The sequence below is a fragment of the Drosophila bipectinata genome, chromosome 2L, assembly GCF_030179905.1.
Source record: "Drosophila bipectinata strain 14024-0381.07 chromosome 2L, DbipHiC1v2, whole genome shotgun sequence".
Classification (NCBI taxonomy): Eukaryota; Metazoa; Arthropoda; class Insecta; order Diptera; family Drosophilidae; genus Drosophila; species Drosophila bipectinata.
In genome coordinates, this window is record NC_091736.1 from 10,073,627 (window position 1) to 10,192,230 (window position 118,604).

General features: G+C 43.8%; 3 protein-coding genes across 5 annotated transcripts; 2 read left to right on the top strand and 1 right to left on the bottom strand.

The window, feature by feature from the left end:
* Positions 1-36,502: 36,502 nt before the first annotated feature.
* Positions 36,503-68,149, top strand: Dyrk2 (Dual-specificity tyrosine phosphorylation-regulated kinase 2). Of its 3 annotated transcripts, XM_070277304.1 has the most exons (9): positions 36,503-36,573; positions 39,923-39,969; positions 56,375-56,581; positions 56,985-57,354; positions 57,869-58,041; positions 58,098-58,375; positions 63,840-63,978; positions 64,035-64,206; positions 65,614-68,149. In XM_070277304.1, the coding sequence occupies exons 3-9, from the start codon at positions 56,558-56,560 to the stop codon at positions 66,609-66,611; spliced, it is 2,154 nt and encodes a 717-aa protein (XP_070133405.1). In that variant the 5' UTR covers positions 36,503-36,573; positions 39,923-39,969; positions 56,375-56,557; the 3' UTR covers positions 66,612-68,149. The 3 variants fall into 3 exon arrangements, with proteins under 3 accessions (XP_070133405.1, XP_017098969.2, XP_017098965.2); XM_017243480.3 differs by lacking the exon at positions 39,923-39,969; XM_017243476.3 differs by lacking the exons at positions 36,503-36,573; positions 39,923-39,969; positions 56,375-56,581 and adding an exon at positions 56,667-56,919.
* A 6,991-nt stretch (positions 68,150-75,140) lies between these two features.
* Positions 75,141-91,507, top strand: LOC108126987 (uncharacterized). The gene is made up of 6 exons (XM_017243790.3): positions 75,141-75,600; positions 87,409-87,817; positions 87,883-90,233; positions 90,286-90,423; positions 90,486-90,693; positions 90,755-91,507. The coding sequence occupies exons 1-6, from the start codon at positions 75,499-75,501 to the stop codon at positions 91,063-91,065; spliced, it is 3,519 nt and encodes a 1,172-aa protein (XP_017099279.2). The 5' UTR covers positions 75,141-75,498; the 3' UTR covers positions 91,066-91,507.
* A 1,222-nt stretch (positions 91,508-92,729) lies between these two features.
* Positions 92,730-118,223, bottom strand: LOC108126898 (uncharacterized). The gene is made up of 5 exons (XM_017243669.3): positions 117,875-118,223; positions 96,031-96,576; positions 95,696-95,896; positions 94,866-95,583; positions 92,730-94,750 (listed from the first exon to the last, which is right to left on the bottom strand). Exons 1-5 carry the CDS (start codon positions 117,911-117,913, stop codon positions 94,317-94,319), a joined length of 1,938 nt encoding a protein of 645 aa, XP_017099158.1. The 5' UTR covers positions 117,914-118,223; the 3' UTR covers positions 92,730-94,316.
* Positions 118,224-118,604: the final 381 nt, after the last annotated feature.

Consider the following 118,604-nt stretch of genomic DNA (forward strand, 5'->3'; position numbering starts at 1 on the left):
CGGCCTTAAGTGCCCGACGTACTTGAGGATAACGATGTGTACGCGGAGGATAATCATTCCAGAGACTGCGTGCTTGTTGTTGCCTCAACCCTGATGAGGCTGCTGATTTCGGTGTGATTTATGCATCTTAATTGAAATGATGGCTTACAAATTGTTTGGCACAAGTGCAGCACACAGGGACGCAGAGCTCTGGAGTGAGTGGTTTTGAGTGAGAGGTTTTTTTTTGGAATTCTTAGAAGGGCATCCTGAAATGAAAGGTTTTTTTTGGGTAAGGAATTTGTCTAAGGAACTTCCTGTGAAGGGTTTTCTTGAAACAATCCATTCACTGATAAAATATTTTGATAGGGAATTTAAGAAAGACAGGAGCGTAGTATGTTCTTTCGTTCTTAAATAGATCCCTCTGAAGATGTAGTAAGAAATGCAATTACCAAACCGTTTACCGGATAAGAATCATTCTGCAACCTTTAGCTAACGACTTTCACACAAAACCAGACCCGCAATACACATACTCGTATATTTAATTTTCTAATAGCCGCCTCCTAATCAAAACTAAGGCATCGAACTTTTATCAATAGCCTCCTGCTAGCCAATATCTTTGTGTGGGTTTCGGGGGCACCTCTAGGCGCAAAAACCAATTAAGCCGAGAATTGAAAACAAACACACCACCAGCCATAGAAGTTTGAAACAAATAAGGAAGTATCCACGAGGATCACAGTCTGCGATCTGGACTCTCTAGCTAAGAGAAACCGAATAAAATCAAATGAAATTTACCGCCAAAGCCAGGAGCCCCGAGAAGAGAGTCCAGGCCCCAAGTTGGGGAAGCGCCAAAACGTTAAATACAATTCATGGCGCTCACGAGTGGAATTTAAATTATGCCCAATTAGAGTTAGGTGGCTGCTCCAACTCGGACTGGGGCTTTGGCTAAGTCTCCATTACCCTATATGTACAGAAACAAGAGGTATATTGACTATAGAGACTTAAAGAAACTAATAACTTCTTGACTAAAATTTGTGTGTATTATGTATCATATTTTTAATAGGCACTTACGTTTAAAATACTTAAGAAATATATATTTAAATTATAAGCTTCTATAAACTTTAACCCAAAATATTAAGCATTTTTAAGTTGCCACAATCTACCACATTGTTCTTACTTGTTTTAGCCAGGCCAAGCCCGAGCAATTCCTGTGGGGCGTTTGTGCAACTCCGAATGGAGATGGACACTGGAACAGTGAGGCGGATAGGCGGGTGGGCGTGTCGTGTGTGGGGCATGTTCGTGTGGTAAAGCGCCAAATTGATTTTGATCGCCCAGAGGGGGTCTGTATCCCATCGAAATCCCCTTGCAACCCATACCCACCAGCCCCGCTTAATGTTTGTTTCTAGTAGTTGCCACTACAATTCCCCGGCTTGTTAACTTTGTTTTTTTTTTTGATGGATTATGCGTTGACAGGCATTCGGGAGTTTTTGTGGAGCGCCACTGATTGTCTTTACCAGTTTTTGTTGCTCCAGCCGACTCGGCCTGCCTTGGGAACTGGTCTTGTTATGTAAATCGTCGACGATTTTTCGTTTTCGTGGGGGAGTGCTGTCCAAGTGCTAACAAGGCATTTCAAGTATGATCGCAGCCATAAGGTAGGAATTCTGTTTTTCTTTTTTTTTTATTTAATGGAAATTCCTGTCAGGATTTTCCAGGAAATTAATGATCGTTTAGTCACTCAAGGCGTGGGAAAGAATCACTATGAATCATGAGTTATAAATTGGGACTAAACGCGTAAAGTTGTTTTCTGAAACTTGAACTTGTAATATTGTTTCACTCGTAATTGGATTGTGCCATAAAATAATCTATAGTCACGCCTCCTACGAATATCACAACCATTATTTGTCGGCATCTGGAAAATTCAGAAAATTAGTAACCGAACCGACAATTATAACTTCATTCGAGGGCCTGGCAAGGGGCGCAGCCAAATTAATTTCCCATAAAGTTCTCTAATTAGTGAGCCCATTCAAAGCGCAGCGCCTGGGGCTCTACTAATGGCTATAAAACCCGAAACTACAACAGATTTCTGGCCCAAACGAACAACGTGTCAATAGCCAAATACGCAACATGACACTTAAAAGGCCGTAAATTCTAGATGAACCCTTTAGGTTTAGTGCCAAAGAAAAAGAGGCGTTAACATATTCGTCAAAAATTAGTAAACCCATTCAGGGCTCACGGGGTGGTCGAGTTTTCCATCTGAAGGGTGCTTCAAGATTCATGGCCCGGGTTTTCCTTTCTCAGAGCGAAGACTCTTTCCTCAGTTGATTAGGTATTCGGCTTGCATAAATTGGTCATTACAAAGAAATTTCTGGAAATGACTTTTGGGGCAGGTTGCGTCTGCGCATAATAGTTTCTCAAGATACTCGAGTGAAGGAGTTCTGATCGTTTTCGTATGCGAGGTCATGCAGAGATCAGAACAAGTGTAGAAATTCAAAAAACCCTTCACCTTTTTCAAGTTTAATTTTGTAAGTTGTTATCTTAGGTCACGCACTTGTAGATGCGATTGAGTAATGAGGTCTCAGAGGTAGTTTGTTTTTTGGTTTTCTTATAGAAGTTTCAATAGGGTCATCCACATGTAATAATATCTTCATTGGACATATAATTTACATTAGTAAGCATGCTTTTTTAAAAAGCTTCTCAATGTTGAGAGTTCAGCTTTGACCCTTTCAGATTTTGTTTTTGAAAATTGGTTAATAGTATAGAATTTCAAAAATAATAGACCCCGTCTGGGCCTGCAATAAAAATCAATTAAAATTAATTTTTTTAACTCCGCAGTATGTATTTTTGTTTAAAGTCTGAGTGGTTTTCTTTTGGAGAACTCTGTTCCCAGCCAAAAACATATATTAGCACACTACTAATTCCAAATACATGTGTTTTTTTTTTACGAGGCCAGGCACTTCAAGCTCCACTGAGAGCAACGAAAGGGAAATGCCAAATCACGCCCAGAACTGTTCGATGTTGCGTGACGCGCTGGGGCAACCTTTTTGCGTTTAGTAGGTCACTCGGCATGGGTCTGGGATTTCAGCTCCAGGAGCTCCAGAAGGGGGGAGATGCCTCTAAGGGGAAACTGAGATTTGGGGCCAATCAATGCAGGCCGCGTAAAAGGCATTATCAATTCGAACATACGAATACGCCGCAGATACGTATAAAGGGGCCGCCATCTCTGGATGTTGTCGCCGCTTGGGGCATGTCGCGCATGCGCAATTACAAAGTCATTTCCCCGCCCCTGCCACAGCCGACTCTCTGCCCCCGCTGCCAATGATTAAGCGCATTCGCCGGGTTGCATATTGTTTAATGCAATGTTATGAAATGATCACGATGCTGGGGGACAGGGGCCCAGAAATAGGGTACTGCGGCGGATTACAGAGAGGGAGAGGCCTTTTCATAACTCAGAAAGCCAGTTTGGCCAGAATATGCGGCTCATCCTTTGGCTGGATGCTATTTATAGCTTCCATACTTGTTTCGAAGGCAAAAGTTGATGCCTGGAGGGCAGCTGTTTTAAATATTTTGATTAACCAGACGCCACTGGCTGGGAGGGCCTCCTACACTCGATCCTACACTTCCGAAAATGTATTACATTGAAGCAAGTCCTTTAATTAAACGTTTACATGAACATATGGGGCATGACTTAAGCATGTCTCGATTCCAATAACAAAACCCCTGAAGCACCAATAACTTACTTTAAAAATACGAATAAGAAATCAGTGGCTTCATAAGCTCTTTTGTCCTGTGGCACATGTGGCAAGTCTTCCCTGCCAGACAAGTGAAAGTTGCTTGTTGGTTTTCGTTCGGTATTTGGGCATAACACCTTCGGGGCTATCTGAACGACAGACAATAATCGAAATTCAGTCCAAAATGTAAATTGTACAACGCAAATCGCTTAATTTTGGAGACCCAACTGGACAAGTTTTTGTGGCACTTTTCGGCCATCGAAGGAGCTGTCGCAGAGGTTGTACTGTTATGTGGCAGAGAGGATATGGATGGGGCATGGACACCAATGCCTATATAAATATATTTCGATCCAGCTGATTGGCCTCTGATCGATCGTCTACCGCAAGTCCAGACATTATCATTACCCTCATCATTGCGATCGCCGATAATGATGATCTTCGCATTCTGATCCTCCTGGCTCTCGGCTGATGAGGCCTTATAACCATTTTTGGGCCGTAGGTCCCTTTTTGCCACGACCAGCGCATCGACCTGCGACTAATGAACACCTTAAATGGCGACCACAGCTCTGGAATGCGGTGGGGATTTATCGGGAAAGGAGAAAGGCTCAACTACACGCATTTTGTCACATTTTGACATAACTCATATGGCCAAGGGAAATTCCGTCCATCCTTCAGTCTTCAGTTGTAAGCCTTCAGCCTTGGGCTTAGATCGTGGCCACCATATTTGGTGCCAATTAGAGAGATGCAATGTGGCGAGGCCCTTTTACTTTTGAGCGGCAGTTCCATTCCAGGCAGTCTGCCACGGAAATCATCGCCACGTCTAGTCCCCGTTATGGAGGCGCTGAAGTCTTTCTGGGAAGTCACGTCGTTGAAGATAAATTGTTGACAGTTTCGTTTAATTGTGCGGCGGTTAATTGCCACAAAAATGTGGATGCCTCTAAATGGCCATTAAGCCTATTTATATATTTTTAAAATTCATTAGCAAATCCCTGAAAGAAACACTAGGTGCACAGCCATTCTTTACCAGCGTGTGGGCTTTTATGACTCTATTAGATAAGCGAATTAGGCCCGGGGATGTCTACCCGGCTCGGTACGATATTAATTTTGTACAAGCCCCCACATTGTGTAATTGATATTGGTCGGAAAGAACTTGTTTTCCTTTAGTCGGAACGGGTTTCCTCCACCTCTCTACGGAAGTTGTCATTCTATCTAATTGGCCACGCAAATTGCTCTGCGTCTCTGTTGGTTTATCGGCCAGCAATTTTCCAGCTCCTTTCGTTCGGTTTTCCCCTGGCATTGTTCGGCTGACCTTTCCGGCCACCTTTGCATTTGGCAATTGGCGAAATGTTTCAATCCCAGAGTCAGGCCCAGAGCCGCAGAAATCAGGCTCGAGTCATCAGTTTGACGACTTCGTGGCCAACTGAAGAAAAGTAACCAGGTCAACAGTTCAATGGTGAATGGTTCAATTGCCAATAATAAAAAGGCATTGGAACTGACATTTTTGAATGCCCTGCGAAGAAGGTTTTTTGGTTTTAAACCGTTTTGATTCAAATATAGTCCCATAATTCCTTAATCCCTTCCTTAATCACCCACCAAACCTAATCGAGTTATTGAAAAACCACATAACAATTAATAAACTCTACCCCAAATACCATAAACTAAGCTTATCTCTATTGAAAAGCCAAAGATCACAATAAAACCTTTAACCAAATACCCAGTAATGGGCCATAACATTGGAATACACGCAAATCGTAGCAAATCGGGGAATTCGTTAAGACCTCAACTTAACATCTTTCAACACGTTTTCCCAACATTTTACAACTTAATTCTTTTTATTATGACCATTTTCCGCCTCTCCAGCCGGGACAGGGACAAACAATCAGAAGTTTGTGGCTTCAATTGGATTTGAGAAGCTCTTCAAGGAAGCCCGAAGCGGAGCTGGGGCTGGGGAATTTGCATTCGAACCTGAGACAGAGAAAGAGGCAAAAATTAACTGCAATCAAGTGAAACGTCATTCAACTGGGAAACCAAACCGAACTGGAGACTGTCGGCTGGCAACTGGCAACTGGGGACTGGGATAGGCTTCCATTATTAGGTGGAAGGTCTCCAGAGAGGGGAGGAGCTGTAAAGTTGCTAAATTGCCGGCATTCAACGCATTTTTCTTTTCAGGAGAGGCGCAACCAATGGACCTCAGTTCGGGTATATTCTATACGGTTCGTTTTTATTCTCTTCTAGGCCCCCTAGGCTGGAGTGGTGAACCTTTTGAAGAGTTTTAATTAAGCTAATAAAGTTGTCTGTTCCAGTGTATGTTGGGATGTTTGGAGTGTGTTTTATTCCCGACTATGTTGCATGACCATTAATTGCCATTGTTAGAGACACCAATCAAGAATCGAGGTCATAAATGGGTTAACACTATATACACTCCAGTCTGGTATACAGACAGGAAGTGTTATTAATTAAGAAGAGAAATATAACCTATTTATGAAAATAAGCTACCGTTTGTTTTTCGCCAACGTTAATGAGTCATGTTACCTAATAGTAGGCCCATCTGAAAATATTGTCACTCGACTCACGTGGCACTCCCGGGAAAATATTACACCTCAGTTGAGCCTAACTGAGCCATTACCTAGGCCGTTAAAAAAAATAAATTATATGGCTGTACAATATTTACGATTCGGTCGCGTGGGCAGCCACTGCAGAATGCCAAGTGTAAATTATCACGGAATATATTATCACCTATTAGCCAAACAATTTGCGTGCCGGACAGAAGCAGTGGCAGTTGGCGCTGGAGTGGCATTATCAGGGGGTTCAAGGTAAGCTGAGCCAACTTGAAAGCTGGATGCAACATTGTCAGGTGCAATGGGATATACACTCCATACACACGGCATATAATTGCTTTTTCTGCTCCACTGCAGTGCCATGGCAGTGGCGCATGCTCCGATCTCTGGGGCCCGATAACATTCCAGTCTCCTTCGGAACGGATCCTGCCATGCACTTCAGTTTCTTTACTTTTCTGATTAAACACCAGATTGTATCGGATATCGGTTATGAAGAGGTAGCCGTAATATTCGGGGCGTAATTAAAGGTATTAAAGTGTTGGCCAAGAGCGTTTAAGCCGGCGAGTGTGGAGAAAATTTCAGACGTGGGCCGGTGCCAACGATCGGGCCGATGGAGAGTGTGAAGTAGGTGGAGAAAGCGGAATATGGGGTGATCGATAAGAAATAAGTTCAAGAATAATTGGCAGAAATTACAGGTACATTGGAGAATCTATTTATATCTTTTAAATGTACACCTACATATATTTTCTCCTTATTACCATAAAAAACGCAACAGAAATGTGTCATCCACAGCGCCAAAACAAGCCTTCCCCAGCTTCCAATCAATCATGGCCAAAAAGCCAACAATGACACCTTCGCAGGCAAACAACAAACACAAAAACAGCTTCCGCATGCACAGCCAGTCAGCCAAGTTAGCCCAGAAGCTCTGCTTAAACAAGCCGAACACAGTGGCCAACTGGGCCAGTGATCTTGCATTCAGTTTGGCCAAAAGAAGACATCCCCTCTCCATCCAGCAGCAGCAGCACAATGGAGATCGGGTAACCCGAACAGCGTGCAGCAGCAACTTGATATTTTTCAGGGCCAGGAATATGCAAAGTGTCTTGCCAGGAATACTCAACGGCACCAGTTGCCGTCCAATTTGGCTCGCTCGTTGTTGTCGCCCCGATAAGCATCTTTGTGGCACTCCGCAGAATACAAAATATTGACTTGCCACGGGTATCTCATGGATGCAGTGAAATCGAACAGGGCCAAGGTGCCGACACAACAAATTACATGCAAATTATACTCGGAGGTTGCCAGGGCAGAACTGCGGCCTATCGATTCGGCTTTGTGCCAAGGACTAGAGTTTGACTTTTTAAGATTCTGGAAAGGATAAGATAACTATTCTTTCAAAGATATATTCATATCCACGGTGTACACAGTTTGTGAGTCACTGTGAGTTTTTACTTTAAATAGTGGCCTAAAAGTATACTTTAAAATTGGTACGATCGAAAAAATTGAAAAAAGTTTTATTGAAAAAACATCAATTTTGAATCAAAGTTATACAATGATTTTTAATAAATTTATTAAAATCCTAACTGGTGCTTTTAAGTATGTGTCTTCATATTATATTTTTAAAATAAAGTGTATAAATAAAACAAATATAATTATATGTACAAATTGTTTTAAATTCTTAATTGTAAGATCTGCATAAAAATGTTATTGTAAGAACTCTGAAATACAACTCTTGCTACAAAAAACATCACTCTGTTTACAAAAAAACACTTGACGTCTTTCCTATAAATCGCTTGAGTTCTTTTCAAGAGATGTACATATAAATATCAATAACTCTGAACCAACAGGTTACATAAATAACAAGCCAACAAACTTTTTTGATATTTTTTTCTCTTTTTTTCCGAAGTCGGCAACTTTTTCCGTAACGCAAAATAAATCAAATTAAATTCAGTTGACGCACGCACAAAATGCAAATTTGTTTCGCTGCCTGAAAGTATGCAACGGAGGGGAACTGAAGTTCATGGCGACGAAAAAGGGAAATCCACGAGCTCACTTACTTCCTCCTTCCGGTTTTTTCTTCCCATATTTGGCCAGGAAATTTTCCTTGTGTGATGTAATAACTAACACGCTCAGCCAATTATATGGAATATGTTTGTTCTATTCTAGGTCGCTGCTGGCGTCATTGTCCTAAGCATACAAAGTGTTTCTATGTGAATATTGCGTATACGTATCGAATCAGAGGCAGAAGCCCTGGGCGAGCGGCTTCAACTTCAGTAGCATGCGGGTTACCAACCGAAAAAGAAGCTTCAAAAATGCTTATCCTATACTTTGTTGAATAGGCAATAAAAATTAAATGTTTGTGATAAAACGAATTACCAATTGGACTAACTGAGAGGTAATTAGAAGTAAAATTTGAAGCTAAAGATTCTTGTTCTGTCATAGATCATCATAGAGATCATAACAAAATTCTCGACATTTCTTCCTGGTCACACAGACACTGCTTAACTCACACTTGAAGCCTCCATTGTTCGACTAATTTCCACTCGACTTTCTTTCTAACTATGTGTGATGAGCTGTAGTGCCTGGCCATCCCATGCCATTCCTATCTTCCTATAAGTGGACAACCCACACAAAGATTCCACCGATCGGGTCGTTGCATCTTTCTTTCTTTTCTCTGCTGGTCAGCCAGCAATTTACAGTTGCACTGTGCTATTGCGCCAATTGCTATTAATTTATGAGCTCTGGCCGGAGGAGAGTGTCAGTTATGCTATAAAAAACAGATAGCAGCCACAATAACAATATCACAACGGCGAATCGCACGCGACTCTTGTCACTGAATGTTCAACGAATGTTCTCATGTCTATTCCCATTCCTGGCCAATAGTTCAGCCACATTTCTGATCATGGTTTGGGGTCATCCGGGGCAAGAATGCATTTTTCATTTATGCTTTTTATTTATTTAACAAGGTGCTGTAATCAAGAGGCATGGGTTCATAAAGGTTTTAGTTTGTATAGTTATAGGATATTTAGTTGGAAACCAATAAGTTTTTATTAATATTATAGTATTTATTTAATAATGACTTCCTTCTCCTTAAAAACACTTCCTCCTCAGACCGTGAACAATCCAAAATAATTTCTACTACACTCTTTTCAATTATTTCCGATGGAAACTGACAGATCAACCAGTTGACCTCTGATTTTTTCGCCATTATTTTCAACATTGATTGCACTCTGATCCGATCCGATAGAGCTGCAGAAACCAAGCATAAATAATTGTCAAATATTATTCATCCGCCGTGTAGCTGTCGTCAGAGGCGTCCATCAAAGTGCCTCATTGAGATGTCTATTCTGTAGCCTGTTGGCAGCTGGCTGTTGGATTTGCCTAGATCTCGATGGGGTTTTGTGGGTATGGCCATTGTTTCGTAGCTGCCGTTTGACGTTCGGCGCGTGAGTTAAAACGTCAAACTGTCAGTTCCAACAATTGTCAACATTGTTGATAGTTGCTGTTCGGCTTTAGTTTGTTGCTGTTGGTATTATCGTGCGTGTTGCCGCGTATTTCACTGCGTTTCGCTTGCAATGTGAGGTGATGCGCACTTCTCACCGCTTACATTTCCTGATTTCCTCAGCACTATTTATGCGCATTTCCCACCCAGCACTTTTCGCTGTGACGCATCTCCGGCTCCGATGGCGGCTCGAAAGTGACGTTCTGCACGTTCCGCCGTTTTGTTTGCCTTGCCAGCCGCTTTGTTTTGCTTTTTTGTCGATTTCCCGTCGCTTCTGCACGTTTCCCAGTCGAATGTCACGAGCGATGCATGCTCAAGTGGGTCACCCCACTATGGGTGGGGCAGAGTGGGGTTCATGGCTTTTACTCTTGGCTTGATTAGCCGGCAAACATGGCCACTTTTAGCCAAGCAGATCTCAGCCAAGTCGACTTTGTTGCACCTGGCTGGATATAAATAGTTGCATTAACCCTTTCAGGACAGACACTTTTCTTATAAAAAGCTCAAGGCCTAGACTTGTTTCAGTTAAGTTCCTAGATTATTTCAAAATAATTTTTAGTATTCTCTTCAAAGGATCAAATTCTAAGCCAATTGGCTCAGAACCAACCACCGGAAAGTAATGGGATAACCCCATTGAGGCACAATCACATGTCTAGCACCTGCCCTGTCACGTGTCCGCTGGCCCCTCCACCGCCTCGACGAGTATCTTAATTTTCTTGGCCAGGTCTCTTTCGTCTATTTGCACAGCTGGAAATCAATATCCATTCAAATCCCACACGGCCAGAGCTTAGTTCTCGCCTCAATCGAGAATGACCAGGCGACGGTCAGGTGGTCGATGTCTGGGTTCTGGCTCAGTTTCTGGTTCTGGTTCTGTTTCAGCTTCTGATTATTCTGCTTTTGCTTATACTGGTGCTTCTGGTTGTCGACTGGCGGAGTGGAAATCGAGGCTTTTAAGCCGATTAGTTTGATTTTGCAAGCTGAGACCCCTCCGTCCAAGTGCTCTTTGTCTGCTTTGCGAAAATCGATAGGCTATTGTACCCAGATATCTAATTGTCGGAAAGGTGGCAATGACTACTGTTTAGGATCTACTATATGTACATATATTAAGTGGTTTTAGTGATATTGTATCCATATTTTCATGTTTCTTGTCTTTTAATATTTTACCTGAAGGTTACTCCCAATTGGACATGAAATTCCTAACAAGCCATTGCAGCATTTGGATGCAAATTGAATTTGGCCGTCTTAGTTAACCATGGTCCTCCAATCCAATCACCTACCAACATTCATGCCTCATCTCACGCCCCGATTAAACACCTTTCGGGCATATAAAAGGCTTGATTTATTTTAATGAGGCTTTCTTTTGGCCAAAACGGTTGACTTGCCCCCCCCGCCCAACCGACCAAATTTGGGCCTCTTGCGCACGTGGGGGCGGGCCGAAAAAGCAGTGGGTGAAAGCAGGAAATACAAGGTCTGGCCAAATCTTGGGGTTTTACGTCCTTGCTCCAAAAAACGGGTAAAAAGCAAACGGGAAGGTGACTGCCGGGAAGGTGAACAATGGGCCGAGCTGTCAAGATTGACAAGCGACGCCTGGCCTTATGAATCAGTTGGTCATTACTCATATGACGCGAACGCTTTACGCAAATTTTTCATTTGCGAGCATTTGTTATTTATTTTTGAATTTAGCAACAGATTCAGCCGGCTAACGGTGAAAACGGGTTACCTGACGCATCCACACAAATTACAAAATCTTGCGAAATTACAGCACCAGAAGCACCGAACTCGAACTCGAACTCGACTCCCCTGCCTCGTAATGGGCCTCGTTTCTGCACTTGAATTCAAGACAAGTTCGTGGCTTTTGTGAAAGAAAGTGCGTGTGAGTAGAATTCGAAAAGGCAGAGTACAAAATAAATCCGGAGCGTAGCAAAAAAAATTAAACCCAAACGAGAGCAAAAGAAATTACAGTTTTTATAAAGATCAAAAGATAGATACTCTCACCCAAATGAATTCTAAAACAATTAGGCACTAATATCTCTCTGTTTCACAGTTCAATAAGGATGCTTTAATTTATGACATCCAAAACATTTATTATCAAGTTTTTTAAACAAAGCCCTGTACTCTGTGGCAGGGTATATCAAAGCGAAAGTATTCCATGTTACTTAAATGTTATTATAACAACAAAAGACAATAAAATGGCCCGACTGATGGGAAGTCGTAATTTTCACAAATTACCTCGGTTTGCAACGTGTTGAAGGAGGAGGATCGTACCGGATCGTTCGTTCCTCCAGGCCTGGTTCCGCCCCTCAAATGTGGGTTAATTGCACACAACGTGTTCCATATTAAGGTGTAAATTGTTACCATTTTAGCTGCCGGCGACCCAAATTGCCATTCAATGAACATGCAGAATTTTCTGATTCGCCAATATTTGCTTTAATACAATCGTGATGAGGCATCAAACAAATCGGAATTGTAAACACTTCTATAGCAATGATTACCTTAGATCTTAATGTGAGACAAGGTTTTGTATTTATTTGTTTAGCTTAAATGGGGCATTGTAGGTAATAATGATTTTATAACATAATTATACTACACAATTTCCATAAGAAGTAACTTCTTTGGCTTCTATCATAAGTCAATGGGATTCAAATGAATATTAAATAGAATTCATCTAATGAGGTTCAGTTGAGGACGAGATCCTAAAAAACACCAAAAGATCTGGATATATTTAGTTTTTTTTGTATATTTATTTATTATAATAATAAACTGACACATAGTTTTATTTATTTGTGATAATCTTATGTACATTTTGTATTTTATGATAAATCATTTGGAAAACCCAAATATTAGTAAGAGTGATAAAATTACCATGATTACCATGTTTTTGGATTTTTTAAAATAGTAGTTTCGAAAAACAGACCATATTTATTCTGAAAAGGGTCTCAAGTCAAATATATATAACTATTTTTTATATTTTGTATTATTAAATCTACTTCATAAATTAGTATAAAAACTTATAATTACTAAAGTCTAGTAATTACTTTTTAATCAGACCGACATACATGTATGATTATTTGATATATTTGACTTACATAATAGCCGATATGACTATTGACCATATGACTATTTATTACTCATGTATTTCATAATCTTTTCCACAAATATTTCCCATTACAATTGAAATTAAGTAACACTTCGCTAAGTAATTTATAATGACAGATTTTCTTGCGACAAATCCCATTAGTCAGACTCAGCCAGTAAATTGTCAATTAAAGCTAAATTTCCACCCACGAAAGCCCTCAAACTGAAACGGGACCGAAATTCAGGATAAATTAACATCAATTTTTCACACATTTCACTTTCAAGTGCACCGACCCGATGCATTTTTCGAACAAGCAAAGGCAAAACAACAAAAAATATTTATAAATATTTTCTAAATATAAAGTCATTGAAAAAGTTTTCTAAGACTTTTCGACACCGCAATTTGTTAACAATTTTCACACGCTGCCGTTTGACAGCAACCACGCCTCCACATAAATCGTTAGCCCACAAACGCGTAGATACATTAGTCAGATACTTTTGACAGAATCACTTAAAGTGCTCTTCTTTTCGAGTATCTATGTCTGTTTGAGGATAAATTCAAAAATGTTGCAAGTTTCTGAGCTGCAAGGAGAAATATTTTGCAGCTTCAGGATTTATTTAATATTCGTAAGGGAAGCGGTGAAACGATGAGAGGAAGTAAAGTCCCTTCGATAATAATCTGAGGGATTTGCATTAAAAGCCATTTGACTCCATTGCACTGACAGCTGTGGGACAAGGTAGCGCCATGTGGTGCACAGATGCACCACTTGCGGCACGTCCCACCGCCCCATCCACCACCGAAGGATAAAGAAAATCGATGGCTTTGTAAATTTATTTTATACGGATTTCATGCCCTCGGGTTGCAAACTCCTTGGCTGCTGTTTATTATTCTTTGGCCAATAATGCAATAAACAGAATTAACCATCAACCTTAATGCAAGTCCATGGAGAATCGCTCGAGATTTATGCGGCTGTGCCTCACCTTGGCTGTGGGTGTTGGATAACCTCCAGAGGTGCTTTCCAGCAACGTTTTGTAAACAAAGAAAGCGTGGTGTTCTTACCTAAATTTACTGCCAACCACGGCAACTAAACAGAGTTTAATCCAATGGTCAACTGAAACGTGTCCAAAACAAAAAATATACTTTTTTTTTTTTGATTTTTTAACAAAAAGAGTTACTAAAAGCCTTCAATATCTATGGAGTTTCCTGTATCAACAATACACTAATCAAATTCATGTCCACATTGTCACTGAGTTGATTAACTCTTACGTAAACCCAATCAAAGTAATTCAATTCAAGCCAATCAAAGCCGCCCACATTTCTCCCTGAAACAAATTCCAGTGCATGAACTCTTCATGAATATTTATGCGCAGCGACTCGAACCTTGGCCACTAGACAACCGATTCGACTAGTCTCTGACTAAACTGTGCAGTGAAAAACTCCAAACTCCATCCGATTTCCATGTGTTGCGCGCATTTCTTGTTTATGTTTACAATAACGAGAAAACGAAACGAAGACCAGACTAAAATAAAACTGACTTCGAATAGGCGCTTATCTGACAAGCGAACAAAAAGTGAAAAACCGACCTGAAAAATATAACGTAATATTTAAACGAAACTAAACGAACCAAACTAAAGTCTGGGGGGCTACGGAGAGTGAAAGTGCCAAAAGGCAAGAAGAAGAGTGTGATGCACTGGGAGAAATATATGTGATATATTTTATGATAAATAACTAAAATAAGTTGTATGGTTAAGAAGAGGTAAGGTTATTATAGGGAAATGCGTTTGGAGAAATTTTTTTTGACAATATCGATTGAGTAACTCAATGATTTGAAATGTCATTTAATATACAACATTTGAAGAATATTATTGAACATTTTTATTGAAAAATATTCAGAATAGAGCTAGTTATACACAATCTCCGGAGGCGCCTCAAGAGGCAAATTTTCTTAATTTCCTAACATAATTAGGAAATTCAATAAGAAATTGTTATATTTTTTGTTCGAAATTTTAGAAAACATGGTTTAAATGTGTTACCTTACAAATCTTATACATTTATTCTAAAAATATTCAACAAAAAAGTCTCTTTCTTCTATATCAAATAAAAATTAAGGAAGGCTAATATAAAGTCTCTGGAATCACGATTTGTTACAGTTCTTAGAGTCGAGAGTCTTAGAGTTACTACTGCGATTCCAACCTTGTTATACAAAATTTGTTATAAAGTGCTTCAAGATTATACATATGCCATGAAACTAAAATTTAAAAAAAATATGTTTTAATTCCAGAAATGTAAAGCTTAATCTTAACCTTTTCTTAAAGTGTAGCCAAGATCTGTCGGCAAAAGGCGAATAAACATAACGCACTGCTGCTGTATGTGCCCCTTCCCCTGGCCGCCCACAAAAGCCTCTGATTACCGCACTCAACGGTAGCAGCAGCTGTGGGAACGGTCCCGCCCCTCCCACGTCGGCACCCTGCCCCAAACGAGCCCCCAACCCTGCCCCCATCATCGTACTGTTCGTGCTGCACTTTTTCAAGCGTGCAAGTGAAATTTTCCATATGAGGCAACGTCAGTGAAATTTCGTTTTCATCTCAGAGGAGCCGAGGCGAAAATTGAATTTACTCGTACTCCTTTTTTTTGTGGCGTTGGCGCGTGCGTTTTGTTTACAAGTACAGCCTTTTGTTATTGTTATTATCTCTAGTGGCTGCTGTTGCTGCTATGGCTGCAGTGGATGATGATGATGCTGCCGATGTTTTGTTGTTTTTGTCAGTCAATGACTGCACCGATTGTTGTTGCAGCCACAACAGCCATATCTCAACAAGATCACGAGTGAGGGCAACTCAATAACTGATTTTCATTTCCATTTCCATCTCCATCCCCACTTGCACTTGTTACGTTGTTTAATTTTTCAATACTAGGCGGTAGCTTATTAGTTTTTAATTGGAAATTTTAATTCAAATGTGAATCAGACATTATAATTATAAACTTACAAACATCTAACCTTCTCTAACATGTCTTATAAAAATTGTAATTTCTTTCTGAAAAAAAAGTGATAAAGAACTAAATATTTTAAATATTTAAGAGCTCCTGGAAACTCTTTATAGAAACCAAAAAATCGTTTATTTAAAAAGTCCAACAAAAAATTTTTAAATATTAAACGTTCATAATTATAGCAGACATACTTAGTTCCCCGTAATAGAAGTAATACCCGGTATAAAATGAGATATTAACCTATAAATTTTATTGCAGATAGAGGTATTATACAAAATTCTTCAAAATTCGATATATGTACATAAATAATTCTTATTTAAAAGGCTAAACATAGGCTAAGTTATAAAGGATATGAACCTAAGTCTAGAAAGGTGCCATCTAGAATGTATATTCTAATAGTTCTAGATAGTATAGAATCGTATATTTTCCATATAATACTTTTGTTTGTTCTCTTGTATATAACTTGTAGATAACTTTAATATTTTCTTGTAATTCACATTTATTTGTAAGGACCCTCTTTGGTAATCCATCATTCACGAATAGAGTTCTGACGTCACGGTGTTGAGTAGATGTCAGCGGCAGAAACTCAACTCTTGCATAACATACTCTGTGTTGCGCATTGACGTCACCGATGGTGGAAATTTGGGGCCATGTAAATGTCAGATTCAGATCCTTGATGTAACAGGACCACCATGTTGCTAACATTACCAGAGCTGCATAGAGAAGAGAGAGTGGGAGAGAAAAATATTGCGCATCCGCCATGAGTGTCCTTCGCTCTGGGACAACAGCTGTGGGGATGCTGCTGCTGCTGCTGTTGCTGTCAGGACGACTTCGGTGACGTCTCCTTGAACTCAACATTTGCGGAGGCCATTAGACAGAGACAGCTGCAAAAACATGGCCATTTCAGGATTCGCCTACCTTGGCCATCCATGCTATGGGTTTATGTATTCAGCTCCCTAGAAAGTGAGTTTGGGGGAATACATATTACATACTATAGAGCCAAACATTTTTTATGATTTGTTTTAGACCGACTAGGAGCGCCAGCTGACCAGCTGAGGTTTCACTCCCTCGCTGATTAAACATTTACAAATGCACTTAAGTGCATTTTAAATTAAATTATTTTAAAAATTATTTTAAGCTAAATGCTTTTTAATTACACTGAAAGTTAAGAAATAGTATCTACAAAAAAAAAATATATATATAACTAAGACTAAAGTGTATATATATTAAAAGCAAAAACTGCACATAGAAACAAAAAAAATCAGCTCATGCTTTTGGCTCAAAGCTGCCTCCAACCTATAAAAGCCACATTGTATGGTCCAGCGGTCAGAGCCAAACAACCCTCCTCTAATCCAAACCAAACCAAACCGAACCCAACCTCCCCCAACCAAAAATTTGGCAGTCGCGAAAGCAGCTAAAAGGACTCCCCTCAGACAATGGCAAAAACAACTCTGTGGTAGATACAAATCGATAAAATTAAAAGGCTACCGAAGTGGGGCCCTCAGACAAGCGGAAACAGATACAAACACGAAGGGGAAGAGGACTCCCTCAATGCGTGGACAGCATCCAAAAAATAGAAAAAATTGTAAAAGGATATGAAATGCCATTTTGGCCAAAAAAACAGAAATGCTTCTAGTTTTGCTTTTGGGAATGAAACTGAAAGTGTTGCCAAGTTTCCGCCTAATTAGGCTAAAATGTTGTACCAAGAGGAAAGTGGTTGACTGACTACTCTGCCGCTTTGTATGTATATCCTGTTTCAAAATGAATGGCAGGCTATGACTCATCCAGCCAGACGTCTGCCAGGACTCCATGTTACAAAGTCTGGATGCTGGATGTTGACGTAGGCTTTTTGCCAGGACCTTCCTCTCTTATCCCGTTTCTCCTTGGCATGGGGTGAGTCTGTAGGTATACGGAAAAACTTTTCAAAAACGGGAGAAAGTGATACATAAAGTGTCGCCAAGATGGAGGTTTTTATTTTATACATATTCCGGCTTATGTACGTATTTTTTTGTATCCCGCATTGGGCTTGCCCCAAGGAGACTGTTGATTGTTGTTTAGGTTTTTGTGAACCGTGCCTGTGGCCATTTTTCCAAATCCTCGACAATTTAAGGATGATGATGATTCTGTTAAGGGGCAGTTAAGCTTTAAAGTTATTCCTGGAAAATGTGTGGTTTTATTTGAAATGGGAAAAGAAAAGCTCTAAAAATGCTTAAGGCAGTTTGTTTTACTGGAAAATAACCTACTAAGATTTACTACTACTAAGCCACAGTCTTGGAAAAATATTCCACGCATTAAGCCCAGTATTATATTGAATAAGTACTACTTCTACGTAAATATTCTAATACACTATTCTTTTATAATATTTCCCAATTTAACACACAATCACCACCCAATTATGTACGCCAAAATTAACCTCACAACCCGTTTGTTTAGCCGACAATCAGTTTTGTAATTTATCTTAATCTGTTACACTTCGCACCGGCCCGTCGCGCCAAAATCTTCCGATATAATTTGTGTGTGAACTATTAACGTGACTATAAATCCGCACATGGCAACCGTTGGACATGTTCCCCTCTCCCCGGGTGTGCCCCGATCAATTAATTTTAATCTAAACACACTGGCACACACACACTCCTGCGACCGTCGAGTACTGCTCTGGCGAGCATCGTCACTCATACGCCCCGTGTGCCGCCGTTCCGCCTACCATTCAAAGCAAAAGTTTATTCACATTGCGGCAATTTCGCTGCTGGCTGGCTCTCATTTTATTATAATTTAATTTTTCATGGCGCCCTCCCCTTGCCGGATTTTGGTTTTCTTTCGTGGCTCTCTAGTATAAAACCTGTATCATACTCGTAGTCATGCCAATAGTAGAAATGCAAATCCCTAATGCCGAATCTCATGACTAAGTTCTCTATGGTGTGTGCCTCTTTTTTTCTATCAGTGTGTGCCCCGTCTCTATCCCCTTTCAAATACCTGCTACCACCCACTCAACAGCCGGCACACGATTTTGGAAAGCGTTTTTGGGCGTCAGGCGTGACGGTCAATGATCACTTTTGGGCAACGACTGTTGCCACTTTGTTGATGCCAGTGTTGACGCACTCTAATAAGTTTGGTGAACGCTATTTGGGCAATTTATACCATTAAATGTCTAGTTTTTTGGCCACTGGACAAAGTTGGTTTTTCTCAATTGCAGTTGAGTTTTGGTTAAATGAGGGGGAGCTCCCAAAAACACAACAATGCCTGGGAATTATTTTAAATAAATGTTTACACTTTATTATAATAACAACTTAATTAAATACCTCATACATAATAGAGTTGATAGAGAAATTAAATATTTTTCTTACTGCCATCTATCCTATCTCATGGCCTTGGCAGCCTCTTTAATAATTTAATTTAACTGTGAAGATTGAGCACGCAAGGCTTAATGGCCCATCGGCTCCTCACTCCTGGACAGTGAGGGCACCTTCTTCCCTGACATGCAATCTGTCCATAAGATACTTTTACTTGCCATCCTTTACAATGCGACGACTTCCGTTTTTTATCGGACTCTGTACAATTTCCGCCTTGGACGTACATACAACGACTCTGGGACTGGACAAAAGTTTTGCGTGATTTGAGAAACCTCACCTCTTACATGGAATAGAAGGATGTAATATATAAAATAAATTACTCACAATGCTTGGCTGGCGATGTCGATTCATAAGGTGCCAGCCGCGCCTGTCTGGCCATGTCACACTCGGCCACTTGTTGATTAATAGGCAAACCAAAAAATCTCTCCCCGGGGTTCAGGTTGCTGACCTTCCCGCAGTTTTCCCGCATTTCCTTGTGCTTTGTTCAGCTGCCTTCCCGCTTTCGCCCATTCCCCCAAATTAATTGAGTAATGTGAAATATATCATGCCAAATATATCTTCGGATATGTATTCCACATTGGCTATTTTCATCCGAAACCGGCTTCCGTGTACTGCCAGTAAGCAGGAAAAAATATGTATTGATATTTATTTTAAACGGTTTCTGGGTATTTAGTATGGGCTTACAATTTGTCAGGTGTATTATGCTTTCCGCGAAATGTGTTCTTTCTTTATTGTTGGTTGACAGAAAGATATCCAATTAAGAGACTTTTAAGAAGCGATTTAATAAATTCGCCGGAATGTTGTGAAACCTCACCACAAATTTGTGAAAATTAATATAAACTTTTATGAAGAATTCTATACTTCTGCTAGACACTGGGAAGGAGCTCCCTTATAAAGAGCTTTGAGAAGATTTTCAAGTCTTAGGAGATCCCATCATTAGCAGGATTTGCATATTTTCACCCAGATCTCTGCTCTCAACAGATGGAGCTCTAAGAAAGTCACTGCCATGTCCTGCCTGGTCGGGTCTAGTCTCTGATTTGCCTAGAAATCCGTACGTGATTGAGTGCCTGTCTTTGGCACACACTGAGGGATGTCGGGACCAAAATTGGCGGCAAGACAGGGAGCCAAGCCGAAAGGCGTAAGATGGATATCGTGTATGTTGGCGCCTCCCCCTCCGGCGGATGATGCTGCATCAGTAGCAACTCATTAATTCCAGATGAGGTGCTCCGCCCCCATCCAGCCAGTCCTGCAAATGGGGGCGCATTAAAATTAATGGGTACTCATTAGGAGCCTGGGGTTGGGTCAGCTTGGCTTGATTCTGCGACTGCTACCAGCACAAGTTCAAGGTTGTCCAACCCACATATTCTTACTCTCGGTAGTGAAAAGGTGGATCAACTTGTGGAAATGTTTCAGGAGAATTTCATCCGAATCGTTAGTTTTTTCGAAATCCCTCAAGTGAATTTCGCATTTGCAATTGATATACCAACCTCGTAAAATGCGCATAAATTTAATGGGTCAGCATTTGGCTTGGATTTTTCATTTCAATTTTATTATTTTCCTTCTTCGGTGCTGTCCCGCTCCCTAGACGACCTAAATCACAGGAATATTTTTCACTTTTAGGCGCAGTGCCTTGCTTTCCCTCTCCTCTGGTGGGTGATAAATATTTATGAAGCCCACTGTACATACTTTTAAAATTCTGTTTATTTGTCTAAACGCTGGCAAAAGTGTTTGCAATGTAAATAAATACTGGACTTTCTTGAAATTTAATGTCCTGTAAGCAAAAGCACAAAGACTTGTATAATAACTATCCAAGATTGCATTACAGACCATGAATTTTTTATTTGCAAACATCTTCAGCAGCTTCCGTGTTTATTTTTGCCATTTTTTTTTAAATCCCCAAAATTTGTTTGGATCATAGCATCCATGCCTCTATGGCGCCATAATTTTCACACTTTTCCTGCCTCGGAAAAAGTGGCCGGAACATCTGGCCCAAGCCAGTGCGTGCCTTAAAAATTTATTTAGCTTTCTCTGTTTGGATTGCACGAGCTAGAAGAATATCTTGTGCTTTTTTTCGTTTGGTTGGGTTGCAACGCGTGCATTTTATAGTTTCCAAGTTGTTGAGTGAACGAACCGTGGGAGCAGAGGCTTCTTGGCCAAATTTCACGCTGTTCCGGGGAATGCAGTCTAAAAGTGGGAATATCTTATGACGCAATCTGCTTTTCTTTTGTTTATACGGAAAATATTTAAGATTGCATTGTAGTAGAGTTCAGCACTTCGCCAGCTTTAACCCTTGGGCCTAATGGGTCATTAGGGTTTGCAGAAAGCCACCTCAGATGACGCAAATAATCATGAGTAAACTGAAAAATTTCACTTAATTTGCGATTATGTGGCTCGTACACCAAGAAAATTTAGTAATTTTCCCATTTTCGTATATTTGGTATGTGGGTCGAAGCTGGGGATCGCTTGGTTGATCTCCCCGGTTCGTAAGATTGTGTAAGGTCTATGTCTGGGTCGGTAGCTAGCTAGCATTTGTTGTTCGTGCCTTCTGGACTGTAAACTTTGGCAGCACTGAGACCTCTATTTGAAGGTTTTAATTACGCCAATTGCACAGAGAGTAGGTCAAGTGGAGGGGCCTATTTTTGCGCAGAGGCATGTGTGTATTTATTTTCGAAATAACTCAAGATCAGGAACCATTGGAAGGTCTTTCGGTGATCATCTGGTACATAATATAGTCATTGATTAAATTATTAAGATACTCGCAATATTCACTATGGTTTGTTGAAGATTATCATAGTTTTTTTTTTTCATTTTTAAAAATGCAAAGTTTTATTTATCCTATTACATCTCATAAAGCTGCGCCCTATTACTTTACAACACATCTTCCCACTCAGTTTGGCCCATAAAACCGACGCATTTGCCATTTTGCTCAATTTGCGATTGCAACGAATCGTAAAAATCATATCAGAGCTGACTAGACTAGATGCACCCATCTTCTTGTGAGGGACTCCAGTGCCAAGATACCACATCCCTGCCACATCCATCCACTGGTGGTGTGTGGCAAGCGTCATATCGAATTACTGCCCTGATGGCAGCTTGACAGGCTGCGGGGCAGTCAAAGTTGGAACTTTTTGATTGCCATTTTGAAGAGGGCACGTCTCGACTACCGATTAATCAGATAGGGTAATAACGCTTGGAAATTCTTTACTTGCCACTTGTATGATTTCCCACCGAACTTGAACCACGGGCCACTCTCATTACCCTAGAGATGTTTCACATAATTCATCCAAAAATGCATTTTCCCCTTTGATTTATTTTACACAATTTCCCATGTATGGACTTTGACCAGAGAACCGGTTGTGGGTACTGGCCCACCAGTTGGGGCAAATAAGTAGAACTACGATTCTAGAAGACTGGAGACTGAAGACTGGAGAATCTTATCGCCAACAATTTGATCTGTTTGTTTACATTTCCAGCAGATTTCCGAGCCATGCCACTCTTTCTATTTCTGTTTCTAGTGCTGGGGCTTCGGGACCTGGCCATTAAAATTCTGGTTGGGACTCGGTTTCGGATTCGATTCGTTGATTGCCTGTGAAATAATTAATTTATGCGTGCATTAACCGTTACTCCATAATGAGACCCGGACGGAGGGGGTAGAAGAGATAGGGGGCCGGTAGTCTTATCTCGAGGCTCGGAGGCGATTAAGTTCAAGTCTTCAAGTGCGGATGGAGCATGGGTGTGTCACAAACAGAGGAACGGAGTGTCAAGGGGCCAGTCACTCCAGACTTGTAATTATGGACTGGACTGGTCATGGGAGGCGAAACAAACCCGACTTGCATATGAGTCACACTTGGGAAAAGACTTTCTACACAAGGGAATTGATATTTATTTAAAAAATGACTAATATAATTAAACCCATTAGAATCAGCTACTAAATCAAAGTGATAAACTTATATTTAAAAGACAATGAAAGCCATATTATCTCTTTGAAGCGCACTGTATAAGCACACATCCCGTACCCATACTCATTGTGATTAATTGTCAACATTTGCAGTCTGAGGCGGCTTAAGCAACTATCCGCGTAGGGTTACGCCCTGTGAGGCTTGAGGGAGTCGGCAAAGGGCTGGGGCCAGGGAAAGTTTGGAACAGACGGGACTAAATGAAGATTTACGTGCCGCAACGTCTTGGATATTTATGGAGCCGGAGCCAAGGAAGTGGCACACAGCCGCAAGACAGGCTCTTTTTGGCGAAAATTTTCCTCATTTTCAGCTCGTAATGAAAGCATTAAGACTTGTCATGGGGTGATTAAGTAGGAAGAATACATATGTTAATCAGTTAGGTTTTATAATTAAACGTTGATGAAATAATAAACTAGTTTTAATTGGAAAAATGGATGTTTTTTAAGAGAATAAATGGGTACTCCCCCCTAACATTGGACCTTCAATCTTAAATTTGGAAGTGCAGCTCTGCCTGGTCCAATTATAATTTTACTCCCAATCTGTCCAATTAGGAAGTCATCCCCCCAACCACCATAAATTCATCGAGAGTGGGAGGTGGTATCCGTGGAACAGAAGCCAAAAGTTCTTCTTGCACAGAAGCGATGAGACAACGGCAACTCATCATCGAGTGACCACAAGAAAAATATCATAATTTCTTTCTCGGAAATCAGCATAGGTCGCCAGACAAGACCAACGCCAATGATTGCCCGCCCAGTGGCACGGTCGCCAAGGGGAGCTTCTGATGCAAGGGGTTAGGGGCGAAGTTGGTTGTCTCGGCGCTTGTTCGAAGATTGAATCAAGACCCCGGCGACGACCTCGGCAGACAGGCGGCTAAATATACTTGTAATCAAGAAAAAATAAAGTAGAGACAGAAAGTTGCGTAGGATCTGGCAGACAAAGAAGTTGCATCAACCTCTCCCTATCCCGGCACCGGTCTTGATCCCTATCCCCACTCGCTTTGATTTCTGGATGATTTTTTGATAAATGCTGCTCATCGTGTAATTTTAAACGCACCGCGCATGTTAAGCAAACAATTTCCCGTGACAGTGTAAAATGGTCTTTCTTATTTTTTTTAGGGTGAGGCGCAAGTACACTTGGAGAAATCTAATCTAAAGACTCCTTTATATATTAAAGCCCTATAAGTAATATTTTCAGTGAAACAACCAGCTAATGCTGTAGGGTCGGTCAGTCGGCTGCGGGCCCTTGGGCGACCATTACAACATGACTCGCAAAGAAAGCGAGTGTTGAATGCAACTTTTATTTCATGTTTTCCCCATCTCTCGGCTTGGCTTTTTCTGGTGGAAAGTCTCTTGGGCCGAGGCCCGAGGGCAGGCCTAGGCCACAAGAATCGTGTTGATGGATTTCTTCCTGTCGTAAATGTTGTAGGCAAGAGATATGTCCAAAACGTTCAAAATGGCTTCGGGGCCCCGTGTCTCCCTAATGGAAGAAGTTGCCAGGCTTTAATATTTTTTGTGCCGTTTTGACTTATCATTCAAGATGCGTTGTTGGCTTGGGTGGATCTGTTGATGTGTGAAGATTTGAGCCTTTGACTTATATGAATTGTGGGAGAGTTCTTGGGAGAATGCAATTCGAAGGGGTCTCATAAAATGGGGCACAATCGGATAATGCGAAAATAAAATGAAATATGTTCATACGTGGGAAATGTGTCAGTAGATGGGATATAGTTGGGTCTCCATTTTTTTTTTTAAATTGCAAAAAAATACTAAATATACTAAATACTCTCCTTTCTGTCAGACTTCTTGTCCGAAATATGCCTCTTGTGGGCGTGTCAATCCATCATGGCGACATCTTTCTGAGGTCCCACGACCATATGTCTCATCGGGTTTTATCATTGATTTCGTTTGATAAATATTCCCGGCACATCCCCAATAATTCCCCTGCCGATCTTTCTTGTAAAGTTGTGGCTTGTTTTGATTTCTTTGCTGTGTCTTCTGCTTTGATTTCCAGGCCCAGCTGGTCGCATTTTGTAATTCGAATAAACACATGGTTGTTGTGATTGGCGCTGATGGTTATGCTTCTTTTTTCAGGGGTTTGTGGGTTGATAAGGCCAGCAATGTGCCGCAGAAGATTGCGAGATCACGGGCCTTTGTGTTTTCGTCGCTTATCAGCGGAGATTTCAAAATGTCAAAACGAAGAAATTCCGGCTTTGTTCCCATTTCGGTCATTAATTAAATTAATATTATGGTATTTTAATGTTATGTTATCGGTGTGCTAACAGCTGCTAACCACCCGCAGCGCTGTTAAGGGCATGGGAGAGTCAAGAGAGCTGGAAGAGAGCTTGTTTTTGTTTTCAAAAGCAAAAGCAAAAGCAAAATGTGTTTGCTGTTGATGCAAAGTCAGGAGGAACTACTCCAGTTTCAAGACCCCCGATCGCAGCCGTGGAAAATACCAATTTGTGATAAGCCAGGGGGTGGAATGCGAGCGGTGGGTGTCCTAGGGGTAAGGCCAATCAGACTCATAATAATGCAATTTCAATGGCCATCGGTCATATGCGGGTTTCGTTTTTGAAGTGTTTCCCCCCTCCGCACGCCCCTGACAGCCCCAGTAATGAGCTGTCATTACGCACACCCATGAGGGTGGTTTCTTTGAGATTGCGGCATGCAACATGATCGATCTGTATAATGGTAATTCATATTTAATGGGGGCTTGAAATGTTTGTTTGTGGTTTTTCAAAAGCGACTGATGCAAGGGTGGAACTCCTGCATAAAAAGGGTATTTTTATTGGATTTTTTTTTAAATAAAGGTGGTACTTCTAAGTTAGTTTTTTTTCTGTCTAATGGATCCAATAGCTAATATTATTCTCCAAAATCTCCCAATAGTGCGCATCACTGTCGCGCTGAAGTTGTTATTTCTACTGCTTTTGGGCTTGCATTTGTATTTACTTTGTTTTTTGTTTGCTTTTGCTTTCTGGTTTCAGTTTCATTCACTCTCACGCGTCCTCTCTCTCACTCGCTCTCGCTGACTCTCAAAGAGTGTGTGGATTTTACGGTGTGGAACGTGGAACCTGGAACGTGGAACGCGTCGATTGTTTTGTTCATATCGTCAATTTGGTTTCGCAGTCTATTTACCTCTCTTATTCGTAAAATTTTTCTCGGGCCGTGCGGTTGGAGGCGGATGATTGGAAAAGCTGTCCAGGTCGACACGGAAATAGTGGGCGCATTGTTGATACTCTTCAGGCGCTCGTCCAGAAATCGGTTCGGAAGTCGGCTTGGCGAGTCGTAGTCGAATATCCACGCGGTTCGAAAGTGAAATCCAACGTCAACGGTAAACCAAACGCACAGCGGCGACGACGCGAAAGAAATTTTTTGAATGGATAGCAGCTGGAACGTGGCTCCACACTCCACGCCAAATCAAATTCAATTGAAAGTTTTATTCTTAAATCTTAGTCGCAATAATTAGTATCTCCGGCAGATACTAAAAGTGTTTAACAGTTCAACAGCAAAGTGCAATTTTAGTTGAGAATCAAGTGGAGAATATCAATCAAGTCGAGAAGAGGTACGAAACAAATAGAATTTTGGTCCCCCATAAAGGTATACACATTCATGGAGTTTTCCTCCTCCTGCCACGGCTCCTGCTACCCCCCTCCAGGAGTCTATGTGCGAAAGCAACAATACCGCCGAGAGATGCTGTACAAACTCCCGAAGCGAAGTTCTTGTTGTTATTGGGTGAAGAGAGAGTGTGAGAGCAGAGCGACTGAGAGAGTTGTGCAGCCTCCTGCAAGGATGCGAGTTGTGTGTGTGTGTGTGAGGTGTGAGTGTGTGCGTGCAGACTTTCGCAATTATGTCCTTCGCAATATGTGCAAGTTTGAGCGGTATTTGAGCGAATCGCCAGAAATCTGATTAAGGGTTAAGGATAGAAGTACACAGGGAAAGGGAAAAGGAAAAGGACGAAAAATGAAAGGATATCTCGCAGATGCAAGCCATCATGATATTAGAAGTAGATAAAAGACATCTATGAAGTTGATAATTAAAGATAACCTAAGATATAACCAAAAGATACCAATTTTAGTATGATAATAGGGAGTATTACTGAAATAGACCTATCTAGATATTATAAAACGTAAGTTAAAATAGACAAAACTTCATAGATAAGGTAGTTCGACGTCTTGATGGTGCTATTCTTTTGGAAAATGGTTGAAAATCAATGAAAGATTGAAATAAAAGAACAAATATTGAGACCTTTAAAGGGTTAAATGTCCTTTGGATCCTCATATGTATGTACATATGCCCTACCCTGTAAATACCCAAGAAATACCACACACAAAGATTCAGAATATTTGCTCGACGTTGAAAGGTTTAATATTTCAATGTATACTTTAGGAGTTCCAACAAAATCTATATCACCAGGTGTTTATTTCGAAAGAAAACCTCCTGATACCTGTATGTAAACCTAACCGGTAAGGTGATTAAAGTATTTCGATTGTAATTCTCATAATAATCTTAAATCTTAATCACTCATCTCAGCTGATTCCGATTATTTACATCCCGCAGTATCAATTAAATATAAGTAAGCGGCAATGAGTACAATGACTTTTTTTTAATTAATTATCACTGGAATATATTATATTGTACAATGTGTATAAATATTATATCACACCTTTTGAACAAACATGTGGTGGACGACTCTCCCCAATTCTAATCTCGCCCTGGAACGGGCTCGTGTGTTTATAAACAATTTATTAAGGTAGCAGCCGGCGCTGGAGATTAAATTTGAATGAATGAGACGAGCGATAAGCGTTTAAGGTTATGAGCACTTAATAAAATGTAGAATATTTAACTCATAAAGTGAGGAAATTTTCGTAATTGATTGTTTTGAGGAAAGACTACTGGCCATTGAAGCGATATGGAAATTGCCACAAAAAGCGAATGCTTTCAACCTTGTAAGCATGCTCTTGAGTGGGGGATTGGCTAAATGGATTTAGTTTTAAGCTTTTTTTGTTCTTTTGCTTTTCAAAGTCAAACACATATTTCAAGAATAAAGAAAACAAGCCAAAAAGCTTGAAAATAAAGACCAAAACCAGGTCCGATAATGATCGGCCAGTCTAAATGGAGATTGCCCTCCAATGTTGCAGTGAAATTTCTCGCCAAGCTCTCCCGTATCTGTCAGATACTTTTCTCAACCGTGGCCGCCCCAGGGCCGGCTAATCAACGCGTGGTTGTCTCCCAGATCCCCCTAGATCTCCTAACCATTGTTATTAATCTTTTCGGTTTTTTGTTAATCATGTTGTTGGCGACCTGCATACAATTTGCAACACGTTTTCTGTGTCGGGTTTGTGTTTTGCTTTCAGTTTCACTCAAAGTGGTGTTCTGTTTTTTCGCCCGCAGCCCCTCAGAGGGTTATCTGTCCATTTGGGAATTCGAAAGTTTACTTTGGGTGTTGAATTTAAGAAATATTAAAAAAAAAAGTGGCATTTAAGAGAAGAGTATTGGATCTGGATAGCTTGGAACTGCTTTCAAGCCAAACTCAACCTTTGTTTCATAAATATTTACTCAGTAGCGAGTCTGGCCTGTACAAAACTCATCAGCTTATGCAAATTCAGGCCAGAATTCTCTTTCTTCTTGTTAGCTCCTTCCTGATAAAAGCCTGCTCGGAAATTCTAATGAAACTCACTCACAGTGACACAATTATGCCAGGCCCTCAGGTGTGATTTGGGATCTACCTCCCGTATTTGCATATGAAGATCCATATGCCGGGGTGAAGTGTCATACAGTGTAGCCCATATACGGACCTAACGGTCCGTCCCCCCCCAAATGCCATTACTATAAGTATTTATTTTGTAGTTTCCCCTCATTGTTTACTCATTCGGCTTTGCGCAATTTTATATGAAGTACGCAAAAGTTTGTAGCAGCGGCCTCGGCTCGAGAGAAGTCGAGTAAGTTTTCGGGGTCCAAGAGCCATGAAAGAGCCGTTAGGTGACCCCAGCCAACCCCCGAGGGGCCAAACCAATTTGCATGAAATGTGGCAATAAAGAAAAACCAAAACTATCAACCCGAAAGTGCTGAGTGGATGCTTAAGGAGCGACCAGAATCAGACCACATGTGGGAGGAGAGTTTTCTGAAATCCAAAAATAATAAACAGACCTTTCTGGGTTTTAAAAAAGACCTACCCTTTTGGTGATAGACCCTTTCAAGTAGAGCTTCTAACTTAAGTCTTAGCTAGTTAGTACAAATTCAAGTGCATTTTTTTGAAAAGTGAGACTAAGATACACCCTCCAAAAGTGAGACCAAAGTTCCCTCCACTCCAATAGCACTTTATAGATGGCTATTTTTTGATAAACTACCGAACTGTCCATATCTTTGCAAAAAATATGTACTTGATAGTGTTATCAAGCCATTTTGTTGTCAAGAACCCTCTGACAAGAGATTGCCAACAATGTCGGATCAGATTCTACGTCATGGATGAGAAATCAAGCCGGTTATCAGACGAAATTCACAATTGAGAAAGCTAAAGGCACAGTATTATATTTATGAGCTTCCGTTTAATTTCGGTGACGAATATTATGATTCCAATGAAGTGTGAGATCCGGTGGAATTCAAACGAGAAACCCCCAGCGAGGTAACAAAGCAGGTGTTTCGCCGACCAGCTGATTATTCAACTCGAAGGGAGAAGAGACTCGTGCGAACTAGTAATGGATGCTCTCGAGTTGAGGCTGTTTTCATTGTTAATTTTAGCATTGAGCTTTTGGGAGCCAAGTGCGTCACAAATGGAGGAGAATTTCTAGCAAAATAGACTCTATAATGGAATAGACTCGATGTCGTGATCGGCGGGTGCTTTAGTGACTTTGTATTTATAGGGTTTCTTGATCTAGCCCAAGTTACTGATTATGGCTACTCGAGTAGGAAGTGTTACTTCCGTATAGCCCTCTCTTTCTCTGAAAATCCTTATCAGGGTCAGTACTAATCAGTGTATTGATTTCTTATCTCTTAGTTTGTTTGTTTGATGATAAAATAAAAACAAAGAAACTTTCTGTTAATTGGGAGAAGTAGAGTAGAAAGAAATTCTCTTAAAAACTAGAAACTATCGAACTATTTGCATAAAATATAGTTAGATATCAGAGCTATTATAACTCACACACTGCCATTAGTGTACTGCCTCTAAATAAGGCATTTCCTTTGCCACTCAAGCACAATAAATCACAACAAATCACAATAATAATCTAAAATTTTTTTCCCTTCTATTTGCAGTTTCGGTGAGTCAACTAGAGTGTACTTTCCACTAACGAGCTTCAAGGGTAAGCTGCCAATTCTCAGCAGATGACCCATTTTTGTTAAATGATTCGCCATGATTCCCCGCCCACTCACACAGATAACCTTCCGCTTCTATTTCGGTGGGAGGCTCGACACCTCCAATGGGGATTGATTTCGAGGCGACACCATCCACGCACTCGTTTAATTAAGAAACCAATTATTATTTAACACCTCTAGACAAGTGTCTAAATCCCCAATGTTAAGTGCATGTCTTCTAGGAATTTCCCCCAGCTAGGGGCCAAGTTAGTATTTTTGACAAGGGAAAGGAGACCTTCGATGGACTTTCCAAGCCGAAATCGCTGTCGTAGGTGGCCGATGTGGGCGCAGAGTCCAACTAGCCTGGCCAACGGTTTGAGGCCAACACTAGAGATCTCTTAGCTCTTGGCTTCTGCCTTTGTAACCGAGACCACGCAGAGACATCCAATCTGATGGCTCAATGAGAACGAATTCGTTTTCCTTTTGTCTTGGGGGCCGCGAATTGGGTCTTGGTCGTGAGCGAGACACGCACGAGGGCGGAACGCACTTGGCGAGCCAACTCTGCGCCCAAGTACACTACACTTTGGATATTTTTGTTTTCGATTCTCAATTCTCGATTCTCGCACTCTCTAGACAAGTGGGTCAAGTCCAAATCGGAAGGCAATCGGATGGGTTTGTTAGAAAAAAGTGAAATCGCTAAATGTTTTCAAAAGCTACGGCCTGCAATTAACTCCCAATCATGTCTTTAATTATCACTTGCACTTTTGTCGTCGGATTCTAAGTAATTACATTTTTTAGCTTCGTATGATTTGCATTTTCTACCCGCCGTTCAATACGATGCTGTAATTACTGCCTAATTATTTATTTATTTCTAATGCTGGCACTGATTGGCATTGGCTCGGTCTAGACAGGGCGAGGAAGGCTTCATTAGTTGGGAGAAACTCCTCATAAAGTCTTGGAGACCTCAGCCTCGAGACAATCAAGAAACATGAGCCCGTCTTGTTTCAGCAATTAGTATACTAGTCGGTACTAGTGTTAGTCACCTCTCTCCCATATTTTGAAATTACCGAAGTGCAGTGTTGGCTTAAAAGATTACACAACCTGCTGGCACACTCGCCGAGGCGTTATCGGCCCACAGCCCACTGGCAACCAAGAGAGAGATCCCCACCTCTGTCTCTGCCACAAAATTTGCCTCCAAGAATATGGAAATGGCAGCAAATCTTGCATATTTTGAAGACTAGATGGTGGGCAGCTCCGATATGATTGGTTGCCAGTGCTGGTGGGATATTTAGTGATTGAATTCAAGAAATTAAATTTAATTCCCAAAACATGACTAAGCTGTAAACATCAATACTTTTAGGTCATTAGAATTCAAGGGAGTTTAATGATAATTGACAGAAATGAAGAGACAGAAAGAACTTCTCCAAGTGACCCACTTTTAAGAGACTTTTAATTAAGAAAGAGCTCCCCAAAAAGGTTACCAGACTTCACAGAACCCTACAGACCATAGTCCTTAGTAGCTTGTAGTTATCTCTTTGAAACTGACTGTATCTTTTTCCTGCACTTCTTACCACTTATCCTTAAGCATAAATTTGGTAAAACGGGTGTTCCGTTAGCCGACTTTTTTTTAGCCAGAACCAAAGCCAGACCGCAAATGCAATCATCACATTTCATCACCCACAAGAACCTCGGCCAGCCATCTCCCTGCAACTCTCCCGGGGATCTCCGCGGACTTGTTATATTAATGCCCCAGAGATTGTGGCATGACAACAGCTTCGGAATATATCATTTACCGTTTAAAAGAGAGGAGCCAGATATTTATGCACTTGAACGGCAAAACAAAAGCTGGCTCCCCAACCGCAAAATAATGAGAAGAACAAAGACCAGAGACCGGAGACCGGAGACCAGAGCTCTGGGCTTCACAGAATTTCATCACCATTATTTCCATGGCGAGTTGTCGGTGTCTTCGAGAAGCGTTTTGGGTCAAACCGCACCCGCAGTGACTCCTTGGATCCATAGCCTACAGAGTCTACATCCTGTGCTGGGCACATATTGAGTTTCTGGACACCGCGTCCGGCAAACAGCTGTGTGGAAACCAGTTTTTGGCCTTAACTTGTACTACGGCAGCTGTAAACAATCAGAGCTAACTGCCTGCCAGGCACTCAGCCATGAAAAATGAATGATGATAATGATGGTCAAGTCAAGTTGGCTCTCTGCTGTTCTTTCGACCAGTCATTGACCAAAAAGCCTTCTTCTGGCTCCTGAATTTCTTTGGCTGGAAACTTGATTGTGTATCTACCCCAAAAGTGTGAGTATCTGAAAAGTCTGGCTCGGCTCGCAGTCGCAGTGCCCTTAGTGACTTGTTTGGTTTATGGCCTCTCGGGTTGTGTTTCTTACACTCTCGAGCTCTCTGGCAGTCGGTTGGTCTGTCTGAGGAGCCAAACCGGTTGCCACCAGGTTCATAGGCGAGGCTTTGTTCGAGCCATAGCTTATATACCTGCCTGCCTCTATAGCTGCACTTCTAGTTTTGCTTTGTTTGGTGCTTTTTCTGCTTCAGAATTTTAGCTTGCAGTCGCTATTTGTGTGCGGGGTTATCGTTTCGAGATCGTGGTGGATCGTAGTTGTGATTGTTTGATGGCTGAGCTAATCCAAAGTTTGGAATCTGGTTCTGTCCAACTAGTCTATCTAGTCCTTGGTCCATGATCGCAACCTTTGGTAGCCGATTGGCGGCCTACTCTCTCATTTGGCTGTCAATCAGTCACCGTATTCCTCATTCTGCAGGTTGCCATAAAAAGTCACTGCAACTACAGTTGGCAACTGACAACTGGTGGGGAAACTGGTTGCATTTCAAAATCAAAATTTCTGCACATTTCTGCCGGTTTCCCTGTATGGCCAAGACGAGTTCTAGTTACTCCTCGGCTAAAAAAGAGTGCATAAAATGGCCATCACGCTCACCGTCTAAGCTTAAAACTCGGACCAAAAGAGAGATTTGTTGAATCATACAGAGGGCTCGGTTGCAGCCGAGTAATTCGACAAACGCAGGAGCAATCATCGAAGCGTGCCAGCTGGAAACATGCAATATTCCAGCAACCAGACCCCAGCCCCCAGTTCCATCTCCCCTCGATTAATCCTCCGCTTCTGCAGACAAAACGCATTCATTATTGGCTTGCCCACATAATAAATGATGTAAAAAGTAGGCGTACTCGCAACTCACTCGCCCGAAAGGCGTCAAGTGGGTGGAGGTGGTGGTTGCGGTAGTGGGGGGTTCAAGCCATAAAATAATAACCAAAAAATTGTTTTTGCTCCGCACCATAATTATTCACTTATTTCTCTCCAACTTTTCGACAAAAAATATGTTTTCAAGATTGCACAAAATCAGCCAACATACCTACTTTTGTGTTTTGTGGATTTGGTTGGTTGCCGGTAACGAGGAATCAAATACACTTTTAATGAGTCCATAAATAGTCGAAATAGTTTAACAATTTTCGGCCCGATGTTGCAAGGAAATTATGAAATATTTTTTAAATAGAGAAAGTTAACTAAGATCCCTGAGTAAACTAATTAAACAGATTAAAATAATGGTTTGGACAAAAAAATGGACAAAAAATCTAAAAAATATTTTGTCTCAGGATTTTGATGAAGAATGGTGAAGAATCGATCTAGAAATCTTTTAAGGTACTCCGCTTGAGAATCGGATAAGAATTGGGGAAGATATAGACATCGCAGTGGGCCCTATAGGGGAAAACCCCATTTTCTAGGGATCCCATCACAAAAAATGGACAAAAAATCTAAAAAATATTTTGTCTCAGGATTTCGATGCAGAATGTTGAAGAATCGACTCACAAATCGTTTAAGGTACTTCGCTTGAGAATCGGATGAGAATTGTGGAATATATAGCCATCAATGTGGGCCCTTTAAGATTTACTTGTATCTTTCTACTACTAGTACTTGTACTTGTTGAAGACTTTAAGAAATATTTAAAGACCCACCAAGTTAGGATTACTGTTTATATTCAGAGTACAGCTTAAAGTGCTACTTATATCTTTATTAAGCTGCACGTGTTCGAAACACCTCTTGATATATTTTAGATGAAAGATAGGTCGGCGACAAATTTAATTGCTCCGTTACTGCTGCCAGGCCATAATCGCTTAGATGCTGTTTATTCCTCATAATGATCGTGTTTGCCTGATTTCGGGGATCGGTAGCCGGAGATGGGGATCGCGATGGGGATGGAGGCAGCGACTACTGTTCGCAGGTAAATGAAGGTGTGCTCGGCCAGCCACAAAGCCCGGCCAGCACTCTCGACGGGGGCCGCTGGTACGAGATGTCTGGTGTCTTGGCCCGACTGTTTTCGAGTATTTTACGTTAATTTACGCCAAAACTGTTGAATAGCTATTCGCAGCAGCAGTCGCGGCTGTTGTATCTGCTTTCGGTTTCATTATGAGTGGAAAATCATGCAACGGCTGTGCTCGGGCTTGGCTTTGGGTCTCTGGGCTGGCTTGTATCTGACAGTTGCACACACGGATTGCGGGTTGCAACACCCGTTTTGTATCTTTCGCTTGCCTGGATTGTGGTTAATCATACTTCTGCCTGGCCGCCTGTCGGTTGTTAAATTAACAGCTGCGCTCCAGCAGCGTATTTTTTATTCGCAGGACATTTCAATATGCAAAGCCACTTGCCTAATATTTGTTTCGGTGTCTGCTGGCCGGAGATAAGTGCCTCTTCTTCGCACTTTTCAGTTTCACGCCCTGGGCCGGGCCTTTGGGTGATTTTCCTAATTGGATTTTCCGTCTAGGCGAGCTCTGGCACTGGCCCTCTGGCACTGGCTCCGATTCGGCATTGTCCCGAGTGTCAATTGGATTGAGAACTGTTTCATAATGCCACTGGGTGGGAAGGTGTTGGCCAGCCAAATAATAATATAACCCAAAAGAGTGTTGATTACGTCTTCGATTGATGGTCTCCTACAATGATATATTATTATTTTTATGACCGGCATACGCGAAGTGGCTCTCAAATCGAATTTATTGCGTGGCTCACTTTATTCGCATACTCGGGCCGTCAGAAATCCATTCGGGGGTCCATAAAATAGATTCGAAATCAAAATAAAACCAAACAGCTGCTGAGATACCCGGCCAGCTGAGCAATATTATTTGATTTGTGTTTTTCCGTCCCATTTTTCTTCAGCGCGCTTTCACTTGCCAATTTTCGATGCTTGTATGCCCACATGTCTATATATATTTTTTTTTTAATAACAATTGGTTGGTAAAGAGCTGAAATAGAAAATATTTACTTGCCTTAGTTGTATGGATTTTTTTTAAATAAAATAAATAATTATTCAAAGGCCGTATAATTCAAAACCTCTCATAAATAAATGGATGAGAAGCTGGGTCTTATAAGGGGCTTGGTCAGTTCTGTCGGTTTCAAAATAAACATACAATGAGGACACCCAGGAAGCTCGCTCAATGCAAAATGAAAAATAGCCTTTGCATGCAAATCTTTTAAAAAAAAAACGAAAACAAAACATAAATCTCAGAAGTGATTCACTTTTAAGAAAATAAACTTCAGAAGCAAGGAGTTTTTGAGATTTGTGAGCCTGGAAAGTTATTTTTCCATAAAATACCTAAAACCTTAAAAGTTAGAATGCCTTGTACCGGCATTTTTGTGTCTATATGTACATAGGTCTAATAGAAATGGTAATCCTACCAGCCCCAGAATGATAAGAATTTGGATTCCCATATGCTATCTGGAGTACTGACTCACAAACGCCCCCATTAGTGATTGTGCAAGCAGGTTTTCCACAGATTTGATTCCATCCAGCTTATCAATTAACTTTTTACGCTGCAGACATGCCTACCGATAAGAAATAGTTACTTTGTATGCTTATTTCGATATGCGGCATGTTTCTATTGTTTATTTTTTGGACTTTATGTGGGACACTAAATTACGTAAATAAAGTGTGGAATTTGTGGTGGGAACGGGGTCACCATCGAATCGACATAATTAGATAACCATTTTGTTAGATAAGAGGAGGAATAAATATCTTTGATTTATTTATAGTTTCTAAATATATATATTTTTACAAATCCTATCTTTGCAGAGATCCTAAAGCTTTGTAAGATTGAGCTTGATTGAGAAACTCTGAGGAGAGTGTACTAGTTGTGGTTTTAGGTAAGCTAGTTGGTTGAACTTTATTAGATTATTCATTAATTTATAAATTCCTTTCAATAAAGAGTTTAAGACGCATTTGTATGACTGCGTCGTATTTTTTGCAAAACGATAATATTATTATTTCAAGCGCTGCTTTGTTTATGGCTTTGTGACCATTTCCCGATATCATTTCGCGCATATTTCAATGTAAACTGGGGAGTCAGCTGGTCAGACAGTTCAGCCAGTGTTCTGATAATTGTTGTCGTTGGAAGCCTGTTTATAGAAAATAATTCTTAAAAATTTCCTGAAAAGGAATCATGTTGTTAGGAAAATAAATAAAATATTAAATGCCTTCTCCGATAAGGTATTATTCCGTAAGGTTGAAAATAAAGAAACAACCTTGTGGCTCGATCGTTTTCACACAAATTGCAAAATGAATTCGATTTCGAATTACAAAACAGTACTTACTAGAGAACTGTAAACGGAGGCAATGCCACTGCGATGTGCAACCCGAGACGGACGTCGTTTTCGTGATGCGTGAAAGTCAGCCCCAGCCTTGTGGGGCTAGGAAGTGAAATAAATCGCAGCCAACAATCCGAGTGAAATGTAAACATCGTAAAACAGCGTATGTAGATTGCAACAATATCAAATCGAGCCAGACTTGTCATGCTAGTCATCCGCGAATCGTCGAAACACTAAAATTTATCGTCGATTCGAGCTTATCTAAGATTGCCTGGATCTTTTATGGCTGAGATTTGCGATTTTTAATGTAAAGTAAAGTTCGCGAGCAAGGCTAGTATAATATAAACAAACCGCAGAAGAATAAATGTTGAGTCAAAACACGCGATAATTAAATATTTGATATGTCAGCTGGTCGGCAGACTACAAAGCCAAGTTCCCTAGGGGTGGTATCTACTTTCAGAGAGTTCCCAGAGTTCTCGAACAGCTGACGGTGAACCGCGCCCCTTGGCTGGAAAACTTGGAGTCAAGTGAAACTTCCGCCAATTCACGGATTAAGATTTATCGCCAAAGCACCTCTCATGTATGAGGCATACGCTGCATATTAATCCCAAGGCATTTGCATTTCTTGGCGCGTTGTGGCTGGAAATTCCAGGCCTTAAATGGGGGAAATGGAGGGTAAGACAAGACAAGAGCAAACTATTCCATTCACCAGACACTGCTTTAAGCTAATGGCCATAATGAATATAAATAATTATTCACGCCAATGCCTGTGGTTCGGAGGCGATAGTGTGCGGAAATGGTTTTGTATCTCAGTTATGCATGAAGGACGATCAGATCCTATTATTAAAGTACTCTAGATTCCACCTAATACCATCCAATTTGTGGCCATTAGAATGCTATTCTCTTCTGGCTTCTGAGAAGCCCACGCCCCACTGAGTGAGCAGGTTCTAACAATGGCCCCCAATCTTGCCCAATTCTACCCCACAAAGGGTATGATATGACACAGATACCGCCCACCACCCACCCCCCCATACTCTTAAATTTATTATCATGTAAAACTTTTGTGCAACAATGTGGACAACAAAAGCTCGAAATCGCTGCTACTGTGCAGCTGCTCGCTTGCCACATGCCGCCCCAAAAGCCCACACCCGTCAATTGTTCTGGTTGATAATTTATTTGAATATTTGGCATAATTATTCCACAGCCAAACCAAAACCCGTTGTATTTCACAACCAAACTATTAAAGCTCGCCGGAACGTATCTTTAAGATACAAAATTGCACTGGGAATTGGGCAAGTTCGACTTGACATTGAGTCGGAGAGAGAGATAATCACCGAATAACCAGTTGCACTCGAGATAATGAAACTACCAGATACAGATTCGTATCTGATGGCTGACAAATGAAAAATGATTGTCGCTAATTGAGGTTTGTACTCTTCGAGCTATCGAGGGTAAGATAAATGGATATGCCCAGCTCTGACCAATCACTTAGAGTCGATTAGCTCCAGAACCCGATCTCTCCGACTTCTATAATTTTGTAGTTTGCGCCTCCGGGTCTTGGGTATTGGGTCTTGGGTATTGGCTTTGTTTTGAAAACTGAGCTCTCGCTCTGACTGGGCGATCGTCGTGCGTCGCGAATCAAAAGGCGCATAAATTTCTATGCTTTTGTAAGACTTCTCGACCCCCGTTGGGGAAACAGTAGCGGCGTCCATTAATCAAAAGGCACTCTGGTCCGGCCAGAGCCGAGATCGCGTATTAGTTACACTTTATCTGATGGCGGGTTATTAGTTCGCCAGAGTTGGAGATTGATTGCTTACATGACGAGTGGCCATCCGAGGAGGAGCCTAAGCCGGGTTCAAGGTAACACCAGGCACGACTTAAGAACCTACTCGACTTAGCTGCGATAAACTAATACTATAAGTGCTCGGATTGAGTCATAATGGATGTTCTGAACTGGCACTTTGATTTTCCAGCACAATGAATCCTCTTCTAGAATAAATTTGTTTGCAATTCAACGCTTTGAAAGCGAGGGAGAAATGTCAACATCTATCCGCCATCGTGCCTCAGCTTACGTTTGCAAATTTATGCAAATTTTTATTTATTAAATAAACACGCAAAGTGCGTGTCATCAGCTGTTCTGTGGGAGAGGCTGGCCTGGTATGATGGATGTGGCTGGTGGGTGGGTTCGTTGAACGAAAACGACAGAACCTCGTCGAGGACATCGTCGTCGGCAACTACAACGACCATGGGGGAATGTTGATTGGCAATTTGTTGTGGCAACTACACCAAGCTTAGTTCAAAGGAGCGGAGCTCTGAAGCGATAATGTTATCGAGTTCATAAACTTACTGCCTTGATGGGAATTTTGTGGGATAACTGTTGCTCTTAGTCGCAGTATCTAATCGAATAGTGAGCCAATCCCAGACTCTATCAATTACAAAAGATACTGTGCCATCGAGCATGAAATTAGACAAAAGTCACTGATAGGGAGACCCCTTGGTGGTAACTGGTAGCTACGCACATGTGCACACCCTGGGCCCTCTGGCCAGCCCCGACTTTCATGACAACTTGCAGTTTGTTTGGCTTCGTTTAAGGCATTACATTGCCTCTTTATTAATTTATGCATTTTTTGTTGATTGTCTTGCGTTACAGTTGACAGGTTTGGCCGATCGGCGGTGGTGGGTGGATGTAGTGGCTTGTTTATGTGGTTCGAGCTGGATAAGTACCACGATTAGTTGTTGTCTCCTACATGGCACTGCGTTGTAGCGTAACTGCTTTGATTAATTTTAATAGCCTTGCCCGAACAACTTGTCTCGATGGCTGTAATTAATAATTATTATTATTTGATTGGTAATTCTGTCTGGCATTTATCTAACCGCCCACCGTTCTCCGCCCTCTTGTTTCTTGCAGACCTCTTCGGAAGTTGCGCAAGAACAGGCATTTGTGTTGCGAACAAGGTGAGTTGAACTTTGGCAGAGTGTCATGTTGCCTTAAGGGGGAACCTCAAATCATTAATTGAATTCTGTTGCGGGGAGTCATTGGTCATTGGTGATCCTGCCTGCCCCACTAACCCACTAACTCACCGAGAGCCCAGTGATTGATATGGAAACAAAGGCATGTCCAGCTTTTGGAGTAAAATCAAATGCATACTGCAACTGTGAATGGAAGTTATCAGCTTGGGCCCCTCTGTGGCACTTTATAGTGCCGCCTCTTGAGTCAACAACTCGCCGCTGACCCACTTCTGAGTGGCAACGCGACGCGACTCTCTAATCAGACAGTAACTTTGAAAGCAAATAATAAAAGAATCGAAAACAATTACAAATCAGTGCTTTCCATAGCACCATAGTAGCATAGTAGGGAGTGTAATAACCCCGGCCAGAGTTGCCCGGCTTCCTGTATGCGATAAACAATGGCTACCCTCCGATATGTGTCAACGTTATTGTCTGCCAGCCGAGGGATGCTGGCTTTGTTCTAGGTCCCTAGCCTTTAACCTGGGTACAACTAGGGTTCTTTAAAAAGGGAATTTAATAGAAAATCAGGCATATATTGCTTTCTAGTAAGTTCTTCCTTTTAATTAAAACTTTTCTGATCTGTGAGCTCAACACTCTTGCGATTATTAGTCGCCTGCCGTCAAGCCAGTTGGAACTTGACTTATTAAGCCATAGGCCTATTTGGTCTTGGCGCCGTCTTAAATGGCAACAAGGGAAAGCATCAGAGGGGCGGGAAAAGTGGGTGTAATCTCCACATGGGGTCCTCCCTCGGAAAAGCTTCCCAAACAGATGATAGCTGGGACTAACTGACGTCTTTCCACGTCCATCCCCGGCCCATTCCTCCGCATCTGATGTGTTTCTTTTGTTATTCTACACAATTCGCGCGCCCAACCTATCAAGAATTTCAATGAGTTCGTTTCCCTTTCGGTAGCTAGGCGGTCTTCTCAGTCAAGAACAAAAAAAACACATAGATCCGAAAAAAGCAAAACATGTTGGAAATTAAAGTAGAACCTGTTGTCTTACTCATGAGGTTGCCTTTTTGGGGAAAAAAGAAATAACTTCAAATTGGTTTATGGGGTTTAGTTCTCGAAATTATATTCAGATTGGAACTCTCTTAGAATTCTTATGATCCAAACAATGTTAGTTAATTAAACTATGTTTAAACTATAAGCTAGCACTAAGTCTATTCATTTCAGAGTGAAATTAGGCGGCTCCTCTCTCCAGAAACTCGTTATCCAAACGGGTGACTTGGCCAAGCTTCCACAGAGAAAAAAATATATGTATATCCCTTATATGGCTAATTGTTATTTAGTGCGAGAGTGGCAGAGCCACCAACACCTGAAGTTTTGGACTTGCCTCATGAATAATCAAGCGTCTTACGTCACAGAGAGATGGGGGAAAATGGGGAAAAGTTAATGAAAAGTTGTTGACACTGTGTCAGTGGCCTGGACTTGCAATCGATTTGCCCTTTTGTGAGGCAGAGTTGAGGTTCCAGCCATCAAAGGCTATTTTCTGTACTCTTTGTTGCTAGAGTAGAGTTTTATGAGCCAATTACATGCAACACTGGGCAGCAGAACACAGCATTGAGGCACTGAAATATCACATCCATCACATGCTAAGCTCGCATCATGTAGCAACTATTATGTGAATGCGATTGGGGCATGCCCCGCATCCTGCCGCCTCCGACCCTCGACGCATGTGCACGCCATGCGAGGAGCTGAGCTGAGCCAACCTATGAGTATCGCCGTCTATCATTAAACTGTCGTAAATCACAAGTAATTGACATTATACAACGACCGAGCAGGCAAGCAGGCAGTCAGGCAGGCAAATAGCCAGCAATTATCCCAAGACAACAAACATTTTTCTTAAACTACACGTAGCAACTATTAAGCTAAAGATATCATATGGAAATGGTGTGTAAGATGGGCTGAGATGACGACAATAAAGTTTTGGGACGAGCCAGTGATCAGGGCATATAGAAGAAGTTTTCTGGCTAATTCGAACAATTGCCAAAAGATCTCTTGAGACTGCAATGCTCGACCGAAATGCAACAAAACAATCAACTATATATTTAGACTGACACACTAAAGAAACGACAGCAGACACCGTCCCACTACTATCTGCCAGGCCACCAGACCAAGCCAACCCACTTTTGTGAAAAGATTACGAAATCGCTTGGCTGATGCCGAGAATGTGCCACGCGTAATCCTATATAGAACAGCTGAGAGTAACTTTCGGCACGTCGGGTTTCGTCGCTCGGGTTAGATAAGAGCCATAGCTATAGCTGTAGCCAGAAGGTGGCATATAAATAAATGCACCACACCACCATGCTGGGGGTTATGTGTGCATCAAAGAGACTGGCAATTGTTAGCTAATACCTGCCAACATGACGCTGCGGTTGCAACAAGTGGTCAAGGCTCATGGCTCAAAATATGAAAATAAACAATAAAAGAGAGTCATCTCTTCCAATAAATATTATAGGCATTGTTTGCATATCAAACAGGAAACTGCAAATCAGCGTAATAAAAAGTAAGACTGTCAACAAGCTCTTATTTGGGGAACTTTTAGGGATATTTTGTCGAGGAATCAGCTCTACATATCGCCAAGTGGAGGGCCGTAAAAAAAGGCATTATTGGTCTAGGTTTTATGGCCGCGAAGGAGTAGTGCTGTCCAGGAATTTAATTATGCCGCACATTAAAATTAAGCAACATAAACTACAACCCAGAGCATAAACAAGCCACAGCAGCCAAAACTAATTAACATTCCGCGCAGCATTCAGAGTCGATGGAGTTCTGTGCCGCATGTGGCAGACAGGGCTCCAGTTTACGATTTAAAGTAAAAATATTCTTGCTTTAAAATAGGCATTTTTGAGTACTTAATTGAATATAACTAGCGGTTGATAATTATTCAAGGAATTCGAGTCCCCTAACTGAGCCACTGGTGGTCAGAGGGGAATCTAGTAGTGCAGTTCGTCACGCTGGAAAAACTCCCCCGGCCTGAAAACTGAAATTTCCAAATAGAACTCCACTCTGGTTCTCCACTCCACTATGTTGAATGGCAGTCGAGTTGTGCTCCCCCATTTCATTGTTATTTCTCGTATGGTTCATTTGTTCCATTTTATTTCATGTTATTCTGTTCTATTGTCTATCGGAAGTCGAGCTGGTCGTTAATTTATGCGTTTTTGTGGAAGTGCCCCAACCACCACCTCTGAAAAAAATAAAACAGGAAATGCAATTAGTTTCAGGGGGTTCTCTGCAGTCGAAAAAAGAGATTCTTCGAGTGTCATAAATTGGCGGCGGTTTGTTTATATTTTATGTTTATGTGTGTGGCCCCTTATGGCTTTCTTTTTTTGACCCAAATGCCGTGGAGAGTTCTCTTCAGGCCATTTAATAGCATTTTTGACAAATTTGTTGAAAATTTACAACTCAACCACTGCCGATAGATGAAGTACTTGAAAAAGACCCAGTTCTGACACCAGATGGGAGGAAAGCTCTTGCTGCAATTGGGAAATTCTTTCTTTATAGACAGTAAAGTATGCAACGCTGCTTCCTGTTGGGGCAATGGGAAATATCCTCCTTTTAAAAAACACTTTTGTTCGCATTCGGTTTCTAAAAATACAAAACTTTTTACTTACACGACGATTAGAGCAGCATCAAGCTAAATACAAAACAATGCCAGGAATTGGCGCGTGAAAATTGTTTCGTTTGATGAAAAAGTAAAAAAAAAAAAAATAAAATTCAATTGGAAAGCAGTTCAAACAGACGGGCCGGGCGAGAAGCGCTAATTAGCCAACAGAAATAAACGTAAAGCGGGACTGGCAACTAAAAGCAATATCATCAGCAGTTCGAGATGAGTCTTCCAACCAGAAAATTTCACTGCGAAAATTATAAAACGTGCACACATCACATCAATGATATCGATTTCACTGATTGATCGAAAAAAAAAAAAAAGAAAAGCAGGCAGCCTCAGTTGTGGAAACTCGGTCGCGCAGGCGCTTTTCATTTTCAACGCAGTGACAACTCGGACGCCAGGGGGCGCTACTCAGCACCACACCACACAGCACCCTGGAAACTGTTCCCATTAATCGCCTGCCGGTCTAGTGGAGCGATCGTGTTATGAACGATGATCGTTCATTATAGACCGAGTTACGGGTTACGTGTTCGGGCACAAACGAAAATTCTCATAAATTCTTGAACACTGCGGGGAATGTGAATTCTTTTCTCCGCCTCGTTTTCAGATCTCCATCCTCGCCAGATCGGCGGCCTAACTTGGTCACTGGGTCGGTCGTCGATGGCAGCGTCTGGCACTGTTTATCAGTGGGGATCAAATTTGGGGCCGTGGCACGACTCACCTCCTCCCTGCTGATTCGTATTTATTTATCTAGACATCAGGTTAACCACACGTCCTCCAGTGCTCACCTCATTGTTTACTAATTTCCAGTCCCGCCTGTGATTTGTGTATCTTATGTTGTTCCACTTGTAAGAATTGGGAAATATATCAGAAATATTGGGAAATTCTTGGCCAATAGGTGGTGCTTAACAGGGCTAGGGATTGATTTTAGATGGTCACACTATTTTATAAAATCCCTAGAGCGATAAACTAGAGGTTTTTTTTAGCATAAAGCAGATCTTTAAGCTGAGAAAAACATTCTTTTAAAGATTCTTAAATGCATTTAGATCAAGATTTAGATTTGTTTCTTTTTTTATAAAAAAAAAATCCAGTTAGACTTGCCAATTTATTTTAATTTAAACTTCAGAGAAGCAAGAACAGATCATTGATCTAAAAAGTGTTCCGCTAACCCGCCTATATTTGCATCCAATTGCAATTAGAAATTCAAAATGCCCGGCCAAGTCAAGCATATCTCAACCCCGTTGACCCACAAACTGAAAGGCTTTATGGGCAGAAAACAGAGACCTTTGCATCTGGCCAAAATACCAGAGAAGGCAATTATGCATGCCTTGGCTGGGGCTAGAGCTGGAGCTGGAGATACGAATGTCTTACGAGTATAATCAAGCGCAGAGCGAGACTTATCGTAGGTCAGAGCCAGTGAATCGAACCGAAAGCAGCCGCACAGATACACACTCCCAGATAGCTGGCTCAGAAAGATGGATAGATAGATAGATAGATGGTTTTTTATGGCAGGGGAGTGAGAGTGGGAGGGTGAAACGATGGCAATTCAATGATTTTCAATAGCCGAGGCGACATGGCTGCAACACGGTCACAAAAAATGGCTGTTGGCTGTTGGGGAAATGAAGCGAGCTCCTTGTTCGACTTGGACCTGGTCTTGGAGCTAGAGTGGCGGCTTCGGATCTACTCCACTATGATTAGGCAGAGGCCGAGGTGCTGGTCAATGGTCAGCGGCAGCAGCAACAAAATCGAAAAAATCACAAAAATTGATTGGCCATGCTTGTGTCTGCAGGCAGTTGTTAAATCAAAAGCTTCCACTTTTTTTTTTTTGAATTTGTTTTCCCGACTTGATCTTGTCCAATGAACATTAAAGAGCTGCTTTTGTTATTATGACTGGAGGCTGGATTGATAGGAAATTGGGTTGAGGAGGCAGCGTTCGTTGACTCTGGCTCACTGATGCAACTGCAACTGCCACTCATGGCTCATGGCTCGTCTTGGTAATTAATGCAACTCCGCCTGCAAATGCCAGATCCGTTGATGATGTAAGCCAGACTGATTGACAATGGCAGTTAATATTTAATTGATTAGCTCGCACCAGTGCATCAATCAATCAGTGGCAGTGGCATTGTTAAGGAAATGGGCGTGGTTGTTAAATGCGTTGGATGATGGCTGCTAGCTGGCTTGTTTGGAAAAGAAAAGTGAAAACATTTGTCGCAATCAACTGGAAAGTGAAATGGAAACAGTTGGCTTTGATTTTCAGCGGATATACTTCAGGGAAATCAATTCACTCGATTGCGAATCTCTTAACTTTAGTTGTATCTCTTGGATATATATATGTATTTCGACAGCGCGCTACAGACACTGACAGCTGTCAGGGCGTCAGTGCGTTGCTTTGCAAGTGACCAGAAAACACAAATTTATTGCATGCCAAAAATAAAAAAAAAAAAGAATAGGTTTAGGCACAAATACGTACAGGTTCTTAAAAATAGGCCTACCGACCCTGGCTGCCCTTAAAATACCGACAATACGCTCTGGTTTTGCAAGCAGATGAGTAGGAATTTCATCAAAGTATGAGGATAATAATAGAAAATAGTATAAAGCTAAGAATAATTTAACAAAGATACTAAATTTTCTCAATTTTCTTATCATTTCAGGTAAGCATTTAAAAACTGCAAGTAAGCCTTGATGGAATGTCTGGCAAGTTTAATATTTTCCTTAAGAAGACCCTCTGTGTTTATTCTTCAAAGAAATACTCCCTAGTGACCCTCAAAAGAGCAGCTCGAATGTAACCAAATTACTCGTGCATAAAAAAAAGAATTGTGGCCACTCATAAACCCCACCGTAGAACCAACTGTTTCCAGTTTTTAATTAAAAAACCAGACTCGAACCAACAGAGCCAACGGATCTCCCCAGAAGTTTTTCCAGCTCTCTTGTCTTGGGTATTAATTAACAACTTCCTCCCGGGCCGGGTCTCTACCATCTCTGGCTGGTGTTTTGGTTTTTATTACCCGCCGAATGGCAATAATAATTATAATCATCATTTTTTTGTGGGTTCTTTTTCGGTTTGTTTAGTATTCTGTGGGCACATTTGACCCAAATCACAGCCCAGTCCGACAGCACTGACCCATTTGGCCAAAAAAAACATCCAACATATATTGATATGCATATGTATTCACATTTTATGCGATTTGCTGGAATAAACAAAACAAAATGATGCAAAAATACAAAATCATGCTAATCAAATTAATGCGAAACTGTTGATGATATAAAATGTTTTCTTAAACGGCGACAAGACACATGGATAGTTTAATCGAATTCAGGGGCATATGTTGGTTATAGTTTTATTTTAAAGATAAGTCAGACAGGGTAGATAATTAAAGATGTTGAGATATTGAATTAAAGATATTCATATATTAAGATATTTTAAAGATATGACAGATAAGTCAGCTTGATAGTCTGGTTATTAATCAAGATATAATAACTATAAGGTAGTTCTAGTCATTGAAATATCGTTTCATTTTTAGTCCTTTAACATTCAGTGTTTTAAAGCGTAAAGTGAATTGACAAGCATACTTTTAAATAAATATATATAACCTTTATGGTGTCCAAATAAAATTACTTTTTTTTTTACAATTTTGGTTGCTAGTTTATTTGTGGCATAAAATTATGAATAAAAGTGGAGCAACAAAGCCTGGCTTTAGATTTAGATTTTAATTAAAACTTTGCAGCAGCCTATTACTGAACAAAATATATAAAATAATACAATTTGTTTTATATTCAACACTTTCTGTAGCAAAACTTAAACAGCAAAGACTTTCGAGTTCAAAACAACTAACAACAAAAATTAGAGAGAACATAGAGGAGGCTTGTTTTCTTAGTAGAGAAGGACAAATTCAACCCTAGACACCGTTTAAGGGTTAACAACACATTGGATAGTTGGACAACACTCTTTTACTGCCATTTGGTATGGTTATTGATGGACTACCACGCACTGACTAGAGTTATGAGTCAAAGTCAATAAACCCCTACTATCCTACCCCCTTTGTATCACATTAGTCGGTTAAATAATCTGTATAGTAAACCATCCATTGCCGACGGACGAGTGAAAGTGCCCAATTGCACACTGTACAGTGTACCATCCACGTCGCAGCGTGCAACACTGCGTATGCGTAATATTTGTCATAATCAAAATCTGCGAAAAATCATAGATACAAGGAGAGAAAACTGCTTTCGCAGCTTCGAAAAGCAAATTGCTGGCAATTTATGTGCAGAGACTAACGGGTTGTTATTATTACTTACGCATTTATTGGTGCATGAAAATGTAAATGGCGACAAGATCACGATAGGTGTTTATAGTAGTAGTTACAAAAAAATAAAAAAAAAAAGCCAGCCAGCAAACACTGGATGGAAAAAATAGTAAACAACCGACAACCAAGTTTGGTCAGCAAAGAAGCGACAACGAACTCAAGTGCATTAACCTTAACAATCTTTAGCCACTTAAGTGCACCGTGTGGCATGCGTTTGGCGACAACAACAAAAACAACAACAGCATCTGAGGAGGTTGCAACAACAAGTTGTTAGCCGCTGGACCATGATCTTCAAAAACCTGCAATCGAAGAGTGCCAGTGCCAGTACGAGTGCAGCCATGTGAAAGAAGCAAAAAAAGCTTCCAGAGCCAGTTTAGCGAGTTTTCGACTCCAACTTAGAGTCGGCTCAAATCAGTGGAGTTTATTTTCTTATTTTTTTTAAGCCCCGGCTGGCAAGGGAGGCTCTCAGAGGCTCTCCACAACAATTAGTAAAACTTTAGTTGATTTTAAGCCATGGAAGAGGTTTTCCCTCCGAGTGCTGTCCTCCTAATGAACTCCAAGTTTTGGATATATTTTCCAGCTTTCTTAAAATTTTCTTTGGAAATTAATGAAATGTTAGGCCACAAACCACATGTACTACCAATATAGACCATCTCTTTTGATGGAAAACCCCTCTAGCTTGCGTCTATAATTTAAATTTTAAATGCTCCATTAGAAAAGTCTTGACAGACCTTGACTTTTCGACTCTGAATGGATATCTGGTCGGAATCTTTTGTGGCTTTTCTCAATTCATACGCAGGCAGACAGACTGCCACTTTCCGGGGACCTTCGCTCCCAAAGAAAGCCTTTCATATGGAAATTTTCGTGTGACATTTCTTATTTACGAGACTTCCCATATTTCTTTTGTGGCTTTACTCTGTCGGTGGCTGGTGGCTGGCCTTTTGATGATGCTGCACTCGGCGGTGGCTTAAGATGATATATGGACTGAGTGTGCCCTAAACGGTATGAATAGTTTGAATGCATAATGTGTCACTTTAAAGCGTTGTATAACTCCTCTTAGGATGAATAAGAGTGATTTGTTCAAAAAAAAATATGAAAACTCAAGCAAGCTGCGGACGTGTTTTAATTACAACTTTGACATTACTTGTACTTTCGAGAATTGCATGTCTAATTGCTTAGCGCTTCGCGGCTCTTGGTTTTGTGGCTCTTAGTTGCCATGACGATTGGCAATTTCTCATTGTGGCCGAGATGAACGAAATACTGAAACCAAAACTGCAACTGGAACTGTGCAAAGACTATGCTGGCCTAAGCGAGTGAATGGATTTGTTACAGCCTTGGCTAGCATAAACTACAGCTTTGCCTTTTCAAATTGCAATACAACCAAGATTTAAGCCAGACTTTGAGGTTGGTCATCGGAATCGGAATCGTTATCGTCATCGCTCGCTAGCCACATGCCAGGTACTGGTTATGCAACAGAAACAGCAATCGCTATAGCCGCAGCTGAGTTCAAGATATTGGCACGGGCTTGACTCGCCCCAAACTGGGTCAAGTTTTTAATGATTCTCATCTCGCACGAAAAGTAAACAAAGAAATTCGCTTGTTCTGCTGGCTAGCCTAGCAGGCTCCAAACGGTCCACATTTGAATAAAATTTGGCCGTAAAAGCTCACATTTTAATGGCCCGAACCGAACTAAAAGAAAAGTGATGTGGGACAATGGATTGCAGTGAGCCCCGAAATAAAATCCCCTAAGAGCGCTTTTATTTTCCTGTCCCTGAATGCCTTGAACACTTGGGCCTGAAGGGCGCCATAAAGTACACTCTTTAATAGTTTTCGCAAAAGAACTTGGCTCAGGTGCATTTTCCAGCTCGACAAGCCCACCACCCACCTCCCAACCACTTTGGAGAGCTCTGCAATCTTGGCACGTAATCGATGCCTTTGAAGCCCAACTTGATGTGTCTTGGAGCTCTTTGATGTAAGATCCAAACTAGTTTCCGCCGCTAATTATAGTGCCTCTCTGCGACAGTTCAGTGAACCTCTAATTTTGGCATTAAAGCCAGATGCCGGCCCATCGGTTGTTGTTTGTCATCCGACAACTATGTGTCTTATTTTCGAAAAAATAATAAACCAAAACTGAGAGACAAACTGTGAAAATTAGCAATAAACCTGGCCAATTGATGTGTTTATTGGTCGGCCAATAAAAATATAGAAGAAAACTGGTTCATTGCTATGGAAATCTATATACTATACCTCATTCCCAAACATCATCAGACCTATGATGGTAATCATGATTCTTGATGGAAGATCTCCTACTCCGTCCACTTGATAATTTTATTGGATAGCTTTTGCGCAAGTCTCTAATTAGTTTTATATTTAAATTCAAAGCATTCTTCCATCGCTTTGTCGGCCGGCTGGTGGCTCTTTCGTTTTCACATGTCAAGTGGGAGAACTGTGACCCAATTTCGGCAACCATTCTCATGACTTTCCACCGCCCCGCGCTTAAACGTTCCAAAAACAACAAAAAACAGTAGACAAAAACGATTTTTTGGGTTAAAAATAGGACCGTGGCTCGTCCCACAATTTCCCAATCAATTTTCAAGGCAATGTCTGGGTCTTCGTCCCCGTCGAGGGGGGTCTCCCATGGAATCGAAAGCAATTTCTCTTTGACGCCTAATTGTCAAAAAACTGACAAACAGCCGTCAGTCAATCAAATGGCAATTGTTTCTCTGTTGTGGTTTAGTTTTTTCCAGAGTTTGTTTTTTGTTTATTTCTCTGGTTTTTGGTTTTCAAACAGAGTTGTAATTGAAAGAACGATATGGTAGCAATAGGTTTATAGCTTTATAGGCTGGTAAGTCGAGACGACCACAGAGGCAAGTGTAAGAGTTGAGATGGTTAGTCATGAGGTATTAAATGACTTACGGGTATTAAATGGCCCATCTACTAATATGATTTTTATTTTCTTAATACAAGTATTTTCCCTCTGTCTGGTCCCGCCTTGTAGAAACCATGTTATGCTTAATTGTGTGTCGCTCTCCTCTAATAATTGCTTCAATTACTTTTATATTATTAAATGTTAAAATGCTTTTTGTGCTGTTCGCTTCTTTCACAATTTATGGACGAGTGCTGCTTTCCTCTCCATCACCATCTCGATCTCATCATAATCATCGTCATGGCAGTAGCCACATCAATTCATTACGGCTTGGTTGGCTTGGATGGGTCTGGCTCTGGGAGGAGAGTGGGGCCTGGGCCATGAAAACTCTCGTCTCGCTTTGGTAAAGTGTGCTCATGTTCATTAACGCCAAAGTTGAGGCAATTGTCGCGCAAGTCGTCAACGTCGCTCAGTGTTTTCCTGCCCATCTCCCTTCTCCTCTACTGCTGGTGTCTCTGTTGTAATCTGAGCATGGTGAACTGCCTCCCCCAGTCTACCTCCCCGGCTAGCCAGCAATTGCTCGAGAGTATTTCATGGCTGATTGTAACGCCCATCGCCCGCCCCCAAGGCACACACTGGCTTTCGGTCGTGGTTTGCTTTGGTTTTGTCAGCTGTCAGCAGATTTTTTTTTGCCCGCTTTCTGTATGGAAAGTGTGACATTTTGATTAGTTCATATGCCGTTCGTGTATATACCAACATTGGGCTTTTTGAGATTGAACTTGAGGCTTTGGCTCTGGCGAGTTAATGAACGCCAAGGTTGCGGATAGACCATTAACCGAGAATTGAATAAGTGGCCAAGATTTTTGGGCGTCGCTGACGTACTTTAATTAAGAGGTTTTTTTGTGATAAGAAGGGTGATGGACTTGGAAGTCTAGAGACCATCAATCAAAGTCGATTGGTCCCCAATTTCCACACAATTTCCCCCTCTTTTAAAACAAATAATCCCCCGTGGCTAATTTCGATGGAGATTGTAACAGTTTCAGTTCGCTTCCTGCATTTTCCATCTCCAACCCAACGTCGACAGACCTATTAACCAAAATCTGCAATCCGCTCGCAGCTGTTGTTGACTGCATCCGAGAGATACGAATACAAATACTTGGATGTTTATTACTCAATCTGGAATTACATTCGAATGCCAAGACTTCCGCGACGAGCTACGAAAATCAACATGAAATGTATCTTTATTTCTATGGCAGTTGCAGTGCTTTGTGATTCAGTTTTCATTTTTATTTTACTGCCCATTTGCATTTGTGGGTTTGGAGAAATGCAGTCAACTGTCAAATGAGCAGGCCGGTAGAAATGGAGGAAAACACACGGCTAATTGTCATTTTCCGACAACAAAAGCGACAACTCCACGCCACTCCACTCGAATCCACTCCAATCCACTCCACTTAGTTCCACCCAAAACGGGCAGTTGGCACTTTCAGTGATTGCGCGATTCGAATCATGGCCCGTTGTGTTTGGTTTTTGTTCAATACGGTGGGGTTCAATAAGGCATAATGCTGCTCCCCTGCTGGAAAAAACACGGCCAATAAAATCCGTTAGCCCCGCTGCACTTGTTATGGCGCCCAGCCCCCCAAATACCTTCCATTGTCTTTGTGCAACCTGAAGCGATGCCAAAACATTCGATGGCCGCTCAAGAGTGTTTTTAGAACGGAAGTTATTAAAATGGTTATTGTTTTGTCCCTATCCCTAAGCCAGAGGTTACGGCTGGGGAGCTTTTTCCCATTTAAATGGTGCATTGACCAGCACAGTGGGGGGCACTAGGGGGCTCTAGACCACAGCTTTTCTATAGGTACTTGGTAGTTGCGGTATTAGGGTTTATATGTCAGCCGCACACCTAGCCACCTCGGCGTTGTGACATCTGTTGTATGGTTTTAAAAACTGAGAGGGTTCTTGTGGCATGGAATGAATACTTTACTTCCATATAGTAGTACCTTTTCTACAAAAATCTCATTTTAAGTAAACACTTCCCATTAAGCTTCAATTAATATTAAGCAGCATTGTGGGGATTATTTTCAAACACCAGTCGGCCTTGGCCAACCCGAGCATGCCACACCGAACTTTATGGAACTGACCTCTCGGTGGTTCCCCTCTAGTGACCCACCAGCCAGCCCGTCGACTACTTCCGGTCCCCAGGTCGGAATCTATATGGGATTTGTTGACAGTTTACGCCCTGAGGTCATTACTTTGGGCGGGGGTTAGTGGGTCAATGGTTTATGAGGCCGTGCATCTATGTAGTTGGCTAACCGAATTAGGTGGCATGCAACTTGTGGCCTGCTTTCGCGCACCAAAATAATCGCAATAATGGAAGCTAAATGAAATACACTTATGTTTCATGTCTGGGCCAAATAAAATGAACAAAATGCCAGTGGCATGTCGCCTAGCCAGCCCAGCTGGGACCGGCGCCCATTTCGCATACATTTTCTATTTTCGTGGGCTAGCTGCTTTCTGGGCCACGCGAGGTAATAGTTAACCGAAAATCCGCCGGTTGACAAATGATGCTTTATTTTCCTGTTGCTGAACCATATAATTAAATGGAGTAGAGCCCATTGGGGTCACGTGTGGAATCGAAGTTGCCATTCCTAATTTCTTGAAAAATTCAATCCAAACATGCACTCTTTTATATAAACTTTTTATTTAAAGATCGATTCATGGGAAGCAAAGATCAAAGGCCTCTAATGTGTTCTTCGACCCGAAAACTTCAAAGTGTCAGAAATTTTTGGCAGTTTTGGGTTGAAGACAAACAAATCAATAAAATCTGATTGAACAATGGCTGTAAGTCAATAAAATAAAAAGCCCTAGACGTGACATGATCCGATCATAATCGAGGAATATGTGTAATGTAGGATTTCTGATTTATATTCATAAGCGGACACTTGAGGCGTCAAGACTCGAAGCCAAAGAGAACATTTCAATAAATCATACAAGACAATGAGTTGAATTGCCCAACACGATTCTGGACAGCCTATTGACACGTTAAGGCCGTTCAGGTCTCTATGAGAATCTCTGGAATTTAACAGAGACTGTCCAAACTTGGAGTCTTCTTCTGGCCACCAAATGGCAGCACTCCTCTGGCTTGGCCTGACATTTTGCAACTGCTATCGAAGGTTGGCTCAGTGCCTCACTGGAAGGAAGATCTGTTGAGTCAACATTTCGGGTATGAATCTCGCCCAAAACTGATTGCAAGTGTCAAAAGTCAACAACCAAATGTCACGTTTTGTTGTTTGTGTTTATGTTTGTTTGTCTCGGTGCCGAAAAGAGAAGCACAATTGACATTTATTAAACATAAAACAATCAAATCAAGAAAGCCTGCTCGACTGCCCAAAAAGCGACATGCACTCGATAAGTGCAGGAGCAAGTCTGGCGACTCTGTTCGGCTCTTTTGATTGAAACAATTTTCCCGCACTTGTCACAATACTCGGCCATAATAAATTGACAAATTATTCTCATAAATTTCTCGACACTTTTATTGCCGCCAAAGTTGATTGTTAATTTCGGAGACAGCCAGCTTAGTGCAACTCAATTACTTTGAGTGGCCAATCTTCCTCTCGTCCGAAACTAATGGCTTAATATTTTGTTTTAAATTAAACTTTTATGGTGCTCATGGTGCTCATCAAAGGCGAAATTATCTGCCCGGACCCGAAATTGGATTATGCAATGGCATCAGGGTTAAGCGGGGGTTAACTTTCATTTTATATAGTCCCTGGTCTCTAGACTCTAGAGATACAACCCCGTCTTGGCGGAATCGTTTCATCCGTTCATGATCAATATGAAGTGCGACATGATACCGATCTGTTGTTTGGAGGTTTCTCAAATCAAAGCCCGATTTGGCTTCTCAATGCCACCTCGACCCAGACATCGTCTTCGCCAAAAACACAGCCTTGGCTCTGACAGGCGAGTCTCAGTGTCACTACAAATAGAAATTGCAGATACACTAGGTGGGTGTCAATGTAGCAATGACAAACGATCCCCAATGAACTTGGGGTTTCTTTACTGAAAATCACTGAAAATATCAATAAATGGTTCGATTGCCAAGGCGTGTAATTGTTGGAATTGCTTACAATTGACGGTCGATCGCTAGAGTTTCAATTGATTTGTCATTTAAATCGGTGAGAACAATGCTTTCTGGACGGACTTATGGCCGTCAGCGGCGACACCTTTTCAATGGTCTTTGGTCCAACCTTGCCGCGAGCTTAGGTCCGAGCTACGAGGTGGGTTCAAAAAACTTTCGCTTATCAAATGTGAAACTCGGCCTGTCTGCTGCTGGGTCTCGGAGTCACTTTCCGTGGCTTTCTACCCGAATTGCGAAACTGAAGTAGATGGAAAATGGCAACCCGAAAAGTGCATTTAATGACAGACAGCCTGACTCGCCGACTCGCCGACTGGCTGACTGGCTGGCTGAGTAAGCTGTTGGCCCGAGACCCCTCCGATCAGTTATTCCACCAAGAAAGGCAGAGTTCAGTCGAGAGCTAACGACCCAAACAAGCAGACAACAGCGAAACACTCCATGATATATGGCGAGGCTCAGGAAAATCCTCAAGCTTCACTCCCACTGCCGGGACTCCCCACCAGAGCAACTGTCACTTTGATGAAGAAACGAATGCTGTAAATTATAGTTTTATGACAGAAAAGTTTTAAAAGCCAATAAATTTTGACTGAGAGTCGCGACAGCCAAGTTAAAGAAAATAATAGTAGAGAAGAAAATGGTTAAGTTAAGTAGGAAATAGACAAGTGGTTACAGCTGTCTAGGGTGCCTTGAAATTTTCGGTAACCTGCTTGCAGTAGAAGTGGCTTTAACCACCCAGTCTATACCAATGAGAACATGTTTATTTCGATAAACTGTCGAATATCTATTTATGAGAAAAAGGGGATGAAAGGGGTGCCTGGGCCTGAGCCTGCCGGAAAGGGTTAGGATTATTATGGCCAAGTAGAGTGCACAAGTCAGCGCCAGAAAAAAAAAGGCTAATAATTGGCCATGACTTTGGTTTCCAACTTTTATGCTTGTCAGCCAAAAAGGCCGTTGCAGTTACTGCCCGGAATCGAGTGGGCTGGGTTTTCCGGTTGCCGCTTTTCGGGGGTTCTTTACGACCCTTACGACTCGTAGAGAAAATATGAATAAAGTTTTTTGGGGGCCTTTGATGAGACCGCTGGGCTTGTCGTCGCCCTCCGCCCGGCCTGACAATGAAAACTGCTAACTGTCGCTGACGGACTGACGGTTGGCTCAGTTAGTTATGGCCTGGGCCCCGATATATAATAGAATGGTGGAGTTCCCCTTTATTTATGGTGTGCACTTGGAATGCGCAATGCCCGCTGCTGCTGCTGCTGATTCGAACTGTATTATTTACGATTATTATATTTCTTTGACTTTGTTTTACTTTGTGGCTCTGACTTGGGGCGTTAGTTACCTACCTACCGCTTGAAGGGTTAAAAGTCAAGGGTTTAAAGACGCCAACACTTTTCATGTATTCTTACCTTTGTTTTGTTTTTTTTTTTTTAAACTCTTTTGCAGTTGGCCCCAACAACCAAAACAAATGCAAATGTGCGCTCCAAAGACATATTACCCTGAAAGTTATCAATAATTTTTGCGGCCCGAAGAGGAAATACCACTCAGCTCAGGGTGACAGGACTTTAGTTCTTCGAGGATTCATTTTCCTTCTTTGGATAAGACCATCAGGACAGTGAAGCCGACACGATGTTGGATCGATGTGAAATGCCGGTAAGTCAAGGGTCGATACAAAACCCAAGTAAGCTTTAGGAAAACTACACAAGTTGGCTTGCCTTTTGATTTGAAATCAATTCAAGACCTCTATCCTTTCAAATTGAAATACAATTTTAAAATAGAAAGACATTTATATTTTTCGTAAAAGAAAAAATACCTAGTTGAAGAGGAACCACTGTTAAAAGACTATAATATTTGAAGAGCAAGTTTATTTCTCAAAAATGAAATGGAAAAAGATTCCAAAGCATTTCTCCCGCAAGAAACTCAGCCGTAAACTGCGCTACTTCTTGCGAACCAAATACTGGGGCTGCAAGCGTAGCCCCGACGGCCCCAGAGTATGCAACAATTTCCCTCACCGGCCAGTTGGAAACCCAATTAACATCTCGACTTTGCATTTCAGATTCAGCTGGACAACGACAAGCTGCGCCGGGATGCTCGCCTCTCGGGCTCTCGACTGGATTTGCCACAGCTCTGCAATGGCTCCAGGCGCCTCGACGGACACAACAATCATGTGGCCGTCAACGAGACCTCGTCCAATGGCACGTCCCTGAACGTCAACGGCAACGGCAACCCCAACAGCGGTCACAACAACAACAACAACAACAACATCGGGTCTCCAGTCTCCTCATCGACCACCAACAGTAGCAGCAATGGGGGCAACGAGCGGGGCTCCTCCACAAAGTCCAACAGCAGCAGTGGCAGCTCCGGCAACTCGGCCAGCAGCACGGGCAGTGCTGAGCTAAAATGCAACACCCCCATGACGCCATCTGGTAAGTGGAGTTAACCCTAGGATGCAGTTAAAGTGATTAGAAACTAAAAGGGTTAAGATATTAGAAGATAGAGTAGGATATATCTTCTCCCTCTAATACCATAGGATAGTTGCTAATAGCATCTTTTATTTCAATTCCAACCTTAGAGGGTTAAGGTCCCAACCATGGGATTGAGAGGCGATGCTTTGTGCGTTTTTGGTTTGCCTCGCTGCAGTCCAATGCCAATTAGTTGGCCACATCCTCCAGGCATTCGGCGCCACTCTCCATCATCCCTCAGCTTCTAATTAATTTTATATAAAATGTTGAAACGAAATGGCATTGAGGTCAGGGTCAATAGGTTTTCAGAGTGCCAGTTGCCACATGGGGGAATTTTGAATTACCTCTTAGTTAGTTCAGAACTGGAAGGGTTTGTTTTAATTGGAAGAGCTTTTAGATTAAGGCAGTAGTCACTTATTTAAAAGATTATTTCATAATTCTAATCTATATATATTTTTCTAATCTATTCTTACCTTAGAACTCGTGAAAAAATTCCGTAACTACCTAACAGACTTGGAGTTCGAGGAGCTGAAGGTCTACAAGGAGGTCTGGTACTTTGGCCAGCATGCCAGCAAGAACTACAACAAACCCGCCCCCACAGCCAATACCACAAACCTGGGCTATGACGATGATAATGGCAACTACAAGATCGTAAATACTAAAATCCTCTAAAAAGAAGTATATATTCTAAATAAAAACCCTTTCAGATCGAGCACGATCATATAGCCTTTCGGTATGAGATTCTGGAGGTGATTGGCAAAGGCAGCTTCGGCCAGGTGATCCGGGCCCTGGACCACAAGACCAACACCCATGTGGCCATCAAGATAATCCGGAACAAGAAGCGCTTTCTCAACCAGGCCGTCGAGGAGCTGAATATCCTGGACGAGCTGCGGGACAAGGATGCGGATGGATCTCACAACGTCATACATATGCTGGACTATGCCTTTTTCCGCAAGCACTTGTGCATCACCTTTGAGCTGATGAGGTGAGTAACTCCCCATAGTCCTTGTGACGTCAATAGTGGAGCATTTTATGGCCGACTTGTTTGGGAAAATGGCGGGGAAGGTGGAGCCAACTGTTACCGTCTTCAATTAAAAGCGCGTATAACTCGCATTTCTATTAACATTCTGCCAATTATTCTGCCGGCAAACTTTAGTTGCGTGCCAGTTGTCCATAAAATTTTGGCCAAAATTAATTTCCATGTTCCAAGTACCTAGCACGCATTGCGATGTGGAAACTTGGCCCGCAACTATGTGCGTTTTCCGATTTCATCGGAGGGTGTGAGCTGGGTATCATATGTCTTTGGTTTTGTGATTTCATAAGCCCATAAATCGGGTCTGGCTAACAAAATGCCTTTAAGTGGTTTCTATAATTCCACCTATTAGTTTTTATTTGCCAGTTATCCTGGGAAATGTTATAAATTTGTATTTAATTCCTGGCTCAGCTTGAAAAGCGCAAATAGACTGACAGACTATCGAAATCAACAACGAACCGCAAACGCCGCTTGGCCATCAATTTCAATTTAAATGTTGAATGTTGTGTGGCCTAGTGGCAGGCTTGGCTAAATGCATTGCCACGCCCACATTGCTCATACCAGCCAGACCAGCCAGGGAGTACCTGTTGTCTAGGTGTGTAAGCGGAAATCTAATTGATTGGCAGAAGGGAGAATCAGTTGCCTGCCCCTGGCCATCGCAGGTGTTGATGTTTCAGGAGGGAGGCCGAGACCTGACTGCATATGTCAAAGTTTAGACAGCAGGCAACGCAAATATGGTAAAAATAAATCCCAAAGAAGTACACGGGCGGCACGCGATGCACCGGCGTGCCAAACTTGAAGAAAGCGAACGCCGAAGGTCGAAGGCGGTCTTCTACCCACCAGCCCGTCTTCAACAGCAGTGAGCCTGACATTTCCGACTAATTTGTCTTAATTGCAGAGGAAGCCTAAGAAGCGTAGTACATTTTTGCGAGTTGACATTTTTGAGCACTGATTTCGGGCTTCTAAAATTCAAATGGGTTAGTGGCACGCCACCAGAGGAGGCCTGCTTTTCCGCCTCCTTCCGGATTCTGATTTCCAGACAAACAAATTGAAGGGCTTAGTGGCCCCAACTGGAGCAGATACCCAAAGTTAATTAATTATTTACTCTGCGACTAATTAGCCGCAAAATTGTTTTCCGTTTCTGTTGCTTGGAGTGCTTGGAGCGCACTTAGTGTTTTTTTGTTTCCCTGAAGAAGTAGTTTTTCCTGCAGCGGGAAAAGTTTCGCCCCTGGAAGTGACCAGGGGGAGGGAAAGGGTGACAACAACCGCATTGACAACTCGGCGGCAAGTTTTTAAAGTTTGTTGTGAACCAGTAAACAAATTGTGGGGCAAGTTTATGTAATTAAATCTACGTGCACGCAATTTAATTTTCATGGAAAGAGTGCGCCACGCCGAACCAGAGAGATGTAGATTTAATTTTCTTGATAGGATTAGCGAGTTATAGACCATGGAAATGGGTTGCAGGATATAACCTAATACCTTTAGGTTTAATGAGAAACTGTGTGCTGTTGGGACAGCCACAATCTGATTAGCTAATTAGCAAACTGACCTCAGAACCCACCACCAATATGAAACCTAATCCTAGTCTCCAAAGTGACACACTTATTACACCTCGCACAACAGCCGGCCGTCCCATTCAAGGACTACATTCCGCAAAAAGGTCGGAGATGGGCGGAACTAAATTGACGCCAAGTGACACATTTTCGCACACCCCCACACATGGTGGATGGCTCTCCACATTCGACCCTGGCAGGTGGCTGTTTCTTGGTCTTGTTTTAGCATTATGAGCCACATAATTCACAGCGACGGCGACAAAATGGTAGCTGCCAAAGTGCCATAGACAGCCACCCGAGGGCGTATGCGGCATATTGTGGCCCATTGGCGATGACGCTGCTCCTTTCTGGCCAACGAGCAGGCTCCCTGCTATCCATCTGCGGGTGTGTTGTGTGCGTCTGCCAGTGCCAGCCTGCCAGTGCCAGAGCCAAGCACATAAATTTCAGCTTAATGCCGCCCCGGAGGGCAACACAGGCGAATTATTCGCCTACCCCCCCAGTCCGCCTAGTCCGCCTCTCCAATGTCACCACTGTCTTCTGACCTAGTACATCCCCTACAGCCGCGACTTTTGGCTCAGCAATATGTCATGATTTAATTTCAATTTTTATGGCCCATAACGAGATCAAGTTGGCGATAATCGCTGCGGAATTAATTTTTAAATTTAACGAGATGCCATGAGATGATGGAGAAGCATTTAAGAATTATTTCTAATAAAAGAGAGCTCGTTATTCTTTATTATTATTAATAAAATATATGAGCTATTAATGACCCACAAACTCAATTGCTTGCTGTCAGCGGCCATGTAATTGACTATTCCTGACATGTCCTTCGACAGCCGGGGAGTGCTCCGAGTATTTGACAGGATGTCGCCAGCATTCCGTCCATTTTTCTCTCATATGTGAGAGGCAAAGGAATTATTTTTAATTAAAGTGCAACATGCAGAGTGCTCTGGTGCGTGCCCACTGGGCGTGGTCATGCAAATGAGCAAAGCCGTGTCCTGCAAGTTTGTTTTATTTTTTTTTGTAATTAATTTCCGCAGCCAGAGCGTGTAAACTGCAGTTAGGGGGCCGGCGGCAAGGACGAAGAGTTAGGGATTGAGTTGCCAGGAGAATAAACAGTCGAGTGTCTGTGTCAGCTGCTCGGCTGATGTTCTGCTGATGTTGATGTAGGTTATTATTATGCCGTGCCATGGCACAGTAATTACTGCTAATTGACATTTCCCGAGCATTAAGTTTGTTTTCTCCTGGGCGTGGTGAGGGGGAGGATGAAAGCCAGTTGACATGGCCAAGGCCAAGTCATTTATCATCTGCGAAAAGGTGATGTCCCCCTCGCTTTCTGAAGCTTAACCAGCAAAAGTATATGTATTTTTTGGCATTTTTGTGATTATTTTCGGTACTGGTGGTGGGTAGTAGGCCCGCCGACTAATTAAAATGCCACACAACGAATGGCAGCGAGAGATATTCTGTTGGAATATTGCGGGCCGACCTTGAGCTCGAGTCCTGGCAACCAAGGTCCCCAATGTCCCAGCCGGGGACAGCATCATTTATTCAAAGGCAGCTCTTTGGTTAAGCGGCTTAACGTTGAATATTTATGGATGTTTAAGGGGAAATTAACTGGGGATAATGCTAAATAGAAATCTGCTTTCGCAGAGGAGCATTAATATTTAATCGAGTTACCTACCCGATCGATAGCTGGAGGACGAAATTAATTCCTCCTCCCGATTTGCTTTGCAAATTCAGACAACACACAGGTAGTCACTCTCATGTCAATCTCATGCCAGGCAGTCGGGAAACCAATTTCAAATTTATGCTGAAAGTCGAGCGAAAGCCCCGAAAAAGTTGGCTCTGCCATCCCGCTCAGGAAAGTGGCACACTTCCCTGCCCGAAGACAAGTATATTTTTTAGAGTTTGGTGGCCAATCAGAGGGTATCAGAGCTTGAATAAATTATTCTATATTTAGAATAACTAGCCTGACTGTCCTAAGGTCCATCTGATTAGGCCAGACCTTCAAAGCTATCTGTGTGTTTATTGTTTACTGGGGGCGTTGTTTGTTATTTGTTTTCCCAGCTTTTTGTTTATTTCACTTTCACCCGGCGCGGCACTGTCTCGTTTCGGCATTTCTTTGCTCCATTTGTGGGCTAAATGCAGGCATTAGTGGCTCGTTACAGTTGCATGTTGCTTTGCAACGCAGGGGCGCAGGGGCGAATCAATCAAATTACCAGAGGAATTTTTGGCACAAAAAATGGCTAAACAGGAAAACTGAAAACGGAAATCGGAAAACGGAAAAAAAGACGCCTCAGTTGTTCCTCGGGCGGAGGCAAACTATTTTCAAGTTCACGGACTTGTGACATTGACTGTGTGGCATGTCATAATGCAGTTATAACAGACAGGCTTGACAGCATATATAGCCGACTTGGCGTAAGGATCTGCCTGCCAGGAGGATGCATGTATTGTCCCGATTCGCCGATTGAAATTATGACATTTTGATGATTTTCTTATTGGTTTGTTATAGACTCGTCTGCCATCCGTTTCGGGTGGCCATAAAATCAATAGCCGTCGGATTCTTTAAGCCTCGCAGACTTAAAGGTCTGCCAGGGGTCGCTGCAATGCGAAAGTTTTCAAATTAAAAGCCTCCTGACCTTTGCGGCGGGGAGGTGCCTGCCTCCGGCCAGGCCAGAGTGTTGCTCTGCAATTTGACAGTCATCCATGCCATTATGCGGCTTTGTGGCCTTGCCACTCTGCTTAACGCGCTTCTGGGCGCTCTTAGCAGCTCGGATTGGGGTTTTTAGCGAGCTGACATAAATTTAAATTGGATTACGGCTTGAACAAGTTGTAAAACATGGCTAGAAACGATTACTGGGCTTTAAGAGCTCTAGCCTTCAGCCCACACGACGTCCTTTCATGTCAGCAGCAGATATTGCTTTCAGTAATCTACAGCTCCCTCATACTCAGACGAGTAATAAACGAGTATGTAGGTCAAACATGTCACTCAGTTATTGATAGAATCCTCATATCGAAGGAAGCTCCAATATATTCGGATCAGCGAGAGGAAATCTCGGGAGGAGAGATTGAAAGACTAATATCCTGGTCCCCGGGGCTGGCCAGGAAAGGCCATCAGTCATCTGGCAACCACCATTGACCAAACTTTTGTCTCGATAATAAATCATAGAGAGTGAGTATATTAAGAGTTTGGGTCTTTGTTTAGTGGTTGCATTGACATTGAGGGAGCTAGAGATAGAGGTAGAGATGGAGCTCCTTCGTTATCAGTTAATTAATCGCCGGCAATCGCCAAACTGCGAATGCAAAACACGGTACAAAAATGGCAATGTAAACAAAAACAGCCAAGGGGTTGACAAACAGGCGACATTATGGCCACCCAGGGAGGTGGGTGGCACAGTGGTGCAGGGTATAGGCTATCAAATAAATAGTTTTTTCAAATAAACCACAACTAATAGACAAGAGTATCTTTTAGTTTTTATATCAATTATATCTTTTATAAGTCTTCTTTAAATATCTTGTAAAATCTCTTCCTTCGTCCCACTGTCGAGAACTATCATTTGGCAGCTCTTTTCTGCTCGATTTGCCACCATTTCAGCTTGTCTGCCGACTGCTCCGACATTGTCGATATTGTTGCTGACGAACGTTATCTAGTAAGCCCAAATTTGGGCCCGACATGCAATGGGAATTAATTCAATGCATGTTACTACTGCGACTCCTTGTTCTGTTCTCCGTTTTTTTGCGACAGTGTGTCTCTTGTTTTGTTAGCTTTTTGGGTGGGGATTTTGGATGGGCCGCTGACTCATGTTAGTCACACTTGAAACGACTCCACTAACACGCCCCTCCTGTCTTCTTCTCACTTGCAGCCTGAACCTGTACGAGCTGATAAAAAAGAACAACTACAATGGGTTCAGCATGAGTCTCATCCGGCGCTTCTGCAACTCGATTGTGAAGTGCCTGCGTCTGCTCTACAAGGAAAACATCATTCACTGTGATCTCAAGCCAGTAAGTGCAGTGCCCTCTCTCTTTAAATAATGGTAGTTATAGTGTTTAAATTTCAGGAAAATATCTTGCTCAAACAGCGAGGCAGCAGCTCGATCAAAGTCATCGACTTTGGCAGCTCGTGCTACGTGGACCGCAAAATCTATACGTACATCCAGTCGAGGTTCTATCGCTCCCCGGAGGTGATTCTCGGACTACAATACGGCACCGCCATCGACATGTGGAGCTTGGGTGAGTGTCCTTGTTCACTTTTAATTAAAAGCATTCACTCGGTATCCCGGTCCCGAGTGGTCTGGAAAACGTGTATCGGCTGCAATGAAATTTTAAATGTTTGGCCTGCATTTGGCAAGCAATTTATTCCGCACACACGTTTGGCCTCACACACTCGCATATATCCTTCAGAGCCTGATGGAAAGGATTAAATATTAAACACTGTGGAGGGGCGGGACTGTGGGTTTTTGTGAAACACCAGAAGCACTGAGGGAAATTGCAGAGTGGTCTGAATATATATTAGGTTATTCTACCAAGATATATGTATCTTTTAAGCAAAAGTCCCAGCTGTTCTACCTCAATACTGACTCCTAACTTGTTCCTCAATATTACTTCCTTTAACTGATGGCTTTCCACTTTAGCCGAACATAAAAGCCCAGCCGAGTGTAAGAACACGCACTAGGCCAATTAACAGCAACAGGCAACCGGGGCCGAGCCGAGGACCTCCTCCGTCCGACCGAACAATGAGATATCGATGAAGGTGCCGGAGGTGAGGGAGCACTCAACAAGTGCCGCCCCACTCAAAGTTTATGTATACAATAATTCTGCCAGCCCCCGAGCCCAACCTGGCCAGGACCTCCCTGCCGTTCCGCCGGGCACATCCTTTTAGCGCCCATTTCCGACCACAACCACGTCCGGTCAGCAAAAGCAAAGCTAGCAAAGTATCGTGGTCTCCTTCCACAACAAAGGACTCATTAAATGTGCGCACGGACGTGTGGGAGGCACGGCAGGTTCTACTAATAAAGGCCAGCCCAGTTTATTTTTATCCCCTGTCTTGGGCTTCTTCGTGCCGTGGGAGGCTACTTATTTGAGTTACTGTGCAGCGAGCAAACTCTGAGCAGCAGCGGGGCTGGAAATGGGTTACGTGTTGAATGATGTGAGCTCTCGACTCTGTGCCCCTCGGTAGAGTGGCGGCTGTAATAGATATGTGCCGGCTTGATTGCTTCGAGCTTCATTAGGTAAATGAGGTCACAAGGAAAGGTAAACGCCCAGAAACAGGCTAAGTAGACTTGCCGATAGAAGAGATAGAAGTTGTTCAGGGATTACTTGGATATCTAATCTACTATAAACTATTCCATTTACTGCAACTGCCAGAACATGTAATGACTAGCCAGAAATTGTAGAAAATAATTGAAATTGTCAGTCAAAGGAAGGGATTCTGTGTCATCCGCCACTGAGTCAGCACCCATTCCAAAACCATTAGAAAGTGCAGTAGCAAATAAATAATCCAGCAGCCATAGAGGGGGGGCTCTCATGCTGTGGCCGACACAAAGTCAAGGTCAATGCGCCTGTCAGGCTGCCCCGAAAACTACTGCATCGGTCTCGGCCAGAAATCAATACTAATTACGTGTCAACCTCTACTTTCAGGCTGCATCCTTGCCGAGCTCTACACGGGCTTTCCCCTCTTCCCCGGCGAGAACGAGGTGGAGCAGCTGGCCTGCATCATGGAGGTGCTGGGCCTGCCGCCCAAGGTGCTCATCTCGGTGGCCAGGAGGCGCCGTCTCTTCTTCGACTCCCGGGATGCTCCGCGCTGCATCACCAACACCAAGGGCAGGAAGCGAGCGCCGGGCAGCAAGTCGCTGTCCCAGATCCTGCACTGCCAGGACCGCTACTTCATCGACTTCCTGCAGCGCTGTCTCGAGTGGGATCCCGCGGAGCGGATGACGCCGGATGAGGCGGCCCACCACGAGTTTCTGCAGCCCTCCTCCTCCAGTCGCCATCGCAGCTGCCGCATGTCGAACAGCTCCTCCAGCTCCGGCCTGAACAGCGTCTCCCAGAAGTCCTCCTGCTACAATTTCGCGGACATCTCGCCGGGCAGCGGCACTGGCCATGTCGTCGGTGGTGGGCCCGTGGTGGCCTCGATAACCAGCACCACAGCAGTGCACAATGCGGCGATTGCCACCACGACCAAGTCGAGGCAGCAGCAGGCGCAGCTGCAGTCCCAGAGCCACACCCACGGCCACGCCCAGTCGAACGGACACCTGCCGGACATCAAGCTGAGTGCCAGCGACAAGTACAACAGCATGCAGAAGGTGGCGGTGCGCTCGAAGATCACATCCAGCGTCTCGGACCTGGAGTCCGTGCAGCAGTACTCCCTGCAGTACGTCTCCTCGGCGGCTAGGAAGCACCTGAACCGCAGCGGAGTGTCCTCCAAGTACGGCAGCTCGACCCTGGCGCACAACCACCACAACGTGACGCACCACAACGCATCAACGGCCACCATCGCCACCGCCACGCACCACCATCACCACCACGGCGGGGCAGGCGGCGGGCAGCAGCAGCAGTCGTCGTCGGGAGCCACCGTCATGTCGCACTCGCAGTCCACCGGCGATGTCTCCGACAGAGCCATCTTCGGGCGAGCTTGACTCCGGGCAAGGCCCACCAAGCTGGAGCTCAAGAAGTGCAAGCTGGTCAACATGATGGACTTCTGGAGCTAGAAGTGGCGTCCACAGCACTGCGCTGATGTCAAGGAGCGGGCCGGAGCAGAGACGGCGGCGGAGGCGGAGGAGCAGCAGCAAGCGGAGCATGCCAAGAAGGACAGGAAGATGGATGGACAGCAGTAGGCAAAAGGAGGCCTCGCCCACGTTTCTCTCCCCCGCTCACCTAGTTGTGTAGTAATTGTTATATATAAGATATCTAGGATATATATTATAGATGTGTGTGTATTGGTATTTGAATGCGAGCGCATTGCTGTTGACCTCCCACTGGCTCCAGCTCCCGGGAGTCCATGCGTCCAGCCACTGAGTTTTCATCCTTGCAGCACTTTGCAGTATTCTTCAGCTTCAGTTGCCCTGAACTACCTATTTTATTTCGCTACTGCCATAGCCAACGGTATTCGCTTTGTATTCCCCCCCCCCAGAAACCAACCTTTCCCGAAAAGTATTCTCCTCCCTTTAACTACCAAGGTGTTGCAAGTCGTCCTCCACACACTGAACACTGTATTCAGCCTGAACAAACCTTCAAGGATAAATCCCCATAAACGATAAATGATAAATGATAAACGAGATAGGGAAGCCAGCTCAAAGGAACAAGATAACCTAGATGTAGTCTATTAGATATGGCATATACTAAACATAGTTGTAGACAACATTTGTAACGACTCACCCAACGCATCCCCTGACACTCACCACACCCACTCAAAGATATAGGACATATTTATGGGTCTACTGCCCGAAAACTGTAACAATTTCATACAGCTTCCATGTCTTTTGCAACAGTATCAAGGCTGTTATTAGTTACATACGCGAAACCGAAATGTATCTGTATATCTAAACTGTAATTGTACTCGTAAGTTTGTAGGATCTGGAGGTCTGGATTTTGATTGCCAACGTCATACATCACACTAGCGAGCAGAGAGTGAGCCACTCCGAATACATGTCATAATTTAAAGGAAACACATATTCAGCTAACTATAACTCGTATTAGACTATACGGATAAATATGGCCAATATCACAACCGAATAAGAAATAGTGCAGTAAAGCGCCACGTCTATATATCGTATTAGTGGCGGCATCAAAGCAACAAAATAAAATAAATACAGTTTTATTCAAAATAAATTTTGTGTATCGGAACAGAATCGAGTAGGAATCGAGGAACGGCAACAGTTTAGTAGAAACTGGAGCTGAATCTAGACTGGCATTGAACGAAGTTTGTAACCTATAATCCTGTAAGTTTAGATAACACTGTACACAGATTGTAATTTTGCTCATGACTTTTGAATATATGATGAATATATATATATATGTATATCACCTAGGACTACAATACCTAAGCCTATATATACACAGCTGCGATCGTTTAGAGCTTGTTTCGTATTATTTATAGAAGTTTTCTCTGCCACTCGTCGTAATTGTCTCTGATACTTTAGTTTGTGTTTTAATATAAATTTTGACAAAACAAAAACAAATCAAATTGAAAACTTGTTTACAAAGTGTGTTCGAATTTAACGTTTAGTATTAAATTAAAATCAACAAAAAAACAAAACAGAAATGATAAACTTACATATAATTACGAATATACGTATATATCAATTTTAAATTAATGATGCATATTAATTGTATAGATCAAGAAAACATGTAATCAATTACAATTACAAGAATTACAACAAAAAAAGAAATAAAAGAAAAAATTATGTATTCAAGAGAAGGATGTTTTTATTTCTGAACTAAAGGGTTAATGCTTAGATATATGGTTGCATACTTATGGGCTGCTTGGTTAGAGCCTTTATTTACATGCGGTAGGTAGAGCTTGAGTTTTGGGTTGTTGGCCAAAAAAGTGAATTTTTAATAAGCCCCTACGAAAATATCCGTTTCAAGAAAATTATTATTTACTTAAGGAACAAGTTCTTTAAAGAAAATAATAGCTTGCCAATTATTTAAAAATATTTTTGTAATTTCACTTCTATGGACGTTGTAACGTCCTCGAAAAAAAGGTGCTTGCGGTGAGGTGATCTTGTTTTTGTTGGGCTTAAAATATCTAAATCCCAGTGGCGGATTTAAGGAAAAAGGCCCAGTGGGCAAAATTTTTTCAGGGAACATTGAAGGGTATTTTGAAGGGTACAGCCCAGAAAATTTGACAAAAAATCTTTAAAATATTTTGTTCCCAGATTTTGATGCAGATTTATGAAGAATCGATCCACAAATCGTTTAAAGTATTCCGCTCAAGAATCGGATGAATATTTCCTAAGATATGGCCTACGCAGTGGGTCATAGGGGGCTCCCCATGCATTTTGCACATTTTGAAGGGGACAGCCCAGAAAATTTGACAAAAAATCTTTAAAATATTTTGTTCCCAGATTTTGATGCAGATTTATGAAGAATCGATCCACAAATCGTTTAAGGTATTCCGTTCAAGAACCGGATGAATATTTCCTAAGATATGGCCTTCGCAGTGGGTCATATGGGGCTCCCCATGCATTCTGCATATTTTGAAGAGGACAGCCCAGAAAATTTGACAAAAAATCTTAAAAATATTTTGTTCCCAGATTTTGATGCAGATTTATGGACAATCGATCCACAAATCGTTTAAGGTATTCCGTTCAAGAATCGGATGAATATTTCCTAAGATATGGCCTTCGCAGTGGGTCATAGGGGGCTCCCCATGCATTTTGCACATTTTGAAGGGACAGCCCAGAAAATTTGACAAAAAATCTTTAAAATATTTTGTTCCCAGATTTTGATGCAGATTTATGGACAATCGATCCACAAATCGTTTAAAGTATTCCGCTCAAGAATCGGATGAATATTTCCTAAGATAGGGCCTTCGCAGTGGGTCATATGGGGCTCCCCATGCATTTTGCACATTTTGAAGGGGACAGCCCAGAAAATTTGACAAAAAATCTTAAAAATATTTTGTTCCCAGATTTTGATGCAGATTTATGAAGAATCGATCCACAAATCGTTTAAAGTATTCCGCTCAAGAATCGGATCGGAGTGGGCCCCATGCATTTTGCACATTTTGAAGAGGACAGCCCAGAAAATTTGACAAAAAATCTTAAAAATATTTTGTTCCCAGATTTTGATGCAGATTTATGGACAATCGATCCACAAATCGTTTAAGGTATTCCGTTCAAGAATCGGATGAATATTTCCTAAGATATGGCCTTCGCAGTGGGTCATAGGGGGCTCCCCATGCATTTTGCACATTTTGAAAGGGACAGCCCAGAAAATTTGACAAAAAATCTTAAAAATATTTTGTTTCCAGATTTTGATGCAGATTTATGAAGAATCGATCCACAAATCGTTTAAGGTATTCCGTTCAAGAATCGGATGAATATTTCCTAAGATATGGCCTTCGCAGTGGGTCATATGGGGCCTCCCCATGTTACATTTTTTAAAGGTCAAAATAAACAAGAAAGGAAAGCTAACTTCGGGCGGAGCCGAAGTTTATATACCCTTGCAGTTAAAACCGGATATATATCGCAAACATCGGATATAGTTGGCAGATCCTTATGATTACATCATAATAAAACCAATTTACTAAAATACAAAATCTAAAATAAGTCCCAAACTTCTATCTTCAAAAATACGAAAGTTGATATTTCTACCAAGTACCATTTCCGATCGTTCAGTTATATGGCAGCTATAGGATATAGTCGACCGATCCTAATGAAATTTGGTAGGTCGGATCAACTGGCCAATAATAGAATCTGTATTAAGTTTCAGCTTTCTATCTTCAAAAACACGAAAGTTAGGTCATTTCCGATCGTTCAGTTATATGGCAGCTATAAGATATAGTCGGCCGATCCTTATGAAATTTGGCATGTCACAATAATTTGCCAAAAATAGCTCTCATGTCAAATTTGAACTCTCTAACTCTAAAAACACCAAAGTTATACCATTTCCGATCAATCAGTTATATGGCAGCTATAGGATATAGTCGGCCGATCCGGGCCGTTCCGACTTATATACTGCGTGCAAAGAAAAGAAGGGTGTGTGCAAAGTTTCAAGACGATAGCTTCAAAACTGAGAGACTAGTTCGCGTAGAAACGGACAGACAGACAGACAGACAGACGGACAGACGGACAGACGGACAGACGGACAGACGGACATGCTCATATCAACTCAGGAGGTGATCCTGATCAAGAATATATATACTTTATAGGGTCGGAGATGTCTCCTTCACTGCGTTGCACACTTTTGGACAAAATTATAATACCCTCTGCAAGGGTATAAAAATATTTACCCCTAACCCATAAAATTTTAAATATTAAAAGCCCAAAAATGTAATATGTTAAGCCCATATTAATCACTTCTGCCTAGGCTTACATACCCATCCATAATCTTGTTTGGGAATTACGCACACGCTTGTCTAATTTTTATTTACTTTATTAATCAACCGAAAACGGAAGCGGTTACAGGCCACCAGAGATGATTGACTTCACATTTGGTCTAATTTTTCCAGCTCAGCTTCTCCCATTTCCCAACTCCGGTGTGGGGCTTAATGATTCCACGTGACACCATTTGGGATGGCCCCGGGGCTCTGTTGGTTCATTTAGGGTTTGTTATTAATTTATCCGATTTTAATCTCTGATGGTTCGCATGCTGCGAATTATGCAATTTCCGACAGGCTAGTTGCCAATCTTGGCGCTGTGATAATATTTGTATATCTTTAAGTGGCTTGTGCGCTTGCATCCAACTAGGGCCCCTACTAATAACTGTATCTGCTGGGCCCATTAGTGGAGGTTTGATTATAGACGGCCAGCAATTATCCTAAACGACTGACAGACCCTAGCTGTCCGCCGACTGCCCCGAAGATCTCTGGCCTGTCATGAGCTTGACAGCTTCAAATGCCCAAAGCCTGGTTTTCACTTTTGCTCTCGAAGTGCCTGCGTGGGGGTAACGAGTCGGAAGACTTTTGGGGAAAGCAGAATTCTAAGTACGCCTCTAAGTGGGGATGAGCCGAATGACTTAATCCCGAGATTCCCTCCATTCTTGAATGGAAAGTAAAAGTTGCCAGCTCACGATCGCTGATCGTTCACACCGAACATGTTTTTATTTTTTATTTTTTTTTTGTGCTGTGGTGATAAGCTGTAAGCCTCATTGAGTCAAAGGTTTATTGACGCACGGCTGCGGTGGTGGCTTCTTCAGCGCCAGTCTTCTTCCTCATGATCATGATCATGATCAGGTTGCCCACTTGCCGTCAGGTTGCCAGGTGAGGCCATCGCAGGTCGGGCTCGGTTTTTTGGTTTCGGGTCCATGGCATCTCTCTCGAAGGCCGCTTCTGCCAGCCTTTTTTGTCTTGGCTGGTTTTTTTTTTCTTGCCTTTTATTTTTTATATATTTTTTTCCTTCTTTCTTGTGATCGTTCGTCGCCAGGTGAAAGTCTTTCCCCCTCAAGCACTGTGTTGTTGCTATTTGTAAAGCATTTAGTCTTTTTTTCGGTGTTTCTGTTTCAGTTTTTGTTTGTCTGGAAATGGCTTTTGTTTTTTGGTTAATCTGGCGTTGATTTGTATTGGTTAGCCATTTGTTAACCAGAAATAAGAACCTATTTTAGACATCTTGCCTCTAAATTAATCTCAAAATAGTTCTCCTAGCCCTAAGGGATATACCTAACTAATGCCCTTCACATAAAATCTATAAAAAGTTACCCAACTGTAACCATTAAGTCACAACTTTGTAATTGATCGAAGACACGATTTCAACTGCCACTGGACATTTTTTTTATTAATTTTGGCCGGGATGGCCTGTTTCTGACCCTGGCAGTCACAACGCTAATGGCCAACAATTAGCAAAAAAACCAAATTGGCAATTATAAATTACAATCTTCGCCATGTGTGGGAAGTAATTACAGAAACACGAGCACCACGGGGGACTCGCAGATCAATCCGCAGAAATATATAAAAATAGATGAAACAAGAAAGGAAACCTAACTTCGGTCGGAGCCGAAGTTGATATACCCTTGCAGTTAAAACCGGATATATATCGCAAATATCGGATATAGTTGTTCCAAAAAGAAGTCGCAAACTTCTATCTTCAAAAATACCAAAGTTCTACCAAATACCATTTCCGATCGTTCAGTTATATGGCAGCTATGGGATATAGTCGGCCGATCCTAATGAAATTTGATAGGTTGGATCAACTGACCAAAAATAGAATCTGTATTAAATTCCAGCTTTCTATATTCAAAAACACGAAAGTTGGGTCATTTCCGATCGTTCAGTTATATGGCAGCTATAGGATATAGTCGGCCGATCCTTATGATATTTGGCATGACGTAATGTTTTGCCAAAAATAGCTCTCATGTCAAATTTGAACTCTCTAACTCTAAAAACACCAAAGTTATACCATTTCCGATCAATCAGTTATATGGCAGCTATAGGATATAGTCGGCCGATCCAGGCCGTTCCGTCTTATATACTGCGTGCAAAGGAAAGAAGGATGTGTGCAAAGTTTCAAGACGATAGCTTTAAAACTGAGAGACTAGTTTGCGTAGAAACAGACAGACGGACAGACAGACGGACAGACAGACGGACAGACGGACAGACGGACAGACGGACATGCTCATATCAACTCAGGAGGTGATCCTGATCAAGAATATATATACTTTATAGGGTCGGAGATGTCTCCTTCACTGCGTTGCACACTTTTGGACAAAATTATAATACCCTCTGCAAGGGTATAAACAGTCGGAGAAAGAAACTTAAAATTGGGTAATTAGAAATTGATTTGACAAGGGGTTAACTTCCTGCTAATATTTTCCTCGGATTGTGCAAACAAATCAATCAAGTCAACAGCAACCAGAGACCATCCAACATCAGGTGAAAATAATTTCTACAGATTTTTGGGGATTACGCAGAGGTTTTTCTCACAGTCCCGCCGACCAACAAAGAAAGCCATCAAATAAAATTTAAGCACCAAAAGCTACAAAAGACCCAAAGAGAGCTGGCTGCAGTCAATGACTTGGCCAACTGCCGAGACCCGATCTTTAGTATCATGGCTATCACGGCCCATTATTATCATTGTCTGCGTGAATGGCTGAAAGAAGTAAGCCTGATAAGCTCTGTGGCGCTTGCCTTATGCAATCGCCACTTGACGGCTCCCAGAGTCTGTTTCAGAATTACGTTCCAGGGCGGGAGCCTTGCCGACCAAGTAATTGGCCTTGGGATTGCATTCCGTTTTCCTGGGCGTCCGACAAAGTGGAAAGTTATGGCTGAAAGCCGGCGATGAAATGCCTATTTTGGGAGTTGATTGATGGATTAGTTGATTAGTTGCCACCGAATTGGCACCGGGATCTGGAAATAATTGGGCGGAAAGGTGGAAATGCAATTATTTGTTGATCGGTCTGGCAGGTTCTCTGATAAAAAAAACCGCGCTTTTCCTTCCAAGGGCCTTGTTATACAAGAGGAAATGAAATTTTCAATAAAACTGATGCCATCGCTTTGAAGGGTGATTTAGGTGGGAAAGTTGTATTGTGATAATTGCTTTGGTAGTTTTCAGGCAATATTTTTAATAAATTTAATTGAGAACGAAAGTTTTTCTTTAAAAAAAATTGTTTAATTGTTTTAAAGGTTTTTCATTTAATTAAAGCTTAAAAATGGCTTCTCTCCAGGCTTGAGAATGTATTTATAAGCCTGATATAGAGAAGCTTACTTTATTTTGAAAATCAAACTACCGTATTTTTTTAATGAAAAGATCTACAATTTAAAGCCTATATTATTTCACTAACCTAATATTTAAATGAAAATATCATCCACTTTCCAATGAAACTGATGTAAAGAGTTAGGCCCGTAGAGTGAACTGCTATGATTAGTCTCAGCGGGATTCTTCAAATATTTGGGCCTATTACTCAACCAAGTTGGAAGCCCAGCATTAATCATGCTTAAATGATAAAAATATGATTCAGTCGCGTTTTCCCCATAAAACGCATTAAAGTGCAGCCATGAACATGAGATTCGCACTTGCCGGCTACTGTGGACCGTTTACATGCTCCCGAAGTATGCGGCTCACACGTCTGATGGCTTAAACGGTGTATTACCACAATATTGGCTCGTTTTGGCCTGAGCTCGAATTCTCGGACGCCCCCATCCGAATTCTTATCTCGACTTCCGAGTCTGCTACGTGATTGTAGCCGTAATCGTCGGGAGCGGTTTGAGAATTACAATCTGAGAATTAAGTTTTCGGATAAGCCACTTCTGGGTTCGATAAGACTGTCACCGGATCGACGAAGATCTTGGCACGGCATTTCCTCATGTTGCCAGCCAACTGCCGGCAACACTTTCTCTTTCGGCCAGCCGAGTGTGCTCTTTGCTTTCTCTTCGGGCCAGTGGGGGCTTGCATGGCCAGCTCTTTTGGGCCACAACACTGGCAACATGTTGCCGGCGTCTTCTGCAGCGCTGTTGCGACTTTTTGGCATCTTCGCAGCGAGCTTGGCTTAAATTGTTACCAAACGTTTAACGATCTTCAGTTTAGCTTCGAACCTCCGCCAGACAAGTCGTGTCGACGGCTACTCCTCCAGTGGCCAGTGGTTAAGTCAAGTCCCTAACGCGGCTCAAACGTTGTCGGAATTTAAAGCCCGAGAGAGAAGAAAACAGAAACTGCATCATTTGCATAAAGCAAATAGAAAACGTAACAAAAATAACTTGGGCAAAAGTTTATTCGAACTGGTCGTGTTGTTTCCATGTCGAATTACTGACATTTTTCGCGTGCCCGTTTCTTGGACATTTCCAGCCGTATATCGTGTTTGTTTTGAACAAAAAAATAGTGCATCGATATTGCTTGAATAAATATTGGATTTCTGAACTAGAAGTGAGTCATGAAAGTCTCATTGGCACTGTGGGGCACTCTGTGCCTGTGGGTGGTCGCCGCGAATGCCCAAGGATTTATCCCACCTCCCAACGCTGGACTGCACAATGCGGTAAGTGTTGAAATGTTTTCGAGTCTGGTGTTCCACATTCCACTGACAAAGGCAATACCTCACAGACGTGTCCAAATATGTGCCAAATACTCATAAAGAGGGAGAATAAATTAATTTATCACCTGATTTGCATTTCCATTCAGTGTTATGCAAATATTCATTGTCAGAAATGGCTTTTGTTCCGATCCAATTGACACAGATTTTAGATCTTTTCGAGCTTCGGCCAAAGAAAGTTGCCATCAGTTGATAGTACTCGCATAAATATGTCAAATAGCTAAAGATTTTGGAGCCTCATCTCTGAAATTCCACACACTTGCATAAGACTTTCTACCAATACGATCGCCTCAACTGGAGGAGGCCTATTTAAAAATGCAATTATTTAAATATTTGTTTTGGGGAATCTCAATATTAATTGTGGAAACATGTATCTGGGCCCGAATGAAAACGAAAACGGTTTTCAACGCCTCAATGAACTTTCCCTTTTCACAAAAATATTTTTTATCTCCGGGAGGCGGAGGTGGGGGACTCGATTAAATGAAGATGCAAAGGAGGAGTAAAAGCCATAAGAGTGGAGTCATGAGACATCGTTTAAGGCGGCACTGCGCCACCTTATCCAAACCTGTTCGCTTGGAGTGGTCAAGAAACCAAATATCGAAAAGGAAACCAATCTCCCAAAGAAACCGCCGAGTCATGGGAATTTTGGAGAATTTCCCATGGGATTATCTGCTATCCGTTTTTGCCAAGTTTAAGGTCTACATAATTTATTACCTTAACGAGATACATCGATTTGGTGCTGTGTTGATGTAATCTGATCATGTTTGACATCCGCTGTTATAGTTTTCACTTTCATGGCTAAACCCCAAAAAACCAAAAAGATTTGGCCAAAAGCCACAATTTATGATGTGAAATCATTGGCTTTGTTGTCTCCTCTTTTTTTTGGTTGTTTAAGCTTTATTTTGGATGAACTAATGCCTATAATTGAGGTTGGTATTACGTAAAAAGATTTATTTCTTTGTTGTTTGCTGGCCTAAGGCAGTGTTTTGATATGGGATTTGGCTTGAATAGATCGTTGATCAGCCAGACAAAGCGTACATCCTTTGAATAACTTTCTTTCCCCAAAATGAACTCTACATCTGTACTATATTTTGGGTTGTCCTTAACCTTTTCGTGCATCTGTTGATTTGCCGATTTCCTTTTTGGCAACTTGCACAATTTTTCCGTAACGCAAGAAAAACGTGTCCGAGACCAGATTTCTGTCAGCATCATCTCTCACCATTGACACAAGCTGGCTGTGCCAATGGCCAGCCTCTATTTTGCAGAGTTTTTTGGGCAAACAACCAAGTTCGGGAAAAGAAAAAAGTGCTTTTCGGTTGTATCATCATCTTCCTTTTGTCTGGCAGTGAACAGGAACTGGTAGTTGCCTTCGCAGGCTTGGCAGACTCTGTTTTGTTTTAGGATTTGCCAGCTCTTTGGCGGCTGGTCTTTGGTTTTGTTTGCGCCATTGCTTAATTTTAACTTTTATTATTTTGTATATATTGCCTCACGTAGTGTAAGTTGCAATTGTGTCTTTTGTGTCGTGTAAACTTGGCAGCCGGGCAGTCAACTGTTCAGCAGTAACATCTGTTGCCCACCACCGTCCATCGACCATCCGCGATTACAAAGTTTAATCTCCAGCAGCAGTTCCAAACCGAAATCCGTATCCCCGCATCCCGACAGCAACATCAGTTTGGTGTTTTCGAACATGTTTTTCTGGGCCTGCCAAATTGTTGCTTGTTTCGTTTTGCTTTTATTTAGCATATTTATGTTTATAATTCCAGCCTTGCTTTCACTTTTGCAAATAAAATGGCCAAATGGGTGCTAAGTAATTCTGCAAGTGTTTCTTAACAAGGGCTATCTCGCTGATGACATAACTGAGTCTCTAATAATCAGAAAGGCTCTTAGAAAAGTCATAAATCCAGCTTGTAAACCTCCCTTGCGGGGTCTGATAATGACTGATATTCACTTTAATGTTGCCGAAGTATAAACTCATCATTTTCGATCAGCTCTGGCCGTTGGCAGTATCGAGCATTACGGTCTTTTACAATGATTTACGTTGGGCATTCATTGAATGGGCTGGCTGGCCATAATTTCCGTATAGCTGACAGGCCCTACAACCTGTTCGCTTTCGGTGGGGCCTTTGTTGCTGGAAGAACAACAACACCGGCAATCATAACAAGCAGCAGCAGCAGCATTTCATTGTAATTTCATTTTGCGAGCCGGGTTCTGTTCGGTTTCGAGTCTTGGGAAAGTGGGTCAGATCGAGAGATCTTTATAAATATTGTGGCTCGGTTGCATATTTATCTGAAAGATATTTCGGTATCTGTGCGGTGAAGTGACAAACTGTTAATGGATTTGGCTTTAAAAAATGAAAGTTGTTTTTGTGAGAGAACAGGAATGTGTGAATAAGACAGCAAGCGACAGTGCCTGACCCCCAATCATCGCACCTCTGTGAGACTCATGGGGGCCCTCCAATTTTCCACTTCAGGGCAGTAACTAGCTGCCATTAGCCGGGCGCCACTCCAAATCGAATCGCAGCCAAATAACCCCATTGATCGCGCTTTTCAGCTGCTAACCACAAACAAATAAAATAATTGAACGCTAATCACACCCGGCCATTGAGGGTTTCTTTACTCCATTGTACTCCAGCTGGTGTGATTTGATTTGCTGGGCACCCAACTGGTTTCGAACTGATTGAGAATTAAATCAATTTCGATGAGGAAAATGGCCTGAAAAGTGAATGAAAGCAAAGTGTCATGCCTGATCGGGCAGAGGCGACCGAAAGAGCTGCCGGGAACTGCAATTGCATCGGTGATATAACCTCCATTATGAAATGTATGTACTTTAATCGGGTACTGTACCTCTGTACTTGCTGGGCCTGCAGGCGAGTTTCACCAATTACTGACCCAGTTTAGACCTCTAGTAGAATGAAGTTCAGGTAAAAGTTGAATATGAATTTCTTCCGAGAATTGCGGATCTCCCGCGGAGTAAAGTGGGGGAAAAAACGTGGGGGTTCCAGGCATCTTCCGCTTTCTATGGTTCCCTCCAAACTTCTCCATTATTAAGCCATTAACATGGCCAGTTAACTAGAGACTTTGTTCCGCCATTGCCAGAAATTAGCTCAGTGGAAAATAAGCAGGCAAATCGTAAAAAAATAATTTCGCATGGCCACTGCGATCAAGAAGATGACGCACATCATCGGTGGTAGAAAGTAAAAGGGCTCGGCGACATAATTCATCGCTGGGTATTGACAGGCAGCTTGCCGGATGGCTTCCCTTCCTCCGGGTTTGGGTCCGGGTCATTAAAAGTCGCTTGGATTGGCCAACCACTGAAAATCTGGAGGGCCGCTAGAGACAAAGTAAGTTTTGTCATAATATCTTTCTTTTTGTTTGCCACTTTTTGTTGCCTAATTACAAACTGCGACAAATAGGAATTGGAAGTTGCAACTCGCCTGATGAATGCCGCAATTAGTGGCGGTATGTGCAGTAAATATATCAAGGCAATTTTCACCCACAGCCGTGGCGCCGTACCGTCACTACCAAGTGCACCAGCAAGTGTCAACTTCCGCGTTACTCATACGCCACGTGAAACGGGTTTTTGCGCCAAGAGGAGCTGCCCCAACCAGGCGGCTGATGCCGCATGGCATCTTCTTTCTCGCCATAACTCAACACAAATATGGCTAAAAGTCAAACGATCCTCGACAAAGCTAGCTGGCCCACGTAATGCAATCGCAATAGCAATAGCCAAGCCCAGCGGTTCAACTGGGCAACCAGTTATTGCCCGATGTTGTTGCACTTTCGTTTTCTTTGTGTCTGGGCGAAAAGTTTATTGCGCGAAAATGAAGAAGCGTTTGTTGCTGGCATACAGTTCCAAAACAAGATTTTAAACAGGCCGCAGTTAATGCTGCTGCAATGGCATCTGCAACTGTTGGTCGGGTCGGAGTGGGCCTGGTCTGGTCTGGTCTGGTCTACCGAGAGATGTTGCAAGTCGACGACGAAGATGTTGCATAATTGTGTGTGTTTTCCTTTTGCCAGCCCGGCTCGGCTCGGCGCGGCTCGGTGGGAGTCAAATTTTTTCCATCCTACAGCCATGCCTAAAAGCACTAAAAACTTGTCCATTGATTTGCACTTTGTTTTTTTTTTTATTTTTTCGGCGAAATGAAAATGCGCAGCGAAATTATTTAATGGCATTTCTGCGGTTTGGCATGTTGCAATGCAAAAGTGGTTAAAACAATTTTACAGTTTTCTGGTATTCACGTAAAAAATAAAACTAGGATGGGCAGAAAAAGGTTAAAGTTCAGGAAGATAAGGCACTGAACGATTGAGAAAGTCATCCTTAAAACCACAAGTTTTGGGTAATAATATGTATTATGAAATAGTTTTAAAGAAAAGCCAAATTTTATTGTCAAGTCAGCTCTGTTTACCTTTGAGGCTTTCATATTGGCGCGGCTCTTGGTCTGTTGCAACGCTTTCAGCATGTTGCACCTTCTTGAAGGTTCCCTGCCCAGGAAGTCAAAGCCCTGGGGGCCCAGGGAGAGATACTCTGCTTAGTGGCTGTCAGGTCCGAGTCCGCCCCCAACTAGCGGCGGGATGCAACCCACTTCACACAACACTGCTGCCGGCGTCCGTCTGCCGCTGCTGGCTGCTTCATGCCACATTATCGCCACCGACCGACCGAATACCCCAGTACTCCCTGTCCCACTCCCTGGCACTTTCGGTTTGAAGAAAACTAACAAGAGTTGCAGTAAGAGAAAAACACTTTTCGCAAGCTTCGCTGATTTTCTGCACCGCAAAAGTTCCATAGCTTCCCTGGCATTTCAGTTGCATTTTCCATTCGCTTCTTCGGCACCCAAAAGTGTTTTCGTTTTGTTGCAAATAATAAATTTTAATTTGCTCCGCGGTTTTTGGTCGGCTGTGCTTTTTTTCTCCTCTGCGCATTTGAGTGCATCAGCTAAGCATGCGAGGCGCAATGGGCTTGCTTTCGATTTCTTTCAACAAAACTTAAAGGCCCAAATGGCTCTTCACGGAGAGGTATCGATCAAGCGGGGGCGACCCGCTGTCCCGACCCGATGGCTCGACGGCATTCCAGAGACGTCTCAAAAATCCCAGGCCCGTCTAGTGGCCACTAAACTCCCCAAAGGGTTACTAACCGCTAAACAATGGTCAGCTGGGGCTATGACTTTGTCGCGTTTCGTCCCATCCGGGTAATTGCTAAAAACTGTCACGAACTGCACCAGTGCACAGTTTACCGACTCCAGCTCAGAGTCGGTGGCAACTCGAAACATTTGTCAGACCATGGACCCTGGGACCCCGACAACCGAACACCACGAACCCGGGGAGACCCGGCTCTCCGTAATTTGCATGTGCAGACCCCGGTGAGCTTCTGCTTCTGGGAAAAGCGGGGCTTGCGTGACCAAAAGCGGGCACGAGACCCACCCGAAGCCAGAAATGTGAGCATTTGGCGGGTCTCGACTCGCGACCAACTAGCCATCTGCGATACAATCTGAAAATGACTTAATTGGTTCCTCCGTCGAGTAAATGCAATTAAAATTATAAGAACTTCACTTTCGAATCCAAAGCTTTCGGGCTGGCGCACTGCTAACCCATAAATTATGAATTCAAACTGAAAATGGAATGGAAAAGTCGGAAAACCTGCAGAAGAAAATCAAAAGTTTTTCATTTCATTCCATTCCTTGGCAAACAATGGCGGCCCCTTTGACAAATGACACGGTGCGGGGAGTCTGGTAGATGGGGTTTCCAAAGGCAGTTGCATGTCTGGCCGCCCACCACTCTGCCACTCTGCCACTCTGCAGTATGAAGCAATGCTGATGTGTAATTAATGCATTAGACAAGCATTAAATCGGATTGTTAGAAATGGCAGTAGCATGAGGCAGAAATAGAGCTCGTAAAAAGTGCCTAATTGGTTTACAAGAAGTGCCAGATTGGAGATTTCAGTAAACACCAGTCTTAGCCATGCCATGACGACCTTATATCTTCACACTTTTCCCACCGTTCGCCAGTCTAATACGCTGGCCAAGGTCATCGCTGCAAATTGGTAGAGTTTGTTGGCAAAACCCCTAAGATAACAACTGCTGACCCATATAGTATCTGAAGCTGGCAGAGCGACAAAACCTTAAGACGGAGCATCAATTGAAACCGAGGCGCTTCAATTCAAGTGACAGCCCATGAAAACGAGTAGACAAACAATCCGATCTGAATGGCTCTGAAGTCACTAAGCCAACTACAAGTGCGAAATACAAGAGATGACCGAAATAGGCCCCTTTGAAATGGCTGTTTGTATCGCTATATTGGCGCCATTGAAACTCCCAGTGACAGCTGGCGAAAAATGAGAAAAATTGCACAAAAATTACAAGAGCCTGGGATGATGAGTTTAACAAAAGGTTCCGAGCCGGACAGCTGATGAGCGTGGAAAGGCTTGGGCGTGTTCCGGCACTGTCAATGAAATTTCACGGTAAAGCGGTTGAGTAACGCCGACTGACGAATGCAAATCTTCAGCTGGAAGGCCTTTCTACAATGCGAAATTAAAATATTTTTGGCGGTTCTCTTGATTGTTCGCCACTGTCCATCACCGCAGAAACGAAAATAAATCTTTGTCTCGGATCTCGAATCTCGGATGTGGGCGCCAACAACATCCACAACTCCTACCTGGTAGTCCATGGTAGTCCATGAGAGATACAAAGATACAGCACGCAATTCGCTTAGATGCGTGCGCCAAAATTATTGAATTGGAAAGTAAAATTGCAGCGTATTTAAATTTATTTCCAACAATAATATCATTTTTGGGGGGCTCGTTCGTATTTTATGTTCGACTGGCACGCAAATGGCTTTTGATAATTATGAGGATCTTTCAGGCGATTGTCTGCCAATATAATTATTGCATTATGATATTATTGGGCTGATATTGTGGTTTCGAAATTGAAAGTGTTGAGGCTGATTGAGATATTTGTTGGCGGAGTGATCGTGAATTTTAGGGTTTGTATTCTCACTTTCTAGCCATGGTCTGACCTTCCTACATTGGCCAGTTTTCTCATCTAATCTTGGAGGTAATTCGAGAGCGACATCCGAAAACTATCTGGCCGAGCAATAAACAAAACCAACCCAGAGCAATTAGCCATATGAAGATGTTAATTATCCAAAAAACAGATGGCCCATAAACCCACATTCTCTCATGCCCAAAACCAAGTCGAAGCCAAAAAAACTAAGTGGGTTTATTCAAATTACAATTGCTTACCTTAGTTAGTGTCTGTCTGGCAGTGGCAGAAGCTGCAGATGCCCCTGGCCATGCTAATGGTGTAATAAATCTTGGCTGCTCGTAAAAAGTGTCAGAGTGTGTCAAATTAAGCATATGAGCAGACTTCCATGCAGACTTCTCTGTCTTAGACGCGATGCACTCGGGGGGCTGGAGTCACCTGGGCAGGTGCGTGGGTGTCGAGTTGCGGATCTCTTTGAGGAAGCGACTTTGTGCAACTTCTGCCATTGGCACTTTGCCTAATTCGCAAACTCATTTGCCTGCATCTCCGATTCAATTAAACTAAGCTTGTATGCCAGTCAGGTCTGAAGTGCCAAGACGACTGCCTTTACTCACAATTTAGCCAAGCCCGCGGCCGATTATGCAATTTTGTGGATGTCGAGCTTTCAATTAAGCAAGAGTAGTATGCTAGTAACTGCGACTTAAAGAAAGGAAATATTATTATCCCCTTATTACTGATATCTGAGGATATCTTCATCCGCCAAATTGTACCCAATTTATAAACAGTTTACCGCACTTTTACCTCGTTTGGGTCAGAGAGGTCTTTCCACCGATTTTATCATATGGCCGGCATACCAAGCTGACCAAGTTTCTTTTTACCTCTTCTTGAGAGTGTTTAGAGCCAGGTTAAATAACATTTGTTTTTGCTTCAATTTCAGTCTCAGTTTTCGGTGGTTATTGCTGGCTTTTGTCTAACTGGCTGGCGGCACTTGGTCGGAACCTTTTCTTTGCTGTGGCACTGGGTCTGGTGCGGTTGCCCGGTGGCTTCTTTCGCTTTCAAGTGGATTTCTTTGGGCGGGGAAGCTACATATTTTGTAGGTGTAGGTGTTGGCTAAAGCTTCGCTTGAGGCGATTTCTTATTTACCTCAGTTAATTACACAATTTTATGTAAATTTCACTTTTGCTGTTTGTTTCTGGGGCTATTGTTGTCGGGCATTCTTTTGTGCACTGCAAATTAATTACTTATTTGCTTAGCCAGCCTGGCTACTTTGTTGGCAATTAAAATGCCTTTAGGAAATCCATACCCATATTTTGTTAGCCTCTTTTTTTTCGGGGATTCTCTACAGCGCCAGCTGTAGTCATTTGTCGATAGTCCGGAAAAGTGAAAGGGAATTGCCAAATACTCGAATTGACCAACTCCGCAGCGAAGGCTCTTCGGCAACAGGCGCAAAACTGAGCCATCAACTGCCATCAAGAGCTTATTATGCACATTTGCTGCCTGCCACACGAAAACTGTCATCAGGGGGCAGGCAGGGGCTACCCGCCTCGCCAACCAGTTCTGAAAACTGCCACAATATCGAACCTGGCTAGGATATCGCAACGCCGCACTCAGTTCTCGAGACAACTCCGATTTAATCGATGATAGGTTGATTGTGATGTTGAAATGGTGTGAGCACGATTTCAGAGATCGAACCGAGATGGCGATGCCCTGCTATGATAAGCCAGACAAACGATATAATGAGCCAATAAAAGCCAGTTGCCACACGGCCATAAATCAGTTTTGGCCAATGATCTGTATATATTTAAGAGCCCTAAAGATATATTTTAATTGGCCTAGTTCTCTGAACTTCCTCTGCAGTCTCCAAAGAACATTGCTTCTCATTAGCTGGCCATTAAATTGAAGCCCGAACTGACATCTGACATGTGCACCTCTTTTTTTTTTGGCCAGAACACAAATTGCACAACACGACTCTAAGCGCCTCCGAAAAAGATCCAGCAATTCTTCTGACAATTCCATTCGAAACAACCTTGAATCTACTTGAATCGCCAAAAACCCATAGGCTAGTACAAAAAGAACCTACAAAAGCTACAAGCCAGCAAGTGAGATAAAAAGAAGACCAATCACAGACTCAGCTTTAAACTGGAAGGCAAATGCATTTAGTTTTTCTTAAAGACAGGAAATCCGAAAGGCAATCGGGGAAAACGAGGCCAGATTGGATGCCATTGGCCAATGACATGACCAAAAAACAAACAAGCTGGTAAATTGTGCGACTCGAGAAGCATCTGTCAGATGCAGAGACCAGCGGCTGTTGCGCAACTGGGGACTTGAAGAATTTACAGCTCTTGGCTTTTGGGTAACTCTTAATTAAGGCAGGCATTTGTTGCCCCAAAGGTCGCATTTTGATTTTAACTATTAAATTCTAATTAACATAAACGGCTTAAATGCTTACTAAATATCTGGCCAATGACTTTCACTGCCAAAAACAAAAAAAAACGAAACCCGAACCAAACCTGCCAACAAAAAGAAATTTCCCAAAATTTCGCTTTCATTTCGGATCTGGGGATCTCATCCGGACTGCCGTCTAACTCTCGTAATACTACCTGTCTCGAGCTGATGTGTGATGTGAAATCAATTATGAATTATTAACAAATTAGCCGGCAGTTCGAGCCATGTAACTGACAGATACATCATGTATCGAAACGCCCCACCGAGGGTATGAAAATAGTATCTGAAAATTGAAAACTGGTTTCAATCTGGTGGAATGCAGTGCCTTCTACCTGTTGCCGGCTATCTCATGGCGTATCTTCCCTCATTAGCATAATGTTCATTCGATTTGACAGGCCGCCAGTGGAAAAGTTTACGTAACGAAACGGAGTTTGTTATCGGGTGCCCATCCCAACATTTCTTTAATGGAACTTTCTTTGGTAATCCAGGGAGTATTTTAGTTGTTAAACCAAACTGGGTTAGACTATGAAATCAATGAAAAGGGATAGGGACTTATAGAGAAGCCACATCATAAAGTTGATTAATATTTTGGGAAGTACCCACTGCAAGCCACTGTTTTGTGGCACTTGATTAACTCACCACCCACTCTCCGGTTGTCAATCAATTGGACATGTTCAGCCACAGTGGCAAACAGTTGGGTATCAATGGCGTGGGCTGCGTGGCATTTGGTGACAGCAGAAACCACAACAATAGTCGGGGAAGTCACCTGCCTTCGGTGGGTTAATGCGCATGCGCGGCGCATTTGTTGGTCTTCGACACTCCGCACCAATGGTGGCAGTTAAAAACGAAAGCGTTTTGCATACGGGCGGCGAGAAAATGTTGAATGAGTACGCTAAACCATGAAATTGACATGTTTAACACATGCCGACATACCAGGGGCTCTGCCTGAGGGACGAGGAAATCGAAAGCAAGAGATATACTATTGTATGACTGGCCCTAGGAGGACTGGGTTCAGTGGCTCTTGGGCTGGGGGATGCTGATTGCTTTGGAACTTGATTGGTGATTGATTGGCGTTTTCACCAGCCAGGCAATTTGTTGGGGAAAAGTCATCTTCGTTTCGTTTCCATTCAAAGCCCAAGAAAACCCATCCAACACCGAGGATGGTGAACAAAAAGAGCCGTGTGCCATGACAAGGCATTGGATTTTGTTGTGTTTAGATTGGATTATGCGGGCTGGCAGTGATCGAAGGGAAATCATAAGCTGAGAATAATGAATTTTGCAATTGAGTAAGGTTTATTCGATTACCACAGTCCCGCAGTACTCCAGCATTCACCTGCTTGAAGTGTGTTTGAACTTTTCGCCAGGCTAATCATTGCATCGCGATTAGGTTGCATAATCCGGCAGCGTCCCACTGACAACTTTTGACGGCATCATCGCGGCATGATGAGGCGCGGCATTAGCGGCAACAACATAATTACCCTGCGAAATGAAAAGAAAGAGCCGAGGCCCGAGTGGTCCGATAACGCCTCAATCTGGCATCGGCTGAAGCTCAGAAGAAGATTTATGGCCGTGGCAATTAAATTATACATGCAGCACTTTGGCCATAAACCAAACACACTCTCAAAACAAGCCAAGCTCCCAAACAGATATCCACAAGCCTTACCTCCTTAAGCCGCTTTGGCAATTGTGTTGGATAACTGTTTGTCCGTTGCCTGACCGATGCTTTTGGCCCATTCGGTGAGATGGTGGGTTGGTGGTCTGGCAGTACGCATACGCCGTGTATGACGAGCAGTTCTCAGGGCGGGCTCTGCTGCAATATTGTATAAGCAGGTCGCTTGGGGAAAGAGATCCACTAATGACAACTGCCGATGGGAAACAATAAAACTGGGTTACTAACAGAATACAGACGTCTTCAATTGAGGGGCCCCATGATGCGACTGTCATTATTTGAGGGATTTGTCATTTGCATTTTATGCTGATTCGAGATCTATAGATACAAGACATGTAAGATACTCTGTGTTATCTAAGCTCTTCTCAAAACAAGTTTACATTTGTTACGGACTTCAACTTGACCGACTGGCCGCCAAAGACAGGACCCCAGAGCATTACCAGACCCCCAGTCTCGTTGAAATAGAGCAGCCGGTGTGGTAACTGGTTCATGTACATTTTTGGAATATTGAGGCAATGGCTCGGCGCTCATTGAATGTATTACTTATCGCTGATCTCGGCCAGAGCCAGTGAAGGAGAAACCAAAGCCAAATCTGGTTTTCTGCACTGGCCTGGATGATGCAATGTCTTGGAAAGTTGTAACTCACTTGGCGACTCTTTCGTTGCAGCCGCCCTTTCACAACTCGCAGCGCCGCCAGTTGAATCTGCAACAGTACAACCAGCAAAACTTTGTCCAGGCGGGTGTGGAGCTGCCCATTCCCCACCGTCCCCAGCAGCACACCCACATCCACCACCAGGCACCGCAGCAGCAGCACCGCTTTGGGCAGTTCCCACAGCAGCAGCAGCAGCAGCAGGCCCAGCAGCAACAGCATTTGCAACAAAACCAACAGTTCCAGCGCTCGACCCAAAACCAACTGCAGACAGCTCCCCAGTTCCCGCAGCAACATCCGCAGCATCAGCAGTTGCCCTCACCGGCCGGAGGCCTTGATCTGCATCACCAGAACTTTTTGGATTTGCGTAACTTTGCGGGATCCCAGCAACCCCAGCAGCAGCAGCAACATCGTCACAAGCAGTTTGGTAAGATGCTTTGGAGATATGTTCTAATCTTTCCCCCCTAACAGAGGTCTTGACTTCTTCTGCAGACTCGCGGCTGCAATCCACGGCTTTTCCTCCTCAGCCTTCGCCGGAAACCTACCAGCAACAGCAACAGCAACAACAGCAGCAGCAATTCGGCTTCCAGCAGCCCCAGCAGTTCGGGCCCCAAGTGCTGCCCCAGACCACGCAGAAGCTGCCCAGCCAGGCTCCAGTGCCCACCTTCCAGACCATTCCCCAGCAGCAGCAGCAGCAACAGCCTGCTTTCAACTACCAGCAACAGCCCAACCAGCAACAGTATCAGTTGACTCCTCAGCTGGGATTGCCGGTGCCCCAAATCTTCAGCAACGTTCAGGCCACTCCATTCCCAGAGCCGACCCGGGGAACCTTCCAGCAACAGCCCCAACAGCCACACCAGCAGGTCCAACAGCAACCCCAGTTCCAGCATCAGTTCGTAAACGCGCAGGCCCCGATCCAGACCCAGACGCAGGCTGCCGACCAGGAGTACAAGCAGAAACTGATCCAGAAGCACGAGCAATTCGTGGCCAAGCAGTACGAGAAGCAGCAGCACAAGGTGCGCCAGCAGCATGAGGAGTTCCTGGCCAAGCAGCACCAGATCAAGCAGCACATTCTGCCCACAATCATCACGCAACACAATGGAAACTTCCAGAATCCTCAGTATGTGGGAGGTCCGGTGCGAGGAAGGCCGGTGGCACATCCCACGGAGTACAACCAGTTCAACAGTGCCCTGCAGCAGTACTACAAGGAGCACCCGACCACGACCACTACTACAACCACAACTACTACTACAACGGAGGCTACCACCACGCCCAAGAAAAACATCTACGCCCAGGTCAAGTCTGAGCTTGGAAAGTACCCAACCCAGAAGGGAAAGAAGCCAGTGAAGACCATTGCCCGCGATGACTTGCTCAAGCAACTGAAGGCCGCCTTGTCAGAGGCTCCGCAGCAACCACTGACCGGCAACAAGACCTATGACGAGATGGATCTGGTGCTGCCCAATGGGCAACGGGTGCAGGTGATCCGGACCACAGACCCCAACCTGGTGCAGGGCCAAAAGGCCTACTCTCAGGAGCAGTTGCAGACCTTGCTGGCTCAGCAGGCTTTGGGAGGCGATGCTAAGCTCAGTCTCAGCGATGTGGCGCCATCCAAGAGCAAGGACCTCGAGTTGCCCGGTGGCGGAAAGGTGCAGATCCTCCGATCCCCCGACCCACAAGAGTCGGACTCCCTGCCAACCGGGTCCCTGCCAGGCGGCGTCGATCTCTCCGGCCTGGCCGCTCTGTACGGAGGAGGAGCTGGCGACATCCAGGGTATCAGCAGTGGAGCCAACAGTATTGCCAGTTCGGCGGTTATCACCTCCGACTCGGATGATCCACCATCGCTCGAGGAACTGGCCAAGCGGGGACTCATCCCCGACGGCTATGAGATCGAGGGCCTGAGTCCAAAGTCCCAGGCACCGGCCACCGCTGCTCCTCCCCCAGTGCCTGCCAAGAAGAAGGCCACATACGTGTACCTGGAGGAGCAGTCCGATGGCAGCTTCAAGATTCAAGGAGTCAAGGCCAACGGCGAGAAAGAGACTAAGCAAACGGGCGCCGAGGTGGAGAGTATTCTGGAGCGAATCCGTAGCGGCGAGATCAAGCTTCCTCCCTCTGTTTCCCGCCTGACCCTGCCCAACGATGAACTGGTAGAGATTAAGAGCGGCAAGATCATCCAGACCACCAGAGCGCCAAGCACCACGACCTCGACCACCACTACCACGACCACCACACCCACACCGTTTGTTTCCCGTGGAACACCCCACAACCACAGGCAGTATCACCCATCCAGGATTTCGACCTCTACTACCACAAGCACCACCACAACCTCCGCTCCAGTGACTCAGCGTCATAATTTGTTCTTCGAGAGCACCACCAACCAAGCCAATGCCGCCAGCCTCGTTCGCACCACTCCCGCCCCCATTTACAGTGCTTCGACGGTTACGGTTGCGCCTTACCTGGGCGGAGCCTCCACCCACTTCCCCGTGGTCACCGAGCGACTGTCGGATGTCACCCACAACCCAGAACCGGTGCCATCCAACACCCAATACGCCGATGCCCTTGTCCAGGAGACGGAGAACAGTGAGAAGGCTGCCCAGGCCAGCCCTGCTGTCGGTTCCGTGCTGTCTAACCCTAGCGAGGATCTGATCCAAATCCTCAAGGCCAATGGCCTGTTCGCCATGGCCAAGTACCTGCGGCAGTCTGGACTGGATAGCATCCTGAACGAGACGGGTCCCTACACAATTTTCGTGCCCACGGACAAGGCTTTCAAGAACTTGCTGGTGCAACTGGGCGGACCTGAGCGCGCTGAGGAGAAGTTCCAGTCCAACCCTAGGCTCTTGAGCGGGGTAAGCTCTACTAACTTTTTAAAGATAATAATATTAACTCGACTATTTGCAGCTCTTACTTCACCACGTAATCCCCGGAGCCTTTGAAATTGCCACCCTGCAGGACGAGATGACTGGAGTTTCCCTCGCTGGAACTCAGTTGCGAGTGAATCAGTACAACATGCACGACCAGGAGTGGAATGATGTGACTGTAAGTCTTTCTTTTAAAACAAATATGGCCATAAAATAATAATAATTATCTTGAACCTATAGCTGACTACGATCAATGGAGCCATGGTTGTGCTAAACAAGAAGGACATCAAGATACCACAGGGAGTGGCCCATGCTGTGGACCGTGTGATGTTCCCTCTGCCGGTCGGAGACTTGCTTCAAACGTTGCAGTCTGATCGCGAGGGTCGCTTCAGCAACTTCCTGAAGATCCTGTACACCTCTGGATTGTCCGAGAAGCTGCAGAGCAAGGGTGAGAAGAACGCTACCCATTATCAGGGCATAAAATATATATGATACTTTCTTTCCGATAGGTGTCAAGACATACACTGTCTTTGCTCCAGTGGACAAGAGCTTCAGCGAACTGGACTCGGATACTTTGGAGAAGCTCTACAATGACAAGGAGGCTGCGGAGCAGTTTGCCATGAAGCACATCGTGCCGGGAGCTCTCTTCTCGGCCGGTATGCGCTTCTACCAGGTCAAGGACTCGCTGTACACCGGCAAAACCGTGATCCTGCAGAAGACGTCGGCCGGAAAAATCAAGGTGAACGACGCCCAGATGGTCACATCGAACATTCCGGCCACCAACGGAGTGATCCACGCCCTGGACGGTGTCCTGGCGTGAAGAGACTAGAGCTGTCCGCCAGCAGTTTTATCCATAGTCCTTAAGAAGTAGCGTAAGCGAGGAGGAAGAGGAGTCTTCATCAACCACATACACAAATTGCTTAGTGAAATCTTGCCAAGGCCCACTTGCCAAGGTTGGGCTTGAGAAAAATGCAATCTCTATTATAAAACTGGTGCAAATTCGTCGTTTGTAAGGGATAGACACGGATAATTGGTGCTTCCGCATACCTTACTGTATCATTTCTTTTTCGCCTTCATAAAACAGTCATTACACATAGTTCAATTTAAGAAAACGAGAAGAGAATCTGTAATTAAACACAAACACCAAGGAATCTGTTTGGGATCTAAGCTAAGTTCATATCTAATTTATTTTTGGCATTAAATCAAATGCAAATTAATTTACAAAATTGTGTAAAATAAATGAAATATAGTTAAGAAATAAATTATACACTTGTTTTAATATCCACTTAAGTTTAGCTACCATGGTCTTGAAATGTTTCTGGAGGTTTACGGAAGGTTGAAAAGGTGAGAAATATTCAAATAATTGCCAAGAAAACCTAATCGCTGAAATTATTCGTCAAATCTTCATGATGATAAAATCAATAATATTGTCGGTTGAAATTCTAAAAAATTTTTGAATTTGAATTTGTGAGATACTGCCAGACATGAACAATTTTTTTGTGCTGCCACATCAATGAATTCACATTTATGTAGTTGCCAGATATTGTTTCCGTAGCCAAGTTCACAACCAAGCTCCAAAAATTTATGGCCCGCGAAAATCAAAAATTTCCCTTTAAGGGAAATTTTTCTATTCTTTTCTGAATTTTAAATTCCAATGTCAATACAGGTCATCCGTGAGGTCCATGCGCATCCTGAGAGTTACTAACCCTATTCCAACTGCTAGTTGGTTCTGTCCATGCCCATGTGTCCACCCACGAATGTCAGGTTCTGACTTCGATCGTGGTTTTGCTCTTGTGCCGAGCTACGAACCTTAAACCTCGTTCTTTTACCAATAACAGGGATAACATTAACAGGGACATTGAATAAAGTCGTTAATTTAGACAAATACTACCAGGATGATTTGGGCTTCTACAATCTTAGTCTCTTTTAAGTGTTCTCAAGTGTGTTACCAGTCGGAATTGGTCTATGCCAGGATCAAGTTTTTGTAAAATTACTCAATTTTGATTGAGTAAATTTTTATATCTTTCCCAGGTCTTTGATTTTGATTATCGTTTCTTAATACAAAATACAATCGTATTAAAAAACGAGAGCATTTCTCCCTCTGAACGCCCGGTCCATACAATGGAAATGTGCACCTCCTCTGGTGACCAGGAAGATGGAAGTATGAAGAACCACAATACCTTTTTGGAAGATAGTCTATTATAACATTATTCCAGGTTCCGCGATTTGGTAGATGAGGCTTGCCAAAGGAGGAAAGAGCTGAAGAGCTGAAGACTGAAGGACTGAAGACCAATGCAGTTTCTCTTATGAGCGACTACATTGACCTTTTTTTTTTTTAATATTTTTTAGAGGATACAATTTTTTAATGATGTCCCAGATCTTCCAGAATAACACCAATGTTTAATGTTTAAGTGTTCCCCTTGATTGAATATTAAAACACACATCTTTAATGTACATATAATTCTCATAAATTCTTTATTAATTCGATTTTTAAAATGTCTTGTTTCATTCGTGTTGCCTCGTGATGATTTAATTAGTTTACTCTCCTACGCAAATGCCACACATTAATTTACGTTTAAGTATTCTGTATAAATGTTTTTTTCTGCCTTGCAAGCAATTTACCGATCGATTTCATTGGAGTATTTAGTTAGGTTTAGTCAATAATTGTTGGTTAAATAATTTTAGCAATTTATTTATATCGTTAAATTCTATAATTTGCCTTGCATGGCGATGCTCCAATCCTCTTCCCCCACACACTCATACATAACTGATGCACTATTTTATCCTTTACCGTCCTTTCAAGTGTGTGTCTTTCAAGTGTTCTTATTTTTACATGCACATTTATATTTGCAAAAAACATGAATGGCTATTTGTATATAATTAGTTTATTTGTATTATTCCATAATCGAATTCGAGTAAAAAGCAACAGTTAAACCGAAAATGTCTTTCAAAATAACCTTTTAAAATATATACACCTAAGAGAAAGTTAATGGGGTTAACAACTCAAAAAGATAAACACAATTAATAGTCCAGAAAACATCGTTCAAATGTAAATTCTAAACTTTAAATACACATTTACCAACATCTATGCCATTCTCGACCGACTTTCTTTACACATTTTGTTTCTTTTCTCATTAATTTTTAGCTTATGCATTGTATTAATTTTTCAAAGTATCACCCTGTGTTTTCTCATAGTTTTACGTTTTTTTTTTTGTGTTTTTTTTTCCTTAAAATTTTTTGTTAAATCTTTTGCTTAAAATGTACAACAATACTTCAACTTATTATTTATATTTTTTTTAATTTTCTTAACAAATCGCGCACTTTGAAAACGGGCCCGGAATCTGCGGCTCTCCTAAGGACGAGAGTCCAAAAGTATTCTATAATAAAAAGTTGAAACTAAATAATGCGAGTGTGTGTGTATGGCTATTGTAGGTTTACTTTTAGTAGACACTGTAGTATGTTGAACTGTTGCTTGGTTTTATTTTAAACTAGAGCCACCTTAGCTGTCTGCAATGTTTCTGGAATTTGTAGGCTTTTCTATAGGACAGGAAGATTAAAGTAACATATTGAAACCCTCCATGCAGTGGATAGTATAGTCAATAGAATAGTTTTTGGAATTTTTAAACAAAAATAGTTTTCGAAGCAATACAGCTAGCTGAGGCAGCTCTAAGTACGTTACTGTTGTGATATTTGCAATATTTTTCTTTTGGTTTTTGTTTATCGTTTAATTCTATTTTAAATATGCTGTACGTAGTTGGAGGAAAAAACACTTAAAATGTTTTGTTTAAATGAACGCTTTGACTATTTTCGTTAATCTGCCGTCGACTTTTACGATCGACCTTCTGGTTCTCATCGTTAGTTTGCTCTATGGTTTGACTATTTCTTCACTTAGTTTGGCTTCGGTGTTGCAGTGTTGCAGTGTTGCAGTGTGTGTGTAATTCATTTTAAATTTAATTTAAAATAGGAACAACCCGCACGCGCCTGGCATCGCTTGGGTCTCGAACCTAGAGTGCGCCCCCGCCATCGGCTTCCCTACAGCCTTTGTCGTCTCCTAGCCACCGCCACCACCATCTACTGCTGCTGGACCAGCAGCTGCTCAACCTGGTCGGCGGTGCGGAGCAGAAAGGCGGCGCTTTCACGGTAAGCGGATATCACCTGGCGGGCCGCTGTCACCTCGTTGGCGCTCAGCTTGTGCGGTAGGATGGGCGGCACTCGGTTGGACTGCCCGTCCATGCCGCCCCCACCTCCCAGGAGCTGTTGCTGCTGTTGTTGCTGCTGCTGTTGTTGTTGCTGCTGCTGTTGTTGTTGGAGTTGCTGCAGTTGTTGCGTGGCGGTCACCAGAGCGTTGTTGTTGTTCGCGTTGCTCAGGCTGGCCAAGTTGGCGGCACTCAGCTGGGAGTTGATGTTGCCGGCCACGGAGTTGTTGCTATTGTTGTTGCTGACCAAGTTGCCGCCAATGCCGGAGGCTAGGCTATTGGGCTTCATCGAGAGATCGGTGGGCGTTACTGAAAAACAAACAAAGTCTTATGAGTTGAGTGAATAATAACGAAAGGCAAAGTATAGGTACTGCACTTAAATCCAAGCAGGAACTAAACTACTTCAAAGCATAATTAAACTCACCATTTCCCAGGCCAGCCACACCAGGAAAGTATCCCGGATAGCTAGGAGCCCGGCCGGCAGCTACGGCCGCTGCTGCTGCCGCCGCCACAAACGGCGAGGCCGTCGAAGGGGAGCTGAAATCCGTGGTGTAGGGACTGCTGGCCGGCAGACCGGCTCCGTTGGAGGCCCCGGCGCCATTGGCCAGGGTGAGGCCGGTGACACTAGCACCGCCACTCACGCTGGCATTCGAGCTGAGGGCGAGGGGAGAGCTGCGCGCCGAGCTCATGCCCCCGCCACCGCCCACTTGACCGCCGCTCGCACTGCCACCACCCGCGCTGCCTCCTACCGTGCCGGCCGCCCCAAAGGGCAGGGCCTCCGCGTGCTCCGAGTTGGGGGTAGAGCGGGCGAAGCCAACGGCGCTAACAAAGGGCAGAGCTGCAGCCGCGACACTGGTGAGTCCGGCAGCATCCGCGGCACCTCCCACGCCGCAGGTGACGGTGGCGTTGCCAGCGGTCGTTGTGCTAGTTCCTCCGGCTCCTGAGCTGGTGGCAGCCACCACAGCAGCAGCGGCAGCGGCGGCGGCTGCTGCGGCGACTGCGCTTCCCGGCGCCGGAACCGCATGGGTAATGGGCTCCAGGCCAATCCTCATTCGCTTGGCATTCATGGACTCGTTCTCACAGGCGATGGCCAGGATTTGTTCCGCCTGCACGGACGTGAGATGAGCGGGAGTGGGTCGGGTCTGCAAATAGGAATCAAAAGTAGACATATTAATAGGCTGTCCCATTTGCTTTGAGGGAAGGGGGTGTACAATATTCATAATTATGAAAATCTGAAATCTATCCCGCACTCACCGTGTTCTCCCATCCATCTCGGGTCTTCTTATTGCGCCTGCATGACTTCAGATAGGTTCGAATACGTTTGCGGGATCTGTCACTGAACTCTGGGAACTGGCGGGCGCACGAGTCGATGATAGCCTGAATCTTCTCCTTCGGCTGCTTCGATATCGGAATGATGCGGTCCAGGTTCTCGTCCACAAACAGTCGGACAAACATCTGAAAGAGAAGACATCGTTATGGTATTCCGCTCGAATAGAATTTTGACCAGAAAATCCTGGCGCTTTCTTTGGCAACGCTTGGCTTTACATTCGCTGCTCACTCTCATCCCACATCTCACTCGCTTTACTCACATTGAAGGCCTTGAGGCGCTCGGGATCGTGTGTGGTGGCCAACTTCTCATCCAGCTTGTCGTCGGAGTCGTCCTCGGAGACCTCGTCTTCCTCCTTCTGCCCAGACGAGTTCGTCTCGTCCTGGGTCTCCATGGGCGAGTGAGTGTCTTGCCGCGGCACCGGCGACAGCGAACTGTCCATCTTGACACTGGCCGCCGCCGCTGCTGCAGCGTTTTGGGCCAGAGCGTTCTGGTACTGGGCCCACAGACCACCCACCACCGAGAGGTCCGGACCCTCGGTTCCGTTGCGGACAGCCGTCGAGTTCTGGTAGTTCCAGGCGAGCAGCATCAGCTTCAGCTTGTCGGCGTCCTTCATCAGGCCGGCGTACGCCTCCGATTCGCTGCCCCCGCCGCCGCTCAGGCCGCTGACCACTTCGCCGAGAAGTCCGCCCGCGCCGACGATGCCGCCACCACCCGCACCGGAGCCTCCTCCTACGCCCCCGGTGGCCACGCCAACCACGCTGCTGGTGGTATCGGTGGTCACGGTCGGTGTTGCTGGGATGGTTTCCTACAAATCAGAAAAGAATGAGAATCATGGGTTAGTCTTTTAATATATATTATATAATATAGGAGTATCGGCTATAAAAAAGGTTTATTCATAATACTTTGCATTTTGAAGAATTCCATTTTTTTTATAGAAAGTTTCTTAAGAGTCTCCAGGTTTACGCTCAACAATTTTTCACGCTACAAGGCAACTTGGCAGAGACCACACAAAGTTTTGGGACTCGGTTCGATATGCCAAATCCCAATGATTAGATGGAGAGCCAGTTGAAAGTTCGTTAGAGAATTCAAAAGAATGCAAAAAAGACGCAACGTCAAAGAAATCTGCCCAAACCCCTGTCCAGATTCGAGGGAAAGTTTTCTCGACTTTCATCTTCAGGCGAGCTCAGTACCAGTTCGCCCTGCCTGGCTCTTCTGTCCATTCTTGGGGTTGCCTTTTTTCACAGTCCGTCTTTGTGCACTGAAAATTAGTATAAGCAGGGGGAGTGGTGGGCTGGACGGCGGGCTACCGGGAGCCGGGTTCCGGGTCCCTCAAAGGGGAGGGTTCTTGGGTTGGGTTCCTTTCCTGCCATTTGCGGCCGACATGGTTCTAATGAAACATTTTGCCCAAGACGTTGGGTGTCCGGCACACAAGCTTTTTTCCTCTGCACTCCTTTGGATTTGCGGTCGAAGGACACTGCGCCAGGATGGGCGGTGGAGAAGGGATTGTGCCGGGGGGTGGGGTGGGGGAAGGGCAGATGAAATGATGCTGTGTTCCGTGTGGATGGCCATCGAGATTGAAGCTTCCTTCTTTTTCCTTTAAACGTGGAAGGACTCCAAGTCTTAATTAACATTAATTTGCCGGATCTCTGAGCCATATGGGTGGGTGGCTCTGGGGAATGATATGTGGAATGTTTTGAAGAGAAAAAGGTTATTTCTAGAGCAACAATCAAATCTCCATGTCCAGAAGTCCCTTGGTGCACCCCTGAACTGCAACTGTACCTGGTTTATTTATAAGATAATTACCGTCTGACATTTTTCACCTCTACGTGGTAGCAGAACTCACAAAAATTGCATCTCTCTCTGCAGCAGTCGGGTTTGAACAAATATTTTGGAGTATATTGCCAAAAAGTGAAACAAATATTTGGTTTATTGCTTACAGTCTTGAACCTTCGGCACACACACACCCATGTATGTACTGTTCCAGGCCAGCATACCTACCTTTGCAGAGAAGCACATCATGTGCAATTTCTTTTAATTTCTTCAGCACGATTGCGTAGTTGGGTTTCGAATTTGAATTCTCATTAGACTAAGTTGTCAGGCCACAACTCGAGACCGACTCGAGACTGACAGTTCGCCCCATCCCCCTACAACCACCACACAATCCAGCCCTCCGACCTTCTCTGCTTGTCTCAAGCATCCAGTCACACCTCCCTCAAAACCGATGTCGCAACCACAAAAACTTTGGAGCTCCCCCCAAGCCCCAGCTCCCACCGAGACCGAGGCCCACACATCCTGTGGAAGAAGCGAGACCGAGACAAAAACTAATGCATATGTTTAGGCATTTTAATTTATATACGACACACACACTGGCAGGGGGGAGAACTTCTAAGAAAGCTCACACACACTAGCCCCGGCCCCGGCCCTTCCATGGCTATGTACAGGTTCTCAATCCGAAACCCCAAGTTCCCAGCCCACCACCTCCGTCGTTGATAAAAGCAACTTCCATTTCATTTAAACTACAATTTCCTTGACAGTGCACAGAGGCAACCCCTTGGCAAGGGATGTTGTTTGGCCCGAGGAGGGCGGGCGACATTGGGGCTGAGGCAGGGGCACTGGGACCCGGGACCCAGGACCCTGTCCTGGCAACCCTTTCACGCACTTATGAGTTAAACGCAAATTTTCTTAGCTGCCTTTTAGGCGCTGCTAGCAGGAGGCTGGCTGCCTCTGTCTGGAGAAATATGTCATCGGCAGTTGGTGACGGGAGTGGGGGCGGCATCGAGGAATGGGAGGGACAGAGCGACTCCTGGCTGGGTGGTAATTCATTATGCGTGTGCTTAGAGGTTGCCGGCATTGTAGTGGTGTGTTCTAGACGCAGCCGAAGTCAAAGTCTGCTTTTAGGCTGGCAGGCACCCGGCACCAGGCAGCAGTCAGTAGGAAGCTGGAGTAGCACATGTTTATCCTCCACCCTGTCACCTCATCGGTTTGTTAGTTTTGGGTGGGTACTGCCTCCTGCAATGAACTTTCCCACTCCCCTTTTACGAGGCTTTGCTTTTACTTGTAAGATGCCACAAGCCCGCATATTTCTGATATTTAGGAGAGCTTCCTGCCTTTGCCCATCCTAAGCTCATCACTGCCGAAAAAGGGTTACAAATTTGTGTGAGACTTCAAAAGCAACCTCGGGGAATGGAAATAAATGTTTGGATTTATGGCCCCACCTCCCACTTCTTGGACTCGTGTAGGTGTGCGTCGAATGCTTCTCTGGCTGGCAGGCAGGCAGGTGTTACCCATACGCCAGGTGGGTGGCTGTCAGCCCAAAACAAATTACTTGCCAAGAAGGGACCTGCGCTCATCTTTTGGCTTACCTTGCTCCTGGCAAAGTCAAGGTTGCCGGGGATGAGCCCGGAGCTTAAGTCAAGCAAGGGCCCAAACCCACAAGAACTCCCGACGGACCAGTTCCGTTTCCGACTCGGACCTGGTCTCTTAAAAATGCGGCTACCTGTTTGCCCTCAAGACTTTTGTCTAGGATTCCATTTTAATTAATAAAAAACGTGTTTTTGTCCAATTTGTTGGTTCTTGTGCAGCCAATTGAAAGACACTGTTTATAGATGGAGTGCATGGATGTCTGAGACGGTCAGAAATAACCTTAAATGATTTGTAGATCGATTTCCCACCATTCTGCATCAAAATCCTGAGGCAAAATATTTTTTACATTTTTTGTCCATTTTTCGTGATGGGATCCCTTGAAAATGGGGTTTTTCCCTATATGGCCCACAGTGATGGCTATATCTTCTCTAATTCTCATCCGATTGTCAAGCGGAGTACCTTAAACTATTTGTGGATCGATTTCACACCATTCTGCATCAAAATCCTGAGACAAAATATTTTTTAGATTTTTTGTCCATTTTTCGTAATGGGATCCCTTGAAAATGGGGTTTTCCCCTATAAGGCCCACAGTGATGGCTATATCTTCCCCAATTCTTAGCCGATTCTCAAGCGGAGTACCTCAAATGATTTCTAGATCGATTCTCCACCATTCTGCATCAAAATCCTGAGACAAAATATTTTTTACATTTTTTGTCCATTTTTCGTGATGGGATTTCTTGAAAATGAGGTTTTCCCCTATATGGTCCAAAGTGATGGCTATATCTTCTCTAATTCTCATCCGATTGTCAAGCGGAGTACCTTAAACTATTTGTGGATCGATTTCACACCATTCTGCATCAAAATCCTGAGACAAAATATTTTTTAGATTTTTTGTCCATTTTTCGTGATGGGATCCCTTGAAAATGGGGTTTTCCCCTATAAGGCCCACAGTGATGGCTATATCTTCCCCAATTCTTAGCCGATTCTCAAGCGGAGTACCTCAAATGATTTCTAGATCGATTCTCCACCATTCTGCATCAAAATCCTGAGACAAAATATTTTTTACATTTTTTGTCCATTTTTCGTGATGGGATTTCTTGAAAATGGGGTTTTCCCCTATATGGTCCAAAGTGATGGCTATGTCTTCTCTAATTCTCTTCCGATTCTCAAGCGGAGTACCTTAAACGATTTGTAGATCGATTTCTCACCATTCAATTTTTTAAACTCAAATCTATATGGGCTTTCAGTAAAACTCTCCCATGCGTCTATTTCGTCCCATTTAGGTTAAAATTTCAACTGCAACCCTCGATGCATTTAATGCATGTACACCCATAGAAGTTGTATGTACATATACGAATATGTGTATATAAGCCCGAAAAAAGTTCAACAATAAAATAATATCTGTGCTGGTCAAAGCAATTACAAAAAAAAGGAGTGGCCCAAACACGTTGGCCCAAACTGCATTCTCCGCGTGGGAGGCAGTGCACCTATAAAAAAATAAATAGAAAGTATAGAAAAAATCGGTGAATGGGTGGCAGGATGCAGGTTGTGCTGGGCCGGCCAGTTTCAAATTAGTTACCAGTCACGGTTTTAGCTGAGGGCTGGATGGTTTAGGGGTACGGCAAGCCTCCAGACTCCAACTCCAATACCCTACCGTGTATATGAAATATTGAAACCGATACACATACATTTGCGATACGTGTGTTTGTTTACATAACTGGTACATAGGCTTTAAATGCGACCCTAGGATGTGTGCAAAGTGCAAGTTATTTATTTGCTTGGTTCCCAAAAAAAAAAGGTACAAAGGGCGTGTGATGGATCAGGTAATAACGGACTTAGTCGGATGGTCCAAAAAAGGGGATTAAGGCCACTAAAGCTGGGCATAGATTTTTAAATTATGTTATAGGGATGATTCTATCTAAATCTATTCTTTCTATTAAATTTAAAGTTTAAAGTATAGATCCCTATTACTTTTCACTTTTTTTTCCAGACCATATCTATAAGGACACCTATTCTATATATCGCTGTCTATTGTTGTCAAATCATTTGAATATTTTGCATCTGACTGTTGGCATAGCAACTGCCACCACTTATATTCCGTGTGGGTTTGTGTGTGTTGTAAAATTTTCGCATTTCCGTTGGAAAATTCTATTTTATTTTTTACGCTGCACGCACAAAAGCCCAGGGTGGTGAAGGGCCAGTCAAAACTTTGACGCTGTTCCTGTTTTTGTTGTCGACTTTGTTGTTGCCATTGTTGCAACTAAAAAGCGAATGCATCTGGAGGTGAAAAAGGGATGCATGCGAATTATGTGGCAGAGAGAGAGACCGGGTCGGGACTGCACTTATTTTTATACATTGCACTTGCCGCGAGAAATGAACAAAGTACACAAACGGTTTGTATCAAATACAAAAATATGAGTTAAATAGAAAACAGCATACTCTTTAGATTAAATGAAAATGAAAAAACAAAAATAGTCAGTAAATAAAATGTTTCATAAACATTCCCTTGAGAAAAAAACATACAAAATTATTAAATCCATAAAATAATCAAAATCTATCGCATAGACCTCTTAAAATGAATCTTTTATCCCTTTTTCTAGTGATTAGTTTAGGGTTTTAGAAGTACGATGTGAAAATTCCCTTAGCGAGGGCATTAAAAAATGCATCGCGTAACCAGCAAAGGAAGCATGGTGTGGCATCAAAGCTTAGCAAGCAATTGTATGTGTGCCGATGGGGGGAGTGCGTCATGGGGCATGGGTGGCTGCCTTTACCCCCAAGCCTCGGCCCGGCCCGTGGCAGCACCGATTTTCCGCTCTTCCGCCCTTCGTTTTTGGATGCTATTGATGATGTTTTGCTTTTCCACTTTCTACCCACCAGCGGTAGGCAACATTATTCTGAAAAACGAAAACGGAGGAAAAAAATCGCTTCCGTTCCGTTACTTGATTTTTTTTCAGGCTCCCAGTACCACTCACCCTGCTGGCCACAAAACGGGTCAACCTTACTCACATCGAAACGAATATTTTTGGAGGGTGGGAGGTGGAGGCGGGCTATAATCGTTGTGTTACAAAAATTTTGGGGCCACTGTAACTACCGGTACAGGCCACTCAATCGCAGAAACAGAGAGGGAACTGAAGTCGTTAGTTCCTGTGCAGCATGCGAATATTATGTGGCCCAGGATCATAAAGTATGCAACGTTTTGTTGACCAAAGCGAGTCCAGGTGTCAAAGGCAGAAAGGTGGGAGGTCACCTGGTTTCTGATCTGATCAGAAACTTGACAAACTTTTCAGTATTTTATTTTTTTTCCCCTGATCTCTGTCTTTATTGTTTCATATTATTAGTGATATTTTATTCAATTTCTTAAATCGCTTTTAATAAGGATACATTTTTTGGATTATTAAGTCGAATTTCTCGCATTGACAGGCTCTACTCCCTTTGCCATGGCTCATTTGTAATTTATCCCTGGGACCTCCTCCTCGTATATATCTTTTCCCATCTGCCCCTTTCGCCGCCTCGGCTTCGAAATTGAAACATAATATTGTCAGACATTGATGCCCGTTTCCTTCAGCGACCGCAACCGCACAAGTCCTTCTCCCCCAACTAGCGCCTTCTCTGTCTGCCTCTGTCCCAGCTGTCTCTTTCACCCCGCCACTTAGCCATGTCGAAGCTGTCCCTTGTCCCTGGTCCTGTCCCTTCTCTCCCATGATCCAGATCCAGTTCGGTCGCTGAGGTGCGTAAATAAAATAAAAAAACACGCCTACTGGTATGTAAAGAATATCCCGCATATGTTTGGGGATGCCCCATATGGACCAGTTAACCGAAGCCGCGCAAAAGCAACAACAATAGCAAGGATACACTGGCAGGATACTACTTTTCTTCGGCTAGGCAGGGCGACTTTTTTCAGCGCTTTTTACACTTGCCATTTCTGCAACGGCCTTCCCAACTTTTTCCCTTATTTTTATTCCTATTTACAACAACGATGTGGCTGGGGAGCCGGGTCTGGGGTGGCAGATGCTGGCCGGGAGTGGGGTGTCTGAGTGCATATCATGCTTATCAGGGATTGCAGGCTGCGTGCGGGATGCGTGAGAGTAAAAAAGAGAAAAGCACAGAAACACAAATGGCAATTGGTGCGCACACATTTTTAAAGGCGGAGCTTTTTTGGTCCTTTTTTCGCTGCAACTGTTCTGCTCGCACGCACACATAGCCAGACACTCACGCAGTGGGCCTCCTCTGGACAGCGGCAGCGGTAGGCTCCACTGCATCTGTGTTGGCGTGTAAAATATTACGCATACAAAAATATATACGTTCACATACAAAAGATGCAAAAAAAAAGTGGACACCCGACGAGCAACGAACGCCGATGCGAATGCAGTGGCGGGAGGTGCAAAAAATCAAGGGAACTCTGCGGGGGGGAGGCCTTATTATCAATGAGGATATCCAGCCCCCTCCGAACTCCCCATGCATGGGCAGTGGCATGGGGAAAAGGCGGGAAAAATGCAGGCCTACATACAAGGAAATCTACTTACTCATCTGCCAAGCTTCCAGCCATGGCAGACATCACAATTAATGCCCACCACGCACACTCACGCACACTGGTCGCTTTGTAGGGCCTAGGATCTGCCGCCCGGTTAATACCACCCACCGGTGGGGCATCCTAGCGACCTCCCGCCGCCACCCAGTTACAGCTGGTACACTCGTAATAATTCCTGCACCCCATTTCGGACAGCAAACAAAAATTGCATTTTATTTTTGGTTTTTGCGCCTCATAGTGAACTCATTCCAGAACGGATTTTTTATGTTGCTGCCCCACAGATCACACTCCCCTCCACTGGCCCACCGGCCCTTAGTTGCACGCATGATGTGTCCGTTAGTCAATGCATTAGCAGAACAAGCCGAAGGGGGCCGTGCGATGACAGGTGCAGGGAAAGGTGAAATTATGCGTGCGCTCTCGCCTAAAAGGGATGGATGTTTGGGGCATATAAATAGGAGCATGTTTTTGTCTTTTCGCCGGAAAATACTAAAATTTGTACTCTATTGTCGCAACTAAACGCGCTCAAAATAGAGTTGAAAAAAACTAACTAATTATAGGATAATATAATATTTAATTTAACTTCCATCTAAAACCTTCAAGCTCCCTTTAGTTACTATTTAACTCAATGGCTTCCATCTCAATTGTCATCAAGTCAAGCCTTTCGTGATTAAACAAACATTTTATAATTATTCCGATTGATTTTCATAAGACGCTTTCACCGCATTTACTGCACTTGGAGCGAGTGGAATTTCAACTTGTTGCAAGTGCATTAACATCCGCTTATTGCCAGCTGAGCTACTTTGTTGCCTCATTTTCCCACCTGACGCATCTTGAGGCCTCTCAAAAACCATTTGGCATTCTTCGGGGCCTAGTTGGAAGTCAGCAGGAGCCAACTGCATCTGCCACTGATGGGACCCGAGTTCCGATGCTGATTTGCGTTTTGGATTTGCATATGAATTCTCATCATGAGGCATATGAAGATGCTGATGCTGATGGCGTTGGCGATGGCGATGCCGGTGCCGGTGCTGAACAGGATGCTGCTGACGACAACTGCACGTCGGCAGTGCGTTGCAGTTAACTGAAATCTATGGCAGCTTTAGTGCTCCCTCCCCATCTAACGCACATTGCGTATACGCAGGGTGTGCAGACGGCCAACAGCGTTTTGGGCATGCTGGCGAGATGGCGAGACTTTGTCACTTCAGGTGAGAGGGAAAGCCAAATGGCAGTCAAGGTGGAAGGCCGGAACAATGTCTGCTAGCCACGGGCTTAGACGTTGGCATTGGAGATACCGATGGGCGGGTAATACAGAAATCGACTGGAAACTTTAAGAGTCGGCTGATTATAAGTTTAATTTATATTTTCTTTGAATTTTTATATAATTTTTAGTCCTGATATTCTCAATGTCCTGTGTGCATAATTTATATACCACCTGACTGATTTTTTTCCAAGCTTAAACTGAGAAAAACGGTCTTCAAAAAGCATATTTTAAATCACATTTTTTTTTATGTGGTAGATTTAAAAAAATGTAACTTCTACTTTATCAAAATACTCATATATACTTTAGAAAAAATTATTTGCATTCAGTGTATTTAATATTTTTTGTGGGAATATGGAAATAAATGAAAAGGCATAGTATTTCAGGTATGTCAGGATTGGTCCTTGTTTCATTTAATTTTTTTTTGGTTTCAGTTTTTGCTCGATATGGGTGGAAAAAAACATTGTTTACACCGACTTATGTAACCAACTGTACAATAGAATAGTTCAGAGATCCCACTGCAGCTCCATTAAATATTGAATGAATAAAATATTAAAGCAAACTGAAAGTATGGTCTAACGAAAAATCATAACAAATACAAATGCCAAATTAAACAAAATTTCAAAGAATTAAAAACACAAATAAAATATTGTGTACACGAGTATAAATGTGGATAAATGTATAAAAAACATTGGGTGTTGGTGGCATGGACGCTGATTGATGTGGTCCTCTGTGTTTGGCATTTTTGCAGCCATGATGCCATAAATGTTTTAATAATAGCTAAAGAACCGAATGCACCTCGATATCGTGAAAAAATATTGGACAAATTGAAACAAATAATACTCAAATGAAAATGACAAAAAACACATGAGAGGAAAATGAATTTTCTGTGCGAAACTGTACCAGCTCAGAGCCATTGAGAAACTTTAATAATTGTTGGCTAATATAATAACCGTTGCTAACCCTTCAGTGGGTTAGCAGAGTTTCACTAAACTCACTTTAGCTCGTTTCAATTTTAAAACGAAACCTTGTTAGAGTAATGCATTAGCTGGCTGAGGGTGCTCCCCCGTCATCAAACGGATGGGTTTTATCCAGGAGGATGCCTGGATGCTGCCAATGCCAAGCAATGTGAAAAATCAAATTCAGTTTTCAGTGCCAGTCTGCGTCACGATTCTCATTGCAATCGGACTGGAGGCTGGAGGCTGGAGGTTGGAGCTTGGAGGGACTCCTTCTCGTTATTTGTTCGCCTTCGATCGAAACAAATCATAATCAAATCGAATTTCAGTTGATTTTCACTTGCAAAGACAGTCACAGTGGCTCAGTGGCCTTCTCCCTAAACTAAACCTCCGGTACGGGGACTCATTTCAAAGAAGAGGTTGTAGGGTGGTACGACCAGACTCGGAGAAAGCACAAGCGAAAAGAAAAAAGAAGGAAAATTCGCACATAAAATTGATGATAAACCATTCCAAATAATATTTTCTTCTTTGGCGCTTCAGGGGTTGGAATCGGAGGTGGAATCTACTTGGCAAAAAGCTGCGTGGCAATCCACGACTCCCCGGCTCACGGCTCACGGCTCACGGCTCAGGATTTTGGCAAAGGAAACACTCCGAGTCTGAAGGCAAAATGATGAATTATTTGCTGCCTCTTTCGTTGGGCGTCAAAGTTTTTCGGGCCACAGGGTGTCGGGAGCTGGGGTGGATGAGCAAAAACATAAAAATGAATGCTCAGCCCAAACAAACGCTTCGCGAAAGGTGGAACTGGGAGATCCAAAGCCCGCCGCCCATAACCATGCCCATGCCCACATCTATATCCACTCCCACACGAAAAAATACACCCAACCCAGAGTCCACTCCCATCCAGGCCAAACGGTTTTTGACACAATTTGTGCCACTGTCTGAATTCGGGCGCTGATGGGATCCGGTGGCAGGGGGGTCTGGGTGGCTGGGTGGCTGGGTGGGTGGGGCAGTTGGATGTTGGATTGTGTTCGGTGGTGTCTGCTGCTTGAATGATTTTTAAACGAGGCAAGAAATCCCAAAAGATGCGGCAAACGTTTTGTTGGCATGAGCTCACGTGGGCTCCCCCACGCTCCACCCACCTTCGCTTTGGGTCCTTCGTATTTCCTTTTTTTTTTTGTGCCTGGTGATATTTTTCCTAAAAATGGGCGTCTTTTATGGGCAGTTCCCAAGCCCCATTCCCCCGGCTCATCCTCCCCCCGGGCAGTAGATAATACAACAAACATTCCGGGGGAAAAAAAAAAGTTTTTTATTTGTTGGCTCCCACCATCGATTCCGTGGCCGGGGCGGGTATAAAAGGGGTTGTGGGACTGGCACGCTGTTGGGTCTGAGACTTCATTTGGAAGAGAGTTTCGGGCCGGCTTTTCCCCGGTTACTAGGGGGACTAGTCGGGGCGGTTGCTAGATTGCAGCTAGACGCCCGAAAAGGGTTATTGTTGAAATGAAAATTCATTTACTAAAAAGGTTTCTATAAGGGTATGTGAAAAAATGTATGAAAAATTTGATAAAAAACAAGGGTTTAATATTTTCTCAAATTTCATATTCGAATTAAAATAATTATTTTTATTTTATTAAGGTATAGTTCTCTGAGCCATCAATGTAGGTTTGTTACCAAAGCTGTTAGCTGGCTTGCCATCCACTTTGCCTAAACTGTCGATGCTCTCGCAATCCCTGAATTTGAATTCTGAGTCCTGAATGTCTGCAAAAGCTGGCCCAAGCTAGAATCAACCACGTCCTACCCGGCAAACTTCTCGTCTCTCCAGGCGACAGTGGATGGCCGGCGCCGTCATAATCAACAGCGCCGCCAACTCCGCGAAAGGATGACGGGGGAGTTTCGCTTTTTGCAGTCCCCTCCCCACCCCACCCTCCCTCTTCAGAGCCCATACCAGACCCACTCCTCGTCCCACTCAATCCCCGAAGCGCACTTGAGTTTGGAGCAGGAGTGCCTGAAAGTTGGCAGCACAAAATTTCCAGCAGCCTCGGCGTTGGCGGTTTTACAACCTTCGCGTGTCCTCCGAGTCCTTTTTCCTCGTTTTTGTGGCATGGCTGGCGTCCTTTTTGGCGGAAACCCCATCTCTCCCCCTTCTCCGCCGCCCCGACTGGGTCGGTGGCGTGGGTGGGGTTTTAGAACACCTCGCCAGCGTCGTCTAGCGGCGACAACCTTCGCCAATGGTAACAATTTCAATTTCTCTGCCGCCTTATCGCACCCTCGCACATATGTGTGCGCTGGAGCTGGAGCTGGAGATGCTTGGAGCCCGACCGGAGTCCAGACCCTTACCCAGCTCCAGCCCGTAGCCCTCCTCCGCGGGCTCCAACCCAACTTTACGGCTCAAAGTTGCCGATTTGCGCTTGGGCACAAAAAAAAATGGAAAAATTCACCCGACGAGGACGAAATTATTACAAAGTTGGAGGGGGAGACGCTCACCGAGAGTGGCACGGCAAAAATGCGTAGCAGATTAGCGATTTAGGGATGTGGAAAATTCGTACGTCTGCCACAATCCCGTGTACTCACGGAAAAGGGTTCCCCAGCTTGGCTATGGGATTGTTTTGAGAGCCTTGCCACGGGGGGTATATAAGGGGAGAAACGTTAAGCTGTTGCAGCCATTATGGCAGCGTTTTTCACTGCATTTAAATGCCGAAGAACAATCTCCACCAGATTCAGAAAGGACTTTTCACTACAAAAAAAGTAGATGTACCTATGAGGGCCTTTAGGGGACATACTTAAACGAAAGTTTATGAAATTTTTATGTTATTTGGGATCTAAACCTTAACTCAATGCACCTCAGAGCAATCCACAAACCTAAAAAAGCATTAAAAAAATAGAAATACCTTCATAGTAACTATGCAGGGCTTTGGTTTTTTCTGCTTTTCAATGCTTTACACTTTTCTAAGTTTATGCAGCTCAGTGTTGGGGCACCCTTTTCACTGGTCGCAACCATGGAGTCGCGGCTGCCTCTTAATGCCGCTTTGATTAAAAAACGCAGCAGTTTTTAATTTGTGGCAATGCCGGGCCCTCACCACAGAACCGCGTGCCCCACTCTCGTTCCACTTCGCGATACTTTGGCAGAGACAAAGGCAGCCAATGATTGAAGTGTATATCCTACTTTTCAATTGCCCCCCAGCCTTGGAGGCAGCCGCCCCTCGCTCTTGCCACGGGCCCTAACGCATGCCACCGCGTTAGGCTGCTGCTGCTGCTGCCAGCGTGTCTGTCACTGTTTGCCGAGGCACACCCCCAGACCACCGACCTCCATCCACCGACACTCTACCACCCACCGCACTGCCACCGCAGGACTATAATTTTTATGTTACCCATGCACTCGCCTACCAATTAAAATGTCTGCAACGGCATCGGACGAGGCAGCGTCGGATGTGCTTATGTCGCTAATAAACCGTATTATTAAGTGCTTGCAAGGGTGGAGGTCAGGGGTTGGGTCCTGGCTAGAAAGCTAGAGGGCTGGGGGGCTGGGCTTTGGATTTTCACCTACACCCCGCCTGCGTGGGAGTGCTGTGTGTTTGCGAGTGCCGCGACTGCCACTTTCAACTTCCGCCGGCAAATGTATAATTCTATGCCACTGCACTGAAGTTTTTCTAACCGCCCTGCCCTGCCCGGCCCTGTCCTGCCCAGCTCCACCACGGCCCAGTTTCAGTTCCAGTCAGTTCCCCCCTCCAAAGCCAGTACCTCCGGCTGCTCCTCCGCCAATGAAAATTAATTTTAAGCTGCTTAAGGTAGGAGAACATTTTTAATTTTCATTTTGTGTAGCGCGTGTCTGGCCAAACTTCATTTCGTCGTTATGGGGCTGGTTGCCATTGTTGAACTAATTGGGGGCATGGAGGAGCTACCACTTCGGGATTACCAAAACTGGCACAGACAATGGATTTGTTTCAAATTGCAATGTACTTACAGTAGACCAGTACTAGGCTATGAGAACAAGTTTAGTTTTTTTCTTACCTGGAAAGAAAGACAAAACACAAATCGATCTTAGAAATTGTGATAATATGTGGGAGGTAATAAATAATACTACAAAATCTTAATAGAGTACTACTGATTGGAAGGTATACTATATTTCGTATTTTATAAGACCAACTCTTAGGCATGTCAATATTGAAGTCAAGCTAATACAATTCACAACCTACACTACTTTATCTACATATCCACTGCAATTCTACTGCCAATTCGTCATTATCGGATGTTTCACAGCCTCATCTTCAGAACAAGTCCCTCCTCACCCCCGGGCTCTGCCCTTATAGAGGTCAAAAGTAAGACAAACAAGCGGTTGAGTTGGAGATTTCTTTTTTTTTTTTGGGGCTGAAACTGGAACTGGTGTGCGATGGCAGCAGACAAACGCGCTGATAAACTTTCGACCCATGCCGCAAAAAAGTCAGACGCCAAAGGAGAAGGGCCACAGAGGGGATAGAGGGGGCCGTGGGGCGGTGGGGTCGAAATTTATGGGGGTAGCTCGACGGCGATGCAAAACTTTTGCATTGAATTTGAACGGGGCAAACAATTTTTCTATTTTCCATGGTTCCTTTTTTTTGCCAGTAGTTTTTCGGGTTTTTTATGCTCGTTTTGGGGCGGGTGAGAGACGGGGTGAGGGTTGGGGAGGGGAAATGAAGTGGTGGGCGTGGAAAACAAAAGGATTTTCCAGCTAAAGCGAACGGATTTTTAGTTAGTTGTTATTATTTTATATGGCCAGAGCCCTCCGACTCGGACAACTGCAACTTTTGCCGAGCAATCGCTGCATCCATCCTTCAGCTCCTCCATATCCCTGCGACCAAACTGGTAGTCCTGGCAACGCTGGTGCCATTCCGAGGGTCTGACAGAGGGGTCCAGCTTCTGTTTTCCTCTATTTTTTCGCCCCATCCTGGAATGTGCGCCAAAGCATAATAATAAAAGCGAAAGGAATGGGGCAAAGGCAAGCTGCCGAGCAGTAGCAGGAGCAGGAGGGTAAATCGTTGCCTGGGCAAGGAGTAACATGCTCGTTAGTCCCAACCAGAATCACAAAACCGGAGGAGTCCTGGATGGGGGCTGGAGGGTGGAGGAGAGTGCAAAATAAAAATGCGGAGCATTGGACAGCAAGCGGCAAGGAATAATCTAAAAAATGGAAACCCAAACGAAACGCAAGACAAACTTTGCTGCCAGCGTGGGTACAAAATAAATGAGGGCCAGGTCCTGAGTTTAGCGAGGGGTGTTTCCAGGGGGTGGGGAGTGCCATGGCGCTGGGGTGGAGCTGCTGAAGGACTCTGCGCTGGATGAGTGCCACGGGCAGAGCTCGAACCTAAAATGGACAAGCGAGAGGAAGGGGGAGTCGGACGTCGGACGTCGGTGCTGAAGAAGCCTGATGAGCAAGGACGAGCTTGGGCGGGGTGCCCAAATGGGCAAGTGAGGAAAGGAGCCAAGTCCGCGTGGTCCTTTCTTCCGCTGCCAAGAGACTTTGACTGTGAGCTCTCTCTATCGAGTGAAGGGCTCCCTGCCACCTCCCCCCCCCCAAACTGTACACTGGAATTATGGGCGGTGGGGCAAGTGCGAAGGGGTGACGAATCGGAAGGACTAGGCGATGGGCAAGAAATTTTTGTATAAAAATTGCGCTGGCAAAGTAAGCAAACGGCAGACGACTACCGAAAGGGAGTGCCCTCCTGCTGGCGGACGGCAAAATTATTTGGGGAAGGGGCTAGATAGAGGGTGAGGACAGGGATGGCCCAACGAAAGGGTTAGATTCTGTGTGTGTGTGTGAGTGTTTGGGTCTGGCTGTAATCCCAATTCTCTGGTGTTCGTGTGGGATAGCCAAAGGCAGGAGGGGGTCGGCGAAGATAGTCCTGCTTAAAGGCGGAGCAGCTGAGTGGTGGAATAAAAACTCTGCGTCAGCATCGAGGCCAGGACAAGGCAATGCCAGAGACTACAGTGGTAACATAATTATTTTTTGGGTTTCAATTTTTTAAACCATTTTTAAACCTACTTTAAGTCTTATAGGTTAGCCAAGCTTAGAAACTTCAAATATTGAAGAAAGTCTTGACTAGAATCCTTCCACAGTGCCACCTTGTTCCTGTACTTTAGTCCTGAACGTCCAACTTAGCTTCCAAGTCTTGGTAGTGGAATATAAGGCGCACGTTCTCATAAAAGCCCCTGCAGGATAGACTCCCCTTTCAGTTTTCCTTTTTTTTCAGAGTGTCCGTGTGGGACGTTCAAAGGACGATACGAGAGTGGAAGGAGGCCCAAGAAGCGCCATAGAAGGAGTGGCACGGGTGCGATATGAGAGCGTTGAATGGGTACAAGACAGCTTTCTCGTTCTCGGTTGAGCAGCTGAAATGTTGCTGACTTGCGCTAGTCAGGGATCCGAGTCGGGGAACGGAATGGGGACGGGGACGGGGACCTGAGTAATTCGATAGGGGGACCCAAAGGCGCGGCGTCCTCCACACTTTCAACCCTTCACGCTGTTTGTCGTTCTCCAGGAGGAGAAAGTTTTCCGCCTCCGCTGCGTGGCGCATTTCATTAGCAGTTGAGATAGCTGGGACGGGATGGCTCCTTGGATATGTACCCGATTCGGTTGTAGGCGTTTCGTGTAGGTGTGGCTCGAGGTTAATTTTCTATTTGAGATGGCTAGACGGGAATTGATATGATTAGCCCCTGCCACGCGGCAAGTGCGCCCACTTTAAAGCCGACTTGAGGCCCTCGTCGGTCTCTTCGTTTTCCTTCCATTTGCCGTTTCCTCATTCATTCATTACGTTTGGGGGCTGGGCATAAATTTTTTCCCAATATCTCTGCGCCTCGAAACTTTTGCCCACGAGTCCGGCCCAGAGTTCTCTAATTTGTGTTTGAGTTTCATCTCTGTCCTGAGGAAGTAAGGAACATTGGCGCAACCGGAAACCTTTTTTTCTCCCCACCCCAGCCCATATCCTCTTTCTGTCCGGGGACCGAAAACGGAGACAGTACCGGGCCATCCTTGGCATCGCTGTACGTTGTATCTTTTCTTTTGCCGCCTTGGCCCAGCTCCCGGAGCATAAAACTGGCAGCCCAAAATCTTGTCGGGCAAAAAAAGAAGAAGGCCCAAGTCGGTAAAAAGAAAGTACAATGAAGACGAACGCTCCGGCTAAGCGAAAAGTTGGTGGCTCTGGGGGCAGGGGACTGGGCCTCGGCCGAAAGCAAGCGAAGATGAATCGTTTCGTGTTGGTGTTTTGAGCACTCAAGTGGGCGAAGTCCTGCCCAGGAGTTGGCCAAAGGTTATTGCCTGGGTGGCCGGGCGAGGGTTAGGCGCCAGGGAGCCAAGACTCCGTAGTGTGTGTTCCATCTGCACATCAATCGTGCGGCCTTTGCCGGACCAAGGAGCGCTCCCTCATTTTCATTAAGCCAAAACTGGGAGGGACGAGTGGATTTGGGTGGGCGGAGTAGGGGGCTTTGTCCCAAGTAATAAATGTAAAATGTGGCTGACGAACCACTGCACAAAGACGGAGCAAGGAGAGCATAAAAATTTGTAGATGCTGGCTCTGCTTAGCTCATCGGGAGTAGAAGCAGCACCAGCACCAGCACCAGGGCAAAATGGAAAATAATGAAGGGTAAGCTTCCAGATGGAGGTAGTGAGATCGGTGGTCTGGGGTGCGAATAGTCGGAGCAGGACTCGGCTACAACATGACGTGGGTTTCATTTGTATGCTGCCTGGCGGCGACAGGCGGGAAAAGGGACAGCTTCCCCCCAACTTGGGGTGACTCCATCCATACCTACGTGGGTGTGCTTCTATGCGTGTGCGTGTGTGTGCTGGCACCCCTTTAAGATGTCTCGGGCTTGCGTCTCCGGTCCCTGGCGCTAAAAACCATCAGAAACTAACTAAATACAAGTGGGGGTGAAAGCAGAGAGCTCATATGTGTGTGCGGTGGCTTTTAAGCAAACGTCTTTCACAAGTGAAAGGCCTGAGGGGTGAATATCCGAAGGGGTGGGCGGGCGAGGGGGTGGCCAAGGGTGGCCAAGGGTGCGAGGGCCATAAAAGCTGGCATCAGTGGTAAAAGCCAAAAACGTAACCTAAAACTGCAAGAAAATTAACCAAAAATACTAAGCCAAGTCGAAGACGTAAACGCACACATGGGCGGGCGGGCTTAGAATACGGTTGAAGGCAGGGGGCAGGGATTTGTGCCTACGAAAAGTGTAGCATACAATTTGGGGCAAAAAGAAGGAAGATGTGAGGCTGCGTGGAGGAAGGGGAAGGGCAGACTCATGCATGCCAAGGCAGAGTCTTTGGCTTGGCAACATTGAGAAGGAACTGGGCCTGAAGGTGAGGTCGAGGCGCTTGTGTAGAAACTTTTGGCATTGTTTTTGTGCCATTGTGGGCGGGTATATGTGTGTGCGGACTAAAGGCGGAGACGCCTGCTTGGGTGTGCTTGTGTATGGTGTGGCACTCATTTCTCTATCTCTCTCCCTCTTTTTCTATCTCTATCTCCAGCTGGGGATGAGCCAAGTCTGGCCTCAGACCCTCCACCCAAGTCTTTCCTTCAGGACCTCCTCCTCACCGACCCTCTTCCAATTCCTTGCCGCTGAAGCAACTTTGATTGTGGCTGAAGCTGAAATACATCGTTGCCTTCTTCATTTCCTTCGCCCCCCTCCCACTTTCGTGCTCCTCTTTTTTGGCCAAGATGGAGTTGAGTTGGCAGATTGCTTGTGCGACTCGGTCTAGGTCTGTGCCAGAGTCTCTGTGGGTGGGTGTGAGGGTGGTTGGATAGGTGGGTGGGTGACAGCGTTGCTGGTGGGTGGAAAATCATTTTTTTTTTCCATTTCCTTTGGTTGTGGCTATGGGGTGGTGAAGGTACAGAGGTGGCCCAAAGCTGATGGATCTTAGTTCGGAGGGTCTGGCAGAGGCACTGAGAGAATACCGGCAGTGATTGGTTTTCAATTGGTTTTTAAAGTTTATGGATTAAAAAAGGACTTTTGAGTAGTCTTCTCAACTAACCAATGAAGGATAATGAATAAAATAGAGAAGTGGAAAATATTATTATTTTTCGAACTATTTTCTAACTAAAATGACCGAAATAAAATGGTCTATTTCCAAGGTTTCTAAATTCTTAAGACTTTATGTAGCAAATCCAAAGTAAACCCGTTGGGCTTGTAGTTGTCCTTAGCCAAAGTCGTTGTCGCAATCGAGTCTCACCCCCCTAACTTCATCCTCTACCTTCACCCAGCTCCCGGCCCTGGCCCTGGCCCGCCTTGTCGTCTTTGGTGTTCTTGTCATCTATTTCTATTTTCGAGCTATGGCTGAGCAGATGAGGGTCTTGGGCTGTCTAACTTGTCTGTTTGTATGATGGCATATCACATCCCACCACCCCAAATCCCATCTATTCGCCATTCATGTGTGTGCTGCCCTGCATGCCCCTGCGAGTGTGTGCAAAAAACCGTAAGCAATTTTCCGTAACATCTAACCGAGGTGGAGACCCATAGCCAGTCAAGACAGTCGAAAGACGTCTTAAACGATGCTGCTCCATCTGCATCCCCTTCTGCGCTCTGCTTCCCTTTTTGCAGGTCCTGTCCCGGAGTCCTGCTCCGTTCCCCAGACTGTTGTTGACGACATTGACTGCTTTTCGTAGAGATTCTCCCCCGATTCTCGAGCTCAAACTTGGCGTCTGCGTCGATGTGCTTGCCACGTCGTCTGCCGGCGACACTAATGCTGAGCTCTGTGACGGTGACGCAGCCCCAGAATTGAAATCCGTACCAGGACCAGGACCAGGACCGTGCCTCCGACCCCCACCACCGAGATTCAAAAAGTTCGATCATGGGCTGATGAGTGACTCCCGCTTTTGGCTGAAACGAATCATGTTTGATTACAGCTGAGCAGCATAACAAGTTGCTCTTCTGGAATGGGGAGTATCTGGAGTTTGAATCTCACCAGAAATTCTTAAAGTTTTGCAGCTTCGATTCACGAAATTGAACACAAAAGCGCTCCCATCCTTTGGATGGACACACACGATGCCCGACGGTGGCTTAAATGCGCTTAGGCGCAAATCTTGACCCACCCGCCCACAAAGGGTTGATGGGTTCGGACTTAATGGGGGGTGGTGGGAGGTGCTCGCCGGAAGGGGGGGTTCCTTTGACAAACACAAACATAGCCGGTGATTCAACTATTTATATACCAATGTCGCTGGCTATGTACAAAAGTCAATGCTTTTGCTGCGCTGACCGCCGGCTTGAGGCCTCGGTTAGTTAGGGAATTAGGTAGGGCGGGGAAATACGCTGCCTCTGATCTTAGGAATATTTTTAGGGGGACTATCTTAACAGGGGAGAGTTCTTAAAAATATCTAGAAAATATTTTAATTTAAACTTATTTTATTTTTATGGATTTAATTTATAATATTAATGAGTTATTTCCACAACCCTCACAGCAAAGGAGCGATACCCTGTCAGCCTGCACGAGGACTCAGTCACCCGCCTCCGCACACAAGCGAAGAAACTTTGCCGGAGGGCTGGTCAGTCCCTGGACTCGCTTTGTGTGTCTGGTCGTGTGTTGGTGGGGGATTGTGGGTCGGTGTGGTGCCGGGGTGGGTGGGCTAGTCCCAAGAAGCAACTTCTTTTGTGGCGCCCAAGTAACCGTGCACCCTCGCCCCGCTTTCCGATTTTGCCGCCGTTGCCATCGCCTGCGTCTTCGTCATTTGATGAATTACCGTGCAGAGCAAATGTGCGCCCTTAGCTGTTGTGGGGGTGGTGGTGTGGGGGTGCCACAAAGATGGTGGTGGCGGTAGTGGCGGTGAGGGGTTTCGCTGTGTGTGCATCGTTTCGTTTTCGGAGGCTAGCCCCCACAGCCCTTACCCCTAAGTCAGACACCCCAAAGCCGTTACACTGCCGCCACCCTCGCTACTGTGACCGCCCTTGAGCACCCCTCGTCCGCTGACTCATATATATGACTCGTCCCTTCCCCGCCTTCGTCCTCGTCCTCATCGCAATTCGCGCTTCTATTTACCAAGGAGCACCCGCACACCCACACACATGAGAGGACACCCACACCGGCCCACCGACAGCGTAGCGTCGTATATCATTAGAGTGCGCCAGGCCCCATTTCGTACCCTTGTACCCAAGTTGGTCGCCTCCACCCCACCGCCAAGGCGCCTTTTTATCCAAAAAGGCATTATGAGCAGGTTTTCTTTTGCGAGTGCTGCCTACGCGGCGTATTAGCAATATTTTTGCAACTGTCTAGGTTTCTTCCGCTCCTTTTTATCTCTCCCTCTCCCTACTCCGCACCTTGTGAAATACTATATATATTTTTTCGAAATGTTTACTCTGCGGCTGGGAAAATGTGTCTGGTCTGCGGTGAGTCTCGCAGTAGAAGTGGTCTGGGGGAAAATTGATTTCATATTGGACTACTTGCCGAAAGCAGAAAAAAAAGCGAGCAGGCTTCAAGGAACTCACAGAAGAATGTCTGAGACTGTCTGGGCAGGAATGGTTGGTGGATGTAGCTTTATGATGGCAATCGATGGAACCATACCATTTGGTGGAGTGCCGTCTTTCAAAGGGCACATACTTGAAAGTGCAGCTTAGTACAAAAGCATATCTTCTGAATGATTTATGAAGCTTTCTATTATCCAATTATAGTGATTATGATTTCGGTTTAACCTGTGGACGATTTTTAGACGGTGTTTTAAAAATCCTGTGGGTTTTGTATCTAATTGTACATTATTTTAAGATATCCTTTTGAAAGGAAGGAATAAAAGGCAAATAATATATTTAAAACCCCTATATTTTTAAATTATTTTTATTAAAGAGACACATTCCACTGGATTTCATTAGAAACTTCCTGCCCCAAAAGAAAACTTCCTGCCACTGCGGCAACTTTTGAAATCAATTACCACCATTTCCTGCACTTGAAACGAAAGAGTTCAATTGTCGCATCCTGACAAAATTATTTAATTGAAACTGGCCCCAAGGATAGCTGTCCTTCGAGAGTGTGTATGTCCTTTGAGAAGGGTATCCGTACACTCACCTTGTGCAGCAACACCGAGGCTTTTCTTTTAGATGCCATTTTCGTGCTGGTGGTGGCGCCTCCGCCAGCACCTCCGCCACCGCCACCGGTTGCCGATGCGGTACGTGTCGATGTTTTTGGTGTTTTCCTCGGATTCTTCGGAATTTTGGCAATTTTTTGTAGATCCTGCGTGGGGTGAGGAATCCGCCCGAAGACCAGACAGTTGAAGAGGAGTAGGCGCTGCCAAAATGCGACGATATCAAAGTTGTAGTTCAAGCTGGTATCTTTGGCACAGAACACACTTGTAACACTTGTTCGGATCGGGTTCGCTGCAACTTGGCACTTCTCAGGTTTAAAATTTTTGGCGGGTTTTTCCTTTTTTTGGTTTTTTTTTTATTTTTTGCAGCTTCTTCACTTTGGGTTCGCACAGTTTGGGTTTCGCGGCGATTAGGGTTTTTGGCACACTTTCCAAGCGAGAGTTACTTTGGCGAGGACTAGCTAGTCGCTGTGTTCCACCTGCTATACTGGCAATGGTGGGCTTGTGGGTTTTTGTTTTGTTTTGGTTTTGGTTTGGATTTGGATTTGGGTTTTTGGTTTGGCGGGCTCAGAGCGCTTCTCCAAAGGCGAACCAACCACGACGAAAGCCAACTGCTGACTGACCAAAACAGAGACGGCCAAATGGGTTTTGAGCTGCGGCGCCAGGACCTCCGTCGACGACGTCGTCGATGTCGAGAGAGAGGCGAAGCGGCGA

Excerpts from the sequence above, each read along its gene's own strand:
- Dyrk2 (XM_017243476.3), top strand. The coding sequence starts at position 56,806 with ATGAAATGGAAAAAGATTCCAAAGCATTTCTCCCGCAAGAAACTCAGC. Across the intron at positions 63,979-64,034 it reads TTCACTGTGATCTCAAGCCA|GAAAATATCTTGCTCAAACA; the intron begins GTAAGTGCAGTG and ends TTTAAATTTCAG. Across the intron at positions 64,207-65,613 it reads CATCGACATGTGGAGCTTGG|GCTGCATCCTTGCCGAGCTC; the intron begins GTGAGTGTCCTT and ends CTCTACTTTCAG.
- LOC108126987 (XM_017243790.3), top strand. The coding sequence starts at position 75,499 with ATGAAAGTCTCATTGGCACTGTGGGGCACTCTGTGCCTGTGGGTGGTC. Across the intron at positions 87,818-87,882 it reads ACATCGTCACAAGCAGTTTG|ACTCGCGGCTGCAATCCACG; the intron begins GTAAGATGCTTT and ends CTTCTTCTGCAG. Across the intron at positions 90,424-90,485 it reads AGGAGTGGAATGATGTGACT|CTGACTACGATCAATGGAGC; the intron begins GTAAGTCTTTCT and ends TTGAACCTATAG.
- LOC108126898 (XM_017243669.3), bottom strand. The coding sequence starts at position 117,913 with ATGGCATCTAAAAGAAAAGCCTCGGTGTTGCTGCACAAG. Across the intron at positions 95,897-96,030 it reads AGCGCCTCAAGGCCTTCAAT|ATGTTTGTCCGACTGTTTGT; the intron begins GTGAGTAAAGCG and ends CTTCTCTTTCAG. Across the intron at positions 94,751-94,865 it reads TGTGGCTGGCCTGGGAAATG|TAACGCCCACCGATCTCTCG; the intron begins GTGAGTTTAATT and ends TTTGTTTTTCAG.